Below are 144,179 nucleotides of genomic sequence, written 5' to 3'. Positions count from 1 at the left end.
CATCCATTGCTTTCGGTCTCCCCTAGAGGGGGGGGGGGTTACCCACATATGCGGTCCTCTCCAAGGTTTCTCATAGTCATTCACCGACGTCCCACTGGGGTGAGTTTTTCCTTGCCCGTATGTGGGCTCTGTACCGAGGATGTCGTTGTGGCTTGTACAGCCCTTTGAGACACTTGTGATTTAGGGCTATATAAATAAACATTGATTGATTGATTGATTCTTGTTCAGCAAAGCGTCTCCGACGTCTCTTTTGATCCAGCCGCACTGCCGTGTCGCCCTTCTGCCCGGGAGAAGGTAACAAGACCAGAAATACACTTCAGAAGTAACGTCAAGGAATTACTTTTCTGACGTAGCGACGTAGCGCGGTTTAGGCCTCTACCGAGATATAGGCTAATGCTTGCTAAAAAAGCTGCTGCTGCATTGGCTTTGAGTTGGGAACACAGTTACTGTAAAGCTAGGTTAATAACCATGCCTCTTGCCTGTACAGTAGAAGATTGTGGCATTAAGCTGAGAAGTTTGTCAACTTTGAAGTTACACACGCTTCCAACAAAGAAAAGGACTAAAGCGGCGGATACTGACTCAACAACATCGCTAGGAAGACTCAGAACAGGGAACACATTCTGTGCTGAAAGATACAACCATCCCAACAAGAGTAAGAGCGGACATTGTAAGTGACTATTTTGTTATATTCTTATTTTGTTTAACACCCGCTTGTAAAACATGTAGCTCATCGTCCGTATATTCAGGCTGAAAAAGATAAGGGTACAGATCGTTATTTGTCCCGAAGTAGTCGTTGTTGGCTGTAGCGAAATCTGCCATGATTAGTAGTTGATGTTGTTGTTGTTGTTCTTGACGGAAGTAGCGGTCATTGCTATGCACTCTGTGAAATAAATGCGCCCAGGGAATAAGTTGTGGTAATGCTTAAAATGATCAGAATATTGTAATATTACAGTGCATGGTTACAGCTAGGCATGATGTAACAATATAATATTTCATATCACAATTATCGTGACCAAAATTATCATTAATATTTTTGGGGCATTGTTAAATGTGCTCAAAAAGTACTTTTACACACACTGCACAATTTTGACTACGTTTTTTATTAAATAACAAAAATAAACAAACACATCGTTAGAAAACACGCTATTTTGTATGTTTTGTGTTTCTTATGTAGTGTTTTAGTCTTAGTATTTTGTGTTTTAATGGTTACACTTCTGTTGTTTTAAATGTTGGTTTATACTTTAGCACTTTAAGATTAATTTAAATGAAAAGTGTGTAACAAGTAAAGTCTATTATTATTATTTATCATTTCTGGCAGACTTGTGGCGTCCCACTCTGTCCTAGAACACACCGTAAAACCACCTTTGTCTTGTATTCCTCTGAGTATAGAATGATCACTCTGTTCTAAGAGAGCACAAATCGTAGGTTCATTGAGCAAATTGAAAATTTTAGTTGTTCAGACAGCAATGTGTTTGTATAAGTTGAGGGATGTCATTGCTTAATGGGGAAAGACGTTACTATCTCGTGTTTTAATATTAGTATTAAGGCTAGCGTGCTGGCACCAGTCAATTCGTGAGTTTTTTAAAGTGCAGTTATCGTGACGGTTTTTCGATCATTTTAATTTAAAACGGTAACACTAACCGTCAGGAGTTTTACCACTGTCATTATTAATACCCTTTATCGTTACAACTCTCGTTACAGCAAGTATATAAAACGTTGTTGGAGGGATTTATAGGTTGAATAGTAGAACACTTATTACCTGCAATATTAACTGCCTTGTATTGGCAGTTTTTACTATCTAGAACTCACAGAAAATGAAAAGACGTTTGTAATTGTCTCACATGAGGATTGTGGCTGAAGCGCAAAATTCCAACAAAAGTGCAACCAGTGTAACCAATACGTTCTCAGATCGAGGGACACAAGAGGCTAGTGTCTATTTTTCCCCCCAGAGCATTGAAAAAGTTGGCTACGGCTGGAAGTTCCATTTTCTCCTACTTCTGTACATGTACAAATGAAATGCAAGCAACTACATGCACAGCGCATACGCAGACTGTGAGAAAACACAAGTAAGACAAGGACAAGACTTTCAAAGGGCCCACAGACGACTCACCCCACGCCTCGCTGCACACTGTCCGAGGCAATCTAATACACTTAGTCATGTGCATTGTTGCCATGGCAGCAAATATCCCTACCACAAAAAAAACCCCTTCCTCCACACATGAACCAACACCTCCCACTACAGACGGGCAAAGTTTGTATAGAGAAGAAAGTTATTTTACTCGTAAATATCTTCCTTTTATGAGATGAAGCTCAGTGGGGACGGTCGTTTTCTTTGGACCAACGGCTTGAAAAAGGCCTTGGTGAAATAATCATTCAGGCGTGCTATTTGAAATTACTTTGACAGTAATTAGCCCTATGCTGAAAACACACACGGCACAATCAAAACAAAATAAATGAAAGCAGCACTTTCTTCTAGACTACGTTCACACTGCAGGCCAAAGTGGAGCAAATCTGATTTTTTTTAATCTGATTTTTTCCAGCTGACTCTTTACATTCCAAGTAAAATGTGATCTTCATCAGACTCCAGTGTAAATGCGAACAGGCGCCAAAGTGGCCCCAATGCACTTATTGAACTTGCATGCGCAGTTCAATAAAGTGAAAACAAGGGAAGTTGACCGGATTCCGTAAATGAACAAGGAAGTTGCTACGACTGCTACAAAATAAAATAAAAGTCGCCACCATAGATATGGTCGCCAAACTTAAAAAAATTTTGTTTTTTTTAATGTGAAAATAAATCAAACTAATATAATGTATGAACGGATGTCTATATCAGTGGTGAGCCGTCAGGGCCAGCAGGGCCTTCTCTGCTGGCCTAACATAACCAGAAATTATGATCATAATTAAAGATAAAAGTAATTTTTAATTTACTTTCCCTAAATATCTAAAAGTATTCATATTCTCTTCATGTCATATTATGTTTCTTCCAGCACTGTTGTTTTTAGGATAGAGTTTTTATCCAATCAGAATTCAGCTAGCTTATGTTGCCATGGTGTACGAAATCTGCTCGGGGCCTTCAGAATGAACAATGTGGGCGTCCGTGCACTGTAAGTGAACGGACACAAACATTTGACAGACAGTTGCGATAGCCAATCAGATCACGAGTTGGTGTCAGTAAGGCCTTATAGCTGGCCTAAGGCAGATATATATTGTGATGTTATGAGCTAGGTAACATAAGAACTCCATTACCCAGCATGCCACAGTAGTGAATAGCTTGCGCAGTAGCCCCGTTTAGGTTGTTGAACGTAGACATGCCGGCAGCGGGATGTTTTTGATGAGCACGCTGTGGAGTAAACTTTAAGAACTCAGCCAACATGTCTCGTCTCCATCTTTTATGATTAGACAAGACAACACATTTGCAAGGCCATTTTCAAAAATAATATTTAAAGAGAAACTACATTTTGCGAGATGATGTCGGCTAACCACGGAAGCTCCAATGGGTGCTACAAATTGTGAGTTCTAATATTTTATTTCTTTATTTTTCACGTTTAATATGTTTTTTGCGATTTCAATTTTGACAGTACCACATAAGCTATGTTTTAATTGCTGATGCGGGTTTATGGAATTTTAAATGCGCCAGAAAATAACCTGTTTTGTTCACTGTGGAGGTGATTCAGTGCCTAGTAGGGCGTAGATGTGTTCCTGTATAGTATTTCTCCAGCAATAGTCATGTGGTGACATAAATGATGGTATTTTGAGAGGTAATCATTGGACAAAGGACATCACTGAAGGCCTAGGTGGGAAACGCACGGCCCGCCACTGGTATATAGTGTAATATATTTGGGAGGGTTCTAACCTGTATTGGCTGTTAAGTAGAGGAAATATGGACATCAGCGTGGATCTACGTTAGCGTTACTTTTCAACTCACTTACTGTACGTAAACAACTTATGCAATGCACGTAACATGTAAGCAAAAATGTCACAGCGTCAATTCCGGTCCTTCATCAATCGCTATTTCTTCTAACTCAAAATATATATTCAAATATTACATAAAGCCAATCGTGTTGACTAGTGATGGACCAAAAATTTGGTTGTCAAAAAGAAAACTTTATACTAGGGATGTCCGATAATGGCTTTTTGCCGATATCCGATATTGTCCAACTCTTTAATTACCGATACCGATATCAACCAATACCGATATCAACCGATACGATATATAGAGTCGTGGAATTAACACATTATTATGGCTAATTTGGACAACCAAGTATGGTGAAGATAAGGTCCTTTTTTAAAAAAATAAGATAAATAAAATAAGATAAATAAATTAAAAACATTTTCTTGAATAAAAAAGAAAGTAAAACAATATAAAAACAGTTACATAGAAACTAGTAATTAATGAAAATGAGTAAAATTAACTGTTAAAGGTTAGTACTATTAGTGGACCAGCAGCACGCACAATCATGTGTGCTTACGGACTGTATCCCTTGCAGACTGTATTGATATATGTTGATATATAATGTAGGAACCAGAATATTAATAACAGAAAGAAACAACCCTTTTGTGTGAATGAGTGTAAATGGGGGAGGGAGGCTTTTTGTGTTGGTGCACTAATTGTAAGTGTATCTTGTATTTTTTATGTTGATTTAATGAAATAAAAAAAAAATAAAAAAAATAAAAAAACCATACCGATGATAAAAAAAACGATACGGATAATTTCCGATATTACATTTTAAAGCATTTATCGGCCGATAATATCGGCAGGCCGATATTATCGGACATCTCTACTTTATACTGAATGTTGTGATGAAGTATCCACTTCCGCTGGTGGGCGGCGTCTTTTCCCGTGCACATGAATAACGTAGCTTGCCTAAAGCTGACGAAAAAGTTGCATTCGGTCCCATCTGGGTCGCATGGCCGTTTAGACCGAAGTCACATATGAAAATATCGGATTGCAATCGGATTTGGACTTCCTCATTAAGTGGCCTGAATCTGATACGAAAAGATCAGATTTGAAGCACTTTGGAGCGTTTAGACCGGCAAAAAAAATCAGATCGGTGTCACTTGAGGGGGAAAAAAAATCTGATTTGGTGTGCAGTGTAAACAGGGCCATACACACCTGGGGCCGTACTTATCAAGCTTCTCAGAATTACTCCTAAGAAGTCTGCTAAGAGTTGACTTAAGAGTAAATAAATTCTTCGCTGAAAGCTGCACTTAAAAGTTAGTTATCAAGCGTCTTACTCACACTTTCAGCGAAGTGTAGGACTGAATCTTAAGTGTCACACTCAGAGCTGAATTACGACATTACTATGTGCCGTAAATGGAATTTTAGGTGACGTCATTTCTGTGTCCATAGAAATGACCAATCACGGAAGGGAATCCGTTGTCTAAGAATAAAGAAATATCTTGGAAATATTTAATTGGACAATGGGAGTGTATATTTTGACAATAAACTACAAAATAATACAAAACAAACTAGTCCCCGCCGGCACTCACGGTACCGCTCCCTCTCTTCTCTTCTCTCGCCCACACACTCACTGACGTCACTCACCTCACGGCCACACACATACGCTACTGTCATAACATTTTCTTTCCAATTCATTAATTAGGCAACTAATTTGAAACTGGTGTGGGTGGCTCTATATATACTAGCCCAATGCAGCCACATGCAGAAATCAACATGGAATCGAAAAGTATTAAATCTGTGACAAAAATAATACCCGCTCTGTCTAAACGATACCGTTTGATCAGCTGCTCGTCATCAAACAAATCCAGGACATCGTTCCGCTCCCTGAATGTTCGCGCACGTCTCTCTCGCCTCAGTGCCATCCCCTGCTGGCAACTCCTAACCACTTAAGACACCTCTGAAGGTCTCTTAAATATCGTGGAGAGTAGGAGTGATTCTTAGACTTAAGAACGTTGATAAAAAGCTTTTATTCTTAAGTTTGAGAGTAGGACTAAATTTCGCAAATTCTCAGGACTTAAGTGTAAAATGGCACTCTAAGAAGCTTGATAAGTACGGCCCCTGGTGTGCCAGGGATGAAGATGCTGGTACAGTAAGAATCAATGTTGCTAATTTAGCAACAACAGGAAAGCATGTATCGCACCCTCCTCTCCTTCTAAAAGCACTTACAACTCTGTCTTGCTTGTGATGCAAAAAACAACACGGAAAGAAGCAACAGAGGAGTGCAAGAAAGTTCATTTGTATTTCTAAACATATTTGTTTTGCTTTTCATGCTTTTTTTGCTCACTTTTTTTCCATAGGGTCATTAAAAATAACATGCACAAGCATCAACTTAGATTGTGAGGTCATCTAAACCCACCTGCCACCACAACTACATTCCAGTTATGTGAGAAACACTGTGTAACACCACTTTCTAAGTCATTTGTTGCACTTCAAAAATCAATTTCAAACTTTTCTGGCACCTAACATGTAAACATGACATATTCAAATTGTTATAAACCAAGGGTGTCCAAAGTTTTTCCACTGAGGGCCGTAAATTGAAAAATTAAAGCATGCGGAGGGCCATTTTGATATTTTTAATTTTCAAACCATAACAAAATATATAGATTTTTTTTTTTTACATTTAGGGCTCTCGGGGACCATAAAGGTCATTAAAATTTTAAAAATAAGTCAAATTATTACATTTTTTAAATTATTTAACGCTTACAGTACATCTCTATATCAAATTCAGGTTGATATGAAGTTAAAAAAAAATAAAACAAATGGTTTTATTCCTTTTTTGTCAAAGACAACTTTGTTTTTTATAGTAAAACTGAAATATGCAGTATTTAGTAATTAGAACCATAAAATATTAATAATGCAGGACACCATAGATTTTAATTCACTATTATTTTTTGAGTAATCACAGTGTAAAGATAAATACAATCCCACTAAATATCTTTGGGATCCAAAAGGTGCCCCACTCATAAAGTGATACATTTTTATTATTTTAAAAAAAAAACTTTCAACACTTAAATTACGAGATTAACTTCAGATATATCTGTCAATTTTGCGTTTAAACTATTGTTTTGTTTGTTCTATGGTCTTTTGTCAAATAAAACTTTGATGTTTTTATATGGCAACCACACAATATATGCAATATTTTTTCCACATAAAACATTTTAAAGTAAAGTTTTTGAAGTAATTGGAGCCTTGAAAATAATTAATTATAACATTGATTTTTTTGTAATTATTATTTTTTTGAGCAATGGCAAAAAAACAACAAAAAAAACAGCCTGCATGACAGCTTTGTGTGAACATTGCAACTTTTTCTCGTTAGATTTCACCTCATTCCACTTTTTTAAATGTTTTTTTTAATTTTTGCAAAAGTATTTCCAGAATGTGTGGCGGGCCGGTAAGCAATTAACTGCGGGCCGCAAATGGCCCCCGGGCCGCACTTTGGACACCCTTGTTATAAACATTCTCTGACTGCTGATCTTTCTTCAGTATGACAGCTGTTATGATGAGATGATAACTGCCATTAAAACACAACATTTGGTTTTAACATAGCAGAGGGGGAAGAAATTACTTAGTTGAACAGGTTTCAACTTATCGGGCATCTACACATGCAACAAACTATTCAAGTCAGCTGGCTATATTTTTTTCATAATTAGCAAAAGCACTTCATCCAACCTTGAAAATGCCACCTAAAATTTCGTCCATATCATTCACATTCTCTAGCTCATTTATTAACTTGTGGCGAAGGCTGCCATGCAAGGTGCCAACCTGTTCTACTAGAGCCTTTCGAGCAGAGGTATCAAACTCATTTTAGCTCATGGGCCCCATGGAGGAAATCTATTCCCAAGTGGGCCCGGACTGGTAAAATCCTAGCACGATAACTTAAAAATAAAGACATCTTCAGATTGTTTTCTTTGTTTAAGAATAGAACAAGCGCATTCTGAAAATGTACAAATCCTAATGTTTTTTTTTTCACTTAAATGTTACGGTTAATAGTACTGTGCCTTAATTTGTTGTTATTAATGCTTTAATACGTTCTGAATAAAATATGTGATGATGTTCATCAGTCAAATAGGTGGACTTGAATCTGGCGGAGTTTTAAAATGCTCCCATTGGTTTTAATTTTCAATCTATCAAAATATCAAATTATTAATAATCCATCCATCCATTTTCTACCGCTTGTCCCGTTCGGGGTCGCGGGGGGTGTTGGAGCCTATCTCAGCTGCACCCTGGACAAGTCACCATCTCATCACAGGGCCAACACAGATAGATAGACAACATTCACACTCACATTCACACCCTAAGGCCAATTTAGTGTTGCCAATCAACCTATCCCCAGGTGCATGTCTTTGGAGGTGGGAGGAAGCCGGATCAATATCAAATTACAGGATGTTATTGGTTTACTTTTGTAGCTGTGTGTAGAAATGACTCCTCTAACAGCTGGTTGCATCATCTCTGTGCGCTATAAATGTATTTTATGTCTTTTGTGTTCTTTATTGTTTGTTACCCTCTAGTTTTCATGTGTTTTTACCTTATTTTTGTGGGGTTTTTGTACCTGCACTGCAAACACATAATTTCCCCATTGTGGGATAAATAAAGTCTATCCTATCCTATCCTTTTAAGTCATTCTGATTTTGAAATCATGCAGATTTTTATACTGAACAAACTCATCTCACGGCCCGGATAAAATCTGTTTGCGGGACACCTCAGCTTTAGAGGAAACAAGTTGACTGCTGAAGAAGCCGCCTGGTTTTGAAGCATTACATTGGAAACTCGAATTCAGTAGTAAAATGTGGAAACAGAACAGAATTATCTCGAAAAAATATCCCTTTAACGCCGCACAAACACATGACAGTAGGTACCACTGTATTTTTGCCTCATGCCTGTGAGAATTGCATGCGTTTGACTGAAACATTAAGGAGTGGGACTATCCAGGACTAGCTGCACTGTGCTCAAACAACCACCAGGTACCATCTGTGAGCAGATCATACTGTATCATCTCTTTTTCTCAATGATTCAGAATCGATTTCATTGATTTGTCGATTAAATCCATTTATTTGATTAGAAAAAAGCTTTGATTCATATTATGTTGCTTCGATTCATGGTTTAATGAGCCTGACAAATAAAAATGGATAAAATCCGGACAAGCAAAAAATATTTTGTTTATTTCAACATTTTTCCCTAAAATATGCATTGAGGGTATGGAGTGTGTTTTATTCGATTACGCAATAATAACTGGATTACTTTAAAAAAAAAAAAAAAAAAAAAGATGGCTGCAGTCCTATGCTATACCTTTAAACCTAAAATGATCACTTTTTAAAATAAATGTATTTATTTTTTACTTTTCTCTTTTTGCTTGTTCCAACTCCTTTTCAGACGTGTTTTGGAGCTGCAAACATGTGATGCACGTCAATGTAACCTCGTTACCAATGTTGGAAATTAACCAAACCATTCAACAAAACACGGTAGAAAGTATATTATCAAAGAGTCATTAGCCATTAGACCAGGGGTTTCAAACGTATGGCCCAGGGGCCGTATCAGGCCCGCGAACAGGTTTAATCCGGCCTGCTAAATGAGTCTGTTAAGTATAAGAATTAGCTGCACTTTTTTAATGAAATAAACTGCTGTTCTAAATGTGTCTACTGGATGTCGCGATACCAATTCCAGTCTAACCCATGTCACACATCAAACTGTTTAAAGATGACGTGTCAGCTGACTTTAAGCGCCCTTTGGATTGGCTGCCGCTACTCCGATCAGCGCAGGTAAAATCAATCAGCTGTTCCTGTTGTGGCAGGCGGCAGACTCATGCTGTAGTGACGGACAATACCTTCTTTGATTGTAAATTATCCACTCAACAGATACAAAAACTAAACTGTAAGATGCAAAAACCTAAGTCAATATGACCATCATCTTTGTAGTTAGAATTCCGTGCAGCGCTCGCAATTTGTTGACGGCACGATGTGCACCCTGAGCTCCATTGTAAAAATGTGTGTTTCTACATTTGTTGTTTGTTCCATTTTATTTTATGCTTAAATCTACCATGTTCACATTTGTTAAATTTGTAGTTGTGTTACCTTCAATTTGGCCTTTATGGTGTCATTTTGACAATTGTTTTGTTTATATTATAATTGTAATATTTGAATGATGCTAAATTAATGTGTTGTGGCAGTTGCAGGTGTCACCAATGCGGCAGTTTGAGGTAACCCTCGGTTGCTTTTCCAAACATTTTAATGGTAACCTGCCCAAACGAGAATGCTAAACAGGAAGTGCTTTAAGTTTAATGGCTTTGTAAATACACTGAGACAAAGTATAAGTTCATTGTGTTCTTCTCAGTGTTTTGAAACTGCACCAATTTTTTCTTTAGAATTGTCAACTAACTTGCAAGTATTTTGCCAAGAATATTTCTTTGTAATGTGTACATTTTCAAAATGTGCTTGTGCTATTTTTGGCCAAAGTAGGACAAAAAAAACAATTTTGAAGTTGTCTTTATTTTTATATTATTATGCCATGATTTTACTAGTCCGGCCCGCGTCGGAATAGATTTTCCTCCATGCGGCCCCTGAGCTAAAATGAGTTTGACACCGCTGCATTAGACAGTATGCATGTGTGCATGGTGTTACGATATGGTGTCCTGATGATGCCTAAATAAATGAGGAAAAGCTTTGTAATCATCATTAAAGACAAGATAAGTGCAGTCATTTATTCTGAAGCAGTGATGAAGGTGTGCTGACATGTACACACATCACCAGTAGTACAATGTCACACTGCAAGCGACCCCATTCATCATTTCTACATTGGGTGAATATAAATGCGTGTAAAGATGTGCAATTTTAAAGATGAACAATGATAACCCTACCCCCACCCCGTCGTATCCAGGCTGCAAACATCCTGAGTGGCACCCATGTGACCTTCTGCAGACTGTTTTTATTTTGGGAAAAATAACCGAGATTGATACCACATATAGAGCATGAGCAGATATCAAAGCAGCCAAAACAAAACATGGGATGCAGACGATTAACATACCTCTCATAGAACACCATGGCCTGAGTCCTTCCCCTTTGCCTGCCTTGACTTATTACAAAGTTGTGAGCAAGGTTAAATCTCCTTCCAACAAGGAAACATTACAACAACAAAAGAGGCATGCCAATGGATGGAGTTGAGTGAAGATGAAATTAGAAGCTGTCTCGGACCCGGCCTGCGCAGCCTCTATCTTTAACTATCAAATGAGAAGGCTCCACATTCTTGCGCAGCTTCACAGGCGCTCCAGTTGCAGACCCTGAACCTCGTTCCTGGCATGCTCCCAACAGACATTACTCTCCCTTGCTCTCCCCCTCTTTTCTATGCTACTGTCACACTGGCAGCATTGGAAAATAACTGCCCTTAAAAGAGCAAACAGTGGCATACATACCATTAACCACCGAAAGCCCTGAGGCTAAATCCTGCCACAAAAGAGGCAAGCAAGGATTGTGTCATCATATCTTGGGAGTACTGCACTGACTTAAGCTGGGCAAATGTGCCACTGCAGTTCAGACAAGGTTATTCATATTACAAGACTATTTTTGTAACAATCTATGTCTTCGCCGTGCAACATTTCCGTACACAAACACTCAGCCCGATCTGTGTTTGCTGCACATTGCAGCTGTTAAGTGATTGACCGGGAGTTATTTTCGCATCATGATTCTATAAACTACACCGGCTTCACATCCTCTTGAGCCAGGAGAAAAACATTCTGAGAGATGCTGTCCAGCAAATTAGTAGTGACAGTGCTTTTCCTTGTTATCTGGCACTATTCACGTATGGTTTTGGCTTTAAAAAAGCCAAAAATTAGCCACATGGAAGTACAACATAAGTCCTCCTTTTACCAAAAACCTGGAGATGTATTCACAGAAGTACAGTATTATTGTTAGTAAACATTTTCGCCCTAGTACTGCATCAGTTACACTTTCTTTTACATATCACATAATGTTCCCAACCAAATCCGGCAGATGGCACTGTGGCGAAAAAAGCTTGCTACTTTTCCTTAATATTGTAAAATATGGGTGAATGAGTATAAGTTCTTAGGGCAACAATCCATTAAATAGGGAGTAATTTCTCGTCAATAAAACACAATGTTGTCAAAACGATCCGACCATTACTGGCGACTCTCTCCGTTAAATGCTCATTGTGAGGCGGTGGAAAAAAGAAAAAATACCTGGCATGTGACAATCTTTCTAATGGACTTGGCGGGCACAAATGAGTAGGAAAAAGAACCTGAGCAATTCTAATTTAATGTAATTCGCCAAAAATGTCCAAACTTTTTCCACCCAGAGCTGCACATTGAAAAATCAAAGAATGTGGAGGCCTCCCAACAGGTGTAAAAGAAAGGGCATCTCTATCCTCCTTCAAAACCGCACTAAAAGAACACTTCCAGGCAACTTCAACCCTAAACTAACACCCTTCCCGGATTGTTAATAATCAAATGTAGATACTTTTTCTTATGCTTTCTGATCTCTCTCTATGTCCACTACTTGCTGTACATATCCTACCAAGTCAGTCCTACACTATTTTAATGTCCATTTCTCTGATGATGCAATTGTTGATGACTGAAGTGTTGATATCAACCAAACCTACCCCCCCCCCCCTCCTCTTCCCACCCCCCGGATTGTAAATAATGTAAATAATTCAATGTATATACTCTGATGATTATCTTGTGCGATGACTATATTATGATGATAGTACATATCTGTATCATGAATCAATTTAAATGGACCCCGACTTAAACAAGTTGAAAAACTTATTCGGGTGTCACCATTTAGTGGTCAATTGTACGGAATACGTACTTCACTGTGCAATCTACTAATAAAAGTCTCAATCAATCAATCAATCAATCAATCAAAGCCTCTTTGGTATAATTGTATACAAAAGCTAATAAAATTGTGTGTGTGTATAAATAAATATATATATATATACATATATATATATATATGTATATATATATACATAAATACTGTAAATATATATGTATACACACGTATATATATATATATATATATATTACACCTGTCAAGTGATTAATTTGTTTAATCAGATTAATTACACTGTAAACCCATGATTAAGCATTATAACGGGTTATTATTTGCATGCATGAATAAAATTTGCTAAAGAAAATACCCCAATATTTGGGTACAAATGCAATTTGGTAGTCAGAATGTCATACAGGAAAACATTTTAAATGTTTTACTGAACTGCAAGTCATTGATTTGCTCAAAACTTGGTGAAAATGAGTACAGTAAAAATTAAGTGCACATTTTGAAAGTCTGCAGTTTGCAATAACCTTGCAAACAAGGTACGGGTACTAATCGATAATGTAGTAAACACACTTATAAAGAACTTAACATAGTGCACCATTTACTCTTATTTAGTTTATACAGTTGTTGAAACAAACAAGTTTGTTTACCTTCTTCAGATGACAATGCTGATCTCTTTTTTTTTTTTGCACAATGTGACCCCAGCTTATTGTGATTACTTATAGATGTCCAACATTCTCCAGGAAGTAAAATAAATTCACATTTAGTCTGTAGTTGCAACTTGATGCTCTTGTTTGGGTAGCACAGTTGGTTTATCCTTGCTATAATTGTGCCTCCCCGAGGTATTGTACGATCAGCTGTGGTGAGATGAATGACATCTTGCAGGATTTGGTCTTCACAGATGTTAGATGTCCTGCAGGCGGTGGCTGCCCGTTTAGCAAAGGCATATGTTTAACTCTGCTACTTCTGTTAACAACGTTGATCAGTAAACCTTGCCAGCGTAGCGTTCTCCTCTGCTTGTTGTCGCTTTAGCTAGCCTTCATGCCAGTATTTTACTATCAGCGCGAGCAGAGCAGCAGCACCAGCTGACCGGCAGCAGCAGTCACTGGTCGCTGATGACGGCGACTGATGCTTGCTTTCACCTCACCTCAGTCTCCAAGACACAACAAAGTATCCAATATAGGGAAAAGTCACTAGATTTGTCCCTAGAAGCTATTTACAAAAAAAGTCGCCAAGAGGACTGGCTTGTATTGATTGATTGAGACTTTTATTAGTAGATTGCACAGTACAGTACATATTCCGTACAATTGACCACTAAATGGTAACACCCGAATACGTTTTTCAACTTCTTTAAGTCGGGGTCCACATTAATCAATTCATGGCAACACTGTGGACGCCATCCCTGAGTACGTGTTTTGCTTCAAGATGGTATTTTAAACTTGCTGTACACCTATAATAAAAACATTTGTCGCTGCAATACCAACAAGTTACCTTAGTTTTATCCAAAGTTCTGTTTTGAAGCGAAATGGTCCGCCCCTCCAACTGATCGATCACGAAAATATTGGGAAATTAAAAAGTAGTAATATGACAACAATAACACCCCCACTCAGACCCAGACCCTATTAGGCAAGCATTTGAACCCCATAAATAAGCCTGCCCGCATCTGCCTCTCTCTCTTCAGCCTCTCATCCCGCCGCTCTCGACACCGCGGCCACACACCCCGAAGACGGCCGCACACCACACCCGCTTGTCTCGCAAACACACTTTGCATGACGTGCTCAAAAATCATCAAGCTGCAACAATGCATTAAGGCTGGTTGTTGCAATGCATCGGACATTTTTTAGCGTCCAACATCAAACAACTCTTCCCTCAACCACAGCCATCATCGCTCGCCTGCGGCGGGAACTAACAAGCCAAATACCAGAGTCTGTGAACATTGCTCCAAAGTACGGATTTTGTGTTGATTTATTATCAATACAAAACAAAATATTGACTTGTGCAAAGGCAGTAACATATGTTAAATCAAGGCAGCAGCTAAAGAAGAACTTCCCGTTTATGCCCTCTTTTATCACACAGGAAAAACCCGCCAGATAAACAGCTGATTTTACTATTTCCGGCGCTGATGTAAGACAACCATGTGACTCGCGTCCCATAAGTGATCGTAGGATGAGCAATTATTCCACGGCTCTAAGACTATAGTGGCCATAAACAGTTAGCTTATACAGAAGGGGTGCCAAAAGTGTGGCACAGGGGCCATCTGTGGCTCGTGACTCGTTTGTCATTGGCTTTAGGCCCATTACAAAAAACACCAGCAAAAATTGGGAAAACAGCAAGAAACAGAATAAGAAAAAGCTGTGTTGACATCAGACAATAATAACGACACAAAGCTTTCTTTAAAAAAAATTAAATAAACAACAACAAAAAAATATATTTATATACATATAATTTAAAGAAAAAAATAAATATACATACATATATACGTACATACATACATATATATTATTTTTCACTATATATACAGTATATATATATATTCATTTATACACATGCATGTATAGATCTTGCTTTGATTTTTGGCTGAGACCAGGGATCTCGGGCTCAAAAATGTTGGTGACCACAGGTCTCGAGTCCCATGAGGCTTCTGTTTATTTACCTGCATCAGTGCAGATGTGCGCATATTTTTAAAGGTTTAGAGGCAGACATATAAAGCGATCATGACATTTTTTTTTATGTGATGGAGTGGATTCATACTCTTAAAAAAATACTTCACTACTCCATCATCGCAAACATTACTGCTTGCCTCAACCTCACTTCCTTCAACACTTACAATGATTGAAAGAAGAAAAGATTAGAGGTATATCATGTCTTTACATCTGAATAAGGCGTTAATTGGAAATGTTGGATTAATTTGTGCATCAGCAAGTATCGTATTTGATTGACAACGAGTGCTTTGCTGCTGTGACTGTGACGCTAATCAGAACAAAGATAAGTGTGTTAGCGTTTGATTTCCTGCTACAAATATTAGTCAATCATCTACAATTAATGTCTGCAGCTGTTTTTATGGTGTAAAGTTCATATTTTGTCTCATTATCTAGCTATAGATGCCTGTTGTTCAGCAATGTTTGCTAGCGATATCAAGATTCAGTGTGTGCTGTTGAGCCAACGAGAGATGTTGATACTAACAAATATCAACAAAGAGGCTGTAATGTGGACATCCTTGGCAAATAAAGCACTAGGCTTTCCTGTAGAACAAAAACTTCTGTTATGAAAACCAAGAAAGTAAATATGGTGGATTGGACCAACAATCACAATATTTATTACTAGGACTTATTAACATGATGTTAAGTTATTTGCACAAACAGGTCTTTGTAGTTATATTTAGGCATAGACAGAGGTGGGTAGAGTAGCCAGAAATTGTACTCAAGTAAGAGTACTGTTAATTTAGAGATTTATTACTCAAGGAAAAGTAAGGAGTAGTCACCCAAATATTTACTTGAGTAAAAGTAAAAAGTATGTTGTGAAAAAATTACTCAAGTACTGAGTAACTGATGAGTAACCTGTTCGTTTAATGATGACGGCAACAAATAATGCACAACAATTTAAAAATAGCAATGAGCAAATTCAGAGCCAGGAATATCTCTTTAGCAACTAAAACAATAATATATATTAAATAATAATACAATAAAATTAAAAAAATTAAGGCAAATTGAGCCACAATAACTTAACAGCACCATAGGCTCAGTAGGCATTCATTGATTGATTGATTGAAACTTGTATTAGTAGATTGCACAGTACAGCACATATTCCGTACAATTGACCACTAAATGGTAACACCCCAATAAGTTTTTCAATGTTAATCAATTACTTAATAAATGACCAAGTCGAGGTGATCTACCTCATATATACATATACACACATATTATATATATATATATATATATATATATATATATATATATATATATATATATATATATATATATACACACATACATTTATATATGCAGTATATAATTTATATGCATTTATTTTGCCGTTTTTGTTCACATGTTAAAGGTGTTTTAATGAATATACATGCATGTTTAACATATAGATTCCTTTCTTTCATGAAGACAAGAATATAAGTTGGTGTATTACCTGATTCTGATGACTTGCATTGATTGGAATCAGACAGCAGTGCTGATAACGTCCACGTTTTTAAATGGAGGAGAAAAAAAGTTCCTCCTTTCTGTCTAATACCACATGAAAGTGGTTGGTTTTTGGCATTTTATTTGTCCAGCTTCCATATTCGTTTTTATACACTTTACAAGAAATACATTGGCGTCAAACTCCGTAGCTTGCTAGCTTGTTTGCGCTGGCTTTCGGAGACTCTTATTTTGTTAGCGCAGGCGCGATGGAGCGGCACTTTTATTGTGAAGACAGAAACTGTGCGGTCAGTCTTTAAGCTTTTAAGAGAGGTACGGTTGAAATAAAAAAGTGTCCTTTTTCCTTCACACTTTTGATTGATTGATTGAAACTTGTATTTGTAGATTGCACAGTACAGTACATATTCCGCACAATTGACCACTAAATGGTAACACCCGAATAAGTTTTTCAACTTGTTTAAGCCGGGGTCCGCGTGTGACGGTCATGTGACCGCCTGGCTCTGTTTGATTGGTCCAAAGTCACCAGTGACTGCATCTGATTGGTGAAACGCAGGCATGCATAGATCCTACTTTGAAGGTCTGTCTGACAAACCAAAACAAACAAAGCGTGCATTAACAGATCCATAAAAATCAGTAGCGAGTAGCGAGCTGAATGTAGATAAATGGAGCGGAGTAAAAGTAGCGTTTCTTCTCTATAAATATACTCAAGTAAAAGTAAATGTATGTTGCATTAAAACTACTCTTAGAAGTACAATTTATCCCAAAAGTTACTCAAGTAGATGTAACGGAGTAAATGTCGCGTGTTACTACCCACCTCTGGGCATAGAAACCACAAAAGAACACATACTACGTCGACCTCGTGTCCTTTCTTTACGTTAAGTTCTAGTAGAGAATAAACTTCATTACAGTTTCTCAAACAAATCAAATGTTCAAACAAACATTTCACAAAGTGATCGTTGCAGATACAAGTATGGTCCGATTTTACTCCACAAGCTGATAAAAGTAATATTTTTGAGAGCCATTTCCTTTGACACACTTTTGTTTTTTCCCTGACTTTATTACCTTTATGAACCACTTCATTTGGGACTCTATAAAAGCTATTTCCTATCTCTCTATTTGAACGATTGAAACACCCAAGAACAGAACAGCAATTGGGCATTTTCTGCTCAAACTACACTCACTCTCTCTTGTTTTAATGCGACGCTTGAGCTGCTTGACCATCGTGTGAATTAAGCTGCGAAGAAGAAAAACCGACGTGATATGCAAACACAGCAATACATACATAAATACATATACATACTATACAGGCCAAAAATTTAATAAAAAAATATTAGAAAAATAAAGAAAACGCATTGAATGAGAAGGTATGTCCAAACTTTTGGCTTGTACTGTGCATATTTATATATGCACATATATATGTATGTACATGTCAAACACTATTTTAACATGTTTTCATTTTATATATTGTACCTTTCCCATATTTTGTTGATCTTGCACCGTGGAAGACTTCGCCCATTGTTACTATACACAATACAATGACAATAAAGATAATCTACACCATTTACAGTACACTCTGGCATCTGCTTGCGAGCAAAACCAAGTATTTCAGTTGTAAAAAGGCTACACTGTTCATATTATACTGTAGTGCTAAAATGGTTATTAACACTGTTAGAAATGGGAGTACTGGAGAGTAGCTTGTCACATTGTTTACTATTATGTACAAATGTGCACAATAGGGGCAAAGTATCAGACTTTGGGGTACTTGTGTGTGTTTGTTCTAAAGCAACACAAAAACAATATATTGTGGATACCACCTCAGTGATACTCTACTACTGTATAAACATAAAAGTACAATAACTATGTTGTCAGTTCATATGCAACACGTATGTCTTCAAGAGGATTACTATGTAATGAGTACAAATACACACAGGGTCATGCAAGGGACATACACATACTGCATGCTTGCAAAACAAAAAGCACCAAGCACTGGTCTGTGTCTATGCAGAAGGACACCAGCAGCCATTATGGCTTAAAAGGTAAAAGGGCAGGAATGGAGGCAACAGGCGTCTCTGCATGCATCCTGCAGGAGACACCTGTGTGTTACAATGTTTCTACTATAACATTTGCAATGAACCAACTTAACTGCAACTATCCAAAAAACTATAATTAACGTCAAAACTACACAACGTTTGTCCAGAGTAGGTAAAGGTCGTGTTTTGACTGGCGCTCGTTAAAGCAGCTGCACGGGACTTACCAGAATGTATTTCGAGGCATGTCAACATCTCCCACCGCCAGGAATCCCACCACAGCACAACAACGGCCGTGTCCTGCACCCGCGCGATCAGGCGTGCTTGGTATCCGGGAGCCGCATCACTACGAGCGGTGGTGCCCTCCTAGCACTCCTCCTCCTCACCGAGCTGGTGTTGTGGTAATAATGTTCGTGCAAAGGCGCACCGAGTGGCCTCTCTGCGATGACGTAATGCGGAATCTCGTAACTGTGTGTCTTCTTTGCCTTCAAAAATTATGAAAATTGATAGATATTATTGCCAGAAACACCAAATTGGTTATATTGTTTTTAAATATAATTGCTTATGCTACGTTGTAGAGACAGTTTTTTTGCCACGCTGCTATGAGCTTTAAGAAGGTGACGTCATGTACATGTTTGCACAGCTTTTTTTTGCTAATTATTTCAGGAATGAAACATAGTGTTGTAATTGCATATTTGGTATATCCCCAATGAGAGTAAAAATAATAATCACTATATTTACTGTTGAGTGAACGTGATGTAGGACATTTCATGCATAGTGGAAAAATACAATAATAATAATCATATCGTCACTGTATGTTTTGGTTAGTTTACGCCATTCTTAAAATTCTACTTTAAAAAAAAAAAGAACATAAGTGCTGTTTTTGATCGATAAATGCGCTACAGTGACGTAAAACACTTTTGGAACGACTATAAATAATTTCCCCATCTTCGCTGTTGGGTCTTGAACGCCGCACAGGCCCTTGTTACCTGGCAACCGCTCCAGGAAGATTGTCAATCCGACAGCGCTTTGGTCGATTCACGGGACACAGTGGAAAGAAACACAACTTTTGAAAAGTCCAGAAAAGGGAAATTAGGCAGGTCAGGGGGTAATAGCATTTCACTTTCTGCCATGACAACGACGCCCACTCCCAGCTAATGCATTGTTGTAGCTCAGTTTAATGGATGTTGATGATCAGTATTGAAGGTAGCATTTATTTTCTAACACTTAGTAAATGACTATTTTATGTAAAACATATTCAAATGACCTTATTCCCCCTAACGATACTTTTTTTTTGTCGTGAGAAGTGTCGGTCGGTATATTTAATATGCCACAAATTAATCACGCATAACAAACACCTCCCCCTCCCGTCCATATAACCCGCTAACACAACTCAAACACCCGCACAACACACTCAATCCCACAGCCCAAAGTACCATTCACTTCCGCAAAGTATATACAGCACATACATTTCCCCAATGACATGCACATAGCGGCACGCACGGACGGGCAAGCGATCAAATGTTTGGAAGAAAGTTGCATACTCACGGTAGCGCGTCTGCTATCCAACTCAAAGTCCTCCTGGTTGTGTTGCTGTAGCCAGCCGCTAATACACCGATCCCACCTACAGCTTTCTTCTTTGCTGTCTTAATTGTCCATTAAACAAATTGCAAAAGATTCACCAACACAGATGTCCAGAATACTGTGGAATTTTGCGATGAAAACAGAGCTGTTTGTATTGGGACACAATGGTGTCCCAATACTTCCGCACACTACGTGACGTCACGCGCGAACGTCATCATACCGAGACGTTTTCAGCCGGATATTTCCCGGGAAATTTAGAATTGCACTTTATCAGTTAACCCGGCCGTATTGGCATGTGTTGCAATGTTACAATTTCATCATTGGTATATAAACTATCAGACTGCGTGGTCGGTAGTAGTGGGTTTCAGTAGACCTTTAAATTAACTGGAATCCAGTGTGCTCTGGATTCCAGTTATTAACTATTGTAGTGAATCACACCTGAGCCATCATAAATTAATCAAATCTTTATTGGACACGTGAAAGTACACAATGTGACAAAGAACATTTTACACCAATCAATCTAGGGATCTAGATGTCTGGTCATTACGCTCCTCACTCTTTTGCCTTCACCTTCATTGTCCATTCGTTTTTGGTGACTTTACATACTCTGGACCGAGACGTTGAGTCCGCGACATACATGGCGGACAATAACTGATACAGTCTGCTTTGCCAGTTCAAAAGCATTCGCCATTTTCTTCCCTCGACGGCCAGGTAATACAAAGCACAGGCTACCTTTTTTATCACATCCATGGGAGCCCGCATTCTCGTTGTCTCTCCTTCGACAAATGGATGAAGTTTTTCGGTAAGTAGAATCACAGCTGACATGGACATTCGAAAGTTCTCTTGCCGTCTGAGAAGTGTTGTATCCAAAATAGCTGCGATCGCTTTCTCTTAAGGTATTCATGTGTGATTTCCACAAGCGTCTGTACAGACGGAAGGAGAAACACGGGTCTGTCTGGATGACTTGCCTTCATATTTCTAGTGGTTAGCTCCGAGTTACGAAACCGCTTTATGAAACTGGCTGTGGGGCGTTTTTTCTGACGTCACTTCCTCTCCGAACTCAGTTTGTAAACGATCAATGAGTCCATACAAAGCTAAGAGCCGGAGATTCAAGAAATACACGGCGCACTTATCTGTGTAAAAAATTGTCCGAGGAGGGGGACCTTAAACGATGGTTTAGTGTGGCTGAAACGGGGCTTAGGCTAAATAATTATTCCTTTAAGGGGTTATCCGGCTTAGTGTAGACATAACCTAAGTCAAAAGCATCGACTCACATGTGTGTACCTGCCGGAGCTTTAAGGACTCACAAAATTTTGCCTATCTATATTTCCGCCATTTTTGGGTTTCTCTTCCGTCAACAACTAGGGATTGAACGTTCTAGAATTGGAGGTGTTAGCATTATTTGAAATGTTTTATTGTCAATCCAGAAGACATTTTAGGGAAAAGACTATGAGCTTTGTCAAAATACAGTATTGCATCCACAGACATATTAAGCTTAGTTTTGATTGACACAGTTTACTATTTTGGTTTTAGTTTCCTTTACACTGACATCTGTTTCTATTATCCTACCAACCAAAATCTAAACACTTCCCAGTATGATGCAGTGCAATCTTTACGTTGCAATCTACTTACAAAACACTGCTTAACTCTTTGCTCCAAAATGTGTACATTTTTGACTTATGACGATTAGATCACATATCCTGTAATAATGTGAAGATTAGGAATATGTGAATTTGCAATAAGTAACCCATTTATATTCAGGTGCATAATTTAAGGCTTGTTGATTCTGCAATGCGTCAACTTTACAAATATGCTCATACACTTCAGTCGTATGGAAAAAATCGGACACCTTTGCACACATAAGATGTGTGTAAAATACAATAAAAAAAAATGATTTTCATAAAACCAGTATTATCAGACAGGTCTTGTAAAGATGATTCCAGTGATATAAGTATAATTTTCCTCTGATAGAATATTAAAGAAGTTATGGACTTTTGAAACCGGTAAAAATGCAGTAATTTATAGTCAGTCTCTTCAATACAAAGTCAGTGGGGCTCAAGATTTTAGCTGTGACCTTTTTGTCAAATACATCACAACTTTCCTAATATTTATCCCATTTTAAAAAGATTGGTATCAATGGACAGCTTTTTTAAACAAAGAAACAGAAAAAGGTTTCACCGTTATGGTGTATTTTTAATTGATTAAATTCATAAAATGAGTGTTGGAAGTAACAGAAAATTTTAGTAAACATGGCTGCTCATACTCGAGTCACAAAACAAGCGGCCAGGCACTCGGCGATCCAAAAAATTTGTGTGTAAATTGATCAATTCAAAAGATATTTGACAGACTCGCAGATGAATGTGTAACTTGTATTATAATAGGGATTCCAATAAACATTTTACTCACCATAGATTTTTTGCAGCAGAGTTTTGTCGAGTGCAAACTTGCCCAATTTTGGCAGAGCTTTTTGGTGTGAGTAGTTGTCCAATCCGAAAATATCAGTATACTGGATAAACTACTGTATTTTACGTGCCATAGGGCGCACCGGATTATAAGGCACACTGCCGATGAGCAGGTCTATTCAGGTTTATTTTCTTAAAAAAGGCGTACCGGATTATAAGGGGCAACAAAGGGCTCTACAGGGTATTATGATTTTTCTTTCTACATTTAAAACACAATGCATATAATTGTGGTTCTTAAGGCCAACATCGTGCATAGATTATGTTATACAGACCATCTTCAGGCTGCTTTCAGACCGTCTCTTCTAAGGCTGCAGCTAACGATTATTTTTCTATCGATTAATCTATAGATAATTTTTTTCGATTAATCGGTTAATCTATAGATTATTTTTTCGATTAATCTATTGATTATTTTTCATTTTACCGATTCTTTTTTTATTCAAAATGAAGATGAAAAAATAAATGTAGGCCCGTTTTTTCAAAAGGCATGGCTTTTATTTCCAAAAAAAAAAAGTATGGCCACTCAGTCAACATTGACAACAACATGACGAAATATTCTGTAACAATGTAAACATTTAAAACTTTTAACATTTAACAAAATTAAAAGTAGCTTATTTGCTTTTTAATGTGCAAATATAAAAGTCAACATCCAGTGCAAATCTTAATATTCTGCAATAGTATAAGCATTTCAAAAGTAAAAGTATTGCTTATTTTGCTTTAAAATGTGCAAAAATAAAGATAAACATCCAATACAAAAAAGTGCAAAACGAAATATTCTGTAACAACAGTGTAAACATTTCAACAAAAGTGAAAGTATTGCTTATTTGCTAAAATGTGCAAAAATAAAGATAAACATCCAATACAAAAAAGTGCCAATCTAAATATTCTGGAGCACTGTAAACATTAAGTATTGCTTTTAAAATGTGCAAAATAAACATCCAGTCCAAGACAGTACACAATAACCAATTCTACTCATTCCAGTGAGTGTCTAACAGTTGTAATGAAGAAAGGTTAGCATGTCTACATGTTTGGTTCTTTTCTTGTTTACAATATTCCCAGCAGCTGAAAATAGGCGCTCAGAAGGGATCGATGTGGCTGGAACTGAGAGGTAATTAGCCTTCACCTCAAGCCAGGACTGCGAGTGAGCTGAGCTGCAGTTTAAGTTTCTAGAAGGTCAACGGGCTCATAGTGATGTTACTAGTAGTTGACTGGGAGGTGTTTATTATCATTTGGGGAGAGTCCGCTGCCTGATGCTCACCTGCTAAACACCTATCTGCTCGACGCTGAAGCGCTGACTACATGCGCTCTGAATACGCACTGCTGATTGGCTGACAATGCTTTGTGTGTACCAATCAGATGGTTGTGTGGGTGGGACAATGCTGCGTGCTGAGACAGAGGCAGACAGAGCAAAGCAGCTTGTTAAGACTTTAGCTTTAGCTTAGAAACTCGTTCGGTACACCCCCGTACCGAACCGAAAGCCCCATACCGAAACGGTTCAATACAAAACACGTACCGTTACACCCCTAGCAGATACAAATGGCACATTCATGTTTTTGTGTAATGATGACAACGTATGCTCACGCGGACGATTGACTAGTTGATGGTTTTCTTTTCAAATGTTCGTTCATAGCCGTTGTGCTGCTATGATAGGCCATTTACGCTCGACGCAGTGTGCATACAACAACATCATTAGGCCGTTTATTGAAATACTCCCACACTTTTGACCACTTTTGGCATGCTTTTCCCCCCTCGCTCGCACCGCTCGCATCGTCTTCTTTGATCGTCTGCTTTTCGCTTCGCCATGACGGTAGTGTGACATAAATATGCGACGCGTCGACGCACAAAAACGGCGTCGACGTATTTACGTAACCGATGACGCTGTGGCCGTAAGGTAGTTGGTGCCTGTCGTGGCGGTAATCCTAGAACCCGTTGGTGGACACCGGCGGTGAGGGATGCCTTCATGCTGAAGAAGTAGTCCTATCGGGTTCTTTTGGCTCATAGGACTCCTGAGGCAGCGGACATGTACCGACAGGCCAAGTTTGTGCGGCTTCGACGGTCGCGGAGGCAAAAACTCGGACATGGGAGGAGTTCGAGGAAGCCATGGAAAACGACTTCCGGACGGCTTCGAAGCGATTCTGGACCACCATCCGCCGCCTCAGGGAGGGGAAGCAGTGCACTATCAACACCGTGTATGGTGAGGATGGTGTTCTGCTGACCTCGACTGCGGATGTTGTGGATCGGTGAAGGGAATACTTCGAAGACCTCCTCAATCCCACCAACACGTCTTCCTATGAGGAAGCAGTGCCTGGGGAATCTGTGGTGGGCTCTCCTATTTCTGGGGCTGAGGTTGCTGAGGTAGTAAAAAGCTCCTCGATGGCAAGGCCATCGGAGTTCCTTAAGGCTCTGGATGCTGTGGGGCTGTCTTGGTTGACAAGACTCTGCAGCATCGCGTGGACATCGGGGGCGGTACCTCTGGATTGGCAGACCGGGGTGGTGGTTCCTCTCTTTAAGAAGGGGAACCGGAGGGTATGTTCTAACTATCGTGGGATCACACTCCTCAGCCTTCCCGGTAAGGTCTATTCAGGTGTGCTGGAGAGGAGGCTACGCCGGATAGTCGAACCTCGGATTCAGGAGGAACAGTGTGGTTTTCGTCCTGGTCGTGGAACTGTGGACCAGCTCTATACTCTCGGCAGGGTCCTTGAGGGTGCATGGGAGTTTGCCCAACCAGTCTACATGTGTTTTGTGGACTTGGAGAAGGCATTCGACCGTGTCCCTCGGGAAGTCCTGTGGGGAGTGCTCAGGGAGTATGGGGTATCGGACTGTCTGATTGTGGCGGTCCGCTCCCTGTATGATCAGTGCCAGAGTTTGGTCCGCATTGCCGGCAGTAAGTCGGACACGTTTCCAGTGAGGGTTGGACTCCGCCAAGGCTGCCCTTTGTCACCGATTCTGTTCATAACTTTTATGGACAGAATTTCTAGGCGCAGTCAAGGCGTTGAGGGGATCTGGTTTGGTGGCTGCAGGATTAGGTCTCTGCTTTTTGCAGATGATGTGGTCCTGATGGCTTCATCTGGCCAGGATCTTCAGCTCTCACTGGATCGGTTCGCAGCTGAGTGTGAAGCGACTGGGATGAGAATCAGCACCTCCAAGTCCGAGTCCATGGTTCTCGCCCGGAAAAGGGTGAAGTGCCATCTCCGGGTTGCGGAGGAGACCCTGCCCCAAGTGGAGGAGTTCAAGTGCCTCGGAGTCTTGTTCACGAGTGAGGGAAGAGTGGATCGTGAGATCGACAGGCGGATCGGTGCGGCGTCTTCAGTAATGCGGACGCTGTATCGATCCGTTGTGGTGAAGAAGGAGCTGAGCCGTAAGGCAAAGCTCTCAATTTACCGGTCGATCTACGTTCCCAGCCTCACCTATGGTCATGAGCTTTGGGTTATGACCGAAAGGACAAGATCACGGGTACAAGCGGCCGAAATGAGTTTCCTCCGCCGGGTGGCGGGGCTCTCCCTTAGAGATAGGGTGAGAAGCTCTGCCATCCGGGGGGAGCTCAAAGTAAAGCCGCTGCTCCTCCACATCGAGAGGAGCCAGATGAGGTGGTTCGGGCATCTGGTCAGGATGCCACCTGAACGCCTCCCTAGGGAGGTGTTTAGGGCACGTCGGACCGGTAGGAGGCCACGGGGAAGACCCAGGACACGTTGGGAAGACTATGTCTCCCGGCTGGCCTGGGAACGCCTCGGGATCCCCCGGGAAGAGCTGGATGAAGTGGCTGGGGAGAGGGAAGTCTGGGTTTCCCTGCTTAGGCTGCTTCCCCCGCGACCCGACCTCGGATAAGCGGAAGAAGATGGATGGATGGATGGATGGATGGCAATTCGACAGCGTCTTCTCCCCGTCATCTTTTTTGTACCGGTAGTTTTTAGCATTTCCATAGTGAGTCTAAGATATAAGTTAGAAGTGTACGCTAATTTATATTAAAAATTGCAACAGAGGAGGATCAATGCCCCACAACAACAGGGTAGAGAAAAAAAGGAGCTTATTGATAAAGGCGGACGCCCGCAAATTTTCGGTACTTATGCAGATCCCAAATACACATCAGCATATACCAATAGGTAAGAAAAGTTGGTTTTGTATGATATTGCATAACAAAATGCCAGATAATATATCTCCTATTAACTACGATAGCCGTAATGCGCCGATTCCATCAAGCGGCGTGGCTTTGTAGTGAAGTGAATTATATTTATTTAAGTCCTATACTTCACTTTGTAGTGAAGTGAATTATACAGCGCTTTTCTCTGGAGACTCAAAGCGCTTTACATAGTGAAACCCAATATCTACTGTACATCCTTTAAGCTACTTTTAAACCAATGTGGGTGGCACTGAGAGCAGGTGGGTAAACTGACTTACCCAATGACACAACGGCAGTGACTAGGATGGCGGAAACGGGAAGCAAACCTGGAACCTTCAAGTTGCTGGAATGGCCGCTCTACCAACCGAGCCACGCCAGCTTACCAAAGTCGTACTAAAGCTTTTTGACAGGTTTGTAATCTTCTATATTCTCAATGAAACATCAAAGTTTTGCTGTTCCTTGCTTCTGGGTACTTGCTATAGAGTGATTTATTGAACAGGCATCAGTAAACCTGCAGTCCACAGGTATTTCTTATGTGTGACTGCCATCTACTGATCACACCTATCATTATACAATGTACCAATTAAATTTCTTCGAGGTCGGTAAGCACAACCAGAATTAAGACGTACTTTAGACGCACCGGGTTTAAAGGCAAATTGTCGATTTTTTAGAAAATGAAAGAATTTTAAGTGTGCCTTATAGTCTGTAAAATATGGTACAGAAAGTTATGTGTTCTATGTCGTTTGTACTGGTGGTGTATAGTGGTGGTGAAAGCAATATGAACACAGATGAACTCTGAAAACAGCGGTCCAATTGGTACTTACGATGGCGCGATCAAGCGTGAACACTACGGAGATCCAGCGAGCGGCGAATACACACATACAGTACATAAGGGTGAACATTTTTCAAAACATGCCCCATAACTGTATTCCCTGGGCTATTGTTTTTTTCTGACAAACTCACAATAAGGCAGTGCTGTTACAAAACCCCAGAGTTTGACCTTAATAAGTCTGATTGACTTTAAATTTCTCACACACCTCAATGCACTTTATTAGAACACTCACTGTAACTTTAGATTGCTTAGCAGAATCACCACATAATTTGGTGCACACATTTCACTTTCATTTTTGTTTTAGCCACCCTCATCCATTTTATATCGCTTGTCCCATTCATTTAGTCACATATTTATTGCACAAATTGTTTGCCAAGTCTTTCTGCATCACTTGTTCTGTACCTTCATCACCGCCAGATGGCGCCCTTTCACCAGCCTGACTGTCGCCATTGGCTTTGCCTTGAGTTGCTGATCCTCTCTCCCCCACTGACACGTTCCAAAACATGTCAGTCTATACGACCACACTCCCACTGAGAATAAGGAGTCACAGAAGACGTTTCACAGCCAAATAATTTTTTGTAATTACTTTGCAGAGTGAAATTAATCAAATAGAGCGAGCGTTTGTTTCAACTACATCTGCTGCTTCCTGATGTTCATGGGGCGTTGGTTCACCCGTGTGTTATTCCTCCACACATTACAAGGGGCTTTGTTTCATTAAATAGAGACACGTGTTTGTTTGTGATACACAAACATTTAAAGTCTGGTTCACAGAGCTCAATGTTTTTAAATGTGTGTCAAATGAAGCCGGCCTTTACACGCAAAGGTAAAGGACTGGCGTCACCAGTTAAACCAGGCATGACTGAAACAGGCATTGAGAAACTCACCAGCCTAGAAATAGCTAGCCAAGCACCCATGCAGTGCAAGTTAACCTTGTTTTGTTATAAAGTATAAACTTTTCCCTACAAATGTCACTTTAAAAGGTGTCACACTGGAGACTTCATTAAGTAAACCTACACAGTTTTAAGAGACCCCAAAAAAGTAGTATAAAGAAATTGTCCATTATCACAATGGCTGAAGAAAATAAACAGCGTCCTTGGAGAAGTCGTGTACCTGATTGAGCGTCTGGAGGCCAAGCGTTAATGTGCGAAAAGAAATAAAGTTGACAGTGTGGCAACTTTGGCGTTTTGGGTATAGCGGCCATGCCAGAAACCTGAGGGTTTTAGGTTTGCTCCCAAATCGCTGCCGTTGTGTCCTTGGGCAGGACACTTCACCCTTGCCCCCAGTGCTGCTCACACTGGTGATTGAATGATAGGTGGCGCAAACTGGCAGCCACGCTTCCGTCAGTCTACCCCAGGGCAGCTGTGGCTACGAAAGTAGCTTACCACCACCAGGTGTGAATGAATGATGGGTTCTCACTTCTCTGTGAAGCGCTTTGAGTGTCTACAGCGCTATATAAATCTAATCCATTATTATTATTATTATTATTATTATTAACAATAGCATGTATTGTTGAGAAAGGTGAGTCAATGAGAATACATATTTCAATTTGAACCACCTTCATGCAATATCTCAGGAATGTTATTACTAGTTGTAAAATAATTTTTATCTGGGACATAAGGCCTGTGTTCAAGGCGTTTAAACACAAGTGTATGCTAAAAGTGCGAAGACAATGCCAGACACTGCACTTTGAAATCATATGTTGCAGGAGGACCAAAGACAAATTCACATTGGGAGAGAGAACCTGGACACGTATCCAGACTACTAGAAAAAGTTAAATCAGCACTCCACAAGCAGAGGTAATGTTCAAAAGAAGACCTTATTCAAGGTCAATTTCCCAATTTTAATTCTGTTTCAACAATTTCCCTTGTGGTTCATTAAAGTTTGTCTAAGTCTAATCCATAAATGTGTTTCCTCACTTATATATATGTCCTTCCTATGTTATAGGTGGATGCAATTTAATCTAATAATTTTATTATTACTACGGTAATCAAAGACAAAGTAATGTTGTATTCCCATTGAGGCAAAGAAGATTAAAAATGGTCATCTGAGTGTATGAAGAATCATCTAACAAGCCGCTTTTAGGCATATTCAACCCAGGACAGTTAGCTTATATTAAGTTAAACAGGGCTAACCATGATTTAGCTGTATGGATATACGGTATTTAATTATAAATGACGCTTGATGTTGTCATGTGCAGTGTTCTTGACAAATGACGCTTTAGCATTCCCATCGCCCGGTTCACCTATGGTTTCTAATTCACTTCAAAACAATTTCTCACCATAAAAAAGAGTCAAAGCAGTTGCAAACGCTGGAGAAAAGCCAATGAGCTTAATATTTTCTTTTATTTGTATTTTTTTATTATACTTATATCACTAGAATCATCTTTACAATAGACTGAAATCAGGGATGCCGAAAAGGAGGTAATGTGCGACTCTATAACGCAGCGCAGCACTCAAATTAAAGGAGCTAGAGAGAAAAATAAAGGAGTCAGGTGACACATGTTCAGAATGACATTGAAAAAGAAACCAATTGCCTTGTAGAAAAGCATATAGAAGATCGTAATGAGGTGGTCTTTGTGATCATTTCCACATGCACCTACATTGGTGCCCATAGTTGACATATGGTGTGACACATCCACAGAAATTTGATATCAGAATAGCACCTGCAGTCAAAACGTGCTATTTGCAAGTAAGAAAACACAAAGGTTGGAAAATACAAGTGTCAAATATCTCAGAGACACTTCATTAAGTCCACTGCAGAGCTGTACAGTGCAAGCATTTTACTCGTATTTGCAACTAAAAATAGGTTTTGTGCAAGTATTAAAAAAAAGTAGCACACATGCGAATTCAGATATTAACCTTTTAATTTTGCTTTTAAAATGAATACATCCAACTTTTAATAAACTACAGTAAAATGTTTGCTCATCTGTATAGCATGTTTGAAATAAACTTAAACCATAACAATGACCAAATGGACAAGTGATTGACGCGGGAATGTCGCCGATCACCCTGTTTGTGCCCCTCCTGACTCACACACTCAGTCTTCCAACATGGAAGAAACAAGATCTAAGTTGGAGGAACTGGTCAGTAAAAGACAACGTTTTTTTCACCGCCTTAAAACTTGACATGAACTGCACAGCGCGCTAGCAACTACAAGGGTCGGAGGGAATATTGAACAACAAATCAATGATTGAAGTAACATACTTGCCATCCGTTTATTGACAAGAACATACAGCCATGGAAGCTCATTCAATCTATTTATTAAGCAGAGGTAACACAAACCAGTGAAAGAGTCAAAGGAGTTGCCCCTGCTAGCCCGCTAAGCTAACAAAAACAGCTCAAGCTAAAATGCCTGTGAGACTCAGACGGAGCGTGGACCTGCTGACGTCACATATCACTAGGCAAAAAGGCACCACCTTTTAAAGGCACAAACTCAGAAGCACGCACTGCTGTCAAGTATACTTTATATCAGTGGTGGGCAATTAATTTTTACCGGGGGCCGCATGAGCTACCCGAGCACTGCTGGAGGGCCACATCGACAATATTTCAATTCAATTTTGCTCAATATTATTTTTGATATATACCGTAAGATAAATAATAATAATAATAATAGTAATACTTCAACATAGTGTGTGTAACAGCATTCCATGACTAATATATATAAATTAACATTAATAATAAATGACAGTAAAATAAGCACACGTATGACTGAGGAGTCATAGTGTAACTTTGTGTGGTGTTTGAGTTGTCCGACTTTTTGTGTGGCCTTAAACGCACCAGTGGTTTAGTGCTATGCGTGTTGGTGACAGATGACAAGTTGGTTTTGGCCTGGTTTGTACGGCAGAAAATGACTAGTTTTTCGAGATAGAACTGTTTTACTCATGTTTTTGGTGTGGTTATGTCCGAGTATAAACAGTTTTGTTCAATAAAGTGATCGATATAATTCCTGTCCTCGAAGCATCTCGATAGACGTTACAATAATTGAACGGTGTTCAATTGAACGGTGTTGACGAACACCATTAGGGCCGCTTGTTGTCACTGTCACTCAAAGTTGCATTGCAAAATTCCATAGAATAAATATGTTTATTTTGTTTAGAATTCAGATGGGATTTGATTTGGTGCGCGGCATATACTTACTGCGCGCAGCGGACGCTTGAGCAGTGCGCAATTGCGCAGGCACGCACCTTAGGTGAGGGGACGTTGCTTTGCAGTTCATGTGTTGTTGAAAACACGCCATTCCTCATCAACTTTTCTCTTTTTGGCGTCTCGGGTGTAAACCGTGCATCACTTGTCGCTGCATGTGCACCTTCACTCGCAGGTTACACACGGACACACGCCCATAAATAATACTTTTCAAAATAAAAGCAGCACAGTTGTATTGCGCGCAGGACATAGATGTTTTTTCAACTTTATTTTGTAATTGCAGTTGTTCACATTCACTCACAATCACGCATACGTCCACACGGAAGTAATACAAATAACGCTTTTCAAAACAAAAGCAGCACCGTTGTATTGCACACTCGACATAGATACTTTTTGAAATTTATTTTGTAATTTATGATTGGCCTCACGCGGGCCGGACAGGGATGCGCAAAGGGCCGGATGCGGCCCGCGGGCCGTACAATGCCCAGGTCTGCTTTATATGAAACTTATCTCAAATGCATTATGCCGGATTTTTAACGTTTGTTTTTAAGTAACGCATTAATTACTTTCTATAGTAATTACATTTATTAAAGAGTAATTCCGTCAGTAATTCAATTATTGTTTTGGTAACTATAATTAGTGACTTTAAAAAAAGTAATTTTCAGAACGAGTAACTATAATTAGTGACTTTTAAAAGTAATTTTCAGAACATGAAGCTGAAGTTGATGTTCCTGGCTAAAACCTTAGTGTGTATGTCCTATAATAATGTTTACCTATAAAACACCATTGTTAAAAGTCAATTATTTTCATGTTGCTGCTGACGTTTAAACATGTTGTCATGTCTGTGTTCATGTTTTTGTTTGGCCATGTGCTGTTTTGTTTTTTGGACACTTCCTTAGTTCCTGGTTTCACTTCCTGGTTTTGTTTGTCACCATAGCAACCATTAGTTTCACCTGTTCCACGTTTGGACTCACACACACCTGTCTCACGTTTTCACAGTCATGTCATGCACCTGTTCACAGTTAGTCACGCACCTGTTTTCACTTATCATGTCACTATATAGGCTTTTCTGTTTCTGTTGTTCGTCCTGGCGACATCACCCATTCATGCCATGTCCACAGTTCCTTGTCACGTTAGTTCTTGTTTCATCTCTTGTCACGTAAGTTTTTGTTTGTTTAATGTTCATAGTTCTCCGCCATTGTGCGCGCCCTTTGTTTTTCTAGTCAAGTTTTTTACCTCCGCTGTGAGCGCCTTTTGTTTGTACTTTTTTTGAGTTAGAATTAAAAATGTATTTAAATTCACGTCTTGCACGCGCCAATTTTTCATTGCCTTCTGGGAGAACAAACCACGCCATAGACCCAGTCCTGACAGTATGTCGCCAGCATAAAAGTTCTCCCGCAAGAAAATTGGGCGTTTTGGACGAGGCAGCGTGGGAGGTCCTCCACGCCATGGAGAAGGAAACGCTGCGCTACTCCTCCGTGGAGTACAGAGACTCCATTTGGTCCGAGGATGGCGCTGCGTCACCGCAGTCCCGGAAGCGCCGCTCCCGACGAAGGACGTCAGGGAGGGCTTCCACAAGCATTGGAAAGGACGCATCGTTCCCGCAAGCTCCTCCCCCTCCGGGCGGAAACGAGCTGCAGCCAGCCCGGCTTCCCCAGGACGACGTCACGCCGCTGCCAGTGGGTGACGTCATGGATTTTTTTCCCCTGAACTCTTTTTCTTGTCAGCCACATCCAACCAAAGACTCTAAATCCATGATTAAATATTACCAAGACATGTTTTTAGAAATCAGATCCTGTCAATCACAGTCACCCAATTTTCATGCCCCGCCCCCCAGGACTCATGCCACGCTCAAGTCAGAATTTTTTTTTTCACCCACAAAAGCCCAGGTGGGGGGGAACGAAAGACCTTTTGGGCAATTTAGAGGGGAGGATTCTGCCCTCCTCCTGAACCCCCTCCGCCCACCCCAAAAGACGGTTCCAGACCGCGGGGAGCGCGTCTGGGATCCGCTCCTTGAGGGGGGGGCTAGGGCTGGGAATTGTTCAGGTGGGGTGGGTCAGCATCGTCACGCCAAGCCACAGCCTCCAGCACGACCACCACCACCTGTCTTTCGACCTGCCAAGCCACAGCCACCAGCACGACCCCCACCACCAGTCTTTCGTCATGCCAAGCCACAGCCACCAGCACGACCACCACCACCAGTTTTTCGTCCATGCCAAGATCCACCTGCTCCACGCCCAGCTCCACGCCAAGCGCCACCAGTACCTGCTCCACGCCAAGCGCCACCAGTACCTGCTCCACGCCAAGCGCCGCCAGTGCCTGCTCCACGCCAAGCGCCGCCAGTGCCTGCTCCACGCCAAGCGCCGCCAGTACCTGCTCCACGCCAAGCGCCGCCAGTACCTGCTCCACGCCAAGCGCCACCAGTACCTGCTCCACGCCAAGCGCCGCCAGTCGCAGCTTCACGACGCCAAGTGCCGCCAGTCGCAGCCCCACGCCGCCAAGTGCCGCCAGTCGCAGCCCCACGCCGCCAAGTGCCGCCCGTGGCTGCCCCACGCCGCCAAGTGCCGCCCGTGGCTGCCCCACGCCGCCAAGTGCCGCCCGTGGCTGCCCCACGCCGCCAAGTGCCGCCCGTGGCTGTCCCACGCCAAGACCAAAGCCAAGACCAAGACCCGCCAAGTAACCAAGACCAAGTCCAAGCACAGCCACACCAAGACCAAGTCCAAGACCAACTACGCCAAGACCAAGACCAACCACGCCGAGTCCAAGACCAAGACCAACCACGCCAAGTCCAAGACCAAGACCAACCACGCCAAGACCAAGTCCAAGACCAAGACCCAGACCCTCGCCAAGACCAAGACCAAGACCCATGCCAAGACCAAGACCCTCGTCAAGACCCGCCACGCCAAGCTTCGCCGCCTGACGCACCACGCCAAGCTTCGCCGCCTGACGCACCACGCCAAGCTTCGCCGCCTGCCACGACAACGCGCCCACCTCCTCGTCGGCCAAGGATGTGGCCTTTCCATGGGCGTCCGCCACGCCAGGTGCGCCGACCTCCTCGTCTGCCACGAATGTGGCCATTCCCAGGTCGCCCACCTCGTCAGGTTCAGCGGCGGTCTACCCGCCGCCGCCACCTGACTCTGCCCCGGTGGATTCGGGGACACCTGGTCTGGCGACCCACCGCCATGTCCCCCTCCCCCCCTCCCATGACTCTTGATCCTGTTTTTTGTTTTTGGACATCTGGGATCTGTCCGTAAGGGGGGGGTTCTGTCATGTCTGTGTTCATGTTTTTGTTTGGCCATGTGCTGTTTTGTTTTTTGGACACTTCCTTAGTTCCTGGTTTCACTTCCTGGTTTTGTTTGTCACCATAGCAACCATTAGTTTCACCTGTTCCACGTTTGGACTCACACACACCTGTCTCACGTTTTCACAGTCATGTCATGCACCTGTTCACAGTTAGTCACGCACCTGTTTTCACTTTTCATGTCACTATATAGGCTTTTCTGTTTCTGTTGTTCGTCCTGGCGACATCACCCATTCATGCCATGTCCACAGTTCCTTGTCACGTTAGTTCTTGTTTCATCTCTTGTCACGTAAGTTTTTGTTTGTTTAATGTTCATAGTTCTCCGCCATTGTGCGCGCCCTTTGTTTTTCTAGTCAAGTTTTTTACCTCCGCTGTGAGCGCCTTTTGTTTGTACTTTTTTTGAGTTAGAATTAAAAATGTATTTAAATTCACGTCTTGCACGCGCCAATTTTTCATTGCCTTCTGGGAGAACAAACCACGCCATAGACCCAGTCCTGACACATGTCCTCTTAAAGCAGGGCACTTAATTTCACATTTTGTTCTTTTCTGATTTTGTTAGCTGAAGAATTGAGCATAGGTACATGTTTTTTAAAGAACATTGGAGATTATATTTGACTTCTCTTAAAAGGCGTTTTTCTTTCTTTCTTATCTCAAAACACCTCTTAAGTTAGGATGCTATTATGCAAAAACTACTTTTCTTACTTGTTGGTACCTGTTTTTGTGTATTTGGGATCGCCATCAGTCCCGAAAATTTAAAATCAAGGCATGGTGGAGATATTTAGTTAAGTCAACGGATATTTCCATTTGTGGGTTAGTTTATGGGCCAAACTAACCCATATGAGTTTTGATCCATATTGCCCAGGTCTACACATGTGTTTACGACAGTGCTAGCACAGTTTAGGGATGTTCTCCGTGTTTAATTGAGCGTTACAGTAGGCCTTATGGTGGCATTGTTTTTATATGTATGAGGGAACATGTGTACCTTGTTTGAGTGTTAATAATTGAAGTGTGATGTTTAAGACATTCCATATTGCTAAAAATGAATGTCGATGCTACAAGAAATTTTCTGTGCTACAGGTCTGCGAAAAGGTCTTAGCTTGAGTGACCCACGTTAAGTTGCAGCAAAAGCAGCAGCAGCTCACCTGCAAGTCGGGGTCAGTGAGAGCAAAGCCTGTACCTTTTGTACATTGTGTGCATGAGTAACAAGGAAGAGCCCCCTTATGAATACCTTGCTTTGTTTTTTACAACGAGAGATCCTGCAAAATAAGCTGATATTTTAGGTGAGTACATTTGACCTACCTAAGGTATCTACCAAAAAGTAAGATTTTCTGTTTTTGTTATTGTAAGACCTGTCCCCTGTTCAGTCTTCTTCAGGGTCAGTGCGCAAATATCAGTGAAAAGCTACACCGACACCGAACAAGTTTATCAAGCCAAAAGGTGACTTGGACAGCAACAAGTGCACTGAAAAGTCACATTAAAACTTCTTGCACATACAGTATGATCCATTATTTGTAGAATGTGAAGCAGTTGACTCAATAAGAGGAAAAGATGAAGGAAGAGGAACACTTTTATCGGGCCTCAAGAAAAGCTGTGACGGTAAGCAAGAAAAAGACCTCGGTGAAAAAAAAAAATTGAAAACTAATTATTTTGTTACTTGTACAGTGATGACAGCTATTATTATGTTTGCTCTTTGAATACAGGCGCTCCACTCTGACAACATAATTGACAGGATTAGTGACTCGAGGATTAGTAAACCGTCAGAGAAATGCAATGTTGCTTCAGATAAAATGGAGGAAAATATTAGAAGCCTGTCTGAATTGGATGATAGGCGACTTGTCAGGGTGTACCCCGCCTTCCGCCCGAATGCAAGCGGTAGGAAAATGGATGGATGGATGGTCTGCATCTAACATCTCTGATATAAGCTCAGATACAAGCAGTCCTGCAACTAGTTTAATTATGCACAGCTGGACAGCCAGTTAAAATCTAAATGTCCTCCAATACAGTAGATACGTTTTTAGTATTGGCTCATTCCTGTGAGAATCCTGCATGTGACTGAAGCTTTAAGGAGTAGAACTAGCCAGGACTAGCTGCAGTGTGCTCAAACAACCACCAGGTAGCATCTGTGAGCAGATAATACTGTATCTTCTCTTTTCGACTTATCAGGTCATGCATTCACAAATTCTTCACTCACGCTTCAAGTGAAGGATGAGGAAAAAATACAACCTTACTTAGTGTAAGCACACATTGTTGGTCTTTTCTTCTATTTAAGTAAAGTCATTAATGAAAGGTAAACCTGGTAGGCTAGGACCTAGCAGTTACACAACAGCTAAGCACATAACAGCAGTGTCATTGATTGAACAATAACGCTGTCATGACATTTGTTAATATAAACAAGTATGAAAGAATTATAGTTTCATATTAGTGTTGTCCCGATACCAATATTTTGATGCCGGTACCAAAATTATTTCAATACTTTTCGGTACTTTTCTAAATAAAGGGGACCACAAAGATTTAATCGGATTTAGCGATTAGGAGTGACAGATTGTTTGGTAAACGTATAGCATGTTCTATATGTTTTAGTTATTTGAATGACTCTTACCATAATATGTTACGTTAACATACCAGGCACATTCTCAGTTGGTTATTTATGCGTCATATAACGTACACTTATTCAGCCTGTTGTTCACTATTCTTTATTTATTTTAAATTGCCTTTCAAATGTCTATTCTTGGTGTTGGGTTTTATCAAATAAATTTCCCCAAAAAATGCGACTTATACTCCAGTGCGACTTATATATGTTTTTTTCCTTCTATATTATGCATTTTCGGCCGGAGCAATTTATACTCCGGAGTGACTTATACTCCGAAAAATACGGTAAGTACTTCGTGATTGTGCACTGCGGAACATGCTCCTCTGCTCGTAAACCAGCAATGACACGGCTTGACGACGACGGGGGCGCGGGCGGGGTGGCGGACCGGTACTTTTCCGAGGCGGTATAGTACCGAATATGATTCATTAGTGTCGCGGTACTATACTAAAACGGGTATATCGTACAACCCTAATACATATTACTTACACATACAAACTCTCCAAGTATATTAGAAAGTATCTAATATCAAATGTGTCCACATAACTCAACTAACTGTGTCATGAGCTAATAAATGTAATGAATTATTGTGGCCACCATGTGTCTCTTTACCACTCCTTTTCAACTTAAAGACACACTGTAAAAAAATGACCGTAGAAACTACGGCAAGCATTTGTTAAATAGCAACAGTAAAACACTGTAAAATCAAAAATAGTTTATCACAGTAGTAAATGCAGTGGATTCTTGCAAACCAAGAAGCAGTAGTATTATAACTATGGTTATAATATGTAAAAAACACAACTTTACTGTGAAAATAATGAAAAATTTGCAAATACTGTAATGTCACAAGCATGCAAATTCTCTAAAATTTACTGTATTATTATGTCCAAATTACACTGGCACAATTCCAAATTTCTGAAAAGGAATAGGACAGGGGTGGAGTAGGACACTGGTGTCAAATTTGTTTTCATTGAGGTCCAGATAGGTCTGCTTGTAACAGTAAGTATACTGTATATGAATGTAAATGTATAATTGCCTCGTGTTTATCACACAATTCCTTATGCATTTGATTATAAATATTGTACGTACAAATTGATAGATAACTTGCTTTTAAATCATAAGTCAGGGTGACAAGACAAGCAGATACTTTAGTATTTTATTTTAACATACTGTAAACACTTTTGTATTATGTGTTAATAAGTTTGTTGCACGGTGGAAGAGGGGTTAGTGCATCTGCCTCACAATACGAAGGTACTGAGTAGTCGTGAGTTCAATCCCGGCCTCGGGATCTTTCTGTGTGGAGTTTGCCTGTTCTCCTTGTGACTGCGTGGGTTCCCTCCGGGTACTCCGGCTTTCTCCCACCTCCAAAGACATGCACCTGGGGATAGGTTGATTGGCAACACTAAAATTGGCCCTGGTGTGTGGATGTGAGTGTGAATTTTGTCTGTCTATCTGTGTTGGCCCTGCGATGAGGTGGCGACTTGTCCAGGGTGTACTCCGCCTTCCGCCCGATTGTAGCTGAGATAGGCTCCAGCGCCCCCCACGACCCCGAAGGGATTAAGCGGTAGAAAATGGATGGAAGTTTGTTGCACAGTCAGATAATATTCAAATTAAAAAAACATGCAGTTGCATGCAATACATGTATTTTTTCTGTCAAAATTGAAAGAACGACTACATTAAGTAAAAAATAAGTGCTTTATTGACACACGTTATTTCTAGGCTTTTGAGGGCCTTATAAAACGAAGTGGCGGGCCAGATCTGGCTGCCATACCTTAAGTTTAACCCCTGTAGAGTAGGAAGAAGCTACCCCTTCTCCAGTTTTCATAAATTACTAAAAATTGTTCAATTTCTGTATTCAACATGCACTTACAGTAGTTACTAATTATTTTAAGAGTGATTGTACAGTTGTTTGACCTGTTGGATAGTTTGTTAGATAATTACAGTAGAGTTGTCAATGAGTAATTCACCTTTGGAATTTTTATTTGTGTTTAATTGTATTAATTTACTTGCTATTATAATTTAATTTAACTTTAAAAAAGACCCAAATATTTTGACTCAAATGCAATTTTATGGTCAAAATATCATGCAGGAACGTATTAAAAATGTGTTACTTGAATGCAAGTCATTTATTTGCTCAAAACTTTTGCAGTTTTGTATCTTTAGTCCCGACGGGGTGTATTTTGATATTACATTTTGTAAGTTAACACACCAGTCAGGGTCTCTCCACTCATTTTTGCACTGACTTATGCATTGACCGGATCACTGACTGTATAACAACCCTGCCCGCCTTTCAGGTAACCATCAAGATAAAATACCATGCGCGCTCAATACAAACTATGTGATTAGTCTGTGTTTATACATGATGGATGCAAATGTTTTCTGATTAATGCGTTAACATTTTCAGCCCTATAAATAATAGGGGTAAATCATAAATCGATCATAAATCGTGATTCTTATTTATTATGATTCTGAATCAGTTCAAAATTAAAAAGAAATACTCAAATTACTTACGATTCTGGATGTGGAGAGATCAGGCCATTTTGGGCTGAAAGATGCGTGTACGGTGGACCTACTCGCTAGCCTGGGAATTCTTCGCGAGCTACATCCAGCAGTGGCCTTTAAAGCAGCGGCGTCCACTACCAGCGGGGACCGTCAACGAAAGAGACGTAAGCGGTGTGCTCGGAAGCAGAAGCGGGGATGTTGGGCGGGGCTAACAACAAAGCTAAAGGCGTTGTTGTTAGCGGGGCTAACGCTAAAGGCTAATCCTCAAAGAAGCGCTAATAAGGAGTCTGTTAAGATAGAACTAGCCAGTGCCAGGCTGGATAATCCCTGCACACATAGCAATTCTCTTAGAATAATATACAACTCACATAATGTTTTTTCTGCGTCAGAGATGGACATGCATTTTACTGAGGTGGCAAACAATCTAAAAATTCCTGTCATATCAATTCCTAGATATGGTCGAAATTATTTAAAGTGCACTACGCCTAATAAACATAACATTATTAATATTGCTGCTACGGATACTTTCAACAAAAACTCCTCAAAACAGCCCACTACCTATAATATGGGCTTTTTAAACATAAGATCATTGTCTTCCAAAACGTTATTAGTTAATGAAGTCATTAGAGACAACAATCTTGATGTCGTTGGTCTAGCCGAGACCTGGCTCAAACCAGACGAATTTTTTGCGCTGGGTGAGGCGTCTCCTCCTGGCTATACGGGAACACATATTGCCCGTCCCATTAAAAGGGGTGGGGGTGTTGCACTAATATACAACAAAAACTTTAGCCTTACCTCGGACCTAAATAATAAATATAACTCGTTTGAGGTGCTTACTATGAGGTTTGTCACACCGCTGCCTCTGCACCTGGCTGTCATCTACCGCCCCCCAGGGCCTTATTCGGACTTTATCAATGAATTTTCAGAGTTCGTTGCTGATCTAGTGACGCACGCCGACAATATAATCATAATGGGAGACTTTAACATCCATATGAATACCCCATCGGACCCTCCATGCGTGGCGCTCCAGACTATAATTGATAGCTGTGGTCTTACACAAATGATAAATGAACCCACGCATCGCAACGGTAATACGATAGATCTAGTGCTTGTCAGTGGTGTCACCACCTCCAAAGTTACGATACTCCCGTACACTAAAGTAATGTCCGATCATTACCTTATAAAATTCGAAGTTCTGGCTCATTGTCAACAAACTAATAATAATAATAATAACTACTATAGCAGCCGCAACATTAATGCTGCCACAACGACGACTCTTACTGACTTACTGCCTTCGGTAATGGCACCATTCCCAAATTATGTGGGCTCTATTGATAACCTCACTAACAACTTTAACGACGCCCTGCGCGACACCATTGATAGTGTAGCACCGCTAAAGCTAAAAAGGGCCCCTAAAAGGCGTACTCCATGGTTTACAGAAGAAACTAAAGCCCAGAAATGATCATGTAGAAAGCTGGAACGCAAATGGCGTGCGACTAAACTTGAGGTTTTCCATCAAGCATGGAGTGATAGTTTAATAACTTATAAACGCATGCTTACCTCAGCTAAAGCTAAATATTACTCAAATCTCATCCACCGCCACAAAAATGATCCTAAATTTTTGTTTAGTGCAGTAGCATCGCTAACCCAACAAGGGACTCCTCCCAGTAGCTCCACCCACTCAGCAGATGACTTTATGAATTTCTTTAATAAGAAAATTGAAGTCATTAGAAAAGAGATTAAAGACAATGCATCTCAGCTACAACTGGGTTCTATTAACACAAATACGACTGTATATACGACGGACACTGCCCTCCAAAATAGTTTCTCTCTCTTTGATGAAATAACATTGGAGGAATTGTTAAAATGTGTAAATGGGACAAAACAAACAACATGTTTACTTGACCCAATTCCTGGGAAACTTATCAAGGAGCTTTTTGTATTATTAGGTCCATCAGTGTTAGATATTATAAACTTATCACTTTCCTCTGGCACTGTTCCCCTAGCATTCAAAAAAGCGGTTATTCATCCTCTACTCAAAAGACCTCACCTCGATCCTGACCTCATGGTAAACTACCGGCCGGTGTCCCACCTTCCGTTTATCTCGAAAATCCTCGAAAAAATTGCCGCACAGCAGCTAAATGAACACTTAGCGTCTAACAATCTCTGTGAACCTTTTCAATCCGGTTTCAGGGCAAATCACTCTACGGAGACAGCCCTCGCAAAAATGACTAATGATCTATTGCTAACGATGGATTCTGATGCGTCATCTATGTTGCTGCTTCTTGATCTTAGCGCCGCTTTCGATACTGTTGATCATAATATTTTATTAGAGCGTATCAAAACGCGTATTGGGATGTCAGACTTAGCCTTGTCTTGGTTTAACTCTTATCTTACTGACAGGATGCAGTGTGTCTCCCATAACAATGTGACCTCGGACTATGTTAAGATAACGTGCGGAGTTCCCCAGGATTCGGTTCTTGGCCCTGCACTCTTTAGTATTTACATGCTGCCGCTAGGTGACATCATACGCAAATACGGTGTTAGCTTTCACTGTTATGCTGATGACACTCAACTCTACATGCCCCTAAAGCTGACCAACACGCCGGATTGTAGTCAGCTGGAGGCGTGTCTTAATGAAATTAAACAATGGATGTCCGCTAACTTTTTGCAACTCAACGCTAAGAAAACGGAAATGCTGATTATCGGTCCTGCTCAACACTGACATCTATTTAATAATACCACCTTAACATTTGACAACCAAACAATTAAACAAGGAGACTCGGTAAAGAATCTGGGTATTATCTTCGACCCAACTCTCTCGTTTGAGTCACACATTAAGAGTGTTACTAAAACGGCCTTCTTTCATCTCCGTAATATCGCTAAAATTCGTTCCATTTTGTCCACAAATGATGCTGAGATCATTATCCATGCGTTCGTTACATCTCGTCTCGATTACTGTAACGTTTTATTTTCGGGCCTCCCTATGTCTAGCATTAAAAGATTACAGATGGTACAAAATGCGGCTGCTAGACTTTTGACAAAAACAAGAAAGTTTGATCATATTACGCCTATACTGGCTCACTTGCACTGGCTTCCTGTGCACCTAAGATGCGACTTTAAGGTTTTACTACTTACGTATAAAATACTACACGGTCAAGCTCCTGCCTATCTTGCCGATTGTATTGTACCATATGTCCCGGCAAGAAATCTGCGTTCAAAGAACTCCGGCTTATTAGTGATTCCCAGAGCCCAAAAAAAGTCTGCGGGCTATAGAGCGTTTTCTATTCGGGCTCCAATACTATGGAATGCCCTCCCGGTAAAACTTAGAGATGCTACCTCAGTAGAAGCATTTAAGTCTCATCTTAAAACTCATTTGTATACTCTAGCCTTTAAATAGACTCCCTTTTTAGACCAGTTGATCTGCCGTTTCTTTTCTTTTCTTTTCTACTCTGCTCCCAACCCGGGGTGGACCGCTAGCCTGTTCATCGGATGGGGACATCTCTACGCTGCTGACCCGTCTCCGCTCGGGATGGTTCCTGCTGGCCCCACAATGGACTGGACTTTCGCTGATGTGTTGGACTTTCACAATATTATGTCAGACCCACTCGACATCCATTGCTTTCGGTCTCCCCTAGAGGGGAGGGGGTTACCCACATATGCGGTCCTCTCCAAGGTTTCTCATAGTCATTCACATTGACGTCCCACTGGGGTGAGTTTTCCTTGCCTGTATGTGGGCTCTGTACCGAGGATGTCGTTGTGGCTTGTACAGCCCTTTGAGACACTTGTGATTTAGGGCTATATAAATAAACATTGATTGATTGATTGAAATACATTTTTTAGTCCGTCTCAGTGCTCGCAGTGCATCAGTAGCCTAAAGGAGCTTTTGTAACATGTAACCTGTTTTGAAAAGGTTTTATAATATCACATAATATATTGCGAGAATTGGTTTGAATAGGGAATCGATTTATATCGAGAATCGATTGTAAATCAAATCCTAACCCCAAGAATTGCAATCAAATTGAATCGTGAGTTTTTGTAAGATTGACATCCCTAATAAATAATATAAAATACAGATAGCTAAAAAAAACAATTAGCTGATAAGTATATAATAGTATTATGGGGATATTATTAAACTGTATTATATTGTAATATAATTATTATAGTGACCTAATTAGCACCTTGCACTCTGATATTAATAACTGTCTATAATGCACCTGGGGAAGAAAAGAGAAATGCTGAATGCCAAGGTGGCACGTCTGGGCGAAACACAATTGCCCCCTCTGTTAAACACAAGACGTTTTGTGACTAATCAGTGTGAACTGGGTTTTAAAAAACATGATTTATTTATTTGTGGATTATAGCGTTCAACATTGTTGGTTACAATGCTCCCCCCACCCAACCTGAAGATACAGACAAAAAAGCCTTGGGCAATTAAAGCTACAAGCCATGGTCAATCTTGTTTAAGTGCATTTCCCACAAATGACAACTCATAGTTGTTCACGTCTTTTGTCTGGATGAATTTGATGATGCATGTCGCAGGGAGATGCAGCATGCCTTGCTTGTTACCTGTGGGCCCGCATTGTCAACTTCAGTGGGGATAAGCATACAACCTGGATCTTGGAATTAAAGATGCTGGGAACAGTCAGAAAGCAATCCCTGTTTATTGAAAGGTTTTCATCTGCAGGATTATCAGCCCCATCCAGAGCCTCTCTGCTGATAGGGGTTTCACATGGCTTATCTAATGTGAAATCGCCATGTGGTATATAGTTTCATTAAACGGTGATCAAGAATGCATTAGTTCAAAACAAGAAAAGGCAATGGAGCTTAAGCCGGCATGCATCCAAGTGCAGCAACTTTAAAGAAGTTGTTGGTGTGCGACAATTTAAGAATTAGAAGTCGCAGAGACACAACTCCCATTAGCCAGATAAGAGTTAGCCAAGCAAAAAAAGGCTTTAGTCTTTTCACTTGACAAAATTTGATAATATAACAACAATAGTCCCTGGCAAATAGAAAGATGAGTCGGACGTTCTTAGTAAATTGGATGCTGTAATCACCGGGAACAAAATAAAGCATGTGTGATATCTACATTAGCATGACCTAGAAACATATACAAGATTATCTTATCTTTGAGGAAAATATCAATATTGTTGCCTAATATTTGAATACATTAAAGTATTTTGCCCTCCCTTTAGTGCACATATTTTGGGATTAGCAAAGTAAACAATGCAAACTGCCGATGCTGTCAGTTTCTTATGCGCAACCAAGTGTAATTTGTTCCATTTACACTTCACAACGGCCTCAGACGGGCTTTGTCAGTGCTGCATGGAGTAATTAAAGCTCAAATCAATAGCAGGCATTTGTCATGTTTACAGCCCCTCTTTCTGCTGGGTTAAACTCATCACTTTAGAGCTGTTTTCCTTTTACTATACAAGGACACACTTCATTATTCCTTTTAAGATATTCAACGACAACATGAAAGGGGTGACATGTGATTGCCGGAGGTTTTCAACATTGCCTTTTTTTTTAGCATTATGAAGCAGCAGATGTTATTCAAACAAATATTGATATATTATTTTTTGTCAGTTTTGTATTGTACATGCCCTCACATGGCAGAGTGTATCATCATATTTTGACTCTTCACTACCCCATCATCCTATATGGGCTTGTCTGATGTGTATCACAGAATTACATTTGCATCGGAGCGGTGCATTATGCTGCCTCAGCAATTATTCATCTTTCTTCAAGTTAACTCAGGCAGTGTAGTTCTTCTTTTATTAAATAACACAAATTTGAGGCTTTGGTCCCAAATAGCTGTGCCTTTATTTTGTAGCCCAACAGGAGACCCTCATCGTGGCTAAATAAGAGGCTGTGTTCATTAAAGATTAAAGATTAAAGTACCAATGATTGTCACACACACACTTAGATGTGGTGAAATTTGTCCTCTGCATTTGTCCCATCCCCTTGGGGAGCAGTGGGCAGCAGCGGCGCCGCGCCCGGGAATCATTTTGGTGATGTTGCATGGTTGGGTTTTTTTGTTTCTGACATGCTTTAATAAGTTACATTAAGCAGCATGGTGTGATTACATTTGCACAATTCAACAAGTCTGAAAAGGAGTAGGACGAAATAATTAATTCACACCATGTTTTTAACTTGTTGATACTTACAATATTTAGTTAGTTTAGATTTAGTAATTTAAAGTTTTTATATTTTGTCTGTTAAAGGGTCTGTTTGCAACATTTACACAGATGCCTCGAGGGTGCTAACTTTCCAATGTATTTTAAGCGTTTTATCCCGTCCTCTTATGGCTTTTAGAACATAATGATGTAACTATGTACATTTTGTACATAACAAATGCAGGCGCATTAGCTTTGGGTGTTGTTTGATAGTTATTGTTCGCGATCATTGAATGTATACCGTATTTTTCTGAGTGTAAGTCGCTCCGGAATATAAGTCGCACCGGCCGAAAATGCATAATAAAGAAGGAAAAAAACATATATAAGTCGCACTGGAGTATAAGTTGCATTTTTTGGGGGAAATTTATTTGATAAAACCCAACACCAAGAATATACATTTGAAAGGCAATTTAAAATAAATAAAGAATAGTGAACAACAGGCTGAATAAGTGTACGTTATATGACGCATAAATAACCAACTGAGAACGTGCCTGGTATGTTAACGTAACATATTATGGTAAGAGTCATTCAAATAACTATAACATATAGAACATGCTATACGTTTACCAAACAATCTGTCACTCCTAATCGCTAAATCCCGTGAAATCTTATACATCTAGTCTCTTACGTGAATGAGCTAAATAATATTATTTGATATTTTACGGTAATGTGTTAATAATTTCACACATAAGTCGCTCCTGAGTATAAGTCACACCCCCGGCCAAACTATGAAAAAAACTGTGACTTACAGTCTGAAAAATACGGTACTCTATCATAACAACAACATGACTGCAAATTGTTCACTGCTTATCATGGACTGCTTTTGTATCCGTGCACGATACAGGGTTAGTGACTGCCATAAAAGTTAAAGTTAAAGTCCCAACGATAGTCACACACACACTAGGTGTGGTGAAATTATCCTTTGCTTTTGACCCATCCCCATGTTCACCCCCTGGGAGGTGAGGGGAGCAGTGAGCAGCAGCGGTGGCCGCGCATGGGAATCATAAACACCAATACTTTAATTTGGGCCAGTAATTTTTTTAATTCCATAACTTAGTAATTGTGAAAAATAGAGACAATTATAAAACAAATTCTGTTAAAGCTGGTGCTTTTTTTTGCCTTGAAAAATGTAACTGGGCAAGTTGCAAACAACCCCTTTATGTGTCACCATTTTCTAATCAAAGAGAAATGGGTGTGTAGCCAATGATTTCTGAGGATAGCTTATGCAGTGATGAAGAAAAGAAGAAAATTATAGATTAAAGAATAGTATTAAGATACCAATAAGCATAGTGTTTTCCATACATTTGTTGCAGCGGCCAGCCTCAAGTACAACAAAGATAATAGAACATTTCATATTTTTAATTTATATTTTTCAATTCAGGAATGTTACACACCAGGTGATTAGAGATGTCTGATAATGGCTTTTTTGCCGATATTCCGATATTGTCCAACTCTTAATTACCTATTCCGATATCAACCGATACCGGTATATACAGTTGTGAAATTAACACATTAATATGCCTAATTTTGTTGTGATGCCTCGCTGGATGCATTAAACAATGTAACAAGGTTTTCCAAAATAAATCAACTCATGTTATGGAAAAAAATGCCAACATGGCACTGCCATATTTATTATTGAAGTCACAAAGTGCATTATTTTTTTTAACATGCCTCAAAACAGCAGCTTGGTATTTGGGACATGCTCTCCCTGAGAGAGCATGAGGAGGTTAAGGTTGGCAGGGTTGGGCGGGTAGGGGGTAGCGGGAGGTGTATATTGTAGCGTCCCGGAAGAGTTAGTGCTGCAAGGGGTTCTGGGTAGGGATGTCCGATAATGGCTTTTTGCCGATATCCGATATTCCGATATTGTCCAACTCTTTAATTACCGATACCGATATCAACCGATACCGATATATACAGTCGTGGAATTAACACATTATTATGCCTAATTTGGACAACCAGGTATGGTGAAGATAAGGTCCTTTAAAAAAAAAAAAAAAAAGATAAATAAATTAAAAACATTTTCTTGAATACAAAAGAAAGTAAAACAATATAAAAACAGTTACATATAAACTAGTAATTAATGAAAATGAGTAAAATTAACTGTTAAAGGTTAGTACTATTAGTGGACCAGCAGCACGCACAATCATGTGTGCTTATGGACTGTATCCCTTGCAGACTGTATTGATATATGTTGATATATAATGTAGGAACCAGAATATTAATAACAGAAATAAACAACCCTTTTGTGTGAATGAGTGTAAATGGGGGAGGGAGTTTTTTTGGGTTGGTGCACTAATTGTAAGTGTATCTTGTGTTTTTTATGTTGATTTAATAAAATTAAACAAAAAACAAAAAAAACCCGATACCGATAATAAAAAAACCGATACCGATAATTTCCGATATTACATTTTAAAGCATTTATCGGCCGATAATATCCCGATATTATCGGACATCTCCAGTTCTGGGTATTTGTTCTGTTGTGTTTATGTTGTGTTACGGTGCGGATGTTCTCCCGAAATGTGTTTGTCATTCTTGTTTGGTGTGGGTTCACAGTGTGGCGCATATTTGTAACAGTGTTAAAGTTGTTTATACGGTCACCCTCAGTGTGACCTGTATGGCTGTTGACCAAGTATGACTTGCATTCACTTGTGTGTGTGAAAAGCTGTAGATATTATGTGATTGTGCCGGCACGCAAAGGCAGTGCCTTTAAGGTTAATGGCGCTCTGTACTTCTCCCTACGTCCGTGTACCACTCCATACAGCTGCGTTTTAAAAAGTCATACATTTTACTTTTTGAAACCAATACAGATAATTTCCGATATTACATTTTAAAGCATTTATCGGCCGTTAATATCGGACATCTCTACAGGTGATGTATATTTATATAGCGCTTTTTCTCTAGAGACTCAAAGCACTTTGCATAGTGAAACCCATTATCTACATCTTTAGGCTACATTTAAACCAGTGTGGGTGGGTGGCTGGCACTGGGAGCAGGTATGTCAAGTGTCCTGCCCAAGGAAACAACGGCAGTTACTGGTTAAAGTTAACGTACCAATGATTGTCACACACACACTAGGTGTGGTGAAATTTGTCCTCTGCATTTGACCCATCCCCTTGTTCACCCCCTGGGAGGTGAGGGGAGCAGTGAGCAGCAGCGGTGCCACGCCCGGGAATAATTTTTGGTGATTTAACCCCCAATTCCAACCCTTGATGCTGAGTGCCAAGCAGGGAGGTAATGGGTCCCATTTTTATAGTCTATGGTATGACTTGGCCGGGGTTTGAACTCCCAACCTACCGATCTCAGGGCGGACACTCTAACCACTAGGCCACTGAGTAGGTAGGATAACGGAAGCGGGAATTGAACCTGGAATCCTCAAGTTGCTGGCACAGCCACCCTATCGACCGACCACATCCCCCCATTACATAGAGTACAGTAGCTGGGCAGCACACACACGTACAGTGCACTGAGTGCAGAGAGCAGCAGACTGGCCTAAGAGCCTGATCAATTAAGATCCAAATACCATGCGCTAAACAGAGTGTGCAAACTCTAAAATTGCGGGTAGTATTAGTGGTTGTGTTGGGTGTAGTCTACTAAGACTGCATGTGCAATTGACAACTGGTGCAGGCCGCCCTATTTAAATGAGGTTTTAGCTTGTACTACGTCGCTTTAACAATGGACACAAATCCATGCTATCTTGCTCCTACCTGTGGTGATTTGATATGTTTTAAAACAGTGTATTAAAGTACCAGTAGAGTAGAAAAACAAGTTGATTTAAATGATTAATTATGTTTCGTTGTATCCATTAAACCATATCCAATTATAAAATACCGTCTAAATACCACAAAATGCTACAAATGTAGTCGGCCATTTTGAATATTCCGCTCCGAACGTCTTTGGTAATTTCCATTGATTGACGTCAATGGAGTAACACTTCTGCACTCTGATCTCAGTATCAGATCAGTCACACTGGAAATACACAAAAAAAATAGAGAGAGATGTGCTGGCTATCATTCACAGTCTCTATATAAGACATGAACACATATGTTTTTATTTTTTTATGCATTCTAATTCATAAGTACATGAAAAGTCCGCTAGCAATGTAGTCAATGGGCACTCTATATTCCGCCCACAAAATGCTCTAAATAACCATCCAAAACCTGCCAACAATACTCTTTATATATATTGTGACCTGAATATGAACCAAATATTAGCAATGTTGTTATTATAAGCTCTAACGCAGACAAACTATTTTTTAGCGGCAGATTGATAACAGACAGCTCAGTAGCCCTCTGATACTTCACTGTGAGCTGGCCGTGATGTCCTGCTGCTCCCGCATCATCGCGTCTAGGTTCGTCAAAGTTATTCTAGATTACGAATCATGCCTCTCATCTGGATATCAGGAGGATTTAGCCGTCAAACTGGTCGTTGTTCATTTGTGAAATTCAGAGACAAACACACTCAACCAAAGACAACATCTGCAGGGAGACTTTTCCCTGTTAACCCTTCGTGTGCATCATGATTAATTGCTCATCTAAACGGGAAGATATGGACATCTTATCAGTCGTCATCAAAGTAAGAGCAGACTTTGTACAGTAAGCTATCGTTAGTTTGTATTTCTTGTTTAGCACTTACCAATACTGTAGCTTTGATGTAAGCTACCTCACTACATGGGTCGAAAAGTAGCTACGCTCTAGGATAAGCTACTCGTTAAAAAGTAGCTAAGCTACTGCAAAATGTAGTTAAGATAAGTAGCTTTGCTACTTGTAGTTTGTTACTGCCCATCACTGGGGTCAGGGCCCATTGTTAAGCCGCAAGTTCCCCTTAGAGGGTCACCAAAAAATATCTGTTTCTCAGCTGTGGTCCATATGGGCCGCAGCAGTACTACACTTTTTCACTAATTATGGAGTAATGACAATATTAAACAAACAGATGAAGTCTGGAGCAAAAGTCATAGAGGAGTTACTTGAACGCAAAAATATGACTGAAGTTATGAAGTTGTATTTTAATCTGCACTTAAATTTTATTGACAGTTAATTCATTTAAGAAACATATATTATTATTATTATTTATTTATTATTAATTTAGTAAGAATGTATTTATTTCAGCACTGCATTGTGTGTAACTTGATTTTTCAACAGTGTTGATGAGGCACTTCTTTTGCAGTGTATTGGATTAGGTTTTTTGTTGTTGTTGGGTTTTTTTTATGAGCCTGACCTAAACCTTGATAATAATCTTTGTAATTAACACATGGTTTCATATCATTTTGACAAGGTTTATCCTGTTAAACTACAAGTAGGTTAGGTATAATTATTGAAAACGATTAAAATCAAGAGTAGGATTACTAATTCAGTGTTGATATTTGAGTGGGCCCAGGGCCCCTCTGGAGTGGAAGAGTTGGGCCCCGAGTTCAAAAAGATTAAGAACCACTATTTTAAAACATGCAGCAGACCATTATGTACCACTTTTTAAGGGAATTTTATACACAGTCCTGCAGTGCATCTTAAACAGAAATCACTTTTTAAGTGCGTTGAAAATGTGCACGCTCATGGAAAATGCAAGCGTGTCCTGGAATATTACAGATGCAAGAAAATGTTTTTTTCATAATTTAAGGATATGTTAATAATATATCTTCTGTATGAAAAAAACGAATGTCATTAGAAAAAGCCAGCAGACATCAAAACGCATCAATTGAATTTGCCCCTTAAGTCACCCATCAGTTAAATAAGTATAAAAGTATACTGCTGAGTAGATTACATGTCTAATAATTTTATTTTTTCAAAGTCCGTATGTTGACAAGCATAGGTAGGACCACCTCCTTTCTCACAGCTATTTCTGAGGAACTGCCAGCTTGCCTGTCCTTACTAGACTTACCAAATTAAGCCGCAAAATCGCGGCCACAGAACAGTTTTTGGCTTGATAAATCACACTGTGTGCTAATAAATATATTTGCATCTTCTCCTCCCAGTATTCTGGGCGTTTTGATGTTCAGCATATATTCTGCATAGTCTGGAGACAGACACGCTAAATAGATTGTGCTCCTTATTTTGCTCACTTAAGAGACACAATCCTCTGCGCACATGTTTAGTAGATCAGCTTTTTGTCTCCTATCAAGTTTGCACATGTTTTAATATATATACACGCAAACCTTTAGTAGATCAAGCCTTAAGAGTACAAAGTTAGCTGTCAATATGCATTTCCACAGAGTTTGTAACTACAAACCCCGTTTCCATATGAGTTGGGAAATTGTGTTAGATATAAATATAAACGGAATACAATGATTTGCAAATCCTTTTCAACCCATATTCAATTGAATGCACTACAAAGACAAGATATTTGATGTTCAAACTCATAAACTTTATTTTTTTTTGCAAATAATAATTAACTTAGAATTTCATGGCTGCAACACGTGCCAAAGTAGTTGGGAAAGGGCATGTTCACCACTGTGTTACATGGCCTTTCCTTTTAACAACAGTCGGTAAACGTTTGGGAACTGAGAAGACACATTTTTTAAGCTGCTCGGGTGGAATTCTTTCCCATTCTTGCTTGATGTACAGCTTAAGTTGTTCAACAGTTCGGGGGTCTCCATTGTGGTATTTTAGGCTTCATAATGCGCCACACATTTTCAATGGGAGACAGGTCTGGACTACAGGCAGGCCAGTCTAGTACCCACACTCTTTTACTATGAAGCCACGTTGATGTAACACGTGGCTTGGCATTGTCTTGCTGAAATAAGCAGGGGTGTCTATGGTAAAGTTGCTTGGATGGCAACATATGTTGCTCCAAAACCTTTCAGCATTAATGGCGCCTTCACAGATGTGTAAGTTACCCATGTCTTGGGCACTAATACACCCCCATACCATTACAGATGCTGGCTTTTCAACTTTGCGCCTATACCATCCCGGGTGGTTCTTTTACTCTTTTGTCCGGAGGACACGAAGTCCACAGTTTCCAAAAACAATTTGAAATGTGGACTCGTCAGACCACAGAACACTTTTCCACTTTGTATCAGTCCATCTTAGATGAGCTCAGACCCAGCGAAGCCGACTGCGTTTCTGGGTGTTGTTGATAAACGGTTTTCGCCTTCCATAGGAGAGTTTTAACTTGCACTTACAGATGTAGCGACCAACTGTAGTTACTGACAGTGGGTTTCTGAAGTGTTCCTGAGCCCATGTGGTGATATCCTTCACACACTGATGTCGCTTGTTGATGCAGTACAGCCTGAGGGATCGAAGGTCACGGGCTTAGCTGCTTACGTGCAGTGATTTCTCCAGATTCTCTGAACCCTTTGATGATATTACGGACCGTAGATGGTGAAATCCCTAAATTCCTTGCAATAGCTGGTTGAGAAAGGTTTTTCTTAAACTGTTCAACAATTTGCTCACGCATTTGTTGACAAAGTGGTGACCCTCGCCCCATCCTTGTTTGTGAATGACTGAGCATTTCATGGAATCTACTTTTATACCCAATCATGGCACTCACCTGTTCCCAATTTGCCTGTTCACCTGTGGGATGTTCCAAATAAGTGTTTGATGAGCATTCCTCAAATGTATCAGTATTTATTGCCACCTTTCCCAACTTCTTTGTCACATGTTGCTGGCATCAAATTCTAAAGTTAATGATTATTTGCAACAAAAAAAAATGTTTATCAGTTTGAACATCAAATATGTTGTCTTTGTAGCATATTCAACTGAATATGGGTTGAAAATGATTTGCAAATCATTGTATTCCGTTTATATTTACATCTAACACAATTTACCAACTCATATGGAAACGGGGTTTGTAGTAAGAATGTATTTATTTCAGCACTGCATTGTGTGTAACTTGATTTTTCAACAGTGTTTATGAGGCACTTCTTTTGCAGTGTATTGGATTATTTTTTTTGTTGTTGTTGTTTTTTCTTATGAGCCTGACCTAAACCTTGATAATAATCTTTGTAATTAACACATGATTTCATATCATTTGACAAGGTTTATCCTGTTAAACTATAAGTAGGTTAGGTATAATTATTGAAAACGATTAAAATCAAGAGTAGGATTACTAATTCAGTGTTGATATTTGAGTGGGCCCAGTGCCCCTCTGGAGTGGAAGAGTTGGGCCCCGAGTTAAAAAAGATTAAGAACCACTATTTTAAAACATGCAGCAGACCATTATGTACCACTTTTTATGGGAATTTTATACACAGTCCTGCAGTGCATCTTAAACAGAACTTACTTTTTAAGTGCGTTGAAAATGTGCACGCTCATGGAAAATGCAAGCGTGCCCTGGAATATTACAGATGCAAGAAAATATTTTTTTCATAATTTAAGGATATGTTAATAATATATCTTCTGTATGAAAAAGAACGAATGTCATTAGAAAAAGCCAGCAGACATCAAAACGCATCAATTGAATTTGCCCCTTAAGTCACCCATCAGCTAAATAAGTATAAAAGTATACTGCTGAGTAGATTACAGGTCTAATATTTTAAATTTTTCACAGTCCATATGTTGACAAGCATAGGTAGGACCACCTCCTTTCTCACAGCTATTTTTGAGCAACTGCCAGCTTGCCTGTCCTTACTAGACTTACCAAATAAAGACGCAAAATCGCGGCCACAGAACAGTTTTTGGCTTGATAAATCACACTGTGTGTGCTAATAAATATATTTGCATCTTCTCCTCCCAGTATTGTGGGCGTTCTGATGTTCAGCATATATTCTGCATATTCTGAAGACAGACACGCTAAATCAATTGTGCTCCTTATTTTGCTCACTTAAGAGACACAATCCTCTGCGCACATGTTTAGTAGATCAGCTTTACGTGTGCTATCAAGTTTGCACATGTTTTAATACACGCAAACCTTTAGTAGATCAAGCCTTAAGAGTACAAAGTTAGCGGTCAACATGCATTTCCACAGAGTTTTGTAACTATATGCCTTTAAATCCAAATCAAATGCATTTGCTGTTTTATGTCAATTTTGTTTACATTAACATCTCGATTGTTAAATGTTTAAAAAGATCGCAACACTCATTTTCGTTAGCCTGTCAAAGGGCTTGTCCATTGTATGTATGTGGGCTCTGTACCGAGGATGTCGTTGTGGCTTGTACAGCCCTTTGAGACACTTGTGATTTAGGGCTATATAAATAAACATTGATTGATTGATTGATTGATGTTAGCATTAAGCTAACAGCACAAGAGCCATCCTTTATCCTGTATAGTTGCATTACTTTTCCCAGTTTATACCAAACTGTATTGTTGATTCCTACATGAATGTGCACTTCATGTGTATATATAATAATGTACTTTGTGTGCTTAGTTTTACAGTAACTTCATTGTGGAGACTATCAATAAACAACCTCAAGTTGGAAGTTTTTCACCTCTAATTTAAATGAATACTTACCTATCTGCCAAACTAAATAACAACAATCAGGGAGGGCAAAATAATATATATGAATAAACCAAGGGTGTACAAAGTGCCGTTGGTGTCTCATTGTACTAATAGAATAAGCAGCAATTGAAGAAAAATATATGTTGATACTAATAACTACGGTAATAACACCGATTTTTAAAAAAATTATGTATTTTATACATTTTTAAGCCATTTTAAATAAAATACATGCGCCATAACCAATTAAGCAAATTAATGACATCATATTGACACTGCCCTGGCCACACCCCCAACACACTTCTAGTCATGCCCTGGCCACCACAAATAGATTGCCAATCTGTGGAAAACACTGAAGCAAATATGAGTAAAAGGGAAAAACTGAGCTTGTAATAATGTTCAGCGACAAAAAGCATGCTGATTAATCGTTTGGGTTTTACACACTGATAGACTTTCTCTTGTTTTGGTTTTCGGGGGATTAACAATTTTAGTTGGACAGTTTTATTTGAGCGGTGACCCATGTAGTAACATAAACAATTAGAGGATGCCCAATGGAATACACTGGTTGTCTGCAACCCTGAGTTGTAAAGAACCTCTCAGTGAGTTTTAGCTCAACAACAAGTGAGGAACATACACCTTAAAGATAAATTATACTTGCTTTATTGTCATTCAAATTTGAACTTTACAGTACAGATAAGAACGACACTTTGTTGCATTAGCTCGTTGTAGTGCAGGATAAAAGAGCAATAAGGTGCAGAGTGTTTGCATTTACAAAAGAAGGTGCAGATATACATAGATTACTGTACAGATAAATATATTGCACTTTTGCATATGCATCCATGTTTATGTATGTATGTTGTATTGTCTTTATAATTTAATGTCACATCATGTGATTACAGTACAATGAGAGGCCATAAACAACATCTACTCTTAGGTTGTGTGTGAATATTTTTGTCAGTACACTTCAATAAGTATACTATGTACATCAGGGGTGTCCAAAGTTTTTCCACTGAGGGCTGTAAATTGAAAAATTAAAGCATGCGGGGGGCCATTTTGATATTTTTCATTTTCAAACCATAACAAAATATATATATATATATATATATATATTTTTACCTTTAGGGCTTGTTGCGTTTGACCAGATGTTCCTCCAAGTGGGATGTAAAACGCTGGTCAGTCCCAAGTTACTTAGATGACACATAAACTGATCTCGAATATACACCAATCACAGAATAGGTATTTTCTAATTTTATTGTCAAATATTTGAGAATAGAGACCAGCCTCGAACAACACATACAAATGCGTAGCCCAAGTTGATCTGAAAACTTCCCGGAAAGCCCTCTCCTCTTCAGTATCTCCCCCCGCCCTCACTTGTCTCACCTCAAACACATGCTCATTGTCTCTTATCTTGAGTCGGCCTGGGAAGCACAGGAAGGAGGAATTCCTCCTCTCTGCCTTCTACTTCAAGGCCGGCCCAAGTGCGAGCACTTTGTCATGGGATGAAAAGAAAAGCAAAGAGTACAATATGGAACATTAGCTATATGTAATATGACTATGAAAATTAATAAGTAACACAAAATATGGATATATGAAGATATATATATATCTTTCAATTCCCCCTTCAGATCTTATCCAAAAGATCTCTCCTACGAGAGCAACACCTCTAAAGCACGCCCTACATTAAAGTAGGTGCTGTTTTGGTTTTCGAGCAAGCTATCGATAAACAATCAAACCATAGTTACATGGGAGAGAGAAGGAGGGAGTCAACGTCAATGTCGTCATTGTCAGGGAAGGAAACTAACGGTCCCTGAAAGTCACCACTATGCTTGACCCCCTTCAGTGACATAGCAAGCCCAGAACCAGGGTGGGGTTGACCTTTGACAGCTCTAACAATGATGCGGGTGCATAGAGACCTAGCACAAGGGGCAATAAAGCATCCGCATGAGGTTATGACGGCCAAGAAAACTCCAATGGAGACCAGGGCCGACTTAATTAGGTCAGACCACCTGCCAAAGGTGTTATGAAGCCAATCTTTAAAGGGGTCAGAGACACCGGAAACTTCAGTAAGTTCTTAGGCTCTGAGGCCTTCTAAGGCGCTCTGGACCGAGCCATCGGGGGCAGCATTGTTAGGAATGAAGGTACAGCATTGGTCACCAAACATTGCACACACACACCTTCTTCCTTGGCTAGGATGCGGTCAAGGGCTATGCGGTTCTGGATGGCCATGAGGGAGGTCGGGGCAAGTTGTTCAGCAAGTCCCTCAACGGCGTCACGAGTCAGGTTGGTCAGTCTCAACAGATTATAAAAAACATAGTTAATGCGTTCTACATTTTTAGTAGCAGTCACAGGGAAAATAGCACCAATGATAGGAAGGTTCTCGAAACCTGCACAGGATTCACACCACAATTTGTGTCGTGAGGGGACCCCTCTTGGTTGTCCAATTGCATCAAAGTAAACACCATCAGGGTTTCTCATCAGATCAAAGGAGCCCTTTACACTCCTCCGAGATAAAACATGGCGGCGTCGGCAAGAAGTTAGAGAGGCCGCTGAGACAGGAGTTACAAGGGGAGTTAATTTGGTACCCACTAGGGTGAGTGGGGTCACCAGTCTAACCATAGCACAAAGCCCTACGGATAGCGTTGGGATTCTAATGTACAATTTGTGCTCCCCACAATACCAGAATACGTCAGCTCGTGCCCAAGGGCCTATCCTTGAGCCATCTATCAGTGTGGTGCACCAGGAAGGGTTAATGTCACCCAATTTGTTGGGGGACGAAGAGGGTCCTTTGAATTGAAAACACGTGTAATTCAGCTTTTGGGCCACAAATGGAAGAAGTCGGGTGGAATTGTCAACAGAAGGGTACACACTAGCCAACAAATCGCACCCTGGTGGCGTGGGTTCAGAGAACAAGGAAATAAGACAGTTTGAGCCATTTATGTCAGTCAACTTAAAAGGAGCGGGGTAAGTGTGGGGAAAAGGACGTCCAGCGGAACAAGCAACACAGTCACCCAGGTTTTGGCATCCACCTGAGCCACAGGTTTACCTGTACCCGCTCCTAAGGTCAAAGTTACCAGGCCTTCGGTGGTGATGTCATTAGCACGCACAGATGTGAGAGCCTTTGAAACACCACCAAGGTGGGGTGGTACTTTAGGTGCTACAGAGGGTGTAGAGGTAGTTAACGCCCTCTCAAGGACATTAATTTTAATAATTCCTTTAGAGTCTGTATCAGTCAGGTCAACCCCCAAAACAACATAAAAGGGACGATGGGCACCACTTACCATAGTATGTTGTCTGCATCCGACACCGATGGTTCAGGGTTGAGTCGTCACAAATATAGAGGTTATTACCACGGTAATAGCTATTGTGTCCCCCGTAATTAATCACACTGCACAGGTCAAAAAATAAGTCTTGCTATCCCCTTTTACCCAGTCTATTTAAAGTCCGCTGTTTGTTCTTAGACACTTGTCAGTCACTGTCGTCAGGAAGGAAGAACTGAGACACAAAGACAGTAGAACACGCCCAAGCACCAATCCGTCAGGAAATACTTCTGGGCGTAACATCCTGTTTTTCGTCTATCAAAATCAGAGTAATTCAGGTAACGAAACGGGGATAAACATCAAACTTTTCACTTAATATAACGACACAGATAGTTATGCTGAAAACAAGCAAGAGAAATTGGATAACTTCGAGTATAAAGGCTGGTCTCAAATAAGGATATACAATATAGAAGTTAAAAAGAGTAATATAGGTAGAAAATCTCTCTCTCAGCGTCGTCTTCTGGGCTGTAGGATTATGTGTGTGTAATTAAAGCCTCGCTCTTCTATGACCTAGAGGGGGAGAGGTTACTAGCACGGTCACCCCTTATGTGTGTTACTTCGTTAACACACACACTAAAAATGAGTCGTTTTCTGCTCCCGTTCTTCTTCAGCTGCCTCAGGCTCAAAAGGCGCTGCTGGGGGGTCGAGTGGGGCAGATGTAGTGGCGATGTCAGCAATGACATCCGCTGGTAATCTGTCAGGTTCTTCAGCAGGAGTGTAGAGGGAGAGGTGGTACCAGGTGTCCCCTTTTCCAGCTAGTCGAAGGGCGTGAGACTTCCGTTCCACGACCTTGAAGGGACCACCTGGGCTCCGTCCACTTGCGTTTGATGACCTAGATCTTGACCCTCTCAGCGGCCGGAAGGGAATCTGGAGTGGCGGGCTGTCATCCTCGTATCTGTACAGAAGAACTGGCACACAAATTCTGCATTTTTTGTGTAAAATACCATTTTGGTTTTACGCTGAGTCCTCCTTCCATGGCGGCTGCTGGTCCTGGGCTGACCTGTATGCAGCTCATAGGGTGAAAGAACTCAAAGGGCGGTAAAACAGTTTTATTCACGGACCTTCGAATGATCATTAACGCTAATTGCAACATGTCAATCCAATTAAATTTGGTCTGTGCACAGATTTTAGCCAATTAGTTTTTAATGTTCTGGTCCATCCTTTCAACCTTACCTTGGGACTCAGGATGGTACCCCAAACCTGTGTTCTAGTCCGAAAGCCTTTTCGACCAAGGCTAAGTGAGGTTGTTTTTTTGTTTTTTTAAATGGTTGCCGTTGTCTGACCTAATCTTTTTGGGGAAACCATGTCGGGGTACTAGGTCATTCACAAGTCATTTAATTACTGATGTTGTATCCTCTTTTGAGGCTGTTGTTGCTTCCGGCCAACCACTGTGATTGTCAACACAAGTCAGTACGTACCTTTTCCCTTGTACCGTATTGATCATATCAGTGAAATCAAAGACTATACATGATTCACCCTGACCTCCTCCATATTCTAAATTTGATTTACTAAAGTACTATCGATGTGTAAAATCGTTATTTTCAAATTAAAATTAGTTATAACTTCTTACCCACGGTAAAAACGTTAAAACTATGGAATGTGTCAGAGTCGGATGATTGTCGATTTTGTTCCAAGGAGTCTGTATCCACCCTCACTCACCCCCTTCTGTTTCTGAAAAAGGACTGTGTTAGTCATACTATCACTTTCAGAAACATCTAAGAAAAAGGTCAACTAATAGCCAAGTAGCGGAGGACAAGTCATGTTTGAGGTCAATGATAGATAGTCTCTTTAGCCTCTGTGGTCCACTGGGGGGTGTTGTTAGGGTAGGGGACCCCTTAGCAATATCACAAATAACTCAAACTCCACTAAATATGCTTATATTTTATATTGTCACAAATACTAGAAAAATACTACCCGTATGGCGGATGCTTTATCAATAGTATTTTGAAATTTTACCACACCTGGTGGCCCCAATAATTCATTAAGTCAAGCTCATGTTGTAGAAAGTTGAATGATGCAGACACGTTTGTTACTGAATACTTTCTATCAGACTTCTGCCATGGCAACTTTGTGTATGTAATGAGCAACTATAATTATTTGATATGCTTAAATGTGTAATGTGTCGTTTTAGCTCAGCTGTTGTGTAGCTGCTAGCTCCTCGTAGCCTACAGGTGTCTAAAGTGCAGCCCATAGTTATGTGTTTAACACAACTATGTGCTAAACCTAAACAATTGAAAATGTGGTATTTGGGTGTCGGTGTAATGTTTGGCAGCTACGCCGTGTCTTATCATTGCACCTAAGTTCTTTGGTTTTGTAGGCCAGACAGACAGCAAGTGAACAATGTGGGACACAATTGTGTCCATCTTATATCATGCTAGCTGTTGCAAAGATAGGTCAACATGAGCAACCACACCTTGAGTTCCAACATATATAAATATACAAAGGAGTCAAAGGTCTCCTGGTATGAGTGTCTAACTGGTGATCATAACATATGGCGAGTCGGGTGGCAGAACACACGGAAGCATCTCAGCCAGTCAGGGTTTTCACTGTTAGAGCAGTTGGATGTCAGCCATTCCTGTTGTTTCAGGCTGTGGTAGGAGCCTTGGTAGTGGTGTCGCAGCTTGGTGGTTGAGCCGTCAGGTAACACCAGGAATGTTCCTTCTGTGCGATTTGAATGTCAGGGTACAGTCTGTAAAGGAGGTCCAGCAATCTGAACCGGAAGTGGTTTGGTGACAGGTAACCTTGTGACCCCAGCGAAGCCTTCGACCTTTAAAGAGGAAGCACACAGTTTCTTTGGTACCTCTGCATTCAGAATTGAATGGGTGGCGCCAGTGTCAATCACGAACTGATAACATTGTCGTTGACACTCATGTCCAGCAGGGGGCCAGTCTGTATCTCCTGCTGGGGCTCCTGCGGTGGGCGTCCTTTGCCACGCTTTTGTGTTCGTTTGTTGGCACTACGGAACCTTTCCCGTTCGAAAATGTTCACGACTCCAGTGACCAGGCTGGTCACAGCCGAAACAGTTTCCACCCCGGACTGGCTTTGAAGCATCGTGTTGTCCACCACCCGAGTCCAACCGTCTGGTCGCACGTCTGTTGAGGATTCTTTCCTCCACCTGTTGGAACTCAAAAGCAAGGTCACCCACTGCTGAATATATCCTAGCTGATCTTTGACCTTTTGGTTCTTTTAACCTTTTATATTCAGCGATCTGTAAATTAAGGAGTTGCTTCCTTGCTGCTCTGTCATTAGCCTTATCATCCTCATCTTGAGGAAAGAGACTGCGCATAGCAGTAGCTATGTTTGTAACGTATGGTGTTATCGGTGAGGTCGAAGATTCAGCCATTAATCCTACTTGTTGTTCTGTATTTTTGCCATCTTGTGTGGAAACACAACGATACAAAATGCTTCTAAAGTCTCCTATTGATTTCTTCCCATTTCACTCAAACAACTAAACAAACAAACAAATAAACAAACTTGCAGCTAACCACAATCAACAGCATACCATTTACGAATACCTTCATTTGTCACTTTCTCATCTTTTCTTCACTTTCGTTTTCCTTTACAAACAACATCCTGTATCCATCTCTTCCTTACACTTCACACAATGTTTCTATTTTCTGTTCTCCTAGAAACCATTCACATAACGTAAGGTTATAAACATCCTTTTCCCATATTTTCTCAAACCATCCTCTTCTCCCTCAATCTTCCTTCACCTGCTCTCTTTTTCTCTCTCTCTCCTTCTCACTGGAGTAGGGGGCGGTGGCCTAGTCAAAGTCTGGGCGGGTCGTTTGAATTGTCTTGCGCATGCGCGGCAGGCAAAACACCCATCAGTCTAGTCTGTCCTATTTGTCTCATTAATCATCGGTTCTTTTGCTGCATTTCGTTTTTCCACGTAATCCCCGTTTACTTTTATCATACGCTAAACTCTTAAATTCTCGAGCACCAACCCTGCTCTTTTTTTCTCTTGACCATTTTCACCAGCGCGCGCACACACATGCACGTGTAAGCACTCACGCACACACAAGCAAGTGCCTACAGCCCTACGCACACACACACATGCACACGTAAGCACTCTCTCTGCGTTTCACTTTACCATAAAACTTCCAGTTACTTTTTTATTTTATTTTTTATTTTACCAGACGTTTGAGTTCACAACTTTTCGAGTATTGTAAACTCCCTCTTAACCCTTTCAAGGAACGTTCTCTTTTCTTTTTTTTTTTTTTTCTTTTTTTTTTTTTTTTTTCTTTTTAAACTTTACCTGCTAATTCCATTGTCGACAACAGTGCATTCAATGGATTATTAAACAGTAATGATTCATCACATTTCCCCCAGCCGTCATCACATTCTTTTCTGTCACACTCCTTGGCCATTGTGTCTATTTTTCCTTAATTTTAGCGCACACTAAAGTGTCGCCGGGACCTCACAACCGGGGAATCTTTATTGTATTTATTACAAATGGCCTCCAGCCGTGGAATTTATCATATGGTACAGAAGGGCCTCCTCCCGTACGTTTCTTAATTTTAACGCACACGTTAATGCCGTAGGGAACTCGCAACCAGGGAGTATTTATTGTATTTTACAAATGGCCTCCGACCCATCCTTAATTTGTGTGCACATAAAAATGTCAACAGGGATCTCACAACCGGGGAGTATTTACTGTACCATATGATGGGCATCCAACCCGTTACTCTTTTAGGCGGCGACCAACTACCCAGGGTGAGCCACACCCAACTATTAGTTCACTCGTCAATGAAACTGCCCGTCACGGTAATCGAGACACAATGACGTGAGTTGACCACTTATTTACAATTTTAATGCCATGGCAGGCTCGGCAAAAATGCAATCAATCTATCAAAATCACCATTCTGTGTCTGGGGTACAAAGCAGTGTTTAACTTACAGACTTCTGGGCAGACTCCTAATGCAGATTTTATCTAAAAAGAAAGGTTCTGCTTACCTTGAATTATGTTTTGGCCATGTGAGTCTGTCCAGAAGATTGCAAGAGAAGGTCCAATTGTCAGCGTGTCATCTCGGACGAAGCCCCCAAATTGTTGCGTTTGACCAGATGTTCCTCCAAGTGGGATGTAAAACGCTGGTCAGTCCCAAGTTACTTAGATGACACATAAACTGATCTCGAATATACACCAATCACAGAATAGGTATTTATTAATTTTATTGTCAAATATTTGAGAATAGAGACCAGCCTCGAACAACACATACAAATGCGTAGCCCAAGTTGATCTGAAAACTTCCCGGAAAGCCCTCTCCTCTTCAGTATCTCCCCCCGCCCTCACTTGTCTCACCTCAAACACATGCTCATTGTCTCTTATCTTGAGTCGGCCTGGGAAGCACAGGAAGGAGGAATTCCTCCTCTCTGCCTTCTACTTCAAGGCCGGCCCAAGTGCGAGCACTTTGTCATGGGATGAAAAGAAAAGCAAAGAGTACAATATGGAACATTAGCTATATGTAATATGACTATGAAAATTAATAAGTAACACAAAATATGGATATATGAAGATATATATATATCTTTCAGGCTCCTGGGGACCATAAAGGTCATTAAAATGTTAAAAATAAGTCAAATTATTATATTTTTTAAATTATTTAACACTTACAGTACATCTCCATATCAACTTCAGGTTGATATGAATAAAAAAAAATTTAAAAAATGGTTTTATGCCTTTTTTGTCAAAGACAACTTTGTTTTTTATAGTAAAACTGAAATATGCAGTATTTAGTAATTAGAACCATAAAAGATCAATAATGCAGGACACCATTGATTTTAATTCACTATTATTTTTTGAGTAATCACAGTGTAAAGATAAATACAATCCCACTAAATATCTTTGGGATCCAAAAGGTGCCCCACTCATAAAGTGATACATTTTTATTATTATTTTTTTAAAACTTTCAACACTTAAGTTACGAGATCAACTTCAGATATACCTGTCAATTTTGCGTTTAAACTATTATTTTGTTTGTTTTATGGTCTTTTGTCAAATAAAACTTTGATGTTTTTATATGGCAACCACACAATATATGCAATATTTTTTTCCACATAAAACATTTTAAAGTAAAGTTTTTGAAGTAATTGGAGCCTTGAAAATAATTAATTATAACATTGATTTTTTTGTAATTATTATTTTTTTGAGCAATGGCAAAAAAACCCAAAAAAACCCACCCTGCATGACAGCTTTGTGTCAACATTGCAACTTTTTGTCATTAGATTTCACCTCATTCCACTTTTTTTAAATGTTTTTTTAAAATTTTTGCAATAGCATTTCCAGAATGTGTGGCGGGCCGGTAAGCAATTAGCTGCGGGCCGCAAATGGCCCCCGGGCCGCACTTTGGACACCCCTGATGTACACTGCAGGGGGCACATATTTTGATAGTGTGGTGCTGTGCAAATGGACTACTATCATGGCGCACTTACTGGAAATGACGATCGCTATGTTTACCTGCTTCTTCCTCATCTCTCTTTTATAACCACTCAAGTTAGTCTTTCCCTCTACACTGCAATGATGAAAGGTGGTTAGGGTCCTTCGCTGCACACTCACCATTTGGGGGGTGTTGAGTGCAACATTCAGGTACTGACAGCGCACTGCATTTCGTAATACTTCTAACTGTAAACGTACTTGTGCACTCAAAATGTTAAGTGTAACTATTGAAATGCGTGAGTTGAGAAACAGCCTAAGTCTATTTTTGCTTAGAGGTCAGAGTTTTTATCAGTACTGTTTTTCCACTTTTTGCACATTCCTAATTGGATAGCAACTAGGCTGTGTGTGTGTGCGTGTGTGAGCAGTACTAAAATAACATAAGATGACTGTTTTCCCTCGTTTAATCTTTATAGTTTGTGACACTGTTTAACTGGAATGAAAATTACACTTGACAGCTTTAATGGCAAGGAGGGAGCCGCGCTCTTCCTGTGATGAGAAATACATATTATTCGTTCCAAAAACTGACTAATACCTTTACTTGAGCAATTCCTCATCTAACTGCATGAATGTTATCAAGTGAAAAATGCATGCAAAAATAAAATCCTGTGGACAGGATTTTCCACGCTCATGATCAAAGCCTGATTTTCTTTTACTCCAGCTTCAGCCCTCCTCCATTTTTGTTTGTTTCCACTCAACACTCCTACAACAGCAGCAGCCCCTCGGCTTCTACGCTGTACCTAAATTTAGTTTTTTTTAACAAGCTTATGTCAACAGTGTTTCCCAAACCTATCATTTTGTATCAAATTTGCATACTCACATTCTCTTACCTCCCAACTATTTCATATTCACATTATAATGCAAGAATGTCATACCACAGTTTGGTATATAAAGACTGCATGTTGCTCTTGCTTTTAATTGATTTGTTTTTGACCGGAGGGACCTGTGTAACCGCCTTTGCCATTGTTTGGATCATTTAAGGAATCAGATATTCTGTTTGAGTGACTGTGTGTGTGTGGGTGTGTGTGTCTGTGTGTGTGCGGGCGCAGGACCTCACACCACTTGTTTGCCTTTATAAAGCCATTAATCTGTTTGATATTCAGTAGAATGCTGCAGTGACAATAAAATATAATTTCCACATTGCAGAAACACACAATGCTATTATGGTGAATGTGTGTGAAATTATACCTTCATAATTAAAAAAAAACCTTGGACAAGTTTGTTTGTTGTTGTATTCCGAAACTGTTCCCTTTTTAGGGTGTCAAAACACTACCAAGCCTTACCTAATTCGCTCTCTAAAGAAGGACAACAAACAGCATGACCAGGGCCATAACTAGCACCATATAAATAATATTACCTTGAGCAACACAATGAATTTTCAAAATAACAAAATATTTCATTGAGGTATAACTATATATCACTTATCTAACATCTTTGATAATCAGCATGATTTTGTAACAGTCCACTGATTTTAATAATATGCTAAAGTTTAGTGTATTAAGCAATTTTAACATATGTAAAAACCTTACCAAAATTTCTACCACAACAAGACCTTCTGCTTTTTGCAAATTAGATACCTATGACGTGTGCCACAGAGCCTACTGAAGTACAAGGGCAAAATCTGTCCTGATATTCTAAACAGTAACAGAGTATGATGTGGCCTGGAATAAGTTTGGGGTAAAATATTATATAAGGCGCCTTGTCATTCAATAATCTAAATTTTAACATGCTTCTTCACGCAAAAGGCCCCCCCACACCTACTGATCATGAAGCACAGTGCGTGTTCAGCGTTTAGGGCGGGGCAGGCTTATCTGGCTGACATCACAACGGTATTATACTGACAGCGTTTAACATCAATTTCATTCAGCTGAAACCAACGTTAGTTACGTCGGTGTGATTTAATGTTAACTTTATGTTGGCAGCACATTTCAGATCAGATGATCTTTAAAGTAATAGTAGACTTCATTGCGTTGTTGTTGGAGTTATAGCAAGCTGTGCATGACAAAATATAGTATATTGAGAGAGAAGATTATCTACCCTCCACATGGTGATGTACAGCGCACATAATCTCTACATAAAGTACATTTTGCAGTCAGTCATATCATCTTCTTTTTGTCACTTAAAAAAACACAGAGGTCATGACATCGGTGTCTTCAATGGTCAACGGCCATGAGCATGACCTCATGAATTTAAATACTTATGAGAGATTGATGTATTTATTTATTTGTATGTGTCAAGTTGTTGACTAGCACTTACTCAAGACAAAGAGCTTTTTTTTACTTGAGAGAATTAATTTCCTATAACATCTATACTAACTGAACTACCTACGGTAAACCCAAGGGCTTTGTACAGTAAACTTGTCATAGTTCCTGATCAGCCTGTTGATTATTTTGAGCACTGCTGCCACTTAGCGGGAAGCTTGTGCAACGTTCATGCATGAATAAAGACACTTATACTGGTTGTCAACCTGCCTCTAACGAGAAGGGTCCAGCTGCGGCCTGGGCGTTTTGGTCGTGACACAAGAACGCCTAATATGCGTTTCTGGATAGCGTTTCATCGACCAATTGCGTATAGCTTTGCAACGCTTACCAGATATGATGTTGTTTCTCCTACATTAGAGAAAATATTTGATGAGAGATTATGTTCGTAAACAGGCTATTGTTTATTTCTTCATTTGTCATATTTGGTATGTATGTGGGTTCATACAGATGGAAAATGCTTGTTCTACAATGCAAGCCTTTATTTGTTTAACATCAGTTCCATGTAAAACATCCAGTTTCTTGAAGCCACATACTGAATCTACATTCCGGCCTTCAAAATAAAAGTATAACAGGTAACTACGGCCTTTCCCTTTTCCCTCGCCCTAAACTCAACCTATTCGTTACTTGGACTAATGTTCTTTAGATGGTTTACTTAATTATTTCTATGTTGCTTCTACGCAACCGGTACAGACTGAAGATCTTATTTTGAAGCTGTGGGTGGATGTTAGGAAGGGGACGTTACAGTCAGAAAAAATGGGAACCCCCACCAGTACGAGAACGCCCATTTGTGGCTACAGTTCAATAATATTGCCTCTGAGCCAAATGAAAGTTGAGCTACACCAATGTAGACCTCCACGATAGGCTGCATGGAAGCAGGCGCTCAAATCCCATTGATAATGATAATCGGTGATCATCCAGTAAATTAAAAAGCACGTTTGTTGTCTCGTATTAAAAACTCTCTTTCCCCTATTGACCATGTAAGCATTTCCTTTGTTCACGCCAGTGTGCTTCGCTCTTAGCTTTAAACAGGCTACACCCTAAACAGCATTCCTGTTATTGTCTCCTGAAAGAGCTGATGACTTGGTTAATTCACTTAACTTGCCATTGCATTGGAACAAACATTGCTGAGCAATGTTAATAAACTTTGTAGAGTAAATGTGAGGTAAGGATGCCATGTCATCAGTCAGAATGTAAACCTCTCTTTGCTTGAAATTGTCTTTAAACAATAAAGCAAGCAGCATTTCTTTCCAAGAGGCTAGGAATAATTTCTGCTTTCGGTGGGGGGTTCATGGCTCTGTGTGTACGTGTAAAATATGTCTTGAGGGGATTGGTATAAAGTTAAACTGGGTGAAGTAGAAATATTTTACTCATCAGCTTTGCAGTCACAGAGTTTGCCTCAGCTAGAACAAAACTGCTGAAGCATTTAGAGAAAATTAACCCCCCATCCTGGCAGCCAGATGTGACTGGATTCTGATGAGTGCACACGAGTGGGCAGAGAAACCAAGAGACTGTGAAATTCCTGTCAGGCCCGTGTACTGCAGAATGGGCTATTGACTGCTTTCTCTATTCCCCTCCATCATTCTTCTTGAACACTGCCATTAATTTCCTCTCCTGCCTTACCAATTCCTTTTCTCTGCCTTCTCTCCCCCTAGCTTTCTTTGTTGCAGAAGAGGATGCACAAAGCTTCAGTGAAACACTTCAGACAACGTAGCCGCCACAGCGAGGCTGAACTGGACTGCTGCCAGGCTCTTTGTCAAGAAGCCGACCAGAAAATACAACCAGCTCAGGTATTTGTACACATGCATGTAAAGCAAGGTGCCAACTGTCACCATTCACTAGATATGGATTCAACTTTGATTCCAGACCTATGTTGCCTCCTATAGTAACTCACTTAAGCAGAATGCCAAAGAGGGAGATTAATACATCACAACATATCAGCAAAGCCCAAAAAAATAAACTGGTTTCACCTATTTTCATTGGAAAAGATCCCAAAACATAAAAAATCCAATCCACAGTCAATTCCATTCTTCAGCACTTTTATGTTATGGTTACAGTGGCAAAAGGAGTACCCACAATGTGCCGTGTGTTAGAAACATTGCATAAGATCAGTGGAGGTTCTAGCTATGGATCACATAGGCAGTTGCCCAAGGCGGCATACTCTAAATGCACACATTGCCGGTTTCCTAACAATGGCGAAAAGCCATTTTCAACATGTTTTGAACACAGTGCCAACACAAATTGGCGCGGTTGAGTCACGGATCTCCTCGAAAGGCAGAAACCTCAGTGCCTCCTTGTAGCTCGTTGATAAGCCTATGATATTTCCGTTTTTAACTCCGCTACATCCGTATAATTGCCATCTTTACGTCGTGAAGGTCTGGGAGGAAAATGTGACTGGCGTATTATTGCAGTGTTAATTACACGTCGAAAGGTATTTCGAACACGCCCCATTTTAGACCGCCACTCCTCAGGGTTCATGACGGATGAGTGACAGATGACCAGGTTTTGTGTTTGTTGTTAATATGGTCTTTGGTGGAGCATGGAGAATTGCTGAATCGCCATCCAAACAGGCAATGTGTGAACACCCCTTAAGGGGCGCCGCAGGGACGAGGGGGGAAAAATATTCATATTTATTTGTGCTCAGCAATCATCAGGTCAGGATATGTGTGTCGGATGGGCGGCCTCAACAAACGAGATACCGGTACAGCCATACTGCTTACATTAGGTGTAGTGAGGGGGGTGAGTTCCCCACCTGTCCTCAGCTCTAAGCTAAATCAGAAGGTGTAAAAGTAAAATACATTGCTTAGAAATAAAGCAGATTTCATTCTTAATATTGAATATTGAATATATATTATAATTAGTGCTGTCAAAAAAAATCATGTGAAGCGGCGTAGGTTTGTTCAGTGATCAGGCAACGCAAAGATGAGTAAGGAGACTCCAACTGGTTTGCTTCAAAATAAACCCTGTCAAGACTTTAGATAGATTTGTTACCAGGTTTTTTTCTAGCAAATATATGTCATACATTCAAGTAAAACATTTGAAAAATGTTTGTGTATGACATTCTGACGATAAAATTGCATTTGTGTCCCAATATTGAATGTATCAAATCGCTTATTGCTGTTAATTGGTTCCGTACAATACCGCAATGAATGAATTTCCGCAAAGTACGAATCATTAATTATACAGTGCATCCGAAAAGTATTCACAGTGATTCACTTTTTCCATAGTTTGTAATTTTACAGCCTTATTCCAAATTTGACTAAATTAATTTTTCTTCTCAAATTTCCTCATAATGATAATTTGAGAAGTTTTTTTGAAAACCTGTTTGCAAATGTATTTGAAATGAAAAAAAAAATACATGTATTCACAGCCTTTGCTCAATACTTTGTTGATGCATCTTTGGCAGCAATTACAGCCTCAATTATTTTTGAATACTATGCCACAATGGGGCGGTATAGCTCGGTTGGTAGAGCGGCCGTGCCAGCAACTTCAAGGTTGCAGGTTCGATCCCCGCTTCCGCCATCCTAGTCACTGCCGTTGTGTCCTTGGGCAAGACACTTTACCCACCTGCTCCCAGTGCCACCCACACTGGTTTAAAAATGTAACTTAGTTATTGGGTTTCACAATGTAAAGCGCTTTGAGTCACTTGAGAAAAGCGCTATATAAATATAATTCACTTCACTTCACTTCACAAGCTTGGCACATCTATCTTTGGGCAGTTTTCGCCCATTCCTCTTTGCACATTCCTCTTCTTTTCATCCAGGATCTCTCTGTAAATTGCTGTATTCCTATTAGTCTAGTCAGGGAGGTGACCAAGAACCCGATGGTCACTATGTCAGAGCTACAGCATTCCTCTGTGGAGAGAGGAGAACCCTCTAGAACAGGGGTGTCAAAGTAATTTTAGATCGGGGGCCACATGGAGAAAAGTCTACTCCCAAGTGGGCCGGAATGGTAAAATCACGGCACGATAACTTAAAAATAAAGACAACTTCAGATAGTTTTCCTTGTTTAGAAATAGAACAAGCACATTCTGAAAATGTACAAAGCATAACATTGTTGTTGTTTTTTACACTTACATGTTGCGGTTTTGGTGTATTCTATCTTTATTTGTCGTTATTTACATTTTATGAATTAATTATGTGATAATGTTTATCAGTCAAGTCATTGGTGTTAATTTTTAATCTATCAAGATAAAAAAAATTATCCCCAAATCAAATTATAAGTTTGGTTTACAAAAACACAGGATAAGTTGTAAAATTCCTTTGTGCTGGCACATACTTGAGAGTGTTTGGTGATGGCTGGTGAAATGGTGGATGGGTGTTTTGCAATTTGGACGCATCATCAGTAGTGTGCCCCTGGGTCACTGGGCGTTTCGGCCTTATCACTAGACGCCCTCTCCAGGGGTGGCCAGCCACAGGGTGATCGGCCCAGGGCTTGCGTCAATCCCAATTAAGCATGAGTCGCTTGGTGTTGAACAGCAGACTTCTCATGGGACTATGCATGGCAGGGGCGTCCTTTTCCCTGAGTCAAGCCTAAGCTGACCGCATACCTCCTGGCTTGCTACTTGGGGGCCCAACAGGGGTCTTTCCTCCTCATGAACAGCCACTGGCTGCCTCTTTCGGCTGCCTCCGATGCAGCTTTGATGGCTATACGCAGGCGTTGGCCTCGGACTCCCAGGTCTACAAGCAATTTGGTGGTAGATCTCGCCACAAAGCCTCTGCAGCCCACCTCCACTGGACGGACCTCAGTGTTCCAGCCACGATGTTGTGCTTCAGCTGCAAGCTCGGCATAGCGTTGGTGTTTTCGCTCATAAGCCTCATCCACTGAGTCCTCCCAGGGTACTGTAAGCTCGATGATGAAAACCTTTTTTTGTGAAGGGGACCAGAGCACCACGTCCGGTCTCAGGGTGGTCACAGCAATCTCCGGAGGAAACGCAAGCTGCCGGCCAAGATCAACCAGCATCCTCCAGTCGCGGGCTAAGCATAGCTGGCCTCGCTCAGGTGGTATGGAGCCGCTCCTGACTACCTTAGCCCCTTCGCGGACAAAGGTAATGGTCTGCTGGTGGTTGGCTGCTGGTGGTGGTAGGGAGTTGATGGTTACTCGTTTGTCCTCCAGGGTGGACGCAAGGGTCTTTAGGACTTGATTGTGACGCCAGGTGTAACGTCCTTGGGTGAGACTGGTTTTGCACCCTGTGAGAATGTGCTTGAGGGTGGCTGGCATGGAACAAAGGGCACACACCGGGTCTTCGCCGAACCACTGGTGAAGGTTAACTGGTGTTGGAAGGATGTCATATGTAGCTCTGATGACAAAGCTCAACTGCCTAGCTTCCATGGCCCACATATCCTTCCAGCTGATCTTCCTCCTCTCCACACTGTCCCATCTCGTCCACTGACCCTGTTTGCCCAAAGAGACTGCCTTGGCCCATCTTGCAGCCTCTTCCTGGCGGTGTACTTCGTCCACCACCATCTTCCTCCGTTCTGGTGCTGTGGCCTTACTCCAAGCCGGGCGGGTAGCTGTTAGCCCAAAGCCTCCTCTTCCTTGCTGGACATAGCCCACAATGTCAGCATGTCTGAGGGCTGCTGTTGCTTCTTCCACTGCTTTGGCTGGTCTCCATTTACGCCCTGTCGCCAAGGTTGGTGCATTGTTGCTCACTACCAAGTCTCTGGATTCATTCAGTGTCATCTGGAGTCTTGTTTTTGCACACTTGAACTCCTCTGTGAGACTGGTGAGGGGCAGCTTGAGGATGCCATCTCCGTAGAGGCCTATGGTGGTAAGGCATCGTGGAACTCCGAGCCATTTTTTGATGTAGCCTGTGACTCCTCTTTCCAACTTCTCTACAGTCGAGATTGGGACCTCATAAACTGCGAGGGGCCACAGTATCCTGGGTAGGAGTCCGAACTGAAGGCACCAGGCCTTTAACTTTCCAGGCAGTTGGGTGTTATCGATGGACTGTAGGCCGCTGCTGATATCCTTACGTAGTTGTTGCACCTGGTCTTTGTCCTTCAGGCTTGCATCATACCACCTGCCAAGGCTCTTTACAGGCTGCTCAGACACTGTTGGGATTGGGTCATCTCCGATGAAGAATTTCAGGTCCGAGAGCACTCCCTTCACAATTGAGATGCTTCGTGACTTGGATGGTTTGATCTTCATACGGGCCCAACTGATGTTCTCTTCCAGTTTTCTGAGAAGCCTCCTGGTGCATGGGACGGTGGTGGTCAACGTTGTAATATCGTCCATGTAAGCTCTGAGTGGGGGAAGGCGCTCGCCAGAGTCAACCCGCTGACCGCCTACCACCCACTTTGAGGCGCGGATGATAACCTCCATCGCCATCGTGAATGCCAGGGGTGAAATAGTGCATCCCGCCATGATGCCCACCTCCAAGCGCTGCCAAGAGGTGGTAAAGTCAGAGGTTGTGAAGCAGAACTGCATGTCCTGGAAGTAGGATTTAACTAGGGCTGTGATGGTGTCCGGTATGTGGAAGAAGTTGAAGGCAGACCACAGGAGTTCATGGGGCACCGAACCAAAGGCGTTGGCGAGGTCCAGGAAGACTACGTGGAGATCCTTTCTCTCCGCTTTTGCCACTTGGATCTGGTGCCAGATCATGCTGAAGTGTTCTGAGCACCCAGAGAATCCTGATATACCTGCCTTTTGTACAGATGTATCGATGTACTTATTTCTTCGCAGATACTCGCCCATCCTCTGTGCAATGACACTGAAGAAGATTTTGCCCTCAACGTTTAGCAGGGAGATTGGACGGAATTGGCTGATGTTCTCTGCATCCTTCTCCTTTGGGATGAGGACTCCTCCTGCCCTACGCCACATTTTGGGTATCATCTTCTTTTGCCATGCTGTTCTCATGAGTCTCCAGAGAAACCTCAGGATGTCCGGTGCGTTCTTGTACACCTTGTATGGGACTCCATTTGGCCCCGGGGCTGATGCAGATCTTGCTCGACGCACAGTGTTTTCCACTTCTTTCCATGTTGGAGGGCCGATAGGCATATGATGTTCGGGAGGGTCAATCGGCGGGATATCTGAAGGGATGGTGAGACATTCATAGCGCCTTGGGTCAGAGTGCGTTGCTTTCAGGTGATCTTCCAGGTCTGCCTTTGTTGTTTTAAGGGCTCCACTTTTTTCCTTTGCGAAGATACTTTTGAGGAACTTGAAGGGATCTTTATAGAACCGTGTTCTAGTTTGTTCTTTCTTCCTTCTACGTTTCCGTAGGTTCTCTGCTCTGCGGAGGGATGCCAGTCGGGTTTTAATGTCGACTTGGAGCACATTTATGCCTTCCCTTTCCACTCCAGAGGCTTTTCTCCACTGTTTCCTAAGTTGTCTCCTTTCAAGGACGAGGCGCCTGATCTCATGTTGCCTCCTAGAAACTGGTGCGGTTGAGACGTTTTTTCCACCTTTCCTTACTTGCACTCCGAAGCGTTCTGACCCATATTGATAGATAATGTCCCCCATTCTCTCCAACTTCTTTTCCACTGTCCCTTGTAGTTGTTTGAGGGACAGGGCCAGGTCAGTATTGATTGTTTCCCACAGTTTCTTATCCACGACACCGGGCCACTTCACATGCAGTCTAATCCCTGCTAGTCTCCTTTCGACTGCAGGTCTAGGAGGTTGGGTCGGTTCTACCGTCGTTGTCATGAGCTCTGTGTTTGCTTCCTCCGTGACATTGGTACTGATGTACTGCAAGCTGTGGTTTGCGTCCAGTTGCTGTACTTCATTCGACTGATTTGACTCTTTTCGTAGAAAGTAGTCAATGCGAGGCCTCTGTCTCTCTTCTCTCAAACACTTCTTCTTTAATATGTTATTTATGTAGTTTTATCATTTTCCTCAACTGATGTACTAACATCATGTGGTTTATTTTGTTCACATCATTTACAAAGATACAAAGAATTATTATTGTGACATCCAGTGGACACATTTAGAACAGCTGTTTCTTTCATTCAAAATTTTCAGGTAAATTTTTATACATGGCAAACTCATCCCACGGGCCGGATAAAACCTGTTCGCGGGCCTGGTCCGACCTTGGGCCATACGTTTGACACGCCATCTCTGCAGCAATCCACCATTCAGGTCTGTGTGTACAGTGGCCAGACAGAAGCCATTTCTTAGTAAAAAGTTTGCCAAAATGCACCTGAAAGACTCTCAGACCATGAGCAACAAAAGTATCTGGTCTGATGAGACAAAGATTGAACTCTTTGGTGTGAATGCCAGGTATCATATTTGTGGAAAACCAGGTACTGCTCATCATCAGGCAAGGTGTAAGAACTGGGAGACTAGTCAGGATAGACGGAACGATAAATGCAGCAATGTACAGAGATATCTTGGATAAAGATCAATGCTTCATCCAACCTGATGGAGCTTGAGGGGTGCTGCAAAGAGGAATGGACAAAATTGCCCAAATATACTGTAGGTGTGCCAAGCTTGTGGCATCATATTCAAAAATACTTGAGGCTGTAATTTCTTCCAAAGGTGCATAAACAAAGTATTGAGCAAAGGCTGTGAGTGAATACATATCTAAATGAGATTTGTTTCGTTTTTTATTTGCAATAAATTTGCTAATTTTCTTTAAAAAAAACTTTCACATTGTTATTATGGGGGTATTGTCTGTAGAATTTTGAGGACAAGCGAGGTTTATAGATGTTTCAATGATGTTACAAAAAAAATCATTTTTGAACACATTTATTTCCCATTAATTCATATAAGTACAAAACGTGCATCAAATTAAATTAAAGTTTAATTAAAAAAGTATAAACAATTTTTCACATAAATCGAAAAGTGTGAACACATTTTATAATTGGGTTGGGGGAGCCTGGAATGGCCCTTATTGTAAGTCTGGATGAGTTGGTTTCGTGTTGACTGCTTGGTAAGGTGTCGACAGTGAAGGATGATAAGTTTAAGTGTCAGCAAATAATGAAAAAGAAAAAATCGGTTGCACAGTAAAAGAAACCAAATAAGAGGAGAAACATGCCAAAGATAAATGGAGCTATTTCATCATTTTATGTGTACTGCTTGCGATATAAACAGTTTCAGTTTCTGGCATGTGTATTATGTACGAGTGCACAGGGTGGCCCTGCCGGAAGAAAATTAATAAATTGCGCAGTGAAGTATGGTATAGTATAGCTACAACCGCGACTGCATAGAAATAAACCACAGTGGGGAAATATGCCCACTAAGGGCTCTAAGCAGAATAGCGATGACATCAGAGAAATCTGATGTTGAAGAGCTTTAGGGCAATTCAGTGGCGTCATTGCTGCATCACAAATATTCTCAATCTTCTTGAAGAAATACCCAATAACATAACAAAGATCACAGCATATCAAAGTATGCACACAATTCAGAAATTTCGCTGCTGTTAAGAATGGGTTCATTTTAGTCTAAGGATTGGTTGTCTATGCCAATGGTCCCCAACCACCGGTCCGGGGACCGGTACCGTTCCGTGACGCATTTGCTACCGGACCGCACAGAAACATTAAATAATTTGTAAACGACTACATTTTGTCCGACTTAACTTTCGCCTGTCCTACTAGACACACCAATAAGCTTGTTTATAGATGTACAATAAAACTCCTCATAGGAAGCTGCCATTTGTTATAACTTTGTGACATAATACAATGCACATCAATGAACATATAAAATACAGATGTGACAGATTGTAGCCAAAGGATGATTTCCATCTGCAGTCCCCAGCAGGTTGATTGTAACCTGCAGGGGATCTCATTGCAAAGAAACAATTTAGCGATTTCATTCACTTATTTTTGCTGTATTTCTCTGGCACAAGTGGAAGGCCGGTCCCTGAAAATAATGCCTACATTAAACCGGTCCGTGGTGAAAAAAAGGTTGGGGACCACTTGTCTATGTTACCTGACCCTTGTTTCTTTTTTTTTTTTTTGTCCTGCTCAGCTTCTCAGGCAAATCATATAGTAGATGTAGATGCCCATATCGGCTGTTCAGATTTACTTTACAAAAGAGAAGTGTAGGATACTTCTCTTGTTGCCTTATTTGTATTTTGACTTTATTAAATGTATTTATATTATCATTTGGTGCAGCCGGGCCGGAGCAGGAGGGGATAGAAAGAGAAAAAAAGGAAGACAGAGGGGGGAATTGTGGGGACAAGAGGGGGATTAGACAGAGAGACAAAAACAACAACAGCAAACACAACAACAACAACAACAACAACAGCGCAACATCAGCAAATATGACATGTACAAATATGATGGTAAAAGTAATAGCAAATAAGCAGTTAGCGAAAATAAAAAATAATACAGAAATGACAATGAGCATTATTACACTAAAAATGGAGCAATATGAATACCAATAGAAATAGTGTTATTGATAATAAACAATACCAATACTTTTCCTTTATTATCAACAATACAATTGTCCAAATGCAACAATACATATACGTAATGATAACTTGAGATACGAAACAATGCAGAAAAATGGAGGGGAAGAAAGAGAAGCAACTTACATTAACCTTGTAGATTGTTATAGTAACAATAGGTTAAGCTTTGTCAGTGTGCCATGTGTTATACCCAGTTTACCCTAGGGCAACAACGTTAATATATGTTTGATGAAACGTGATTATGTGCATGAGTGTATGTGTGCATATGTACTTGTATATGTACAGTATGTGTATATGTGTGCTTGTACAGTGAATGTATATGTACAGTATGTGTATATGTGTGTTTGTACAGTGAATGTATATGTATAGAATGTGTGTGTTTGTACAGTGAATGTATATGTACAGTATGTGTATACAGTATGTGTGTTTGTACAGTGAATGTATATGTACAGTATGTGTATATGTGTGTTTGTACAGTGAATGTATATGTACAGTATATGTATGTGTGTTTGTACAGTGAATGTATATGTACAGTATGTGTATGTGTGTGTTTGTACAGTGAGTGTACATGTACAGTATGTGTTTGAGTTGAGTTTGAGTTTGAGTTTATTTCGAACATGAAAGCATACAACATGATACATCACAATTTCCAGTTTCTCTTTTCAACATGTTCGAAAAGGAGTAGGAAGAAGCAGAGCTTATTTAATCCTACCCCTTTTCTTTTACATAACAGTTGCTAAACTTTTTTGTTCACTTCCTGTTCTCAAATTATTCACAATGTACTCCATAAGTAATCACAATAAAAATAAATAGATAAATAATAATTGGTGAAGTAAGTTACATTTCATATGATGAGATAAGTAAGATTATTTTGAGAGTGAAAGAATGGATGAATTAAATAAATTCAGAATGTTTATCATGGTTCTTCTTCTTTGTACATTGTAAACACTTTAAGTTTGAAGAGTTTCTTGAAGTGGATCATATTAGTACATTGTTTGATTGCTTTGCTTAATCCATTCCATAATTGAATTCCACATACTGATATACTGAAGGTCTTAAGTGTTGTACGTGCGTACAAATGTTTTAAATTAAATTTTTCTCTAAAATTATATTTCTCCTCTTTTTTTGAGAAGAATTGTTGTATATTCTTGGGTAGCAGGTTATAGTTTGTTCAGCTGAACAAAACGCTGTTGTATCATCCGCAAATAGTACTAACTTTAAATCTTTTGTAACTTTACAAATGTCATTTATATAGAGATTGAATAATTTAGGTCCTAGTATTGATCCCTGAGGTACACCACAGGATATATTTAGCGTTGTAGACGTGTGTTCGCCTAGCTTCACGTATTGTTTCCTGTTCGTTAGATAACTTCTTATCCAGTTTAAGACTAACCCTCTGATGCCATATCGTTCTAGTTTTTTGATTAAAATATTGTGATTAATAGTGTCAAATGCTTTAGTTAGGTCCATGAACACTGCTGCTGCACATTTTTTACTATCTTGCATTGGTAATTTCTTCTGTAATTTCAATTAAAGCCATTGAAGTTGAAACATTAGCTCTGTATCCATATTGGTTCTCTTTGAGTATTCTATTTTTATTTATGAAACTCTCTAATCTGTTATTGAACAGTTTTTCAATGATTTTAGAAAAGTGTGGAAGTAAAGAAACAGGTCTATAATTTGTAAATTGATGTTTGTCTCCAGTCTTATAAATTGGTGCAACTTTAGCTATTTTCATTTTGTTTGGAAATGTACCTGTTTGAAATGATAGGTTACTAATATACATTAATGGTCCTGAGATCTCTTCTATAACCTTTTTTATCGTTTCCATATCAATTCCGTTACAATCAGTTGAAGTCTTAGATTTACATTTTTTCACGATTGTAACTATTTCCTCCTGTGTCACATTACTGAGGAACATGGAGTTGGGATTTCGCTCTATGGTATCATTATAGTCCTCGATTGAAACTGGGTCTGGAATCCTTTCTTCCAATTTTGGTCCAGTAGTTACAAAATAATTATTGAAGCTTTCAACTTCTTCCTTTATGTTGTCATTTTTTTTAAATTTCCATCTAAGAAGTATTGGGGGTAGTCCCTCTTTGTGCCATTTTTAATAATGTTATTAAGGATGCCCCATGTTGCTCTCATGTGATTTTTGTTCCTATCCAATAATTCACTGTAATATTCTTTTCTACATGATCGTAGTATGTCTGTTAACTTGTTTTTATACTTTTTGTACTTAATTTCTGCCTCTGCAGTTTTTTGTGCTATAAATTTCCTATATAGTGTATTCTTCTTCATACAAGCATTTTTTAATCCTTTTGTCATCCATGGTTGATTATTCTTTCTCTGTTTATTACTGAGTTGTATCCATGGACAATGTTTGTCAAAAAGTATTATGAACTTGTATAAGAAATGTTCATATGCTTCATCAACCTCTTTTTCATTGTACACATTGTCCCAATCTTGCTTTTGTAGCTCAATTTTGAAGGCAATCATCCTCTTCTCTGTGCACAGACTTCAAAATGTCCTTTTGTCTTCCATGTTCTTCTTGTAGTTTCCATCATATATTGTAAAAACTGGCAGATGATCACTAATGTCGGTTATAAGTAGACCACTTGTAGTGTTATTATCAAAATCATTGGTAAAAATATTATCAATAAGCGTGGCACAGTGTCCTGTGATTCTGCTTGGCTTTGTGATTTTAGGATATAAACTGATGCTGTACATTGTATCAATGAAGTCATCAATAGACTTTTGCTTGTTAGGGTTCAATAAATCAATATTAAAGTCACCACATAGGAACATTATTCTTTGACCATTGTCCATGTAAGTTGCCTTGATCCATTCTTCAAATGTTTCTATACTTGACTTAGGTGATCTATATATACAACTAATGAAAATGTTTTTGCTTTTTTCCAGACATATTTCAATGGTTATACATTCTAAGATATTATCTATAGCAAATGACATGTTTTTTACCACTTTGTAGTTCAGGTTCTTCATCACGTACACAGCTACTCCTCCTCCACTTTAGTTGGTTCTGTTGATGTAGTTTAGTTCATATCCCTCCAGATCAAAATCTATTCCTTTTTTATCATCAATCCATGTTTCTGTGACAGCAATCACTTTGAAGGGTTCGTTGATGTGTTCCAAAAAGTTCTTAATGTTGTTGTGTCGCATCTGTGTGATCATGTTTTGTTTAAGTTATGTTCTACTTGGTTTTGGACTCTTTTTAGTTCCTGCTTTTCATTCCCTTGTCTTGTTTCCATGGTTACCCATTAGTTTCACCTGTTCCACGTTTGGACTCATTGTGCACTCTTGTTTGTCACCATAGCAACCCATTAGTTTTCACCAGTCCTCACGACTCACGCACCTGTCTTTAATCATGTCTGTGTTATTTAAGTCCATTGTTTTCCTGTTGTTCGTCCTGGCGTCCTCACACATTCAGCACTCTGCTTCATGTCGTGTCACAGTTCTCTATGTCAAGTAAGTTTGTGTTTATTGTTCATAGTTTTTGTGCCCACGTGCATGTCTTTTGTTTCATAGCCAAGTTTGTTACCTCCTCTGTGAGCGCCTTTTGTTTATTTCTTTTTTATTGTTAAACAAACATGTATTTAAATTCACGCCTCGCATGCGCCAATTTTCCTTTGCACCACGGGAGAACAAACCACGCTACAGACCCAGTCCTGTCAGTAGGACGCCAGAAGAAAAATTCTCCCGCAAGAAAGTTGGTCAGTTTGGATGAGGCTTCTTGGGAGGTGCTGCGCGCCATGGAGATCGAGACGCTGCGCTTTCCCCCCAAGGAGCGCAGGGGGATGATGTGGGGGAATGGAGGCAAGCTGGTGCCAATCGGCGCGTCGTTCCCGTCCCGAAAGCGTCGCCAAGGACGAGGGAAGACTTCCGCGAGCCGGCAGGACACGCCGCTCCCACAAGCCCCTCCCACAAGCCCCTCCCCCTCCGGGCGGAAGCAAGCCACAGGCAGCCCGGCGTCACCCTGATGACATCACAGACCAGGATTTTTTTTTCAAGACTTTTTCTTGTGATCCCTCACCTCCAGCAAAAGACTTTAAAGACATGATAAGACATTACCAAGACATGTTTTTAGAAATAAGAGCATGTCAAGCCAAGCCACCCAAATTTCATGCCCCGCCCCCCAAGACTCAAGCCACGCCCATGTCACAACAGGTTTCTTTTTTTTCACCCACTCAATCACATGTAGAAAAAAAAGGACATTTTGGACAGTTTGGAGGGGAAGATTCTGCCCCCCCCTGACCTCCCTCCACCCACCCCAAAAGACGGTTCCAGACCACAGGGAGCGCGTCTGGGATCCGCTCCTTGAGGGGGGGGGGCTAGGGCTGGGGACTGTTCAGGTGGGGTCGCTTTTCGTCACGCCAAGCCACAGCCTCCAGCACGACCACCACCACCACCAGTTTTTCGTCACGCCAAGCCACAGCCTCCAGCACGACCACCACCACCAGTCTTTCGGCCTGCTAAGCCGCAACCTCCGGTTCGGTCACCACCACCGGTCTTTCGGCCTGCCAAGCCGCAACCTCCAGCTAGGCCACCTCCACCTGCTCCACGCCCAGCTCCACGCCAAGCCCCACCACGCCAAGTGCCGCCAGTACCTGCTCCACGCCAAGCGCCGCCAGTACCTGCTCCACGCCAAGCGCCGCCAGTACCTGCTCCACGCCAAGCGCCGCCAGTACCTGCTCCACGCCAAACGCCGCCAGTCGCAGCTCCACGCCAAGCGCCACCCGTGGTAGCTCCACGCCAAGTGCTGCTACCTGCTCCACGCCGCCAAGTGCCGCCAGTCGCAGCTCCACGCCGCCAAGTGCCGCCAGTCGCAGCTCCACGACGCCAAGTGCCGCCAGTCGCAGCTCCACGACGCCAAGTGCCGCCAGTCGCAGCTCCACGACGCCAAGTGCCGCCAGTCGCAGCTCCACGACGCCAAGTGCCCCCAGTCGCAGCTTCACGACGCCCAGTGCCGCCAGTCGCAGCTCCACGACGCCCAGTGCCGCCAGTTGCAGCTCCACGACGCCCAGTGCCGCCAGTCGCAGCTCCACGACGCCCAGTGCCGCCAGCCGCAGCTCCACGACGCCCAGTGCCGCCAGTCGCAGCTCCACGACAAAACCAAGCACCGCCACGCCAAGACCAAGTCCAAGCAACGCCACGCCAAGACCAAGTCCAAGCACCGCCACGCCAAGCACCGCCACGCCAAGACCAACCACGCCAAGACCAACCACGCCAAGACCAACCACGCCAAGACCAACCACGCCAAGACCAAGACCCAGACCCTCGCCAAGACCAAGTCCAAGACCCCTCAAGCCAAGACCAAGTCCAAGACCCCTCACGCCAAGACCAAGACCCCTCACGCCAAGACCAAGTCCAAGACCCACCACGCCAAGACCCACCACGCCAAGACCAAGTCCAAGACACACCACGCCAAGACCAAGACTGCCAAGACCAACGCTGCCAAGACCAAGACCCACGCTGCCAGGACACGCCACGCCAAGCTTTGCCGCCCGACGCACCACGCCAAGCTTCGTCATCTGCGTCTGCCACGTCGACGAAGCGCCTGCCTTCTCGTCGGCCATGGATGTGGCCAGTCCATGGGCGTCCGCCACGCCAGGTACGCCGACCTCCTCATCGGCCACGGATGTGGCCACTACCTGTTCGGCCGCCACGCCAAGTGCGGCCACCTCATTGGCCATGGATATGGCCATTCCCGGGTCGCCCACCTCGTCAGTTACAGCGGTGGTCTACACGTCGCCGCCACCTGATTATGCCCCGGTGGATACGGGGACACGTCGTCTGGCAACCCACCGCCATGTCCCCCTCCCGCCCTCCCATTACTATTGATCATTGTTTTGTTTTTATTTTTGTGGACATCTGGTATATGTCCTTAAGGGAGGGGCTCTGTCGCATCTGTGTGATCATGTTTTGTTTAAGTTATGTTCTACTTGGGTTTTGGACTCTTTTTAGTTCCTGCTTTTCATTCCCTTGTCTTGTTTCCATGGTTACCCATTAGTTTCACCTGTTCCACGTTTGGACTCATTGTGCACTCTTGTTTGTCACCATAGCAACCCATTAGTTTTCACCAGTCCTCACGACTCACGCACCTGTCTTTAATCATGTCTGTGTTATTTAAGTCCATTGTTTTCCTGTTGTTCGTCCTGGCGTCCTCACACATTCAGCACTCTGCTTCATGTCGTGTCACAGTTCTCTATGTCAAGTAAGTTTGTGTTTATTGTTCATAGTTTTTGTGCCCACATGCATGTCTTTTGTTTCATAGCCAAGTTTGTTACCTCCTCTGTGAGCGCCTTTTGTTTATTTCTTTTTTATTGTTAAATAAACATGTATTTAAATTCACGCCTCGCACGCGCCAATTTTCCTTTGCACCACGGGAGAACAAACCACGCCACAGACCCAGTCCTGACATGTTGTAATTTGCATACAAGCTTCTGCTATTAAAATGTGTAATTGACAATTTGTTATCACATTCAATGTTGCTATTATATTGATCATCTGTATAATAAAAACAATTATTACTGATGTGGGAGAAAAAAATTGTATCTGGATCCATATCATTTTCCAAATCCTGGTTTTTGTGATCTTTGTTGCAGAAATTTTTTAGTTCCATATTTTCTTGTTCAACAATCTTTGATGTTTCAATAATCTCTATAAGTGTAGGTGGATGCAATCCTGAATGTAGGTCCTCTTGTTTAGTCGTCCCTTGAAACATAGTAGTGTCGATTCTGGGTGTTTGTTTTCTGTCAAAGTCCATTATTATCGTTTTTGTGGAAGCTGTTTCAACTTTAAAAATTGTCCAGGTCCTTGATGTCATGGACAACAATTACTCTTGCTTCTGGACCTCCATTCAGCTTGATGTAGATTTTACAGTTGGCGCTCCAAGTTCCCTGGATTTTTGTGTATACAGTATGTTTGTATAATGAGCGTGCGTGTGGATGTAAGAACTTTGAGTGTGTAAATATGTACTGTATATGTATGTGGGAGCGTAGGTACCTATGTATGTGTGTATGTATGTATGTGAGTATATGTGAATTTGCATGTACAATACATTTGACTCCCAGTGTGTGCGGGAGCCAGAGTACGACCCCAGCCTTCCCGAGAGCCCATCCCACAAACAGTAGGTGTGGTGCCCAGAGAACCAGGGACCACCGCCCCCACGCAGCCAAGCCGGACAGCAACAGGAACCCCAGAGCCTGGCCCACCGCGCCGCCCACAAGGGCCAGCAGCAGGCCGCAGACAGACGCACCCGGCAGAGGACAAGGCACGAGAAAAGCAGGGGGCAGCCAGACCCCAAGCCAGCGAGAGACCACACCCCACACGGACAGAAAGGCGGGACGCCCCGCCCGAGGGGCCCGGAGGCCCCCCGCAACCGAACGGGAAGACCGCCCCCGCCCCACCGGCAACCGGGCCCCCACGAGCCCACCCCCACCCCCGGAGAGCGCGGCGAGGCCAGCCCACGGCCACCCCACCCAAGCCGGCCGCCACAGGACCACCCAGCACGGGGCCACGGGAACCACCCACCCCACCCGCAGGGACCCCAACGATGCAGATGGAACAACCAGCAACCGCCCCGCCGAGTCCCCCCCCTGAGGTAGGGGAAAATAAATAAATAAAATAAATAAATAAATAATAATAATAATAATAATAATATTAATAAAATATATTAAAAAATAAGAATAAATAAATAATTACATCTATTTAAAAAAAAAAAAAAGAATTAAAAGAAGATCACAGACATGCTGACCCACAAGGTCGCTACCCCAACAACTGGCCGACTCGCAGCACCCCGGAATACCCTGCAGCACCAAGCTACCACAGTAGACGCAGGGACCAGACCCACCAGGCCCCAACCAAGATGGGCACCCGGAAGGGATGGACGGTGGGACCCAGGAGCTCCAGACACGCAGTCCAGATGCAGTAGCCTGAGGCGCCGACCCCCACCCGACAGGCAGGCCCAGAACGTACCCCCAGAAATATACATACATATCTATATACATACACATACACATGTACACATACACACACATATATATACATACATACATACATACATACATACATACATACATACATACATGCATACATACATACATACATACATACATACATACATACACACACATACACATATATACACACAGTTTCTCAGCCCCGACAACCACCACGCGCGCGCGCAATGCCACCAGTCACAACATCAGCCACCCCCGTGCACCAGACCCAGCAGCCACGGGCGCCCACACCACAAACAAACGGCAGCAGAAACAGCAGCCACAACACCCCCAGACGGCCAGCACCACCCAATCAAATCAAAGCGATAAAAAAAAAACGCGACCGGCAACCACACGCCAACAGGATCACGGAGACCAGCCAGCGCCAGCCCGCCGGCCAGCCCAAACGCCAACACGCAAATAAGAGACACCAACACCCCCCCCCACCACCAAAAGACCCCACCACCCCAACCCAAACCCGCACAAACACGCCACCGCCCAAACAACTGAGACACAGCATCCAGACCAGACACGGGCGCCGCGCCGCCACCACATCAAGTCGCCAACAGAGACCCCACAGCGCAAGGTCGGGCCACACGGGCACGGACCCCACCCAACAGGAAGCGAGACCCGTGCGACGCCACACACAAATAAATAATAAGATTAAACAAAAATAATAATAATAATTTTAAAAAAAATAATAATAATAATAAAATAAAATAAAATAAAATAAAATACAAATCAAATTAAATTAAATTAAAAATAACAAATACAAATAAATAAATAAATAAAATAAAATAAAATAAAGTAAGTAAATAATAAAAATTATTAAAAAAATAAATAAATAAATAAACCCTTGTTGACCCTTGTTTCTTAGTCAAAATAGCCGTCTGTCCTGTCTTGCAGATAAGTCTATGAACATTCCGCAAGGTTAAAACGTAAGGATCTTCAATTAGAGGATAATCAGCGTCTAATCTGCACTTTGATGTGCGATGAGGTCATAGCGGACAGAGGGACAGTGATGAATCTTTTCTGTCCAGCGTTACTGCAGCGCCAGGTAGCCGGAGTGCATAAAGGAAAAGGCCAATTTTTTTACTACTCCTGCTTAAACAGCGTCACAAAATTAAATTTATATTCTCCTGTTGTTATTCAGCATCAGTATTGAGCTGATTTATCAGCTATGCTGGAGGCAAAATATGTTAAGATTTGATTAGAGGCTGTCCAGGGGATAACCTGGTAAAAATACTGTAAAGTGGCCCACCTCCGTGCACTGCTGACATGCTCTTTGATGGGTCTTCTACGGACATTACCGGGAGCAGCCATTTCTCATTGGCCCGGCCCCTCTTCACGGCAGATCACAGCTCCAGGCGGGGAAGGGTGGGCGATGGTAGAGGGAGGAGCTATCAGCGAGCTGCAGAGTGTGAAGGACAAAAGAGCCGGTGTATTCAAGCGCACCGTCACCCGTCACAGCTCAGCGCTGGGCCCACCAGAGCAGGCAGCACTCACTTTAAAACAGGCTCCTTGTGAGCAGTCCAGCTTAATGCGGCCAGCCTCCAAAAAGTATAGTCTATACGAAAATTAGATTTATAAATTCACAGTTGGAAGGATTGTCACAATATATCAGGGATCGGCCTGAGTTCGTAATTTGCTTTAAGTGAGCGAGGCATCGAGTAACCTTGTTATTTTCCAGTTTATAATTAAGAAATCAATAACTGATAGCTCAATCCTGTGGGGTTTTTTTCACTGACCCATCATGTCCACTTGACCCCCACCAGCTAGGCAGCAGGAAGGTCAGGCTATGGCAAGCTTGATGCAAGCGGTGGTTTGCTTAAAAAGCAGCCTAAAGTGAAGGATGCTCACAAACCTCAAGATGGCAGGGCATGTGGTGGTAAGTGGGAGGGGGACCGGGGGGGGATGCGGTGGGCTGTCAGCCTGCTACACTACAGCCGGAACTGGCAGTTCAGCTTTGTGTTCCGTGGGGTTTACACCAGGGATGGCATAATTGACAATGGCTAACAGTGGAGAGCAGTGCAGAGCCTTGTTGAATGGCCAGTAATGATTGGAGCAGACGCCCACTGGCCCAGTCCCCGAGGACAGTAATCCAAGATCCTGTTTCTGATATAATTGTTAGTCAGAGAATTTCTGCATGACTGCGCCTGCTCAGATTCCCAAGCTGGTTGACAGTGCCAAGCAGTTTAATAGAAAAACTGCATGCTGAGGAAGAGAAGAGCACTGAACCTGGATATGGTTGACCAAGAGCCTCTTGTTCTCCTTCCCCACAAAAAAATAATATGTGACTAGGACACTGATACTATAATGTCCTTTTTCCACTTCTTTTAATTGTTTTGTTATGCTTTCAAACAGGAGTCATCTCTACTTTGGGCTCTACTACCACCGGTGACATGGACAAACAATCCAGCGTGGACACGGCCAAACCCGACAAGTAAATGTCTTCAGTTCAAAGAGTGGGACATTCACCTGTACCAGACAACTTACTTATATCACGCTTCACTATCTCTCCACGACCTTTCCTACACCCCACTCTTTTACTCGCTGCAGATCCATAACAATGAAACAGGTGACTTTCATGCTGCTGTCAGGACTGATCTAATTTTAGCTGGGTGAATGATTGCAATTGGCTTTGCCTCATCAGATAATTAATCTATGTCACCATTAATTGGAAAAGAGAATAATTACAGGCAGTGTTGACAGAAATTCTACGCTTCTCCAGATTCCTTTTAGATCCAATTACAACTAGTGAAAGCCGGTGACCTTAACTAGCACTTAGCACACCTTGACCACCGATGTGTGTGCAGAGGTTCCGCTCTGGTTCTAGATAAAACCCCCCCGCCCGCACTCTCCGTCGCTCTGAAGGCTGTCTACCTCAATCACTTTTCAATATTCAATCTTAATTTTGTGGAAGTTTAGCATTTTCAATGAGCTGGAGATGAATGATTAATGAATAAATTTAAATGCTTCATTTTGTCCATGGATCATTAGTTAAGTCCTTTGTGGGAAGGACCTGAGAAAAGGAGTGAAAATTATTGAGACATTAGCCCGAAGCGATACAGGGGTAAATAGTGTGCACAAAAGGATGTTGCTTGAACACTGTGGGGAAAGAAACACCCTGGGGAAAACACCATTTTCCAATTGAAATGATAACCAAATCACATTTACAATACTTGTCAGAAATGTAAATATATACTGTATATATATATATATATATATATATATATATATATATATACATATATATATATATATATATATATATATATATATATATATATATATATATATATATATATATATATATATATATATATATATATATATATATATGTTTTTTTGGTGAGGGGGGTGCTCATTCTAATGATACATTCTCCATTTTAAAAGTTCAAACCTTTCTAAATAAACAATACATGCCCTATTAAATATTTACATTTTCATCAAAATAGTGGTGATGAATAATAAAAAGGGTGCATGAATAGAACAACTGCAAGATTGCTTAGCAATATGGGTCGGCCCCACTGTCAGCCTAATAGAGACACTGCTGTACTTTTGTTTTTATGTTTAAGATGTACTGGCAGCCTGGCCTGCTTTTGATAACAGAAGGGGGCAGTGTGCACACAACAACCTCTATGATGTTTAGTATCTAAGCTCATTGCTATCACTGAATGTTTGTTGTTGTCAGTGGGATTTGTTTTGGATGAAATGAAGTCCTTATGCATATAACATCCTTAACACTGACCTTTTAAAACAGATCACTGAATTCATTATAGGACAATTATCTGTCCTCACGTTAATCTGCAGGTGTGCTGCAAGGTGCTGACTTTACATATGCACAGTATTTGCAATTGGTTTAATATGAAAAAGAAGCGAAAGTTTCACAGTGTTCTTTTTTCCCCCTCTTATTTCCTTCTAAAAATCTGATTTATAGGCAGCGTTTCAGCGTGGCGCCACCATGCAGACGACGGGCCCGTTTCACACCGATTCACCCCAGCGCTTGCTTTTTAGTCATCAGCGAGAAGCCGTGTGTATCAAAGCGTGCGTCTTAAAGCTAACCAAAACTCTGCGCTTTGAAAACAAGGGAAATGGAGGTGTCCTCTCAGTACCAAACCCAGCCTTTGTTCCCGAGCCAGTCACGGAGTTGAGCCATGGAGCCAAAGCAGCACCGGGAAAGAATGTAAGTTGTGAGAGGTGCTACTGTGTCTAAAATATCAATGAGGGAGGTGCTGCCAACTTCTGGAACACAAAAGTGGAAATAACATTTATATCGGGACAAAACTATCATTACTTTTTGCGGATTGGTAGGAGGGTCTAAAGGGGATTTGATAGGTTATACTGCCCTGTAGTTTGCAAGAATCAGCTTAGTCAGCTGTTAAAAATTAATTCAATTTGGTAGAACTGAGATAAAATGTGTACTATTTAGCTGCGACTAGCAGAAGTGCTGCTGTTCCAGTCAGCTATGTTAACTGCACTTTTTTTTTTAATATCCCTATCGTTCACAATCATTATGATAGACAAGAAGACACATTTTTTATTTTATTTTTGCATTCTAACTTGTAAAAATAGGCTTGTTCTATGTGGCTAGCAATGCAGCAAATGGGAGCAATCCATTCTGCCTCTAAATCACTTTAAAAATGCATTAAAAAACCGCCATTAATACTTAATTTACGTTCCCTAACCTGTATAATAACCAATCTGTAGCGACATTGTTATTGTAAGAGCGAACACTGAGGAACATTTTTTCCTAGCACACTTACTTGTCGACGTGCTACTGTATTAGCCATGAGCAAGCTACGGCGAGAGATAAGCTAGCATCTGCGTCAGCACCCGAATCGCTTTTGAGTTTGTAATGCACAACACATTGCGAACAGACACCAATCTGTACTGACTGAAAAACATGAACAATCATATTTACAGTATCTGTAAAGTTTTACCCCACTTTAAATGTTTGTTTGTACACAACTAGCTGGACAGCATATGTACTGTAGTTGTAATAACACTTATGGCGTGCTGCGTGTATCCTGATCGATATTATAGTGACTCACTCAATGGACAGATGTTCGTTTGGCCCAGCTGGCTGGGGACATTTCCAGTTGATTTTGGGTAAGAAATCAATTTCTGTCGGCGTAGCTCGGCTCCAAGCGACACATTTACGGCGTCAAATTCACGTCGACTTCACCCTCAGCTTCCGTCTGCTCCAACGTTTCACCTTCTGTTTGTGCTCGCTTCCAAAAGCAGCAGTTCATCCTCCTTATTTTCAGGTTAAAAAAGATAAGGTTGTAAATCCTCATTTGTCCAAAAAAAGTTGCTTTTGGTGTCTATTACCAAGTCTGCCATGATTAAAAAAACACTCGCGTTTGTATCCGGAAGTAGGGACTAGGGTTGTCCCGATACCAATATTTTGGTACCGGTACCAGTACCAAAATATATTTCGATACTTTTCGATACTTTTCTAAATAAAGGGGACCACAAAAAATGGCATTATTGTCTTTATTTTAACAAAAAATCTTACGGTACATCAAACATATGTTTCTTATTGCAATTTTGTCCTTAAATAAAATATTGAATATACGAAACAACTTTTCTTTTATTAGTAAGTAAGCAAACAAAGGCTCCTAATTTACCTGCTGACGTATGCAGTAACATGTTGTGTCATTTCTCATTCTATTATTTTTTTCAAAATTATTAAGGACAAGTGGTAGAAAATTAATTATTAATCTACTTGTTAATTTACTGTTAATATCCGCTTACTGTCTCTTTTAACATGTTCTATCTACATTTCTGTTGAAATGTAATAATCACTTATTCTTCTGTTGTTTGGATACTTTACATTAGTTTTGGATGATACCACAAATTTGGGCATCAATCCAATACCAAGTCGTTACAGGATCATACATTGGTCATATTCAAAGTCCTCATGTGTCCAGGTACATATTTCCTGAGTTTATAAACATAATATATATTTAAAAAAACAACAACAAGATGTTGTGATGCCAAATATATCAATGTAATCATAGTAATATCGACTACATACGCTACTCTACTTGGTATAATTACAGTGGATGTTAGGTGTGGATCCACCAATGGCGTTTGTTTACACTCAGGAACATTCAGGGTAAGCTACGGTGTGTAGTGAAGCTTGTTTAGCTATTCCTCGTCCAGCAGGGATGATACTTGTAAGAAACCTACTTTATTTGTCGCCATGGAGGCGAGGATTAGTGATTTAGAAGAAGCTAAAACACTGCAGACTCCGGCTGGACATTAGCCGCTAGCTAGCTAGCCATGTCTTAAAGCACCTCTTCCTGAGGGCGTTTCAGTGTTATAGCTTCACTTTTATCGTTAGTTTTTAAGCCAAAACACGTCCATTCTCCCTTTTCTGTCTACACACCGTGTCTGCTTGTAAGTACTCCGTGATTGTGCGTTGCTGAACATGCTCCTCTGCTCGTAAAACCAGCAATGTCACGACGTGACGACGATGCGCCATTATGCCTGTTAAAAAAAACGGGGGCGGAACCGGTACTTTTTAGAGGCGGTATAGTACCAAATATGATTCATTAGTATCGCGGTACTATACTAGTACCGGTATACCGTACAACCCTAGTAGGAACACACATTTGCCGCCGAAAGTCGGAAGTGCGCTGCTATGGAAACGGAAATAAATGCGCAGAGGAATTAGTTCCGGCAATGCTTAAAATGACCACAATACGGTAAATATTGTCCATATTACTTATTCTTTTCAACGTGTATTTTACTACATTATATATAGACTTGCAGCGTGTACATAAAACGTTGGAGAGCTTTGAAGTTGTTTTAGAGAGCTTTGAAGGCTACAACGGTGACTCTCATGAGCTACAAGTGTTTTAATCGTCTTTAAAATCCTAAAAAAAATTATGATTGTGAAAAAAGTGCAGTCACCTTTTAAATTGAGCGATATCCATGGGGCACAGATCCTCCTGGATGCACCAATTGACTAAATTCATTAAAACATAAGTTTAGAACATTCCCAATTAGAATGAAATAAAATGTAGAGTGACAAAAATCCCATCTCATCTCCAAATAGTTTATAGATGACATGGTTTAATTTTCCTGTGAGAACATTTGCATTAAATGTGACTCTAAGCCTTGACATTTACATATAGACAATACTGTAATACTGTAATTGAAGGTATTATGCCACCATGAAGTTTAGTTAGCTGTATCTGTCATTGCTTTACAACAGAGGAAAGCTGTATTCTCTCTGGTGATCCCTTAATGTGCAGAAAACATGCCAAACTAATTCATCACGATAACAATACATGTTCCCTCTTCCTTCACACTCATCTGATTTCCGCGATATTTATCTTAACAAGATAATAATTTGTGAAAGTCTTTGACATTTGTGGCTAGCTAGCATGATAATAAATCCATGGCTCGGAACATTTCTTAGTTAATTAGAGTCAATCAATCCAAACTTTGCTCACTTACCGGTGTGAAACCAGAGTATAATGAGCAGAAATCAGCATGGTGATTGGAAAACACAAATTACAGCTGTTAAAGAGAAACTCATCCACTTTTCTTGCCGTTGAAGCCAGTGCCTGCTGTGAGGATTTAAAATTAGCCTGGCATTCCTTTAATGGATGCTGGGGGAATGTGCTCCTCTATAATTAAAAAAAACCTGTAATACATTCGCCAGCCAAAATAGGAAAGGCTGCTATTCTCTTAAGGGTCATATTGGGCCCGTCACGCACCCAAAATCAACTTTTGATATTAAGATATCTCTCTCTTTCTTTATTTATTTATATATCAAAATAGAAATTATACCTATTTGTTATTTTAAAAGTGCATGCAATGTTAAACAATTGTACAATTCAATTCAATGTAACATAAAAAATTATTCATTTAAAAGATAATGCTTTATTGACAGCTCGGGAGACACTTTAACAAATATGTATCTGTATTTTAAACCACTGCTATCTACAAACCTAATAATACACATATTGTTACAATAATGCCTTCCTCCAGCTCGTATATTAGATTGTTCTGAGTACCTAATGATGTTTCCACAGAGTGTGTATAAGCACTTTATTGTACGTATTAGGGATAATGTCGATACGCTGTCTATGAGCTCATGATAATACAATGAAATAGTGTGTGAGGTGATCCGCACTGCTGCATTGGTATGATCATGTCATGTGACCTTCCTATATGCTGTTCAAGGCTATAGATGCTGCAATGGTCAAAGTGTTCATATTTTTCTTGGCATAATTGACATTCTAGTTCATCCTTGTACTGTGGATAAATATCAAACAGACCTGGCTGCAAGAGGCCACCATGTACAGTATATGTATGACATCACACCCCGGGTGATATTTCCTCTTGAGAGCCCTCAAAAAGGGAGAGCTTATGTTGTCTGGTAGGCCCAGAAGCAGAATCTTGCCATTGTATTAATTATTGTCAGGGAATCCAAGGAGTGGAGATAATGCAGGATGCACTGGGTTGCTCCCATTTGTTTCACTTGTCAGTGGACTGAATAATTGGGAGAGCTGACCAATGTTAGACACGGAGCGTTTCCAAAAGATAGGACCCCAACAGACAAAACTGTACTGAATTGAAAAGCTTTTAATGTGGGATATGTTCACATTAATTTGCCTGCTTTCCATTGCCAAATGAACCTACTGAAGTGAACATTGTTTTGCATCAAATATTACTTAATGCTTCCTACAGTGTATTATAATGTGTTTTCATGTCACACTTTACGTCTCTTTACCCAAAATGATGTTGAAATTATAAAACTTGTATCACACAGTAGAGTCTGTCAGGCCTGGGCAATTATTTTGACTCTGGGGCCAAATTTAGAGAACAAAATGTGTCTGGGGGACGGTATATCGGATTTTTAGGAACAATAATACAAAAACTCACAATAATGTCTGATTGAATGCTTCTTCAGGTTGTCCATCGTATCCGATGACGACAATCCACCTCTATGTTTTGTGAGTCCTCATGTGGCTGAATAGTCCAATCCGTGATCCACATGATCTGCCGCAAACAGAGCATGTGAAGGCACTGACTGGGGGTGCAGGTGTGGCAATGGCTTCATGCCTTCTTTGACGCTTCCTGGCTCGTTGACCACTTCGGTCCTCCTCAAGCTTATGAACTCCTTGTTGGAGGAGCTGCCGCCAGGTGGAACGTTGGACTGCAGTGTCCTCCAGCTGGGTTGGGTTCAGGCCGCATTTCTTCATGATAGTCTTCATTTGATCTTTATAACGCTTTTTTGGGCCTCCTGCCAAGCGGTGACCAAGATGAAGCTGACCATAAAGCACCTTGCGTGGTAAGCGTTCTTCTGGCATCCTGATAACGTGGCCTAGCCAGCGAAGTTGGTGATGGGTGACTGTAGCCTCCACACTGGTGCTGTTGGTCTTGCAGAGTATTTCAGTGTGGGGGACTCTGTCCTTCCAGGATATCCCCAGGATGCATTGTAAGCACCTGATGTGGAAGGCCTCCAGCATCCTGAGGTGACGGCTGTACAGGGTCCACGCTTCACAGCTGTAGAGGAGGGTCGTCATGACCACAGCTAAACAGACCGCTACCTTGGTATGTAGCTTAAGGTCTTTGTTCTGGAAGACCCTTCCCCTGAGTCTGCCAAAAGATGCTGACGCCTGCTTGATCCGGTTTTGAACCTCCCTGTCGATACTGCAATCGTCAGAGAGAAAGCTGCCAAGGTATTTGAAAGAGTCCACTACTGCTAGTGGTTTATTGTCGATGGTGAAGGTTGGTGGATGAGGTGGAGGAGTGGATGCCCACTGGCATATTACCTCGGTTTTTGCCACGTTGACAGAGAGGCCCAGTCTTCCATAAGCACTTGCAGCGGCTGAGAGGGTAGCTTGCAGCGCTTCCGGTGTGTGGGCCACAACTGCGCAGTCATCTGCGTATTGGAGTTTGATGAGTTGCACTGGTGTGACTTTTGTGACTGCTTGGAGCCTCCGGATGTTAAACAGGTTCCCGTCAAGTCGGAAGTCGACGGCAACGCCACTGCCCTTCTTGATCCTCTCATGAAGCAGCAGTGTCACACACAGGAGGAAGATATTAAACAAGACTGGAGCAAGAACACATCCCTTAAAGGGTTCTGATTCCTGGCCGCCAATAGTCACACGTGACATCATCCCTTCATGGAATTGCCTTAGGATGTTGACAAACTTCTGTGGGCAGCCGAACTTCAGGAGGATATTCCAGAGAAGCTCCCTGTTGACGGTGTCAAAAGCCTTCGACAGATCAATGAAAGCAACAAAGAGGTCCTGGGGCTGCTCCCTACACTTCTCCTGAAGCTGCCGTTTTGTGAACACCATGTCCACAGTGCTCCTGTTCTTCCTGAAACCACATTGTGACTCCGGCAACAGGTCTTCCGTGATGTTGTTCACCAGCCTGTGTAGCATGACTTTAGCCAAGACTTTACCAGCAACAGCCAGAAGTGAAATGCCACGACTGTTGCCACAGAGGGACTTGTCCCCCTTTCCTTTGTAGATGGTGATAATATTGGCATCTCTCCACTGCTGAGGGACAGTTTCATGCTTCCACACTTTGCTGATGACAAGGAAAAGGGCACGGATGGAATGGTAGCCTCCTTGCTTGAAGAGCTCTGCAGGGATGCTGTCAGGACCAGGGGTCTTGTTGTCTTTCAGAGACCTTATTGCACTCTTAACCTCTCCAAAGGTTGGTGGAAGGTCAAGGTCATGGATGGTTGGGTAGTCAGGTAGTTCCTCCAGAACTGAGGGGTCTGTTGGGGCGGGCTGATTTAGCAGAGTTTCAAAATGTTCTGCCCATCTTTTGGTGATGAGCTTCTGGTCTTTTATGAGGGTTGTATCATCGTTAGACTTTAGCTGGGAGACAGCGCAGTTTCTTGGGCCGTAGATGGTTTTCATTGCATCGTAAAAGTTGTGCATATCATTTTTGTTGGCATGAGATTGTATTTCAGCTGCCTTTGATATCCACCACTCATTCTTCAGGGCACGCAATTTTGGCTGCACCTCCCTTCTGGATGTTTGCCATTGCTGTCGGAGCACAGCTGAAGTGGGGTTGTTGAGTACAGCATTGTGTGCTGTGTGTATGTGTTTGAGCATGGTGGTTATTGTGGCTGTGTTGTCATCAAACCAGTCCTGATGCTTTCTGCGCTTATAGCCAATGGATTGGGATGCTGCCTCATAGAGCCTGGAGCTGATAGAGGTCCATTTGTCGTCAATGGAATCATCACTCTCCAGAATATGCTCGATGTCTTCCAGGTTTTTGGCCAGAGAGAGACGGAGATTGTCCCGAGCCATAGGATCTGCTAGCCGGGTACAGTCAAGCCTCTTCTTCCCTGACTTTTGAAGACGGATAGCAGGGCGTACTTGCAGCCGGAGCCTGGTTATGATGAGCCGGTGGTCGGTCCAACACTCATCTCCTCTCATTGCACGAGTTAGTGATACGTCTTTTATGTCTGAGCGTCTCACAATGGTGTAATCAATCAGGTGCCAATGTTTGGAGCGTGGGTGCATCCAGGATGTTTTGTGCTTATTTTTTAGTTGGAAGATGGTGTTTGTGATGGTCAAGTCATGCTCAGCACAGAGGCTTAGCAGCCGTAGGCCGTTAGCATTGGCTTGTCCAATACCATGCCTGCCAATAACACCACTCCACACCTTGTTGTCCTTCCCCACTCTGGCATTGAAATCGCCCAACAAAAAGATCTTGTCCTCCTTAGGTGTGCAACGGAGGGCCTCATCTAATGCCCGGTAGAAGCGGTCTTTAACATCTTCCTTTGATGGTAGCGTCGGTGCATAGGCACTAAGAAGGGTGGCATATCTTTTCTTAGCCAGAGGGATCCTGAGTGACATGAGCCTTTCACTTATGCCAACCGGTGCTTCTGGGAGTTTTGGTAGGAGGCTGTTTTTTATTGCAAGTCCCACACCGTGCTGATGCTCCCCTCCTGGAGGGTATCCCTTCCAGAAGAAAGTGTAACCTTGCCCTTCTTCCTTCAGGGATCCTTCATCCAGGAGTCTGGTTTCACTAAGTGCAGCAATATCAATATTGTAGCGGTTTAGTTCTGCTGCAATGAGTGCAGTTCTGCGCTGGGGTCTATCAGTGGTAACGCTAGTGTCCAAGAGTGTCCTTATGTTCCATGATGCCAGTTTAAGAGGGATTATTTTCTTTGCTTTATTTCGACCGCGGAGTGGAATTCCCGACAGGTGCGGTAGCCTGTCCAGGATGGTTTTGAGTGGGCAATGTTTGGGTCACCTTTTCTAGGCCTTTCCCCAGTTGGGGTGAGCAGTGCAATCCTAAATAGGGCTGCTCAGGCGTACAGGGGTCTGCCGAGAGCAGCTGCCACTCAATTTCAGCTACTAGCGACCACAGATAGCCCTGTACCGCTGGTGTGCAGGGTTCTGACTAGAAGCTTCCGGTGCATTCATACCTGCTCCCGTTATCAGACACCCCATCGCCACCAGACTTTGTTTCATTTCCGGTAGCTGGTCTCACCGAGGCAGAGATGAATACCTGCGCAGAGGAGCTTGTTTAAAGTGCCACTGGGGGTGCGCATGTCCCAGCAGCACTTCTTCACTGTGAGAGGGTGGGATCCGGTGGCAAGGGGAACCCAGGACGACCGGCACTCTTCCACAGTTGCAGGAGGCTGCCGGAGCTCCAGTTTTTTGGAGGACCGCCTGTCGTGTGCCACCAACCACGTTGCTTTTCTTTCAGGGTGTGCTCCCCTAGCCTTTGTCTTCCAAGACTTACCCACAAGGCAGCGGGTCTTCGCCGTATCCCTGGCTAGGGGGCAGTCGGGTACTAGGCCTTTGCCAAGGGCCACCTGGGGTAACAGTAGTTAAGGGGTTAACCTCCTAGTGCCCCAAGAGCCTCCACTGCCGGATGCACTTTAACGTCATGCCCAGGACACAGTTTGTATGCTAAACATGTTATGACAGACTGCCTTAAAAAAGGGATGGAATTTAAATTTTTTTTACAGGAATGAGACACCCAGAATGTACATGAAAATAAAGAATGTGGGATTTACAATATTAGCTATGAATGATAAAACACTGAATATTGACAACATATTAACGTCACACCCCCTCTCGATCGTCATTATTTACAATCAAGCGAAACACATCAAAAATGCAACAAACACAGCGAAATATGAACACGGTGGGTAAAAAATCCCCACCTACAATCTGATATACAGTATCTGATATATATCAGCTTTAGAACTTTGTTGTAAAAATATCCTTCCTCGTCTGTCCCTGACACCCGCATTTCAGGCTGGCCGCTCTGGAAACACTCTGTGGAAACGCTCCCCACCCACACTGCTTGGTGCCTCGTCTGAGCTGCTGTGACTTAGATTACCATGGACCACATTGGAAACAAGCCTTTTGGCTTTTTGTGCCATCCATTTGCCTTTTTAAAGCATTACATGGATTCAATTCTTTAAGATGTCAATAAACTTCTCAATCAATCAATCAATCAAACCATAGTAACTAGTATATCATGGAAAAGCGTAGATTCCAACCATTGAAATACTTTGTATAGTTCAAGACTTCCCGTAATTTGAAAACATCACTGCACATCATAATGGCAGCTACAGTTTCCATCTTAAAGTTCTAAACAAATTATTTTGGAATGTCCGGCGGGCCAGATTGAAAAGTTTAACGGCCGCATATGGCCCCGAGCCTTAATTTGCCCAGGCCTGGTCTATGTCATACATATGTTTTACCACCACTACATATTATAAGGCAGGGATGTCCAATGTTTTGTTTTACTAAAGGACCTGAAAGGATACTGAAAAATCTAAGGTTGGTGAGGCCCCTTTGATGTTTTAAATTTTTTTAAAAGGCTAAAGATTTTTTTGTCATTTCAGTAAATGTTTTGCTATATTTTGGCCATTATTTCTGTTGTGTTACTGCATTATACATGATTTTAGCAAACAAGGGTTTTTTTCAATGTCCAATTATTTCACCGGTATACGATACACTGGCAGCCAAAGGGCATGAAAACATTTTGATTAATTTTTTTTTCTTTTTTTGCTCAAATCTCTTAAAGGGGAACTTCACTTTTTTGGGGAATTTTGCCTATCGTTCACAATATTTATGAGAGACAAGAAGACCAAATATATATATTTTTTGTATTCTAACTTGTAAAAATCGGCTTGTTCTAGGTGGCTAGCAATGCAGCTAACGGGTGAAATCAATTCTACCTCTAAATCACTTTAAATATGCATTCAAAAACTGCCAACAATACTTCATTTACGATCCATAACCTGTATAATAACAATGCTCTTACAACAACTATTGTTGTTGTAAGAGTGAACATTGAGGAACTTTTTTTCTGGCGTACTAACACATTGGCGTGCTACGGCATTAGCCATAAGCTAGCTGCGGCAAGAGATAAGCTAGCTTTTATGTCAGCACCCAAATCGCTTTTGAGTTTGTAATGCACAACAAAATTCGATAGAACACCAATCTGTACTGACTGAAAAACATGAACAATCATATTACAGTTACTGTAAAGTATTAGCCCACATTTCATGTTTTGTTTGTACGCAGTTAGCGATCGTATGTACTGTGGTTGTAATAACACGCATGACATGCTGCGTGTATCATGATTGATATTAAGGTGACTCACTCGATGGACAGTTGTTCGTTTGGTCTAGTTGGGCAGGGATGTTTCCTGTTGATTTTGGGTAAGTACTCCATTTATGTCGGAATACCTTGACTCCAAACTCCACAATTACAGGGCTAAAGTCACGGCAAACTCAAGCTTTCTGTTTCCGTCTGCTCCAAAGTCTCAGCCTTTCTTTGTGTTTTTCTCAGCTTCTAGAAGCAGCAGTTCATCCTCCGTATATTCAGCTTCAAAAAGATAAGGTTGTGAATCCTTCAAAAAGATAAGGTTGTGAATCCACATTTGTCCAAAAATCGTCGTCTTCGTTGTCTGGAACCAAGTCTGCCATTATTAAAAAAACAATTGCGTTTGTTTCCGTAAGCAGGAACACATTTGTTGCCGGAAGTCAGAAGTGCGCTGCTATGGAAACGGAAATAAATGCGCAGAGGAATTTGTTCCGGCAATGCTTAAAATGACCAAAATACGGTAAATATTGAACATATTACATATTGTCCATTGTATAAATGGATTGCTTACCCAAAATCAACAAGAGACGTTCCCGGCCAGCTGGACCAGATGAACAACTGTACCTCGAGTGAGTCACTTTAAAATTGATCATGATACACCCAGCACGCCATGCGTGTTATTACAACTACAGTTTATACGCTCTCTGGCTAGCTCAACTGTGTACAAACAAAACATGAAATGTGGGCTAATACTTTACAGATACTGCAATATGATTGTTCATGATTTTCAGTCAGTACAGGTTATTGTCCTATCGCAGTGTTGTGCATTACAAACTCAAACACGTTTCGTGTTGTTGTAGAAGCTAGCTTATCTCATGCCGTAGTTACCTTTTACGGCTATTACCAAAGCACCCCAATGTGTTACTACGATAGAAAGAGTTCCTCAGTGTTCGCTCTTACAATAACAATGTTGCTATAGTTTGGTTATTATACAGGTTATGTAACTTAGGTTATGGAAATGAAGTATTGTTGACGGTTTTTAAAGGCATTTTTAAAGTGATTTAGAGGTAGAATTGATTGCTCCCATTAGCTGTATTGCTAACCACCTAGAACGAGCCGATTTTTAAATATTAGAATGCAGTAAAAAAACAAAAAACTTTTGTCTTCTTGTCTCTCATAATGTGTAAAGTGTAAACGATAGGTAAAATTCCCCCCAAAAATCGCAATTCCCCTTTGGGTAAACACAATATCACATTTTTATAAAGCTCATCTCATTAAATGTATAATTTGCTAGTATTGTTGTTCATTTAGATTATATATTACATTTGTGGTATGGAATGCTACATACACATTTTAACAAAATGAATTGGCTTGTGCAAAATAATTAAACAAAAGCAAAACCTATTATTGGCTCCCGTTTTAATAATTTGAGTTTGATCTTAAAGCCGTTCCTTCATACAGGGACTCCCAGAGTTTGTAAACAATAATAAAACGGCCCCAACAATGATTTTGTAATAATAAGAACAAGAAAAAGATTAATATTGATCAAGTTACTTTAGTCATTTTCTCCCATTTTTACTGTTTTGTTGCTGAATCTAATTTCTACAATGCGCCGCAGGCCAATGAACAGCGAGCCGCGAGCCTCAAATAGCCCGGGCACTGCACTTTGAACACCCTTGATCTAAGAAGATTTCATTGGTGTAACTGAATTGTATTAATGTATTGTAACGTGCAGTTTTGTGGAATTGGACTATACCTTATAATGAGGTTTAATATTTTGGTGTCGCTACAAGAGGGGCAAAGTATAAGAAACAGCTCTTGGTATGATGCATAACATTACTACAGCACTGCAAACTACATTTTGCACAGAAGGACTTTGCTAATACAATGGTGCTCATCTTGCAGTCCTCCTAAGGAATAACTATCAGTCCTGCTACAACAGCTTCAGCGTTCCCAGGTGACCGCGCCACTGAGCCCGCGCTCGCTCCATCGCACCCCACTCCACGCCTGCTGCCACCCTGAAGGTAGATGCATCACGCCGGGGGACTGTACAGCCGCAGCAGCACCCCCACCCCACCCTAAAGCCTTGTCCTTTGGTCTCCTACACACGCACATAACTCTCTTGGTCTCCATACAGCCTGGACTCTTCACTCAGGTGAGTGTCCGTATACCTGGTCCATGTTAACTTTACACCTGAAACACACAATTGGTATCATTTATGTCATTTGACATACACTCACACACGTAAGGGACACTGCCTGTTCCTGCCGGCTGACTCCCTGAGCCGTGTCTGTGGTGGTCTAGCCATGTGTGGGGGTTATAGAACAGCAGGGCACCCTGAATGGCACATACAGTATACACTAAAGTGCTCTTGTCTCATTCGTCTTATTGCCCTGCGTTTGGTTAAGGTATCATCTCTAACTGATGTAAGATGACAATCATTTGCTTCACTGTTAATACAGTAAACAGAAGTCCGTTAATCACTTCATCTTTCCTCCTAAATTGAGTATAAGAAAGAAAAGTTGCAATCCTTAACTCCATCTTTTTTTCCCCCTCCTAGTGCACGGGTCGGCAACCCAAAATGTTGAAAGAGCCATATTGGACCAAAAACACAAAAAAAGATCTGTCTGGAGCCGCAAAAAATTAAAAGCCTTATATAAATGTTATAATGAAGGCAATACATTATGTAAGTGTGTATATTAACCTACTATCAAAGGCTGACGCAAATCTTCGTTGAGAGAAATGTTGTATTTTTATTTTTATTCTACACATTTTTGCAACATTGGAAATCATTAGTAAAGACAGAGGCTTCTCACAGGATGAGATAACTCCTGGAAATTACTGTCTTCTGTCTTCTTCTAATGGATTTACAAACGTATTACAATCTTTGCAAGCTGGGTAACGTTTGCTGTGGTCTGGAACAACATGGCACACAACCATCAAAAATGCAACCAATATTACATTCAAATAATGTGTCATGAGACATGCAAATATAAATTAAATACACAGAGGACATAAGTAAAGGAAATTAAATGAGCTCAAATATACCTACAAATTACGCATAATGATGCAATATGTACCGTAATTTCCGGACTATAAGCCGCACCTGACTATAAGCCGCACCAGCTAAATTTAGGGGGAAATACAGATTGCTCCATATATAAGCCGCACCCGACTATAAGCCGCAGGGTTTTGATGTGTAATTACCGTAGTATATAGGGGTTCCTGCTACCACGGAGGGGATTGTCGGGACAGAGATGACTGTTTGGGAACGCAAAGCGTCCCATTTATTAACAATAAATCTTTCAATCATTCAATCAAACTTTCACATCTTTGACATGGCGAACAGCATTCGTGCAGAGTACAAATAATACAACGGTGCAAAGTAATACAAAGTGCTCGCCTGTACGTTATCAAAATAACCAGCCTACCGGTATATGAAAAGTCAGTCTTTAATCATTGTGTCATCGTCTTCCTCCTGCGTACTAAAACCACCGAAATCCTCTTCGTCGGTGTCGGAGAAGAACAGGCCGTAAATAAGCCGCACCCTTGTATAAGCCGCAGGGACCAGAATGAGGGGAAAAAGTAGCGGCTTATAGTCCGGAAATTACGGTACATACAGATAGCCTAAATAGCATGTTGGTATCGATTAGCTTGCAGTCATGGATTGACCAAATATGCCTGATAAGCACTCCACACAAGTCAATAACATCAACAAAGCTCACCTTTTATGCATTGACGCACAGCATAAAACGTATGGTGGACAAAATGAGACAAAGAAGGAGTGGCATAAAACACGTCTTTCTGTGGCAGCGTCGGAGAAAGTTGTACATGTAAACAAACTAGGATGAGTTCAAGGATTGCTGAAATTAGTAGGACAAAACAGTGCTTGCCAAATACTGTCATCAGTGAAGCATGTTTAACATAAACATGGTATTTCTAACAATTAGGAAGGTTTGTGTCATGTTTGTCCTCCTACAAAAAATATATGAAACCAAAAAAAAGTTTTTCCTTCATTTTTTCTATTTTCACACATCTCTGAAAGAGTTCCAGGGAGCCACGAGGGTGGCGCTAAAGAGCCGCATGTGGCTCTAGAGCCGCGGGTTGCTGACCCCGTCCTTATGTAATCATGTGTTTCCTTCATAGGGAAGTGAGGAGTCATCTTGAAACTCCTGATCCCTTAAAATACTGTTTCATGACCACGGATAGACACATCAGTCCTAACACGTCATGTTACATACTGTAGATGTAATTCTCCCAGGACAGAATACTGTGTTCGGACATGCATCAATCAGAAAAAATTCTTATAAAATACTTTTCAACTGTTTATCATTAATGTAGTTTTTCCTCGTGTTTTGGATATCATTAGCAATATCACAATTAAAGGCACAAATCCACTCAACTACAACAATAGGCATTATATTAAAATCCCAAAACAGAATTTTTGATAGAGCTCTTTTTTTTGGATCTCATCAGTTATGTAGCTATATATAATCTGACCAATTAACAGTGCACATTTTAGTTTAGAGATTTACATAGTAACCACAGTTCAGAAAATACATATTTTTACAAACAAGATGATATCACCCTCTCCATGATATTAATATGATATGTTCTCTGATCTGTAAACAGCTGGTTATCTAGCTTTTCCACGATAAGAGAAAGTGCTGAGGATTTACGCTCGCTGAGCACATTCGGGCTGAATCTTTCACACGTCACAAATTGCAGATGGGGAGCAGTGATCTTGAACAGCCGTTCACATTTCCGTGACCATCTGACACCTTCCATTTAGGAAAATAATACTTTCTATCTTAGCATAACCCCCCACACCCCCCGCGCTCCTCTCCGCTCTGTCAGCAGAAGCTAGCAAACGGAATTACGGATGAAAGACTTTAGCTACACAATTTTTGATTTTGTTTTAGTGCACTGATTAAGAGTAAATGGTCATCAATAGTATACAATGTGTCTGACCTTATGCTGTGTGCAACATGCACTGTGAATGCTGCCTATCATATCATTGCATTTATTTGAACTGGGAACACTTATAAAAACTACCGGTATGTGTCTTTAAGACTCATCTTGCTATTGGCAGCATCTCTAATGGCTTCCTATAGAGATGGAGGTGGACCTGATCTGATCTGTGTAATATGACACATAAATATGAGCCGGGTTAACTGGCACAGAGAGTTGTAAATCACTGTAGTGTGATTCTTTGTCTCAACGGGTTTAATTAGTCTTGAAATTCCTCTCTTATCTGATGACCCCCCTCACCAAGCAGCACCGCCCACCACCCCACCCCACCACCAGTCTCTCTTTCTCGCCCCCCCCCCCCCCCAACACCCCCCTCCCCCTCATCCTGCTGCACACTGCAACAACTTGCAACCATAAACGCCCCGCAATCTGAAGACCAGCGGCCTCAGGAGACCGAGCTGCTACAAAGAGCTGGAAGAGTTTGGAAATGGTCATTTTATTGTGTTAGAATGGCTCGCTGGAGACTTGGGTAATTTAGTGCTAACTGAGCGCTTGTAAAGATAACAGTATGTGACTCCCAAGTGCAACACGGCCAACTACTGTAGCGCTGCCACGCGTCCTCGCCAGTACAACTTAAATCTGCCGTAAACACCAACCAGGCATGTTTAAAAAGTACATGTTAATATTAGTGCCAGTGGTATTTATCTGGTTAAATGCTATAACATGTGGTTTGTTCGTGCATGTCCAATACACATGATGTCATGTTTCATAGAACGTGAGCATTTATGCCAGTCTGTCATTCCATACAACTTCTAAGGTATCTGTCACTGCCTGCCCCATGGGAGTCAGTGTGGATTTTTTTTAAATTCTAATTGAGCTCTTTTACTTAATTGACAGTTCATTATGTCCTAATAAGTTATTCTAGTCAATTATTCTAAACGTTAACCATCTGTTGCCATAAAATAAAAAAAAACATGTGAATGTGATGTTTTTCTTCTGCGGTGGTTGATGTCATTGCCAGTGTATAGGTTGTCAACATGTTGACCCATTTTAAACTCCTAAATTCTGTGATATTTGGTGTCGAAAATGTTATTGTTGTCTGTGAATGACCAATTGGACGGACTTTTGGAACAAGTGTTGAGGCCTAAGGATAGGACATTGTTAGCCGTGGCATGTTAAGTTGAAGTTGAAGTACCACTGATAGTCACACACACACTGGGAGTGGTGAAATTACCCTCTGCATTTGACCCATTCCATTGTTCCACCCCCTGGTAGACGAGGGGAGCAGTGAGCAGCAGCGGTGGCCACACTCGGGAATCATTTTTGGTGATTTAACCCCCAATTCCAACCCTTGAAGCTGAGTGCCAAGCAGGGAGGTAATGGGTGCCATTTTTATAGTCTTTGGTATGACTCGGCCGGGGTTTGAACTCAAGACCTGCCGATCTCAGGGCGGACACTCTAACCACAAGGCCACATAGTCCGGTTAAAAGGAACTTGATCTTAGAAACCGGTAAGGCACAAGGACAATGTTCTCCAAATTACTGCAGGTTCCATACAGGAAAACATTTGGAATCATTTTTGGTGTCAGATATTGGATGGTGGGTCATGGCATAGCAAATTGAAAGGAACTTAATTTCTGAGTGCTAAACCCCAGGAACAAGTAAAGCACAAGGACAGTGTAGTCCAAATTACTGAGGCTTCCATATAAAAACATTTGAACAATTTTTGGTGTAAGAAGATGGATGATGGGCCATGGCAAGGCAAGTTGAAAGAAACATGATCCTTGACTGTTAGAACACAGAGCTAGGTAGGGCACAAGTATTGTTCAGATTACTGAGGGTTCCATACTGGTAAAAAAAAATACGTAGACCTCATTGATAAATGAGACTGTAGGACAGGGTAGTCCAGAAATCATTAGATGTCAGAAGTTGGATGGTTTACCGTTGCATGACCCGTGACAGGTAACTCCTAACCAGTAATCCATGGAGATGGGTGAGGCAGTCTATAAACCATTAACATTTGCAAAGAGAAACATTATACGACACTTTATTAGTAAGAGAAGTTGATTAATCTTGGAGTTCCCGCTTGACGCTTGGGACAGGTGACCTCTTATGGGTAATCACTAGAGATGGGTGGGAGACTAGACTAGGATGACTCCACTGGTACCACCGGATTTAAATCTGGGTTGACTTCTCCAATGTTGGTGAAAAATTGTGACAGAAATGGGATGTCATTTTTGTAGTTGTAAGGTATAATGTGGCATACCCTGGTGGAAGGAGAGAGTTAACTTCAAGTGATAGACCTTGGAGATGGGTAAGGCACAAGGATGATTGAACTGGGGTTGTGTAGGACAGTGTTTTTCAACCTTTTCTGAGCCAAGGCACATTTTTTTCATTGAAAAATTCCCGAGGCACACCGCTAGCAGAAAACATGAAAAAATGAAACTCAGCAGCCGATATTGACATTTAAAAGTTGTTCTCGCAATTGTTGGATATGAATTCAAACCATAACCAACCATGCATCACTATAGCTCTTGTCTCAAAGTAAGTGTACTGTCACGACCTGTCACATCACGCTGTGACTTATTTTGGTGTTTTCCTGTGTGTAATGTTTTAGTTCTTGTCTTGCGCTCCTATTTTGTTGTTGATTGTCATGCCATGTATGGATGTGCTTTGTGGACGCCGTCTGCTGCTCCACACGCTGTAAGTCTTTGCTGTCGTCCAGCATTCTGTTTTTGTTTACTTTGCAGCCAGTTCAGTTTTAGTTTCGTTTTGCATAGCCATCCTTAAGCTTCAATGCCTTTTCTAAGCGGCACTCCCCTTTTGTTTATTTTTGGTTTAAGCATTAGATACCTTTTTACCTGCACGCTGCCTCCCGCATATATGTGATCGCGACAAACCGTGTTCCCGACATCTACAAAGCAATTAACCTACCTGCTGATATGCCGAGCTCTAGACAGTACAGACACTCAACAAGGGCACATTATTTGCGGATTATAATTACTGGTTTGCATAAAATATTTTTAACCCAATTAGGTGAAATTACATAATGTCCCACAGCACACCAAACAATATCTCATGGTACACCAGTGTGCTGCGGCACAGTGGTTGAAAAACACTGGTGGAGGACATTGTATTGGATATTATTGTGCACATGTACCTAATGCTGTGGTCAGTGAGTGTCCATTAAATACATTTTAGCTGCAAATTAAGTGTGGCACATCTCTCTTCTTATTTTAGTGTTTCAAGCATGGTTTTGGTTCTTCTCTACTAAGTTCCGGTTCACTACTCTTCTGGTGTTCAGACCTGTACATAGAGGCAATGTGATATGAAACACTAGTAAAAGTAGTTTTATTGCTCCCAACATGACTTTAGGGTGTGTGCCACATTTAAATGAAACACAATAAGTGTAAGGCTCACCTTATAAACAAAATATTGGACATGCAGTTTATGATGCATATGCACAAGTTGAGTAGAGCACCTTGCGTTTGAAGGTCTGTCTGCAGGGGGGGGGGGACGAGGGGTTATTTTGGCGATGAAGATTAAGGCAGGGGCTTTTTGTCATTTGTGCGAGACAAGCCATTCATCCATCCAGTTCACAGCCAAAAAAAGGCTGGTCCCAGAAATTAGCAGTTTCAGCTCAGCAGCAAAGTCGCCGGGCTGTGAAGGCAGAGAGAAATTGACTAATTAGCAATGCGCACTAAAACTTGACGGTTTCTCTCCATAACAGCGAGGGGTGGAAAAAAAACCAAGAGACTCGCCTTTTTTTTCTCCCCCCTTTTCCCTCTTTCCTTTCTTCCATAGATGTTTGAAATCGCAGTCATTTACGCTCGACAGTTTTTACAATAGCCTTGAGCCATAATTTTGCGAGTCTCTCCAGCATCCATACCCCTGCATGGTCTCTCTCCACCGGCCATGCACGACCGTTTCTCTCCCCAACCGTGGATTTCCTATTACTCTCGTTACGACTCACTGAGCCCCAGGCCCAAGGATAATGATGTGTTGTTTCTTGGTAGCATAATTTGTCACACGTATATTTCTTCTTCTTCTTCTCCTCTTGCAGAAAGCACGGCTCCCCTCTCACACAGTCGCACACTTCTGGTTAATTCCGAGGAAACAAATGATCAACAAATAACCACAACCTAATTTGGACTTTTTGGGGGAATCGCTTTTTTTCTTTTAAAAGAGGAAGAACAAAAGAAGGGGGATCTTACACACTGGAAACCCCCCCCCGAAGAAGATTACTTTCTTTTTCTGAGCGTGTGCGTGTGAGTGTGCGTCAGGTAAGTTGTGGCTGCTCTCATCATTTAGTTGTCACACTGGCGGCGCGCGTAAGTTTACGCACGCACAAATGGCGTTTTGTCGTGACGTGTCCGCAAACAAAAGACTCGAAGATAGCCGGGAACTTTTACCTCCTTTTTTTTATTTCCCCGACTTTGTTTTCGACGAGATAATTGCCTTTTTTTTCTCCTCCACTGCGCCGTGTGCTCGTTTCATAGCCTGGCTGTGCAGCTGCAGGAGCGGAGAGAGGAGATAGGATGCCTGGTCCATTCTCTCCCTAGCGGGCATTTCTCCGTTCTGTATCCGCAGAGTGGAGCACCGTTGCCGGGTAGAGCTCCACAGCATCTCCGTCGTCTTTCTTTGGCTCACCTGCGCCCCCTAAATCACAGCGTCTGTTAAAATCTACTAAAAATGAATAGGAGTGTTGCACGATGGAGACTACTGCGTTGTTTTTGGTTCTTGCTTCATGACTGTAAATTGAAGATGACCTAATCCCGCATGGGATGTAAATTCTCTGGCATCTCGGATCAGTAACTTATCCAACTGATTGCTGTTGTTTTTTGATAGACTGAGGCTGCGTGTGTTGGGCAACTTGCTGCTCTGAGGTAAATGGCTTGCATGGTTTATCTGTTGCCCAGGTGGCGTCCACAGTCAGGAAGTCATGTCCAGATCGGGTGATCGAACGTCGACCTTTGACCCAACACACAGTGACACGCTGCTGCACGGGCTCAACCTCCTGTGGAGGAAGCAGCTTTTCTGCGATGTGACTCTCACCGCCCAAGGACAGCACTTCCACTGCCACAAAGCGGTGCTAGCGTCCTGCTCCCAGTATTTCAGATCGCTCTTCTCCTCGCATAATGCCATCAACAACGAGGGCGGGAAAGGAGACCAGGGCAGCAGCGGCACCCCCTCGTCCTCGCCTGATGACAAGCTGGTGGCCCCTAGCGCCAGGCCCATAAATAACCTGGTCCTGCAGGGCTGCTCCTCCATTGGACTAAGACTAGTGCTGGAGTACCTCTACACTGCCAACGTGACTCTTTCCCTGGACACGGTGGAAGAGGTGCTGTCGGTCAGCAAGATTCTCAACATCCCCCAGATCACCAAACTCAGCGTGCAGTTCCTCAACGACCAGATATCGGTGCAGAACTACAAGCAGATCTGCAAGATTGCTGCCCTCCACGGGCTGGACGAGACCAAGAAGCTGGCCAACAAGTACCTGGTGGAGGACGTGCTGCTGCTTAATTTTGAGGAGATGTGCGCCATGTTGGACGCTCTGCCGCCCCCAGTGGAGTCAGAGCTGGCTCTCTTCCAGATGTCGGTGCTCTGGCTGGAGCATGACCGAGAGACCCGCATGCACTACGCGCCGGACCTCATGAAGAGGCTGCGCTTTGCCCTCATCCCGGCACCGGAGCTGGTGGAGAGGGTGCAGTCGGTAGACTTCATGAGGAGTGATCCCGTCTGCCAGAAGCTGCTGATGGACGCCATGAACTACCACCTGATGCCCTTCAGGCAGCACTGCAGGCAGACCACAGCCAGCAGGTAAGACAAATAACATGAGCTACGACCAACTATCAACACACTGTTCCCAAGTTTTGTCAAAAGGTGTCAAGCATTTGAGTGGTCAGTTGAAAACAAGTGGCCAAAAGAAGTTGAGGTGCTCTCTTTTATAGTATCTTCAAAAATATGATCTTTATACACTTACACATCTGCATAACTTCTATTTTTCATTCTAAACAAGATGCATCATACTGAAAATAGTTTATACATTTGATTTGGTGGCACTTTCTTACTTGTTACATTGCAAGTAAGAGAAAATACAAGTTTTGTACTCACACAGTGAGGCCGAGCTTCATACTTAGCATACCACTCTCTGTAGGTATAGCTAAAACTAGTCACATATTGTTAGGAAGTTAATTAATTGGCAGTGATGTCATCATTCCCCTCACACTCATAAGCATAGGTGTGGCTCCATTTAAATCCCAAGCATTTCAAAATCTATATCCAAATTTCCCCTGTAACATATTTATGTTTGCTTGTGAGCCTAAATGAACAAGGAATCCTGGAATCCTCATAATTAGTTTCACATGCCACTGTTTCTCCCCTCTCAATTAATCACCATTATCTATGTCTAGGGGCTCATTTGCATACAAATAATCCCAAAAAGACTTCCAAGTGGGCCAGTAGCAAAGAGATATAATGAGAGAGAGATGCCAGTGATGTAGCCATGCATAAAAAAGGATAGTAAGAAAAAAGAAATAGGGTGAATGTAATCTAATATGTTTATGGCACATTATGATTAACTGGTAGATTTACGTTAGAAGCCATTAGGATCCAAACAATGCTCCTATATGGAGAGTATAGGTGTGCCACCTCCAATGATACATCATATGCAAACTCCTAGAAACAACTAGTAACCGTCACATGAATCATGACAGCCAATGTGCTGGAGACATTGTATGGGCAGGGTTATGTAGTCAATTGCCTTTTAGCCTCCAGCATGGCACCCTGCAGGACAATCCATGCTTCACAGCTAATTAGAACTAAACGTTTTAAGGGTGTAATAACCATTCGATAACACATCACGATAAGTGTGCCTTTTGTTAATTGTAATAAATGTCTTCAACTCGAGTAAAAATATACTGATAAAGGAGCTTCCCATTGTGGGTCTAGGGAACAAGTTTTTCAATGATCTTTTTCAGCTGTTTGCTAACACACAGTGTTGTCATTACAGAATCCGTTCCAACAGGAGAATGTTGTTACTGGTGGGTGGTTTGCCTCCTGGACCTGATCGCCTGCCCAGCAATTTGGTCCAGTACTATGATGATGAAAAAAAGACATGGAAGATTCTCACAAGTGAGTTTCTAAAGTTTTTGGATTTTATTTTTCGTCTGACTTACAGAATCTTCTGCTTAGTGGCTTTTTATGATGGAGAATGCTCGTTCCTATGGATGACTTTAACGCGGGTTAATTTGAGCGAAGGAGTTCCCTAAATCCTTCAGGTAATAATATATCACTATCACTTTTTAATATAAGTTTCTAATCAGAGCGTGACTACATGGCACTGCGGCGCTTCACGCCCGGTTCCCCTTGTTTTTGCTGAAATATGCTGTCGAGATGCATGATAAGATTCACTTGAACCTAATGCTCCACTGTGGCAGAGATTGAACGCAGGGCTGTGTGATATCTTTACCGAGTAGCTTTTAAATTTGTCCTGATTATTCACTCACAGTGATCGATACTGGCTAGATTGCTCTAATCATTTATTAAAACACGGAGTGAACTTGGTTGCTGGCATTTTGGCTGTGAACTAAATATTGGGTTTTGAGAAAACAAATGCTGAATAGGTAAATAAAAAATGTAGTTTAATAAATAGATAATATCAATAAAGGTTTATCATTTTTAGAAGGAGTGCAGTATTATGTCACATTCAAAGAAAAAACACAATTTTGCAATATTTTTTGCTCCTGCGGCCCCAGCCCCCACAGGTTTAAAGTCTACCCCCTATATGTCAAAGTCAAGGCCCGCGGGCCGGATCTGGCCCGCGAATGAATTATCTATGGCCCCGGGATAATTTTTGATTAGTATTAGAACCGGCCCGCAGGCCACAGCCGCCTGCTGCTGTTTTGCACGCACCAATACTCCATCAGTGTTGGTGCTAGGAATTTTCAAAATGGGGTCCCAGAGTAAATTTTTAGGGTTCCACTTTTTTGTAACAGTTTTGAAAACAAATGATAAATGTATGCATTATCCTGTTATATCTCATATTCTATATTGTGTTTTGGAAAAAGGTTGTCATAAACGTTACTTAATTCATTTTAAAAAATGATACAAAAGAAAACACATTTTTATGCATATGTAAATGTACTCAGTTATAAACATTCATTCACTTTCTTCTTCCTTCATGGATCTAAACTTTACCGTTGCCGGTATTTTTTTCTATATTTTTATTGTAATATTTTCAGAATGTGTTTTTCTATTTTTGGCCAAAGTAAGACAAAGAAAACAATCTGAAGTTGTCTTTATTTTTTTTGTTTAATGCCATGATTTTAATAGTCCGGTCCGCGTGTGCACAGATTTTCCTACATGCGGCCCCTGAACTAAAATGAGTTTGACACCTCTGCCGGTACTTTACTTTGAAGCAACTTTGGTAAATGATGAGGTCACATCTTGAAATAAAGTCATAATAGGCCGTACAGATTATTAAAGGGGACCTATTATGATTTTAATATACATTTTAAACACCATGTAGTCTAGAACAGTGGTCCCCAACCTTTTTGTCACTGCGCTTGTAAATTTGTCCCACGGAACGGGGTGGGGTATTTTAATTTTAATTGTTTTTTTTGTCATAAAAAAATACAATCATGTGTGCTTACGGACTGTATCCCTGCAGACTGTATTGATCTATATTGATATATATAATGTAGGAACCAGAAATATTAATAACAGAAAGAAACAACCCTTTTGTGCGAATGAGTGGGAATGAGTGTAAATGGGGGAGGGAGATTTTGGTTGGTGCAATACTTTATTAATACTAATATAATACTTTATTCTTCCTTTTTTTGTTTTCTTATAGCCTGAAGGCTGATAGCTTGACCTAATGTTTAAATAAAAACATCCACCTCACTGTGACGTCACAATGTAACCAGACTAAAAAACCCTGCGAACAGAGACATCCAAAACTGCCTGCAAGCTCACGCCAAAATGCAGGAACCTTATGATTTGATACTTTGGCATTGTTTAACACGAGTATCCAACATTGTAACAACATTTATAAGTCAGAAAAGACCAAATTCATCATAGGTCCCCTTTAAAGAAACTACCTAGTTGCAACCAGCAGAGGCACTGTTGATTCACTTAAAGCAGTGATTCTTAACTGGTTGGTCACAACCCACTGCAGAGTCATGGTAACGTTTGCCAACGAGTCAAGCATTTTTAATGTATCTTTTAAGTGAACGATGAGAACATTTGTGAGCCATTCCAACTCGTGCAATTAGTGATGTAATGATATCAAAAATTAATATCACGGGTATTGTGACCAAAATGATGACGGTTATCATTATTGTTGTGGTACTGTTAAATGTGCTGAAAAAGTACTTACAGTATATACACACTGAAATCTTTTGACCAAGTTATTACTTTTAAATACTTAAAATAAGTAGACTGTTAGACAGCCCACTATTTTGCATATTTTGTGTTTTTTATGCTTTATTATTATTGTTTTAGTCTTAGTATTTTATCTGTTTAAAGGCTAAGCTTTTATTGTTTTAAATATTGGTTTGTACTGAAGCATGTAGATTAACTCATAGATTTATTTAAATGAAAAGTTGGTAACAAATTAAATGTATTATGATTATTTATTATATCTGGTGGGCGCTGTGACGTCTTACTCTGTTCAGTGGTCCTTGAACGCAAAGTGCCTAGTGGTTAGAGTGTCCGCCCTGAGATCGGTAGGTTGGGAGTTCAAACCCCGGTCGAGTCATACCAAAGACTATAAAAATGGGACCCATTACCTCCCTGCTTGGCACTCCACATCAAGGGTTGGAATTGGGGGTTAAATCACCAAAAATTATTCCCGGGCGCGGCACCGATGCTGCCCACTGCTCCCCTCACCTCCCAGGGGGTGATCAAGGAGATGGGTCAAATGCAGAGGACAAATTTCACCACACCTAGTGTGTGTGTGACAATCATTGGTACTTTAACTTAACTTAAACACCTCTGTCTCTTTTTTTGAGTATAAAATCATTACTCTGTGCTAAGAGAGTACAGCTTGTAGGTTCAGTTTGCACAATTTAATATTTTAGTTGCTCAGACAGTAATGTGTTATTATAGATTTAGATTGGGGTACAATATAGTGTTTCTTAATGGGGAAATATGTTAATGTGTCTTGTATTCATGTAACCACTTAAGCTAGCGCGCTGGCGCCAGTCAGCCAATTTGCAGTTATCAATCACGGTGTTACAATCATTTTAATTTAAAACGCTAATATTAACCGTCGAGAGTTTTACCGCAGTTATCATTATCGTAATGCTGCTCATGTCAATAAATACAACAAAGTGATGACTGATTTGGGCTGCTTTCGAGATACATTTGAAAAAGTACAACAAATCCATTAATTAATCTGTATATCAATCAAAGAGGTAAGCAACTGACCACCTGTGCATATACACTAAAAAGTTACAAGAGCTATCCAGGCTTGTCAACCAATACTATAGGCCATTAAAGTAGGTATTTCTGGGATCACCATGGCAATGCTATTCTCCTTATTCTCGACTTATTTACCATCAAAACCATTTTGAAGTAGTTACTTTAAAGACCAAATATCCCACACATTTGAGGTTAAGGGCACTGCTCAAAATTCTGTGTATTGTGTGTTAACATATATATAAATTCTGATGTCTTTGTTAGCTCACATTTTTGTTGTACAGTCTGCCACTTTCCTCCCTTCACTTGCCATCCTTGACCTTTCAAGGCTCACCTCTATATTACATATTGTTCTCATATTCCAAAGGTCACTCTTGAGATAATTGGAAACCATATTTTTCTATTCAATTCTATTGAGTTTGTATGTGTTGTTGTAGTAGTTGGAGACATTTTTCAGCATTAGCTATGATTTCTAGGCCAGTTTTCGAGATTCATGCAGCAAATTTTGTGTTGTTTTTTCTTTCGGTTTTAGTCTGTTGAAGTCCCCACTAATCAGATTATGTCCTGGTAGTCGCCGAGTGTTTTTTTTTACTTTGCCACAATTTATCTGGTGCATGCTACAGCCATGCACACATAGACACACATCAGGCTGAAACTCGGCAGTGTCATTTGTTCATTAACCTCGCCCTCATGGGTACGGCAACAAGCAAAAAGGTCAGTGGGGATTTCCATCACTCCCAACTTAAAAAGTTAATACTCAAATGGTCCGTGGCCTTGTGGAAGGACAAAACTGCACAATCATCCCCTGAGCACATCAGTGAACATCTGATGTAGCCTCCACACAATGGATGTGAAAGAGGAGATTATTAACATTCAATCATAACTTTGCAATGAGGCGAAACCTAAGAGGGACAGCCTTTGATTAAGACATTCATCAAGATAATTTGGGAAGATTCTGATCTTCTGTCTTGTTGTGTCACACAGAGCCACTAGCCGTTGATCCTAGTGCAAAGTTTGCCACCTAGCGTACTCACAGCAGCGTGAATGAATGCCAGACAAAGGCGGATCTGATATTAGCATCCCCCAATCAAATGGTACAATATGGCTGCTTGAATATGAGGAGACTCCACTCTAGTGTGGAAGCTGCTACGATGGCGGAAAAAGACACAAGAGGCAGAGCTGCAGCAGCCTTGGTGCATTAGCCATGTAGTCATTCAAGCATCCCCTTGCCTCTATGCAGAGGTTTCTGACTCCCTCTAGTGAGCCTTGAGCTCAGTGTAGACTGCAGCCATGGCGTTTATGTCGAAGACAATGCTGCCCATCATTCTGAGGATCTAAAAGCAGAAGGGCACGAGCGGGTAGATTAAATCCATTCAATAAGGTCCAACACGAGGGCGAGGTAAAAGTAAATGGCATGTTTTATGTCTTTCAGGATTGTAATCAGAGCTTTGATGTCTCAGCTGCCACTTATTCCGCTGCTCGCCTGTGTCCGAGACACCTGTAGAGGCAGGGCATACGTGCCACATCGTCCTACCAGAGTGCTCCTCCCACTGTGTTGTAGCCCTGCCAACACAGAGCTACGAGCACCACTTTCCCCCGCTACCAGTACAAGATGATTTCAAGTCACTCGACATCAAATAAAAAGCTGCCCATCCGTGGCCTATATACTGCTGACTGAACGGTAATGTAAATAGCATGTAAGGGAGTTTGGCAGTCATATGGCACTTGTCTTTGAGGTGCACTGGAGGCAGGCAACCTAATCCCCACGTTCCAGATAAAGCTGTGTTTAGTGTATATGGTATTAGCTCCTATCTGCCCCCCCCCCCCCCTCCCGCTTGTCAGGGAGCGGCACATGTCAGACGGGCCGAGTGAGATTGCAGTGCGAGGCCGATTGGAAAAAAATGAGATTCAAGGCTGTCTAATTCTGCAGCAACTGTGATCCATCAGGCGGTGGAAAGGCGACAGTGGAAATGACTGATGGAGACAGACAGGTGGGCCTTAACATTCCACTGATTTGTGCTCCACAAGACCCCCCTCACCCCACCGCGGGCGCCTGAGATTTATTGAGTGAACACGATCATGTTCATTACGACTGTCACCCAAGACCATTTCTCTACATCTCAATGGGGGTCACTGCAAAAAAAAGATGATGGAGAACAGGAAGGGGAGAGCAAAAGCATGTGACCCCGGCGAAAAATAGTAATTTCTTATGATAACAAGGTTAACCAAGACTCATTTCCCATATTGTACTATTACGGGAAGAGTCTGGAGTCCCCTCGTGAGGAGTTAATTTTTTTGTGGACCACTTCCACTTATTCAAGAATAGTTATTTAAGGTTGTTCAGTTTCCACCTACTGTAAGAGTCACATTATTCACTAATTATTTTCCTTTGTGTCCCACTCAGTAATGCCTTATAACAGTGCCCATCACTGCGTTGTGGAGGTGGAAAACTTCCTGTTGCTCCTAGGAGGAGAGGATCAGTGGAACCCCAACGGTAAAGTGACTCCCCTCATTCTCCTGCATTTGATACTGTAGCCTTGTTCAATGCTGCATTGTAGTAGTTTTAAAACCCAGCTTCAAGCCAGATGAGCACTGAGTGGACAAACAACACCCTCAGTCACACTTGTCATTATTTGTCGCTGAGAAGTAACAGCAAAGTCTTTGATGTGTCAAGTTTCCTGGAGGGCTTTTTTGTACAATCGAGTTGGAAAGAGAGACAGCAAGAAGCTGATTCAGGGACATTATGAGCTAATGGCATTTATTATAGGATCACATTGCAGATATAATTTATTTTTTACATTTTGTAAATACATTTTTTCCTTGTACTTTTAGGAAAACACAGCACTCATTTTGTAAGTCGCTATGATCCCAGATTCAACAGTTGGATACAACTTCCGCCTATGCAGGAGAGGTAAGGCCTTTATTCTCACATGTATGGTGTTTTATTACATGTTATCAACTTTATTTTATAGCCAAGTACAATCACATGACACTTTCCTTCTCCTCAGGCGAGCCAGCTTTTTTGCCTGCCGTCTGGAAAAACACATCTTTGTGATCGGGGGTCGGAACGAGACTGGCTACCTCTCCAGCGTGGAGTCGTACAACCTGGAGACCAATGAGTGGAACTATGTGTCGTCTCTGCCACAGCCTCTGGCCGCCCACGCTGGAGCGGTACATAACGGAAAAATCTACACATCAGGTTAGCAGACATCCCGCCCCACATTTAGTTAGTTAAGTTAGTAACCTTCGACACATTCACTTTAAGTTGTGTCAATAAAAATTTGCCAATATAAATTATGTTGGTAGTTTGCAGAATGCAATTTTCCCCACAGTACCGCCATCTATTTGTGGCGGTGGGTTACAGGATTGCGGGGTGTAAAAATGGCATAATCTAATTTGCATAATTGCCTATCAGGGCTATATGGTGCGACACATTTAGTCGCATTTGCGACTAAAAATAGATTGTGCTACAAGAAAAAATTTAAAAGTAACACTCGTGGGAATATGGATTCAAACCCTTTTATTCTTATTTTGCTCCTAAAATAGGACCATTATAAGTGGATCAAATAAGTACGATTTGGGGAAAAGAAATATTATTGTCAACAGAACATACAGACACCATAGCAAACCTCAGCGCAGACGTGATCACGTGTACACAGCCATGCTAGCTAAACTGCTGCCAAAACAATTAACCAGTCACCGGGGATTTAATTTCAACAACTAAAAATATTAACTTGATATTAAATTAACCCATATTTCCTCTGCTCGATGTTGAGCTCATTCATGTCAATGGTGTTTTAACTTTAAAGAGGAACTGCATTTTTGGGGGGAATTTTGCCTATCGTTCACAATCATTATGAAAGACAAGAAGATAAAAGTTAGTTTTTTTTCCGCTTTCTAACATGTAAAAATAGGCTTGTTCTACGTGGCTAGCAATGCAACTAATGGGAGCAATTGGTTCTGCTTCCGAATCACTTTAAAAATGCATTCAACAGTACTTAATTTACGTTCCGTAACCAGTATAATAACCAAGCTGTAGCGACATTGTTATTGTAAGAGCGTAGTAACACATCGCCATGCTTAGAACACACATGCGTGTTTGATTCCGGAAGTACACACATTTTCTGCCAGGAAATGTTGCTGCTATGGAAACAGAAATCAATGTGCGGAAGAAATCAGTCCCAGAAATGATTAAAATGATCAAAATACGGTAAATATTGAACATATTACATATTGTGCTGAACGTGTCTGTTACTACATTATATATAGAATTGCACTGTGTACAAAACCCCAGAACCATTGAAGTTGGCACGTTGTGTAAAACGTAAATAAAAACAGAATACAATGATTTGTAAATCCGTTTCAACTTATATTCAATTGAATAGACTGCAAAGACAAGATACTTAATGTTCGAACTGAGAAACGTTTTTTTTGTGCGCAAATAATCATTAACTTAGAATTTAATGGCAGCAACACATTGCAAAAAGGTTGGCACAGGGGCATTGTTACCACTGTGTTACATGGCCTTTCCTTTTAACAACACTCAGTACATGGTTAGGAACTGAGGAGACCAATTTTTGAAGCTTTTCAAGTGGAATTATTTTCCATTCTTGCTTGATGTACAGCTTAAGTTTTTCAACAGTCCAGAGTCTCCATTGTGGTATTTTAGGCTTCATATTGCGCCACACATTTTCAATGGGAGACAGTCTGAACTACAGGCAGGCCAGTCTAGTACCCGCACTCTTTTACTACAAAGCCACGCTGTTGTAACACGTGGTTTGGCATTGTCTTGCTGAAATAAGCAGGGGCATCAATAATAACGTTGCTTGGATTGCAACATATGTTGCTCCAAAAGCTGTATGTACCTTTCAGCATTAATGGCGCCTTCACAGATGTGTATTAGTTCCTATGCCTTGGGCACTAATACACCCCCATACCATCACAGATGCTGGCTTTTGAACTTTGCGCCTATAACAATCCGGATGGTTCTTTTCCTCTTTGTTCTGGAGGACACGACGTCCACAGTTTCCAAAAACAATTTGAAATGTGGACACGTCAGACCACAGAATACTTTTACACTTTGCATCAGTCCATCTTGGATGAGCTCGGGCCCAGCAAAGCCGGCGGCATTTCTGGGTGTTGTTGATAAATGGCTTTTGCTTTGCATAGTAGAGTTTTAACTTGCACTTACAGATGTAGCGACAAACTGTAGTTACTGACAGTGGTTTTCCGAAGTGTTCCTGAGCCCATGTGGTGGTATCCTTTACACACTGATGTCGCTTTTTGATGTAGTACCGCCTGAGGGATCGAAGGTCACAGGCATTCAATGTTGGTTTTCAGCCTTGCTGCTTATGTGCAAAGATTTCTCCAGATTCTCTGAACCTTTTGATGATATTACGGACCGTAGATGGTGAAATCCCTAAATTTCTTGCAATAGCTCGTTGAGAAATGTTGTTCTTAAACAATTTGCTCACGCATTTGTTCACAAAGTGGTGACCCTCGCTTCATCCTTGTCTGTGAATGACTGAGCATTTCATGGAAGCTGCTTTTATACCCAATCATGGCATCCACCTGTTCACATTTAGCATATTCACCTGTGGAATTTTCCAAATAAGTGTTTGATGAGCATTCCTCAACTTTCTCAGTCGTTTTTGCCACTTGTGCCAGCTTTTTGAAACATGTTGCAGGCATCAAATTCCAAATAAGCTAATATTTGCAAAAAATAACAACGTTTTCCAGTTCCAACGTTAAGTGTCTTGTCTTTGCAGTCTATTCAATTGAATACAGGTTGAAAATCCAATCCAATCCAATCCACTTTATTTATATAGCACATTTAAACAACAAAATGTTTCCAAAGTGCTGCACAACAATATTAAAAACAATATTCAAATATTATCCTTAGCTCCACCAATGACTGAATAAAAACAAAAAATAAATACATATAAAACCAATATAAAAAACAATATCAAATAAATATGATTAAAAACAATTTTAAAGGGTAAAACCAATTAAAACAGTAAATAGAAATCAAAATTTTAAAAACACAGAGGACAACAGAGGACCACACAACTCACGTAGTGTTAAAAGCCAGAGAATAAAAGTGGGTCTTAAGACGAGACTTAAAACACTTCACTGTGGGAGCAGTTGGAACATGGAGGGGCAGAGTGTTCCAGAGCTTAGGGCCGACCACAGAGAAGGCGCTGTCTCCCCTGGTTTTAAGTCTGGTCTTGGGCACTACGAGCTGGAGCTGGCTCTGGGACCTCAGAGCGTGCGCCGGAGTGTAAATTTGGATGAGATCAGAGATATTGATTGATTGATTGAGACTTTTATTAGTAGGTTGCACAGTGAAGTACATATTCCGTACAATTGACCACTAAATGGTAACACCCGAATAAGTTTTTCCACTTAAATTGATTCATGATACAGATATATACTATCAGATATATACTATCATCATAATACAGTCATCACACAAGATAATCACATTGAATTATTTACATTATTTACAATCAGGGGGGGGGGGGGGTTAGGTTTGGTTGTTATCATCTGTCATCAACAATTGAGAACAGAGAAATGGATATTGGAACAGTGTAGGTCTGACTTGGTAGGATATGGACAGCAAGTAGTGGGCAAAGAGAGAGAGAGATAGAGAGATAGAGAGAGAGAGAGAGAGAGAGAGAGAGAGAGAGAGAGCGAGAGAGAGAGAGATCAGAAGGCATAAGAAAAAGTATCTGCATTTGATTGTTTACATTTGATTATTAACAATCCGGGGAGGGTGTTAGTTTAGGGTTGTAGCTGCCTGGAGGTGAACTTTTATTGCGGTTTTGAAGGAGGATAGAGATGCCCTTTCTTTTATACCTGTTGGGAGCGCATTCCACATTGATGTGGCATAGAAAGAGAATGAGTTAAGACCTTTGTTAGTTCGGAATCTGGGTTTAACGTGGTTAGTGGAGCTCCCCCTGGTGTTGTGGTTATGGCGGTCATTTACGTTAAGGAAGTAGTTTGACATGTACTTCGGTATCAGGGAGGTGTAGCGGATTTTATAGACTAGGCTCAGTGCAAGTTGTTTTACTCTGTCCTCCACCCTGAGCCAGCCCACTTTGGAGAAATCGGTAGGAGTGAGGTGGGATCTGGAGTGGAGGTCTAGAAGTAATCTGGCTAGCTTGTTCTGGGATGTACTGAGGTGCCAGTACATGTACAGCTTTTAAAACAAACAGCAAGGTTTTAAAATCAATTCTAAGATGAACAGGGAGCCAGTGCAAACTCTCAAGAATTGGGGTTATATGCTGCCGTCTCCTGGCCCCTGTTAACAGTCGTGCTGCTGCCTTCTGGACTAACTGAAACCGGGAGCGAGCTTCCCTGTGCTTGCTTTGTGCATATACCTGTTGCACTCTACCTTAGATTTTTGGTCCTTTTGGCATTTGACTTTTGATCCTCTGCTACGAAGATCATTCCTAACAGAATGATCCCTCCAACAAATAGCGGTTTGATAAATACCCACGTGGCATCAGTGTATGGGGCTTGAGCTATCACTCAGTGCAGCCTTGGCTCAAAACTTTCACATATCCATTATGGAACACCGCCGGCGCCAGAAGCGCGCAGGGGGAAGCGCACACCACGCCGCAAGCAAAAGACACGGAAGGAGGCTCACGCACATGTTGTGCCCAGTTTGGATATTTATTCTTTGACTTGAACAGCCAGTCAACCACAGTGGGCCTTGGCTCAAGCTCCTCCCACCTCACCCGCTCTACAGTTTTCCGGAACCCCTGCTTTTCCTGTTCTGGTTCCAGCCCCCAGATTCTCCAAGTCCCGGCCCCCGCCAACTCCGGCTACTCGGCTTCCCAAGACGCACCCACCCTTGGCTTCTGTCCTCGCTAAGGTTGCGGATCTACAACTCCTCCCTCCAGCTCCGTAGTCTGATATCTGCTTCTTGGGGGGGGGGGGGGGGGGGGGGGGGGGAGCTTCTTCTGCCTCTTTACCAGTCATCAGCTCATTCTTCAGCTCCACTTCTTGGTACAGCACCGCAATCTACCAAAGACTTTCAAGAGAAGTACAGTGCGGCGTGGATGGGTGAGTGGTACCGGAAGGTGTTGATTGAGCTGGAAATGGAGGATCAGCCTAATGTGACGACGCCCACTCCAGCCATGCTCACACCAGCTTCGATGCCCACTCAAGTTAAGCTCCCTCCAGCTTCGATGTCCACTCCAGTGAAACTCGCTCCAGCTGCTAAGTCCGATCTAGCCAAGCTCGCTCCAGCTGCACAGTCTGTCCAACCCAAGCTTGCTCCAGCTTTGATGCATGCTCTGCCACCATCCTCTCTAGTGGGCCTGCAGACGCTACCATCCTCTCTAGTGGGCCTGCAGACGCCACCATCCTCTCTAGTGGGCCTGCAGACTCCACCAGGTACTCCAGTGGGCCTGCAGACGCCAGCATTCCATACGCCTGCTGCTCCAGCTCCCCAGACGCTAAAAGCAACTCCAGTGAGTCTGCCACAACCACCAGCCTCGTCCCCAATGTGTCTACTGATGACGCCATCCTCGCCCCCAATCTGTCTACTGATGACGCCGTCAACGTCTCCAGCGGGTCTGCCGACGACGCCATCCTCGTCTCCAGCGGGTCTGCTGACGACGCCATCCTCTTCTCCAGTGGGTTTGCCGATGACAGCGCCATCCTTGTCTCCAGCGGGTCTGCCCACGACGCCGCCATCCTTGTCTGCAGCGGGTCTGTCCACCCCGCAATACTCCTCTCCAGCGGGTCTTCCCACGACACCAGATCTGCAGTCAGCTCGACCTCCAGTCCAGCCACCAGCTGCTCCAATTCTGCAGCCAGCTCCAGCATTGCATCCAGTACTGCAGCCTCCGCAACTTCCAGCTTGCCTGCTGCAGAGGCGCCAGTCTGGCGCTCACCCTCCTCGCTTACTGCGAAGGTGCCTATCTGGCACCCGCACTCCGCCATCTGGTAGGTCAAGAATGTGGCCGTTCCATGAATCTCCTCCCCGCCATCAGCAGCAATGCCCGGGACCCGGGCGTGGACCCTCACAGCTGCTGGTACAAGGCTGCCGCTCGCATCCATCGCCTCATCGGCCACGTATGTGGCCGTTCCCTGGACGTCCACCTCGCCTGCTGCAGCGGCGTTCAATACGCCGCTGCCACCTGACCCGTCCCCGGTGGCTGCGGGGACACTTAGTCTGGCGACCCGCCGCCAACTCCTCCCTCCACCCTCCTTAAACTTTGTACCGTTTCTGGGACGTCTAAAATCCATCCCTTTTGGGGGGGCGAAGGGTACTGTTACGACTTGATGGCGATGCTTTGTTTTAGTTGGGTGTTTTCCTTGTGTTTTTGGCTTCACTTCCGGTTATATGCTCTTATTTTAGTTCCACTTCCTGTTTTGTTTGCATTCTGTTTGCCCTAGCTTTACTCTTTCTGAGCGCTTCCCTCCTCACCTGCGGCTTGTTTGCGTTGATTGTCTCACCTGGTGTATGAGGGCTACTTAAGCCAGTCAATCCCCAAATGTTTTTATGTTTTTTTATATTTTATTTATTTATTTTTTATCTTGTTCTGTTTGTGTTGTGTTGTGTTTGCTCGGTTCTCGTATTATCTTTTAACCTGCCCATTGTACAGCACTTTGGCTACCCCTGTGGTAAATTTTAAATGTGCTTCATAAATAAAGTTGATTTGATTTGATTTGATTTGATTTGATTTGATTTGATTTGATTTGATGTTTGGTGTCTTGGTGTTCAGAAGAATGTTCACACTTTGTGGCATTTTTGACTTCTTGTTTTGCATTTTTTTCTTGTTAGCTCTATTTAGTTATTTTTCTTGCACAGTGTCCCTGTGTTTGCATTGTGCATATACCTGTTGCACTCTACCTTGGATTTGTGGACCATTTACCTGCTCGTTTTCCGCTGTCTCCTGCTTTTTGGGGTCACAACTTTAGTTACAAAGAGCATTCCTAACAGATGTTCAATTGAGGGTTGCATTAGGCCTTATGATAGCGCTGTGTTTATATGTATGAGTGCAAATGTGTGTTACTGTATACATTGAGTGTTATTGGTAAAATTCAGTTTTTTAGGACATTTCATATTGCTCCTAATTATTTTCTGTTACTAGTGCTCCTAGTGGAAAAGCTGAGCATACAGCTTTGCCTATTACATAAGGTTAAAAAAAACTATAAATATTTAAATCTTTGCCTTGTGATTATTAGCTATTAGTATCTACATTCAACCTTTTATCTTGTTACTTTTGTAGGTTTCTGTTTTTCCTTATTTTGCTGGGGTTTTTTGTGTTTAATTTATGTCCGCAATGTGTCACGGCCCATAAAACTACTAGCTGTGGTCTGCCTAAACTTTGGACATGACTGGTTTATGTATTTCACTGGAAAGTTGAAGTGTTATCTTCCAGTACTTTCTGCAATGTCAAATCTAAAAAAATACACTATTTCTTTGTGGAAGTCCAAATTAATTTGTGGCGCAAGCTTGTTAGCTAACTTAAATGCTAACATGAATACAAGACACAATAACGTCTTAACAACATACCCCAATATCAACCGACTGTATTTTTCATAAAAAAATCATAATATGACCCCTCTAATGCGCCTTATAATCCGGTGCGCCTTTTGTATGGAAAAACACCTGAATAGACCCGCTCATTGGCAGTGCGCCTTATAATCCGGATTTTTGAAAAAAATACAACTTAGTTGAAAGATTTCAGTGTGTGTATAAGTATGTTTTAACACATTCAACAATACTGTGAGAATGATAACCATGATAATTTTGCTCACAATAACCTTGATATGAAATGTACAAAATTGTTGCATCTCGAGTCATTATCACATTTTGTGGCTTTAAAGTTGAATTAATTGAAGTATACAATAAAGAATAAATGCAGCAAAAATATAATATGTTTGGCTGATAGAGTTTTATCTGTCATAGGTGGCGTCCACAATGGCGAGTATGTGGCCTGGCTCTACTGCTACGACCCTGTAATGGACGTGTGGGCTCGCAAGCAGGACATGAACACAAAGCGCGCTATTCACACGCTAGCCGGAATGAACGACCGCCTCTACGCGATCGGGGGGAACCATTTGAAAGGTACGCACTGGAGCTTGTCTGGAAATGGACAGAAAACGTTAAAGATTGATAGTTTCGTTTGTGTCTTTTGTCTGTCTTCGAGTGACCTGGGAACCATGACCTTGCTCACTTTAGTTTCCCTTCTCACAGGTGTAGAGCATTGTGGTGATCGTCTTTTTTTGTTGAAAAATCAGAAAGACTGTGTTTTTTGCTCTGTTTAGTGCATTTTCTCACCGTCAATATCCTGCACATAGAGAGGCGGATGTTTTGACTGTAGTATAATTTAGCATCACAGAGTTTTTTTGCCGTCCACTTTTTTCTTAGTTTAGAAATAACCATAAATAACCTTACCTACAGTACAGGCCAAACGTTTGGACACACATTCTCCTCATTCATGCATTTTCTTTATTTTCATGACTATTTACATTGTAGATTGTCACTGAACCCTTTGCTCTGATTACTTTTTTGCACACTCTTGACATTCTCTTGATGAGCTTCAAGAAGTAGTCACCTGAAATGGTTTTCACTTCACAGGTGTGCTTGAAGCTCATCGAGAGAATGCCAAGAGTGTGCAAAAAAATAGTCAGAGAAAAGGGTGGCTATTTTGAAGAAACTAGAATATAAAACATGTTTTCAGTTCCATCCATCCATGTTCTACCGATTATCCCTTTTTGGGGTCGCTGGAGCCTATCTCAGCTGCATTCAGGCGGAAGGTGGGGTACACCCATGGCCACCTCATCACAGGGCCAACACAGATAGACAGACAACATTCACACTCACATTCACACACTAGGGCCAATTTAGTGTTGCCAATCAACCTATCCCCAGGTGCATGTCTTTGGAGTTTTCAGTTATTTCACCTTTTTTTGTTAAGTACATAACTCCACATGTGTTCATTCATAGTTTTGATGCCTTCAGTGACAATCTACAATGTAAATAGTTATGAAAATAAAGAAAACGCATTGAATGAGAAGGTGTGTCCAAATTTTTGGCCTGTACTGTATGTTGCGCACAAATGGCTGAAAATTTGCCAAACACGCACCCCTATAATATTGCCTGTGCTGACAAATACACCACAGGTTGGCTCTGTTATTAAACCCTAAGGTTTGACCCCACAAGTAGGATTTACTTCCCTCACACAGCTCAATGCGCTCGAAAAAAAAAAACCCTGTAACTTGGTATTTAGTTGAATCACCACAAAATCTGGTACACACCTTTAGGGGACCGCCAAGCACATGTCTGTATAATTGTAGCAAGGTTGGCTGTAAAACATGGCCGCCATCAAGCAAGACATCTTTGCAGTGGCACAGGCGAGACTTTGCAACTAATGGTGCATAAGCCATTTGTGTAATGGTTATAAAACTGTGGGACATATTTATTACATGTATGCTAGTATGTCTGCCAAAGCTTTCTGACCACAACCCATAGGGGGCGCCATCTTAAGAAAATTGACGAGCGCGTACTTCTCTTTCCCGCTCACAGGTTTCTCTCATTTAGACGTAATGCTCGTGGAGTGTTACGACCCCAAAGCCGACCAGTGGAGCATCCTCCAGACGCCCATCCTGGAGGGTCGCAGCGGTCCAGGCTGCGCCGTCCTGGATGACAGCATCTTCCTTGTGGGGGGCTACAGCTGGAGCATGGTATTGTTTGACGTATTCCATTTGACAGCGAGAAACTCAAGTAGCACCAACAGGAAGGGAAGGAATGACCGCATTTTCTTTTACCCCAGGGGGCCTATAAGTCGTCAACAATCTGCTACAGCCCAGAGAAAGCAACATGGACAGAATTGGAGGGAGAAGTGGCAGAACCTCTCGCGGGGCCGGCTTGTTCCACCGTCATTCTTCCCGCCTGCCTCCCATTTAACAAATGACAACTAATCCAGCCGAAAGGCGACGATGGCGGCCAGTTCCACATGGATTGGGAAGAATCGCCCCAATAAGAAGTCAACAATTTTACAACTGACCCTGGTTGTGTGTATAAATTATTTTTTTACAAGTTTGACAGGAGCACTTTTGTTCTTCCCCTCCGAAGGTGTGAAGAGAAAGGGAAACAAGCGGTGTAAAGTCATGTATCTAAACTTCTCTGTGCTCTGAGAATGGTTTATATTAGGTATGATTTATTTACACTGTTAGTGGGTGTTTTTGGCTTCTCTATAGCACGCATAGTGTCGAGCTCAGTGCTAGCTTTCAGCTCTGTCGTATCCTGTAGCCACATAAACCCAATGACAGACTGAGAGAGAGAGAAAGAGAGAGAGAGGGATCATTCCCACTGGAACTTGGAACTAAACCAGCACTGGGTGAGTTACTTTTATTGTGGTGTATAAATAGTCATCATGGCTCACTATGTTTTTGTGGATTGTGCACTAAATCTGAACACCTGGTCACCTGCTTATATCATATTTTCTCCTTTTCTTTGGTTCGGAAAAGTCTCACGTTCATGCATCCAAAGTGATCCAGAAAACTGGTTTGCTGTGATTAAAAATACACTGTACAAAACATGATTAACATACCAATTCCCAATGTTGATGCGACGCACTAATTAACGTTGACGCTAATGATGGTACAATCAAATTGCTCACCCATGTATCGGAAGCATTTTTGGGTAAACCCAAGAGTGGCGACATTGTTTCTGCTGCCTTGTGCAACTAATAGACGCCACTTCCAGAAGTATTATCGGATACTAAGCTTCCAAATCTGAGCATACAGCAGACCTTAATGCACTTAAAGTGAACTGCAGAGTTCATTGTATTGTAAATGAATCATTGTGATGTTTTAACTAAAAAACAAACCTCTTAGTACAAATGACTCCAGCCTAGTCTATGTCACTGAGTGAAAAAAGAAACAAAAAAGTTGACTCTAAATGTTGAACCCTGTAAAGGTTTTGTTGACTTCATTCTTGTACATAATCGCTTGCAGTGAAACATTTTTGTGCACTCAACCTTTTGGATTTATTCTCAAATCCTGTTATGTCCTTTGCATTTTAGAATATGGAAATAAACTGATTCTTGATGATTAAACTGGTTTATTGGGCCCTTTGTTTAACCAAAGTTTCCTCAAATTGTAGCATTTAGTTACTCAACTGCAGAGAGTACCAGTAGGCCTTTATTTGCACAAATGCTGATGTTAGTTATTCTTAGCTTCTGTCAATGCAGTGCATTTAGAAGCAGGGTCGACTAATTGTTCCACACTTGTTTCCTCAAGTCACATTACGATGTCACACCTGCCTGATCAGCACGGCCAACAGTAAGACAAGACCAGATTTAACTGTCTACTATAACCCACGAGGTATGCTTGAAGTACCCTTTTTGTAAGATATAAACATCAAGTTGATCAAGATGTACTTGCTGCACAGCTGTAAGACCATGCTGATGTGTACTTTGCATGTTCATTCATTATTTCTTTTCCCAGACCTCAATGAAGGCAAAACCACATCCAAGCTTTTCGATTGAGATAAGAGTGAACCCCCACGACTACATTTGGAGAAGTGTGACATCTTTATTCAGTGTCTGCACGCCAGGAAATGGTTCATCATCATCATCATCATCATCATCATGTCTGCTTGGGGAATAACTGCAGTAGTTAAGACGAACACAGGTGACCTTTTAATTAACTGTGTGGTCAATTACAGCTTGGTTGTAGCCACAGAAAAAGTGAACGTGAGCTGCTTGGCATTCATGTGGTCAGGTTATGGGAGGACAAAGCCTGCTATGTGCGCTCCATCACATGTTAAGTCAGGGGTCCCCAAACTTTTTGACCCGGGGACAAACTGCCTTTTCCTTACACCGAACAAAAAAAAGTAATATGTGCACTGATTTTTAAAAACTCTACATTTAAACATTCCAAAAATATTTTACGTTTCCCCAACCATTTCGCCATTTTTTTCCCTCGTGCACTAATTCACTGCGGCGCGAGCGTGATGACGTCACGTTATCAATGGGAAAATGTATTTTTAGACAATATGATTTGCCTGAGCGGTTAGGAGACCCCAAGAGTAACAAGCAGTAGAAAATTGATTGATGGATGGGCTAGAAAGGACAGATTAAAACAATTATAATTTAAAAAAATTAATAAAATTGTACTTGGGACTACCCGTGGGTAGTCCCAAGTACAATTTTGGACGCAGGCGGGTTGTATCTGGCCCGTGGGCCGTAGTTTGGGGACCCCTGTGTTAAATAGATGGCATACTGCTATGATAAATCTGCTGAAACTAATCATCTCAGACAGTCAAGTGGTTATATTTCTATTGGGTGAAACAATTCACTTATTCTGTTCAGCTCTATCTTGTTTATATTGATTGTGGTAACATTTTAGTAACACATAGAAATCAAACATTGGATTTATTTTCTGCAAGATGACCAACGGTAAGGATCTCGAGGGCAAATTTTCAATCTGAAATACAGTAGAGGCCAAAAGTTTGTACACACCTTCTCCTCATTCAATGTTTTTTCTTTATTTTCATGTAGATTGTAGATTGTCATTGAAGGCATCAAAACTAAGAATGTGTGAGTTATGTACTTAACAAAAAAAGGGTGAAATAACTGAAAACGTTTTATATTCTATTTTTTTTCAAAATAGCCACTTTTTGCTCTGATTACTGCTTTGCACACTCTTGGCATTCTCTCGATGAGCTTCGAGCACACCTGTGAAGTGGAAACCATTTTAGGATGACTACTTCTTGAAGCTCATCGAGAGAATGCCAAGAGTGTGCAAAGCAGTAATCACAGCAAAGGATGGCTATTTTAAAGAAACTAGAATATAAAACATGTTTTCAGTTATTTCACCATTTTTTGTTAAGTACATAACTCCACATGTGTTCATTCAGTGTTTTGATGCCTTCAGTGACAATCTACAATGTCAATCAGGGGTCTCAAACACGCGGCCCGCGGGCCAATTGCGGCCCGCGAGACGTTATTTTGTGGCCCCCACCTTAATATGAAAGTTTAATGTTAGTGCGGCCCGCAAGTTTTAAATGAATGGCGCTTGACAGCGTTGTGTGCGGAGCTGAAGGAATCTACCAATCACAGTGTCGGGGGTGTGCGTGATGGCACTGCCTTTAGTGTCCTCTAGAAACTGTCACCGCATCATCTTTTTCTCCATACTCACAGAGTGCCGGACCAGACACATGTTGTATGAGGCTTCTGCAGACACACGCAAGTTATTGCAAGACATACTTGAGGAACAGCCATACATGTCTCACTGAGGGTGGTCATATTTTATTTCATTTATTTTTATTACTGTTACAAATATGCGCCACACTGTGAACCCACACCAAATAAGAATGACAAACACATTTCGGGAGAACATCCGCACCGTAACACAACATAAACACAACAGAACAAATACCCAGAATCCTTTGCAGCCCTAACTCTTCCTGGCTACAAAAACACCCCCGTTACCCCCAACCCCGCTAATCCCCCCCCGGTTGGCAAGTATGCATTGACGTCACTTGCGTGATGCAAGCAGAGAAACATTTTGCCGCTTTTCCACGACACCCGCACACGCTCTTCCTCCCTCCCTCCCTCCCTCCCTCGCTCGCCCGCCTGCTCGCTCCCGCCCCTGTTGTAAACAGTCCGGGCGGGGAAGACGAGCGCTCCGGTAGCTTCCAAAGCACTCCGCCGAAGGATCGAGTGACAATACAGTGTTGTGCACTGGACCCCAGCGCTGATACTCCGACAGAGAGTCGCTGGGCGAATCGGACGTGTAACACGTTAGTGGTGATGTTAGCCCGTTCGGGGCTAATTGTGCTACCGTAACTGTAAACTCCACGGCGAGCCCCCCCTCTCCCTCCTCCCGCTGGCTCCAGACAGAGACTTTTTGATGCAATATTTATTTGTTGAGCACAGGGGCACCCCGACGTATCTTATTTCATTTCATTCTTATTTATCTCCTTCATTGATGTGCATCTTTGATCGATAGACAATTATACCTCAATTATACGTTTACACACCAATGCCTGAGAAGGAGCAGGATGAAGAAAAATCTTATATTTTTCTGCCCCCTTCAACATAATACGTAGTCTTACTTAATGGATATCATATAAACCAACAATTACATCCAAATATAACGAAAACAAACAAAAAACCACACAAAAAAAACACAAGAAGCGCAAAACTTCATGAAGTACAAACCGAACAAAAAAAACAAAAGAAGTAATATACACCTCAAGGGATGATACAAAACAAATACAAAACCAGGCAAAAAATAAGTAAAATAATAAATATAAAGCAAAATGTAATTACTTATGGCTGTCCATATGATCTTATTGTTCTGTCTTTATATATTTTTTCAATTGGAATATATTTTTACAATCTTTTATCTCATTGTAAAGAGAATTCCATAGTTTAACTCCCACCACTGATATGCACATTTGTTTTAAAGTTGTCCTTGAATACTGATGTTGGAAATGACATTTTCTTCTATGCTCTAATTCCTTCTCAGAAGTGATAACAAACATTTTTTGTAAAAAAGTGTGTTCTAAGTAGAATCCGAATCAGAATCCGAATCAGAATCAGCTTTATTGTCATTACGCAGGGTAACGAGATTGAGGCCATTCCATACAGTGCGATAAAACAAGTGTACACTCTATACAGAGGGTGAAATGAATATGTACATGAATATCTACATGAAACAGGGTGGTTGGTGGAATGGGTTATTGCACTGCAGAGAAGGCAGTTATGAGGGTCAATGGGGAAGTCTGTTCAGGGTGGTTATGGCCCTGGGGAAGAAGCTGTTTTTTAGCCTGTTCGTCTTGGTTTTAATGCACCTGTAGCGCTTCCCAGAGGGCAGCAGGTGGAACAGGTCAGAGCCAGGGTGGGTGCTGTCCTTGATGATGGCACTGGCTCTGTTGAGGCAGCGGGAGGTGTAGATGTCCATCAGAGAGCGGAGAGGGCGGCCGATGATCTTTTGAGCCGTCTTGACCACTCTTTGCAGCCTCTCCCTGTCTGCTGCAGTGCAGCTGCCGTACCATACTGTAATACAGTAGGTCAGCAGGCTCTCGATGGACGAGCGGTAGAAGGTCAGCCGCAGGTCAGGCTTCAGGTTGTGCTTCCCGAGGACTCTCAGGAAGTGTAGCCGCTGCTGAGCCTTCTTGATGATTGCAGTTGTAATCTACTTTATGAATAATCCTTATAGCTCTTTTCTGTAGTTGATACAGAGAAAGTTGCGGTGCACAAGCAATACAATTTGAAACATCATTATACAACTAACATGCTGAGGAGTATGCAAAATACCAGGGAGATGAGAGAGGGAACCGGGTTGCAAATTTTAAAAGCAGTCTACTGAGGCAACAAGATTTCGTCAAAAAAGCAAGCGAAAAGAGCGATGCAGCAGTCAAAGCTAGCTAGCTACATGGTGAGTGAGATGGTTGCTAGGGCGGGAAAGCCATTCAAAGAAGGTGAATTCATTAAAAAGTGCATGTTAGATTTTTTGAAAGAAATCTTTTCTTGCGGCCCAGCCTCACCCAGTTTCTGCATCCAGTAAATTGAGTTTGAGACCCCTCATGTAAATAGTCATGGAAATAAAAAACACGCATTGAATAAGAAGGTGTGTCCAAACCCCTGCTTTAATCTGTGGTCTGGACCGCCGGACCGAAGCTGCAACGTGCAAGAAGTGTCTTCAGTCCACCATCTAGTGGCGACTGAGTGAGTCTTCATTGAACCTGTTGCACTCAGCTGATCTGCGATCAGATCTTCTCCTTCGTTGGTTATGATTGAAAACAATTATTGACAAATCTTCGCAGAGGAGAAGCACGCACAAAGTGACTCATACATGTGTGCGTGCCCGTGCGCGTGCCACATTTTAGGGGGAGGTGGGCTCGCGTTATCGCCACGCTTCACTCGTGTTTACGCTCCTGCGTGCGTGGATCGCTGCTCTGGCTGCCATCCACCCGCGGTATTTATAGCCCACTCACCTTCTGGCCAGGATTCATCACTCAAGGAATCCACGCATAATCCTCAGCATCCTTCCCAACTTCTGTGGAGCGGCCAGGGAGGCTCTGCGTCGGACTCCATGGAGGACTAAAAGCGTCTAGTGGAGATACAAGTGCATGAATCTTTGTTTTATGTGTTTTGTATTTTTTTTTGTATTCATGCGCTCTAGTGGTTGATTTGAAGCCAACAGGCAGGGTCCTAATCAGCTGGTCCTAAATAGGGAAATGATTACTGAATTGTGAAGCATTGTGGCTATTTAAAGCCCAATGGATGGCAGCATTCATATGTTATTCTGCCACTGTTTACATAACCCATTTCATTTGTGCACAAATTCCACTGTATCACTACTTGTAAACATCAATTCATTTATTTCAATATTAATGAATGAAGCATATGCACACATTTTATTTGGTTATTTATTCAATAACTATAAGAGGAATCAACGTGCAGATATTATCAGAAAGCTAAGTAACACCCTACAGTGCATTTTTCAAGCATTGTCTATTCTAGTAGGTTCTATTTTATTTACCCAATTAGCATGTGTTTGTAAAATACTGGATTGTATTTTTTTCTTCCAATTACAATACAGGTGCAAACATTATATTGCTAGCATTTTGAAGCATTTTTTTTTAATTTTATGCAAATATTACATTTTTTGTTTTTTATACCTATTCAACATTTTATTCCAGCCCTTTTTTCAAGCATTTTTTATTTTTTGCAAATATGACATTTTTTATGATTTACCCAATTCACATCCCTTTGCAAACATTGGATTTTTTAAAATCAAATTAGCATACCTATGCATACATTTAATTGTGTTTTATTTGTAACTTTTCGTAATTTTTTTATGTTATAATTGACCCAAATTGCATCCCTGTGCAAACCTTTATAATTAGTTTTAGTTTTGTTCTGTATTTTATTTGATTAGTGACCCACTTATTTATTTATTATAATATATTAATAGGATGATGCACAGTGGAAGAGGGGTAAGTGCGAAGGTCCTGAGTAGTTGTGAGTTCAATCCCGGCCTCTGGATCTTTCTGTGTGGAGTTTGCATGTTCTCCCCGTGACTGCGTGGGTTCCCTCCGGGTACTCCGGCTTCCTCCCACCTCCAAAGACATGCACCTGGGGATAGGTTGATTGGCAACACTAAATTGGCCCTAGTGTGTGAATGTGAGTGTGAATGTTGTCTGTCTATCTGTGTTGGCCCTGCGATGAGGTGGCGACTTGTCCAGGGTGTACCCTGCCTTCCGCCCGATTGTAGCTGAGATAGGCTCCAGCGCCCCCCGCAACCCCGAAGGGAATAAGCGGTAGAAAATGGATGGATGGATGGATATTAATAAGATACATGATAATATTGCATAATATGTATTTATTATTTTTAAAGTATAATATTTAATACTTTTTTTATTCTATCTATTTAAAGTTGCTGTCATTTAAGTGTCAGTCTTTAGGCGCCCTTGTTAATCCAATGACCTCTCGGCTCTTTTTCTGCTCACAACTCTAATAGTTCAGGTCCTGATGAGTGAGTCACTGTTGTGCCTTCGCCTCGCCTCTCCCACACTCACTCATCCTCATCCTCATCCTCCTTTCAGCCTCGGCTCGGTGGCGACACAAGCTCGTTTGGTGTGTCGCTGACTGTGACTATATTGGCTCGACCTGAAACCTGCTGCTTTTACAGCCTTTGCTCCTTTCCACACCCACATGTTTGACTGCCTCACACTCTACACACATGCAGCAACCACTGGTTTATGTTTGATCTTAATTTGGCATAAAGTCAATACAATCCAGAACCTTCAGAAGAAAGACTTAAATTGCCCATTTATGCTTTCATCAGAGCTACTAGAAAAGGTCTACTACTTATTTCTAAGTACTAGACCTATTTCTAAGGTCTTTGCTTTATCCATATACAGTACAGGCCAAACGTTTGGACAATCCTTCTCATTCAATGTGTTTTCTTTATTTTCATGACTATTTACATTGTAGATTGTCAATGAAGGCATCAAAACCATGAATGAACACATGTGGAGTTATGTACTTAACAAAAAAAGGTGAGATAACTGAAAACATGTTTTATATTCTAGTTTCTTCAAAATAGGCACCCTTTGCTCTGATTACTGCTTTGCACACTCTTGGCATTCTCTCGATGAGCTTCAAGAGGTAGTCACCTGAAAGGGTTTTCACTTCACAGGTGTGCTTGTAGCTCATCGAGAGAATGCCAAGAGTGTGCAAAGCAGTAATCAGAGCAAAGGGTGGCTATTTTGAAGGAACTAGAATATAAAACATGTTTTCAGTTATTTCGCCTTTTTTTGTTAAGTACATATTGTAACTCCACATGTGTTCATCCATAGTGTTGATGCCTTCAGTGACAATCTACAATGTAAATAGTCATGAAAATAAAGAAAACGCATTGAATGAGTGGGTGTGTCCAAACTTTTGGCCTGTACTGTATATGATTTCAATGTACAGTGGACCCGCTAAGAAATTATTTATCCTATATAAAAAGCAACGGAATGAGAATTAACCTGTTCCAGCATGAAATTATCTCCAACTTTAACCTTTATTAATTGTACAGTCAATGTTTTTCAAATGTTTTGGCTTAAAAAGAAGTTAACAAAATGTTGGTACTCACCTTCAATGAACAAAGGGAGATAATTGTGTGTGCCTGAAAGGTGAGCTTATTCACTTAAATACTAATTGCAGCTCACTTTTTTTGCTGTCACCGCTTTCGCCATATTGTATTGAGCAGCCAGGACTGACTCTTGTTCTATGGTTATCATCAGGGGTGTCCGGATACTACTTTGTCACTTCCAATGCGATACCAATATTGGAGCCTTGAGTATTGGCTGATACCAACATTCCCCGATATGATATCAGCACGAATCATGCATACTTTTATTACTTTTAATGTGGAAAGTTAGAAAAGGCTTAATCGCTTGAAATGACTCAAACCGAGAACAATGATAGATATAAAAAAAACACTAACCTATTTATTAGTGACTGTCTGGAATAGACTTAGGCTGTCTTTAAGTTGAAATGAAGTAGTATTTTTTTTCTAGGGCGACACCTTGTGGCCACAATAATTCATTAAGTTAAGCTAATGGCGCAGTATGTTCAAGGATGCGGACGCGTTTCTTACTGGATACTTATATGCTTCTGCCTTCGAAACTTTACTGTATATGTACACTACCGTTCAAAAGTTTGGGGTCACCCAAACAAATTTGTGGAATAGCCTTAATTTCTAAGAACAAGAATAGACTGTCGAGTTTCAGATGAAAGTTCTCTTTTTCTGGCCATTTTGAGCGTTTAATTGACCCCACAAATGTGATGCTCCAGAAACTCAATCTGCTCAAAGGAAGGTCAGTTTTGTAGCTTCTGTAACAAGCTAAACTGTTTTCAGATGTGTGAACATGATTGCACAAGGGTTTTCTAATCATCAATTAGCCTTCTGAGACAATGAGCAAACACATTGTACCATTAGAACACTGGAGTGATAGTTGCTGGAAATGGGCCTCTATACACCTATGTAGATATTGCACCAAAAACCAGACATTTGCAGCTAGAATAGTCATTTACTACATTAGCAATGTATAGAGTGTATTTCTTTAAAGTTAAGACTAGTTTAAAGTTATCTTCATTGAAAAGTACAGTGCTTTTCCTTCAAAAATAAGGACATTTCAATGTGACCCCAAACTTTTGAACGGTAGTGTAAGTAATAAACTGGTTTATACTGACAAATGTTTTAGAATGGAATATTGTTCAGCTGAGGACACGTATTACATATGTCTAACTAGCTTGGGTGCTATTGGGTGCTTAGCTATGTGTAGCTGCAGCTCATGGTAGCCTTTAGTCGACCATGATTACTTTTTGCAAAATACTTCAAGAAACAACCTCAAGAAAATACCAAGCTCATGTGCTTTATTGGAGGACTTTTGGATGTTAACTGGCTGTCCAGCTTTGCAAAAGTAAAAACGCAACAGGACTGCTGTATCAGATCAGGACACCCTTAGTTATCACCACATTTTTCCTTATGTGGTGGCGTCACACACAAACACACGGAAAACCTAAAGGAGAAGCAAAACATACATTTTACATAATTACAGTAATTATTTAAATCAAGGTTTTCTAGCTTTTTTTGAGTGAGATACAGAAAAAAATAAGCATGTGGGAGCCACTTTAATACATTTTGTGCATGCTTGTGTGTGCTACAACTAATCCAATTTAGCTTCATTGGTGCCCTGAGCGAGGCTCCCTTTCAGCCCTGATTCCAGCATGCCAACAGCAGGGATCAGCTCTATTCTCCACCATGAGCGCACACGTGGAGAGGTGCATTCACACACATCATAAGGCTGTACAGCAACATTTATCACAGGCAGGTCGTTACAATACACATTTATTCCCCCTCATCATTACGGCACCCTTTAAAGCAGGGGTTTCAAACTCAATTTACCTGGGGGCCTCTGGAGTCTGGATGACGCTGGGCCGCATCAGGTATTCCACAAGAAAAGCTTTGATTAAAAAAAAAATCCAATCTTCTCATATGTCTTTATTTTTGTTTTTTAACACAGAATAAGACGAAATAAAATTCAGAAAAAACAAGAAAAATAAATAAATTTTGGGACTGTTGAGTATATTTTAATTCCACTTGGTGTCACTGTCGTGTTTAGCCAACGCATTGAGAACGTAATTTCCGCAATATGCGTCATTTCCGTTTCTTTTTCCAACATCAGCATGGCGGTCAGCGAATAATAGCCCTGTAGCAGTCTCCTTTGTTTATGCGCTCGATGTTCATGTCTTTCATGATGACATGAAAACCATGGCATTTGCAGATGGCTAACGGGATAGCGAGCGCAAAAAGACGACTGCCGTGCTGCTGTTGTTGTTGTTTTAAATATAGTCATAGAAACAAACAAAAAATGACATAATATAGAAATATATGTACTGTAGTGTTCATCATGTGAGGCAATGCAAATATAAAAAAATAATGACCGTAAAAAAACGGTGCGACCCTATAATTGGTCTGGGTTACTGGGGACTGTTATTGCCGACGGACAGGTGTCGCTATGTGACTGCAGACTACATTAGGTTACATTGAGTTCCTTACTTTTCTTTTATCCCACCGCATACGCATCACTTTAATTTATTTTGTCAGAGAGACACATATATACACTACCGTTCAAAAGTTTGGGGTCACATTGAAATGTCCTTATTTTTGAAGGAAAAGCACTGTACTTTTCAATGAAGATAACTTTAAACTGGTCTTAACTTTAAAGAAATACACTCTATACATTGCTAATATGGTAAATGACTATTCTAGCTGCAAATGTCTGGTTTTTGGTGCAATATCTACATAGGTGTATAGAGGCCCATTTCCAGCAACTATCACTCCAGTGTTCTAATGGTACAATGTGTTTGCTCATTGTCTCAGAAGGCTAATTGATGATTAGAAAACCCTTGTGCAATCATGTTCACACATCTGAAAACAGTTTAGCTCGTTACAGAAGCTACAAAACTGACCTTCCTTTGAGCAGATTGAGTTTCTGGAGCATCACATTTGTGGGGTCAATTAAACGCTCAAAATGGCCAGAAAAAGAGAACTTTCATCTGAAACTCGGCAGTCTATTCTTGTTCTTAGAAATTAAGGTTATTCAACAAAATTGTTTGGGTGACCCCAAACTTTTGAACTTGCCGTGCATATACGCCTGCATTGTGGATTCTGAAGGCCCCGGGCAGATTTCATACAGCATGGCAACATAAGCTAGCTGAATTATGATTGGATGCAAACTAAAACCTAAAAACAACAGCACTGGAAAGAGCATAATATGCCGTAAAGAAAATATGACTACTTTTAGATATTTAGGGAAAGTAAATAAAAAATTACTTTTATCTTTAATTATGGTCATGATTTCTGGTTATGTTAGGCCAGCAGAGAAGGCCTTGCTGGCCCTGACAGCCCACCACTGGTATAATGTCTCGCTGGGCAGCAACTTTAAAAACTTTTTTTGGAAGTGTTGTGAACACAACGCCCAATAGAAATAAGGCAGGCAGCCAGACTCTCCATGGCAACGCTGCTGTCACTTTCACTCATTGAGAAATGTTTCGTTGCTTGCATCAAGCGGGGTCGATGTCCAGCCCCCGAGAGCCATATATATACCCCACCGTGATTGGTATGTTCGTTCAGCTCCGCACGCAACACTGTAAAGTGCCATTCATATAAAACTTGGGGGCCGCACTAACCTTGAACTTTCATATTAAGGTGGGGACCACAAAATATGGTGTCGTGGGCCACAAGTTTGAGACCCCTGCATTAAAAATTTAGTCCTTGACCATTGCCTATTTGGCTTATATCAAGAACCGCTACTGAATGTAAGTCAATATGTACTGAGCAAAATATCTAATAATAATCTAATACAAAAATCTTTGGGCACCTAACAATTTGATCCGATTCCGATTCCTGAAGTGATGATTTTCTTCTTTTGCAATGTATTATTTGGTAGCATTAATTACGTATTGTAGGCCTTTAGAATTATTAATCTAGAAAATTAATATAAATGTATTTTCTGTCCACAGTGCAGCATTGTCGTGAAATGGTGGACTCCCAGCAAGTATAGACATGTTCACCAGTTCAGACCAGTCCCTTTCCGTCTCCCTCCACACTCCGTCCATCTGCGGTCCAGGCGGCGGACAACAGCGGGTTCAGTCCTCCCTGTCCCTCCCCGAACCCGAGGCCTGGAGGAAGCCCGTCCCGGCCGCCCGCACCGGCCTAGCGCAGGGTGTGCGGTCCTGCTCCTTGCAGGTCCCTCACAGCGAGCTCCTGGAGCTTCCCGCTCGAGCTGCCAGCTTTGACTTGCCGTGCGGAGAGGATTCAGATCGAGGTTCGGGGTCTCCGAGCCCGGGGCATGGAGCGCTTCGGCGGCGCGGAGGACTGGTGGAGCAGAAGGACATCATCATGGCTCACCAGGCCCATAAAATCCAGAGTACGCCGCAAGCTCGCAGGAAGGAGTGGGAGTAAGTTGGAAAAACACTCAAACTTCTTTAGACAGCAAACTAGTTAAAGGCCTACTGAAATGAATTTTTTTTATTTAAACGGGGATAGCAGATCCATTCTATGTGTCATACTTGATCATTTCGCGATATTGCCATATTTTTGCTGAAAGGATTTAGTAGAGAACATCGACGATAAAGTTCGCAACTTTTGGTCGCTGATAAAAAAGCCTTGCCTGTACCGGAAGTAGCGTGACGTCACAAGTTGAAAGGCTCCTCACATTTCCCCATTGTTTACACCAGCAGCGAGAGCGATTCGGACCGAGAAAGCGACGATTACCCCATTAATTTGAGCCAGGATGATGGATTTGTGGATGAGGAACGTGAGAGTGGATGACTAGAGTGCAGTGCAGGACATATAGAACCTTTATTTAACCAGATGAGAAACTCATTGAGATCAATATCTCTTTCACAAGGGTGACCTGGCCAAGAGGTCAACAGCACATGTTTCAAAAAAAAAAAAAAATATATATATTTTTTCGCCCTGACCGTAACTTAGGTACAAGGGCTCATTGGATTCCACACTCTCTCCTTTTTCTATTGTGGATCACGGATTTGTATTTTAAACCACCTCGGATACTATATCCTCTTGAAAATGAGAGTCGAGAACGCGAAATGGACATTCACAGTGACTTTTATCTCCACGACAATACATCGGTGAAGCACTTTAGCTACGGAGCTAACGTGATAGCATGGTGCTTAAATGCAGATAGAAACAAAATAAATAAGCCTCTGACTGGAAAGATAGACAGAAGATCAACAATGCTATTATCAGGAGACACCGAACCAAACACTGGACCTGTAACTACACGGTTAATGCTGTGCCGCCTGTCGAAGCCTAGCAATGCTGTTGCTAACGACGCCATTGAAGCCAACTTAGCTACGGGACCTCGTCAGAGCTATGATAAAAACATTATCTCTCCACCTACGCCAGCCCTCATCTGCTCATCAACACCCGTGCTCACCTGCGTTCCAGCGATCGACGGCGCGACGAAGGACTTCACGCGATCATCGATGCGGTCGGCGGCTAGCGTCGGATAGCGCGTCTGCTATCCTCAAAGTCCTCCTGGTTGTGTTGCTGCAGCCAGCCGCTAATACACAGATCCCACCTACAGCTTTCTTCTTTGCAGTCTCCATTGTTCATTAAACAAATTGCAAAAGATTCACCAACAAAGCTGTCCAGAATACTGTGGAATTTTGCGATGAAAACAGAGCTGTTTGTATTGAGATACAATGTGTCCGAATACTTCCGTTTCAACCATTGACGTCACGCGCAAACGTCATCATACATAGACGTTTTCAACCTGAAGTTTCGCGGTAACTTTAAAATTGCACTTTATAAGTTAACCCGGCCGTATTGGCATGTGTTGCAATGTTAAGATTTCATCATTGATATATAAACTATCAGACTGCGTGGTCGGTAGTAGTGGGATTCAGTAGGCCTTTAAGTCGAATCAGCAGCGCCTCTACTGGTTGTAGCCAAGTAGTGCACTCCATGTTGCCTCCATTGCTCCAAGATGTGATTAATCAATGATGGAATCCCTATTTAACGATACATGCTTCAATTTCCAGCCAGTGTTGTGTCAGAAAGGATGTCTGGTGTGCAAACTGAGTCACAACGATTGAAGTGACCCCTCATAAAAAAAGCCAAAAGGGGAGGGAAGGAATGTCCACACAATTGACAGGATTGTTAATAAAGCGGACAGGGGCATCGAAGTGGGGTGTAAATGCCAGCGGAGCAGCCCGGACTGGGTTTTTTATAAATTTAGAAGATTTTTTTCCTGCCATTTAAAAATGTAATATGGGTACAAACATAATACATCTA

General features: G+C 41.4%; 3 protein-coding genes across 5 annotated transcripts in view; 2 read left to right on the top strand and 1 right to left on the bottom strand.

Annotated features, from left to right (window-relative positions):
• dtna (dystrobrevin, alpha) overlaps window positions 1-20,689 on the bottom strand; it is a 57,228-nt gene extending 36,539 nt beyond the window's left edge. The window contains exons 1-2 of the mRNA XM_062022505.1: window positions 20,462-20,689; window positions 19,141-19,398 (exon numbers count right to left, since the gene is read on the bottom strand). The gene's annotated coding sequence lies outside the window, so the exon portion shown is untranslated. The remainder of the gene's footprint in view (window positions 1-19,140; window positions 19,399-20,461) is intronic.
• Window positions 20,690-69,593: 48,904 nt separating this feature from the next.
• klhl14 (kelch-like family member 14) lies at window positions 69,594-130,353 on the top strand. 3 transcript variants are annotated; one of them, XM_062023495.1, is made up of 11 exons: window positions 69,594-69,774; window positions 88,718-88,796; window positions 102,829-103,078; window positions 110,813-111,713; window positions 112,906-113,027; window positions 118,720-118,809; window positions 119,148-119,226; window positions 119,324-119,514; window positions 127,246-127,404; window positions 128,866-129,023; window positions 129,113-130,353. In XM_062023495.1, exons 4-11 carry the CDS (start codon window positions 110,836-110,838, stop codon window positions 129,251-129,253), a joined length of 1,818 nt encoding a protein of 605 aa, XP_061879479.1. In that variant the 5' UTR covers window positions 69,594-69,774; window positions 88,718-88,796; window positions 102,829-103,078; window positions 110,813-110,835; the 3' UTR covers window positions 129,254-130,353. The 3 variants fall into 3 exon arrangements, with proteins under 3 accessions (XP_061879479.1, XP_061879480.1, XP_061879482.1); XM_062023496.1 differs by lacking the exon at window positions 69,594-69,774 and adding an exon at window positions 88,583-88,646; XM_062023498.1 differs by lacking the exons at window positions 69,594-69,774; window positions 88,718-88,796; window positions 102,829-103,078 and adding an exon at window positions 110,298-110,502.
• Window positions 130,354-141,884: 11,531 nt separating this feature from the next.
• Window positions 141,885-144,179, top strand: part of LOC133630777 (voltage-dependent R-type calcium channel subunit alpha-1E-like) — a 139,310-nt gene continuing 137,015 nt past the window's right edge. Inside the window, exon 1 of the mRNA XM_062022504.1 lies at window positions 141,885-142,318. Coding sequence (XP_061878488.1) covers window positions 141,924-142,318 — 395 coding nt within the window. The 5' untranslated portion in view covers window positions 141,885-141,923. The remainder of the gene's footprint in view (window positions 142,319-144,179) is intronic.

The sequence above is a fragment of the Entelurus aequoreus genome, linkage group LG16, assembly GCF_033978785.1.
Source record: "Entelurus aequoreus isolate RoL-2023_Sb linkage group LG16, RoL_Eaeq_v1.1, whole genome shotgun sequence".
Lineage (NCBI taxonomy): Eukaryota > Metazoa > Chordata > Actinopteri > Syngnathiformes > Syngnathidae > Entelurus > Entelurus aequoreus.
This window is presented reverse-complemented; position numbering and strand designations above follow the sequence as displayed.

Coding starts and splice junctions, on each gene's coding strand:
- klhl14 (XM_062023495.1), top strand. CDS start 110,836: ATGTCCAGATCGGGTGATCGAACGTCGACCTTTGACCCAACACACAGT. Junction 111,714..112,905: donor AGGCAGACCACAGCCAGCAG/GTAAGACAAATA, acceptor TTGTCATTACAG/AATCCGTTCCAACAGGAGAA. Junction 119,227..119,323: donor CTTCCGCCTATGCAGGAGAG/GTAAGGCCTTTA, acceptor CCTTCTCCTCAG/GCGAGCCAGCTTTTTTGCCT.